This window comes from Pinus tabuliformis, chromosome 6 (genome assembly GCF_031772625.1).
Source record: "Pinus tabuliformis cultivar Carrire ecotype Pingquan chromosome 6, CPIR1, whole genome shotgun sequence".
Taxonomy (NCBI): Eukaryota; Viridiplantae; Streptophyta; class Pinopsida; order Pinales; family Pinaceae; genus Pinus; species Pinus tabuliformis.
Window position 1 is genome coordinate 1,427,192,513 of NC_142292.1, and position 144,179 is coordinate 1,427,336,691.

The 144,179-nt window shown below is 36.3% G+C and overlaps 1 protein-coding gene across 5 annotated transcripts; it reads right to left on the bottom strand.

The window, feature by feature from the left end:
- Positions 1–33,500: 33,500 nt before the first annotated feature.
- Positions 33,501–118,421, bottom strand: LOC149263999 (uncharacterized). Of its 5 annotated transcripts, XR_016259470.1 has the most exons (5): positions 118,075–118,415; positions 117,693–117,802; positions 114,903–117,143; positions 112,774–112,978; positions 36,028–36,396 (listed from the first exon to the last, which is right to left on the bottom strand). XR_016259470.1 is itself a non-coding variant. In XM_089427252.1 (4 exons), the coding sequence occupies exon 3, from the start codon at positions 117,039–117,041 to the stop codon at positions 114,918–114,920; it is 2,124 nt and encodes a 707-aa protein (XP_089283378.1). In that variant the 5' UTR covers positions 117,042–117,143; positions 117,693–117,802; positions 118,075–118,415; the 3' UTR covers positions 33,501–33,598; positions 114,903–114,917. The 5 variants fall into 5 exon arrangements, 3 of the variants coding, with proteins under 3 accessions (XP_089283378.1, XP_089283369.1, XP_089283361.1); XM_089427252.1 differs by lacking the exons at positions 36,028–36,396; positions 112,774–112,978 and adding an exon at positions 33,501–33,598; XM_089427243.1 differs by lacking the exon at positions 112,774–112,978 and having other exon boundaries at positions 36,032–36,396; positions 118,075–118,414.
- Positions 118,422–144,179: the final 25,758 nt, after the last annotated feature.

Genomic DNA, 144,179 nt, shown 5'->3' on the forward strand with positions numbered 1-144,179 from the left:
TGTGGGAAGGAATGCCAAAGAACATGTGGTAGGGACAACAGTTGGGGTTGTGAAGCTGACAGCCAAGGAAAGGGATAGGAAATAAGAGTGAACAAGTAGTTGCAACAAGGTGGCGAAAGAGAACATGAACAACTGAGCAAGGGAAAATAGAAGGCAGTCGAGGGCAGAGTCAGCCGAGCAGAACTGTTAGTGGGAATGTAGAATAAAGGATAAAATGTGGAAGATAGCATTAGGAATGGGTTAGTGATGAAGCAGACAGGCAAGAAAAGGATCAAGAGAGTTGGATCAGTTGTAGAATGGCGAGGAGTGTCCTTTGCTCTGGCTATGACCATTCTTGATAGTTGTGTTCTTTGGGGTTGTGCTCTTTGTGTATTTGATGAACAGGGTTCAAGCCTTTTGTAATCTGTTATGTACTCTCTTATATTTCAATTAATGAAAGAAGTAGTTTGGGATCCATATTGTATTGTTGTGTTTCTTGTGGGTTATTTAAAATTTTAAATGAATGATCATTAGCCAGATAGTTTCTTATGATGATATGAATAGAATAACATGCTTGGATAGCATAGAGGGTTGAGTGTTATGAGTTATTTATGGCTGTTATCTACAACTTCCTTGATACTGCCTTTGGCTCCATCTAACTTCAGTAGAGGCACACCTCGGATGAGACTCCTTGCCCCTCTAGGTATGGTGAAAATGCCGGCGTTGTCCTAAACTACAATGGAGCCTTGTTGGCCCCTTGAGCGTGAACCCAGGGTTTCTTCCTTGTTGTCATTTTCATTCCAGCAAATGGTTTCGTTGTCGGGACATGAACTTGGGTCTATCGAGTGAGAACCAAGTAGCCTAACCAACTAGACTACAATCGAGCCTTGCTGGCCCCTTGAGCCTAAACCCAAGGTCCCTTCCCTATTTTAATTTTCATGCCAATAGGTGAACACACTCATGAGACATTTAATAAAATTAAACGTTTGCATATTTTTCCCTGCGGGGTTTCTAGGATATATCGATGTTCAATTATATGTTTTCCTTATATGTCATTCTAATGATGTTGTTTCCTTGCATAATTTGGAATTTACATTATCAAGTATGTGATTAGCTAACCTATTTAAAGAAATCATGAAAATGATGTAATGTTAGGGTCCCACCCTAACCCCCTTATTTATGTAATGGGATCACGTCATAGTCAAGAGTCAATAAAGCCCATATTAATAATTGTAAGTGGTTAATCTGCAATTAATGACGGAACCACAGTTAGTTGCAAATGGGTCGTAGTATTAGATAGATGGTATTAATAAAACCCACGGTATTGGCCCATGGTATTGCATGTATGAGTCATATATAAAGGATAGAGACTCCCTGCGAGGAGCATCATGTCTTATTTTGTAGTCGAGCTCTGCCCTATTGGAGGTTGCCCCCTCAAAGAGGCAAGTGAACATTGCTCTCTGAATAATAAAATCATTGCTATTCTGTGTTCTGGGTATCTTTTCTTCACATATTTTGTATTTGGGTATCATTTTGCAGGTTAAGAGCATAACATGTGGTATCAGAGCACTTTCCAGGGCCAGTGGGATCTCCATTTCTTAGCAAAAAAATTTTTTTGGCTAGAGACGTGTTCTGGCGTCTTTAAACCACGGGATCTATCGTTGAGCACATAAACCTGTGGATTTGGGGAGGCATACACGCAGGAAATACAAGAGGTGGTCACGTCTGTTGGACTCCCTTGTAACCCCTGTGGGTACCCCTTCGAGTAGTAGCGCATTAGACAGAACCGCACACGAATTGTCTCCCACGTACCCTCTGGGTATATCGAAAGGCCCCTAGGCTCCTTTGAAACCTCGCCAAAGATAAACCGTCGGCCGTCTTGCGGCTACAGTACACCGAGAACAATACTCGGGGAGATTACTCGCCCGTACGATAGGGTAGTCGGGTTGTACGACTAAGGGTACAGTCGATCCTCCTTAGTTAGAGCCCTGAAACATTGGACCGAGTACTACTGCCAGACCCTTATGTATATTGCGATCTGTAGCACCTGACACTCCTCAAGACCATAGTTCCATTTTCTATCGGGGGATCACATAGCATCTCTTCCAGATCCGCTTGTGCAAAGGGGTGCAGCAGCAGCAGACATCAGTCCCGCAGTCTCGAGTTCGCAGATCAGCCATTCCAATCTATTAGATCCATCAGATCCCAGAAGCAGTCTGTTCCGCCATCAGATCCGCCATTCAGATCTCTCAGATCCACCAGATCGGAGTCGTTGTGAAGGGTTCCTATACCGGGGTATAATTTTCACAGGACTTTTGGCCGCATTGACATTTTGAGGATTTGGCCACTGTAGTATTGATAAGGAAGGAGTAAAACTCTGTTAGGAGTTTTCAAACAAAAAAAAAAAAAAATCGGGGTGCTTATCGGTGATCTAGCCCATCAGAATCAGGACAACGAGCTGAGCACGGTGGTACCATTCACTTCTTAGTGAAAATTTTTAGGTGGTCCCAATTTTCAAAAAATCTGGTTGGTGTATGGTAGAAACTAGAGCTCAAGCGATGGCCAATGAAAGGATGGACAAACTTGAAGAATCAATGCACAACCTCCACATTCAGCTTACCGGACTATGTAGCATGGTCGAGAAAATAGTCTCGAAGGGCAAGGAGCAAGCCCATGAGGAGGAGTATAATGGCACTGAACACAATGAGGGTGAGTCTAGCCACTCTCCTCACGTCTGGCACACCCACCCACCACCCAGTCAGTGACCTCCCAAGTTGGATATGCATAAATTTGACTGTTCTCAACCGTCGGCATGGATAGCACAAATGGAGCAGTATTTCAAACTGAATCACATCTTCGATGATGCGACTCAGCTTATGTTGGGGAGAATGTACTTGGACAATGAAAGGTGGCAATGGTGGGAATGGCATCAGCGTTGCACTGGACCTTTTAGGACTTGGACCAAATTCACCAAAGCTCTTCAAGACCGCTTTGACCAGGAATCATCTTTTTTGGGTCGTCTTACTAAGCTCCAACAGACTGGTACAGTGGATGAATATATTACAGCTTTTGAAGCCTTAGCCTTCCACACTTGGGGTCTCTCAGATGTGTTCTACAAGGAATGTTTTATCAGTGGTCTTAAAGAAGCTATCAAAGCCCCCAAGTCCTACTGCACCACCCTCACACATGGACGGAGGCTTGCAAGGTAGCTCGTAACGTGGAACATGCATTAGCAGCCCAATACAGTCGTCCAAATTTCTCCGCTAAAGGTCGCCCCCCACAGGCTCACAACACGACTCAAACACTTAAGGTCCAAAAGGTGTCACCTGTGGAAATGGCCGAAAGAAGAAAGCAAGGCCTATGTTACTACTGTGATGAAAAATACTCCCCAGGTCATAAATGCAAGGAGCCCAATTTTTTTCAAATTGATGCCACTGACTACAGCTCAACAGAGGAAGATCGACCACTGGAGGAACAGGAGCCGCTAGAAGAAGACAACCAAAAGGACAATGTTTGCTAACGAACTAGTTATTTCGTTGCATGCTTTGGCAAGGATTTCTTCCCCTCAAACTCTCAAAATCAGAGGTTTTATTAAACATTGCCCAGTAGTAGTCTTGATTGATAGTGGAAGTACACATAATTTCATCCATCAAAAAGTTGCAGAAGCAGTGCATTGTTTTGTACGAGCAGTTTCTAACTTCCAAGTTCAAATTGCAGATGGAGGCACAATGAAATGTGAAGGCCGCTGTGAAAATGTCAAACTTCAAATGGGGGATTATCAGTTGAAAACCCACATGTTTTCCATACACATGGGGGGTTGCGACATTGTCCTCGGCGCTGAATGGCTCCGCACTCTTGGGCCAATCACAATGGATTTCCAGGAGTTATATATGAGTTTTAAGCAGAACAACTACACACATACCCTCCGTGGACTCCAGGCGGGAGCCCCCTCTGTCATCAGCTCACATAGGATGGAAAAATTGTTAAAAAAGGGCAATCATGGAGTTGTAGCTCAATTTAATGCCATCCAGGCAGTCGAAACAAAGCCTCTGCCAATTCATCCTGAGATGCAACAGATTTTAAATAACCATCTGCCGGTCTTTGACAAGCCTCATGAGCTTCCACCCTCGCGAGGGGAACATGATCATAGCATCACCTTGGTTCCAGGGGCACAACCCCCAAATGTGCGCCCATACAGATATCCGTTCACCCAAAAGAATGAAATAGAAAAAATCATCAAGGAACTTTTGGAAGCAGGTGTCATTCGTCCCAGCATTAGTCCTTATTCATCCCCAGTGGTCATGGTGCTCAAGAAAGATGGGGAGTGGCGGATGTGTCCCGACTTCAGGGCCCTCAATAAGTTGACAGCCAAAGATAAATTTCCCATCCCGGTGGTTGATGATTTGTTGGATGAACTCAATGGGGCTCAATTCTTCACTAAGCTGGATCTTCGCTCAGGCTACCACCAAATTTGCATGAAGGAAGTCGACATCCCCAAGACTGCTTTCAGAACTCATGAAGGCCATTATGAATTCCTGGTCATGCCATTTGGTCTTTGTAATGCCCCCTGTACTTTTCAGAGCCTTATGAACCACATTCTAAAACCATATCTCAGGAAATTTGTCCTTGTCTTCTTCGATGACATCCTCATCTATAGTTGCACTTGGGCCGCACATCTTCAGCATGTAGATCTACTCTTGCAACTGCTCTGCAAGCATAAATTATTTGTCAAGATGTCCAAGTGTTCATTTGGCATGGCAGAAGTAGAGTATTTGGGCCACATTGTGGGGCGTGAAGGTGTCAAGGTGGACCCCAAAAAGATCCAGGCAATGCAGGAATGGCCTCAACCTAAGACCTTGAAGAGCTTGAGAGGACTTTTGGGTCTCACAGGCTGTTACCGTAAATTTGTCCGCAACTATGGTTGCATTGTGAAGCCCCTCACCCAACTCCTAAAGAAAAATTCATTCTTCTGGAATGAGGAAGCACAACAGGACTTTACAGCTCTAAAAAATTCCATGTGTTCCACTCCAGTCTTAGCACTACCTGACTTCACCAAATCTTTTGTCATTGAATGTGATGCTTTGGGTACAGGTATTGGGGCGGTCTTAATGCAGGAAGGGTGACCGTTGGCCTTCACAAGCCAACAACTCAGTGGGAGGAATCTAGGCCAATCTACCTATGAGAAGGAAATGATGGCCATCTTACATGCAGTCGAGACCTGGCAACTTTACTTATTGGGGCGACGTTTCCAAATCCGCACAGATCATCACAGTCTTAAATATTTTTTGGAGCGACGCCTATCCTCCCCGCAACAAAATAAATGGCTAGCCAAAATGCTAGGATATGATTATGAGATCATTTACAAGAAAGGTTAAGACAATAGTGTAGCAGATGCATTATCTCACCAATTTGAGGAGGAAAGTACTTTGCTAGCAATTTCCCTCCCCATTCCAGAATGGATTGAAGAGGCTCGCAGGGAATGGTTTTCACACCCCGAGCTCTCCCAACTCATTTCTCAATTGCAGGTAGATCCAAATTCCACCAAGGGCTACTCGTAGTAGGATGATATTCTTCGCTACAAGGACAGAGTCGTAATATCACCAACATCCACCCTCAAAAGTCGCATTTTGGCAAAATTGCACTCATCTCCCATTGCAGGACATTCAGGCTTTCAGAAGACGTATGCTCGCACCAGAAGATCATTTTTTTGGATAGGCATGAAAAAGGACATCCTTACTTTCGTAGCAGAATGTGATGTCTGTCAACGCCACAAAGGGGAAACCGTCAACACACCAGGCACATTACAACCATTGCCCATTCCAGCATCAATTTGGACAGAGGTTTCTATGGATTTCATTACAGGTCTTCCAAAGTCAGGGAACAAGTCAGTCATCATGGTGGTTGTGGACCAACTGTCGAAGTATGCTCATTTCTGCGCCCTACCCCACCCGTTTACACCAACTTTGGTTGCTCAATCTTTCATGGATCAGATCTTCAAATTACATGGCATGCCCACTTCTATTGTGTCCGACTGCGACCCGATCTTCACCAATAATTTTTGGCAGGAACTCTTTAGAATACAAGGCACTCAACTCAAACTCAGTACTTCCTATCATCTGCAAACAGATGGTCAAACCGAAGCCGTCAACAAATGTCTAGAAACCTACCTTAGGTGTTTCACTTCAGAAAAGCAACACCTTTGGGTACAGTGGTTACCTCTGGCTAAATGGTGGTATAACACCAACTATCATGCCACCACCAAAATGACTCCCTATGAAGCAGTATATGGTCAACTCCTGCCTTCACCTACTTCGTATCTCAGGGGATGCTCAAAAGTACAAGCAGTGGATCAACTCCTACAACACCACGCAACCATGCTCGCCCATCTTCGAGAGAATCTTCATCAAGCTCAGAACCGCATGAAGCAACAGGTAGACCAACATCACTCAGAGCGCCAATTTCAAGAAGGGGATCAGGTCTTTTTACAGCTACAACCATATAGGCAAACATCACTCAAGGACAAGGGGTGTCAGAAACTCTCTCCCAAATTACGGACCATATCAAGTACTTCAGCGCATTGGAGAAGTGGCCTAGAAGTTGGCCTTGCCACCTACTACAAAAATCCATCCAGTTTTCCATGTCTCATGCCTCAAGAAAGTGATTGGGAACAATTGTAGAATTCAGACCAGTCTACCTGAATTGGACGAAGAAGGGTCCATCTGGCTTCAACCCGAACAAGTCCTAGACACACGAGACAAGCAACTGCGCAGCCGCATGATTAAGGAAGTCCTCGTCAAATGGAAAGACACCTCTCCCAAAGATGCAACTTGGGAACCAGCCATTATTCTTCAGCAGTTTCCGCAGCTTCAGCCTTGAGGACAAGGCTCGTCTTAAGGGGAAGGGCATGTTAGGGTCCCACCCTAACCCCCTTATTTATGTAATGGGATCACGTCATAGTCAAGAGTTAATAAAGCCCATATTAATAATTGTAAGTGGTTAATCCGCAATTAATGACGGAACCACAGTTAGTTGCAAATGGGTCATAGTATTAGATAGATGGTATTAATAAAACCCACGGTATTGGCCCGTGCTATTGCATGTATGAGTCATATATAAAAGATAGAGACTCCTTGCGAGGAGCATCGTGTCTTATTTTGTAGTTGAGCTCTGCTCTATTGGAGGTTGCCCCCTCGAAGAGGCAAGTGAACATTACTCTCTGAATAATAAAATCATTGCTATTCTGTGTTCTGGGTATCTTTTCTTCGCATATTCTGTATTTGGGTATCATTTTGCAGGTTAAGAGCATAACATGTAAGGCTACATCAAGAAGTTTATGTTAATAAGCTACAACAATGGTTGTTAATGATTATGTAACTTACTATTCCTTTACTAAAGTTACTCTAGGTAATGATGAAGATTTTATCTAATGGTGAATGAAAGAATATGGAATAGTAATTCGGAAAGTTACAAATTTGTAAATTTTGTAAAATTTTCTAATCCTATGTGTTTTTGCATGAGTTTTAACGGGGATAGTATTTGAAGAACTTTAAACTACATACTATAATATCTTTAGAAAGGAAATTTAACATAAAAGAGAATCTTTAAAATTAAGAAAATATAATATAATAAACATTACCTTTTAAAAATAAAATTGGAAAGAACTTCTATTAAATATTGTCAAAGTGTGTGTTTATATATTTTTGTATGTTTTTTTGGTCACTGAAAAATGATTCATGAAAAAAAATTAAGTGAATATAATGAAAAATAAAAATGATAATGATTTATATAAGTTAGATAATTCAACATTAGCTTGTGATTTCTAGAGTAAATTTATGTAAAACAACTTGAAATCTTTAAATTTTGGATGAACAATTATCCCAACTTGGTGGGTTAGGAGAATGTTGATGAGCCCCACAAATGGGTAATTATATGGGCTCATTTTGACTCTTAATTCGACTTAATCCACCATTCTCATTAGTTTATTGCATTTTTTTGAATATATTTATTCTAATAGAGTGAATTGGGTTAGTCATTTTGTCATGTAGTCTAATGTGTGCTTTATGCAGATTTTTTGGTCAATTTTGGAAAAAGTCAAGGGATTTATGAGCAGATGGCAACAAATACTCGAGGAAAAAAGGGAAGAGGATTTGTAGGGGGTGTCTCCTTCATTTATGACCCCTTCCCTTGAATCTTCCATCAGCAACTTGGAGCACAAAGGTCCACATTGATGCATCCAAAGGGCAGCCAAGCAAGTAAAGAAAGACTGCTATTTATCTCCAGTTCTGGGAAGCTGAGCTCCTCGCTTTTAGGAGGACTTTTGGAGGACTCCATTTGTATAAATAAGGGGGCTTAGAGACTTAGTAGGTTAGCCAGTCATTAGTAGAATTTTCGTACTTTTGTGCAACACTTGTTTAGCTCATTTTCGAGTTTCTTTTTTAGAACAGTTCATGTAATGTGACTATTATTTTTAATAATGAAGATGAAATATTTCCTGAGTCAGTATTGATCTCTTTTCGAGGGCTGAAGCTCTTGGGTTAGGGCCCAACCCAAGCTACCCACCACCTCTTGCTTTGTACTTATATGTTTTTGCTTCAATTCATGAGTTGATTTATGTTACATAGATTCATTTTACTTTGTTTAGATTAGGTTGCTTTTGATGGTTTGCATAGATGTTTTTGTTTCAGTTGCTCAGGTAGGTTAATGCAGTGACAGACTAAGATTCAAAAAGGCCAACAGCAGGTCCTGATCTCCTTTCTCCCTTTCTGGGACTATGAGTTTAGGTCAAGGCACTACTGCTGCCACCAAAAACACAGTTTTGCTCTCCCATGCAATTTCTAGTGTGATGACTTTATTTGGAAAGATTAATGTATTGCTTCGAATTCATTCGCCTAGATCATTTCCTATTATTTTACAATAGATCTCTCTACATGCTTTTCTGTTCAAAGGTTGTTGTTCAGAATTTTCTGTTTGTAGGTCAGAAATTAGGTCAAGCTAGAGAAAGTTTTGTTTTCATGGTATAGTTAGTCCTTTCTTTGATCAGTTTTCATAAGTAGATGTGCAAATATCTTATAGGGCATCTCAGCTCACCATACATCCATAAAGCAGCTAACATCATCTCACTTCCCACCAATTTTCCAAGTCATTCGCAAAATTTCACCAATCTACCCTAATTTCTGCATTTTTCTCCATAACTTTCCCTCTTGCCATTTGAACAAATCCAACCATCATGTTCCCTCTTGATCTTCCTTGACAAGCTCCAGACACCTCAACACCTTCATCTAGCCTTCAGTTACCCTTTCCCATCATTTTTCCACCTCCAAAAATAGCTCTCGGCCTCCTCCTGTAGATCCCCTGCAACCTCCTATAGCATTTCCTGTGAGTGATTTTTCGAAGTCTGATTGCAAGGGAAGTCTTCAGAAGGGTACTAGGGGCTTCTTAGGACCTCTCCACACCTTCCTCCACCTCTACAAAAACCAAGTCCATCTTCCTTTGCCACCAAACCTCTGCACAATCACAACCAGATAAATTACAAGCATAATAATTTCACATAAAAACATTCAAAAACACAAAAAGATGTTTTCTTCTCATTTATTTTCAGAAGTAGCTTGAATATATGTAATTTACCTTTTTCAGTAGTCAATGGAACTCATTGCATCAATTTCTATCTCTTTTTTTGCAAAAGTAGGGTTAGTTAGATAAATTAGGGTTTGCTAGGGTTTGCCTTACATTCCAGTCTTCTTTCTCTTTCTGCAAATAGAATATCCTCTATAGAGTTAGCTTTCTTTCATCATGGTTAAAAGCTTCTTCTAGAAATTCTTAGAAGCTAGCTTGAGCTCCTAGTGAACTTGTGCTAGCTGACCAAGTGACAGCCTACATTAAGAGCTAGTACTTGTGCAAACAACACCGTCGCTTCCAAATTTGTTAAGAACTACCGGGTCGATAAAAGTAAAGTAGGAAGGGAGTTGCAGCATTATTGCTGCAATACTGGTGCTCGCCACTTTTTGGCGATGTTGCCGGGGAAGCATCATAGTATTTTGTGATCACTACTTTTCTTCTATTTTCTACTGCAACATTCTGCTAAGTAGTTTATTTCAGCAAAAGTAGAGTAGTTGTTCTTTCGATTTCTGCATTTCCTTGCTTTCATTTCAATTCTGCAATTTCCATTTCAGAAAAAGTAGATTAGTTCTTTCAATTCTGCAATTTCCATTTCAGCAAAAGTAGATTAGTTCTTTCAATTCTGCAATTTCCATTTCAGCAAAAGTAGATTAGCCCTTTCAATTCTGCAATTTCCATTTCAGCAAAAGTAGATTAGTCATTTCCTTGCTTTCATTTCAATTTTGCAATTTCTATTTCAGCAAAGTAGATTAGTCATTTCCTCACTTTCATTTCAATTCTGCAAGTTCCATTTCAGCACAAGTAGATTAGTCATTTCCTTGCTTTCATTTCAATTCTTTGATTTCATTTCAGCAAGTTCGTTTCAGTAGTTGCAATTTGTTTGTTCAATCAATTTCAGTTTTGCAGGTACAAGCAGGAAAAAAAAAGGAAGAGATTTCCTTTCATGCCTCATAGGAACAGAGATAATTCAGGGAAATTCATACCCAACACCCCCACCACATCACAAAGTCACTCTTCTCTCTTCTTCAGTGGCAGTGATCCAGAAGAACTTATAGGTGAACAACTAGAGATATACGAAGATCTTATAGTAGAAGAAGAGGAAGAAACCATCCCTCCTGAGACCATGTCTGAAAACATAAACGTTAAAGGGTATGGAGAAAGAATAGAGGGTACCTTTCCCATCTGAGAGACCAATGGGGACACTCAAATGAAGAACATAAGTCGTTCAGCCTTACCTCACTTCCATGTGTTGACTACCGAATATCCTGATACCTTTTTGTTTGAATTTGCTGTTATCTGTCGAACCTATGACTAAGCAGAGGATGAGCAGAAGTTGAAACTGTTTCCTTCTACCCTCAAGGTTGCAGCATTGTGCTGGTTCATGGGGTTACCTGGCAATAGCATCACAACTTGGGCTCAGATCCAGCAAGCTTTTAATAACAAATACCGGGACTACTGTAGGTCAAAGGATACCAAGGAAGAAATCTTCCAAATGACCATGGGAAGCGACGAATCCTTGGAAGATTATGAAGAGAGGTTTCAGCTTAGTTATAAAAGGGCCAGGTGCACACTTGACCCTGAATCTCTAAAGTTGGTCCTCCTGAGAGGAGTCCCGGAAGACCTTCTAGATACCCTCCATTTTCTAGTTGGGGGGACATCTACCAACTACCTTATGAAGACATAAAGACTGTGTTTAGAAACCATTCTAGCGCAGCCAGAAAGAGAGGTAGGGGAAGTCAACCCCTAGCCAGTACATCCTCATCCAGTTCATCCCAAGAGGTGAATTTGGAAATCTGCTAGAAGATTTCAAGAGCGAGATGATGCAGACTCTTGCCAAGCAAATGGATACCTTTCATATCAAAAGGAAATAAGAAGAAGCAGAAAGGGCCTTGGCCATTTTTTGTCCTAGGTGCACCAGAAGGCATCCTAGGAACGAATGTCCATTGAACTCTATAGAAGTGTGTTCATTCTGTGAAGAATACCATTCTACGAATCAGTGCCTTTCCTTCCCCAGACATAAAGCTACATACCAGGGGGGCGAAGGAGCCACTGAACCACTCTATTTCATGAACCAGAGGAGGCCACATGGACCCAAACCTTATCGGCAGGGAATGCAAGGGACATCCCAGACATATTACAACCCCAATCAAGCCACTTCCATGCCTTCTTGCGGTCCCCCTGCTCATCCTTCTTGGTCCACACCCCCTCCTTGGTCATATCCATCTCAATACCATGCTCAACTAGCTGCTCATTCATTTCACTCTTATGCTCAGCCATAGCCTCAGTGGAATGCAGCTCATCAAGGGTGGAGGCCCCATTACAACTCTCCTCCCACTCTTTTGCCTCCACCACCTGCTCAACCACAACCATTACCTCCTGCTCCACCAACGAAACCCCAAATACCTGCTCAACCGAACCCAAACCCGAATAATAGACAGGCCCAGCAGGTATATAGTGGGGAACCATCATGCCCAACCTATGCTGTGGAGATTCAGGAAATTAACCTACGATCTGGGAAGTTTCTCCCAGATAACCAGCTTCCCCTAAGGAGGATGAGGAAGAAAAAGAGGAAAGTGAACCAAAAGCCTTTCCACCCTTTCCTGAGAGATTATCTAGAATAACACAACCTACCCCAGAAGAAAATGAACTTCTGGGAGAATTGAAACAATTATGTGTAAAGATACCATTTCTCCAAGCCATAAAGGATGTGCCTATATACAACAAGATGACCAAGGAGAAGTGCTTCAGGCACCCAGGCAGGCGTAGGAGAGATGATCCAACTATCAATGTCATAGGACAACTGTTCGACCTGATGTTGGGGCAAGTAATCTATCTGAAATATCTAGACCCTGGAAGCCCTGTAGTTGATGTCCACATCAATGGCACCATAATCCCCCATACCCTGATTGATCTGGGGGCTGCCATTAATGTGATGACCAAGGACACTATGCTCAAGCTCAACCTTCAGGGCTCCCTGAGAAAGACCACAATAGTACTATAGTTAGCAGACCACTCCACCATGACCCCTGAAGGGATTGTGGAAGATGTAATGGTCTCCATCGATTCTTGGGAGTACCCTACTGATTTCCTGGTTCTCCAACCAAAGGCAAAGCTCACTAGGTATCCTCTCATCTTGGGAAGACCCTGGTTGGCTACTGCAAATGCCTACATCAGTTGTCGAGCTGGGAACATGACAATCAAGAATGGGCATATGTCCAAGCAACCAATCCTATATCCTCCTACCCAACCTTTATTAGAACATGATTCACCTCTCTGTTTGGAGGAGGAAGATGAGGATGAAGTCTCTTCCGCACCACTGTGTGCAGTGGAAGCTACCATGGGGGGGAACCCACAAACCGAGGATGATCTTATTGAAAACTTGATTCAGAATCCACCCCCCATTGTGTTGCCATTAGAAGAGTTGGTGGAAGAAACCCAAGCCAATCCTTTACTTGATCTCTTTGTGGCTAACCCAACCTCTCTCCGAGTTAAGAATATGGAATACGGCCGAGAAAGAACCTTGAAAATCAACTCATCCCTATCCACCTCTTAGGAGAAAGCACTGTGTAGCTTATTAAGAAACCACTTGGATGCTTTTTCTTGGAGCTATAAGGAGATGAAGGGAGTGCACCCTTTAGTCTATACTCATCACATTTACATTAAGGAAGATTGCAAACCAGTTAGGTAGACTCAAATGAGGATGAATCCAACCCTTAAGGACATTGTCAAAGAAGAACTGCAAAAGTTACTGGATGCAGGATTCATCTACCTTATCTCTGACAGCAAATGGGTATCTCCTTTGGTGCTAGTGCCAAAGAAAAATGGGAAGTGGAGAATCTATGTCGGTTATTGGGAACTAAATAAGGCCACCAAGAAGGACCATTTTCAGTTTCCTTTCATAGGTCAATTGTTAGATGGCCTGGCAGGGAAGAAGTTTTTCTCCTTCCTAGATGGGTTTAGCGGGTACAACCAGATCCAAATCAGCCCGGAAGACCAAGATAAGACCACTTTCACTTATCCTTAGGGTACCTTTGCATATTGGGTCCTTCCTTTTGGATTGTGCAATGCTCCCGCCACTTTCCAGAGAGTAGTATTAAGTATATTTGCTGAACTGGTTCATGATGCAGTGGAAATCTATATGGATGACTTTACCCCTTATGGTTCTAACTTCTAGGAAGCTTTGTCTAACCTGGGAAAAGTTTTGGAAAAGTGTATTGAAATGAACCTGTCCCTCAGTCCTGAAAAATGTGAATTCCTGATGACTGAAGGGACCGTGCTAGGTCATGCAATCTCTCAGCAAGGATTACAGGTGGACCCCAACAAAATTTCCATCATCCAAAGGGTCCCACCTCCTCAAAAGGTAAGAGATGTTCGAAGTTTCCTAGGTTTAGCAGGGTATTATAGAAGATTCATTAAGGATTTCAGTAAGCTAGCCTCTCCATTGTTTGTTCTTTTGGGAAAAGATGTTGATTTCATATGGACTGATAACTGTCGAGAAGCTCTGGATACCTTCAAAAGTAAATTGGTGGCTGCCCCAATTTTGAGAGGTCCAAACTGGGCCCTACCTTTCCACATTCATACAAATGCCTCGAACAAAGCGATAGGAGCAGCCTTAGGGAAAGTTGATGAGAAGTTGCCTTATGCCATATATTTTGTAAGTAAAAACTTGTCAAAGGTAGAATTAAACTACAATGTAACCGAAAAGGAGCTCCTAGCTATAGTCCTTTCCCTAAATAAATTCAGACACTACATCACTGGCTATCAAACATTTGTACACACTGATCATGCTGCAATTAGGTATTTAATGAACAAATCAGATGTAAATGCTCACATTATTAGATGGTTTCTTTTATTGCAACAATTTTATTTAATCATTGTTGATAAGCCGGGTAAGGAAAACGTTGTTGCTGATTTTTTGTCTAGAATAGATCTTCCTGCAGGTGAAGAAGGAATGGTGGATGATCAAATGCCAGATGAACACCTATTTTCTATCTCAGTACTCTCTCCATGGTTTTCTGATATAGCAAATTACTTGGTTTCCGCATAGTTCCCGCCACACCTATCCTCAAAAGAGAAGAGCAAGATCGTGAGGAAAAGTGCTCTTTTCACTTGGATTGGGGGAAATCTCTTTAAACATGGCCCAGATCAGGTTTTGAGTAGATGTGTCAAGGAGGAGGAAGTTCTTGACATTCTCTTAACCTGTCATGATGGACCCTATGGGGGCCATTTTGCAGCAAAGAGGACTGCCTTCAAAATTCTGCAAGTAGGTTACTATTGGCCCACTCTTCATCAAGATGTAAGGCGATATATCAGCCAATGTGACCGGTGTCAAAGGTTGGGGAAACCTACTCCAAGGGATGAGATGCCCCTACAACCTCAAGTGACTATCGAGCCATTTGAGAAGTGGGGCATGGACTTTGTGGGTCTTGTCCACCCTCCTTCAAAGTAGAAATCTTACATCATCATGTGCACTAATTATCTGACGAAATGGACAGAAACAAAGGCGATCAAGGTAGCAATAGAAGAAAAAGTAGCTGAGTTTTTAAGAGAGAATATATTCTATAAGTTTGGATATCCAAGAGAATTAGTCACATATCAAGGGAGTCAATTTACCTCCAATCTAATTGAAGACCTACTCGCACATCACAAAATTAAGCACAGAACTTCCATCCCTTACCATCCGCAAGCAAATGGATAGGTGGAAGTCACTAACAGAGCTTTGGAAGGGATTTTGACCAAGGTAGTGAGCAGCAGTAGAAAAGATTGGGCAGATCGATTGGTTGAGGCCACCTGGGCCTATAACACCACCTGGAAGACCACCACAAGGTTCACACCCTATGAGCTGGTCTATGGGAAGAAGTCTTTGTTGTCAATAGAATTTGAATATAACACACTAAGGATGGTAGCTCAGCTGGACCTAGATCTCAGCCATGCACAAAAGGAAAGGTTACTCCAGCTAAATGGATTGGATGAACAAAGATTGCAGGCCCTTCTCCACTCAGAGGTAGTCCAGCTTCAAAGGAAAATATGGCATGACAGACACCTCAAAGAGAAACAATTCCAGGAAGGAGATTGGGCACTGCTGTATGATTCAAGGTATAAAGATTTCAAGGGCAAACTAAGGACAAGATGGCTGGGACCGTACACAGTAGAAAGGTGCAATGACAATGGTTCAGTTCTGATCAGGACCATCAATGAAGAAGCCATCCCCATGCTTTTCAATGGGCATAGGTTGAAAATCTATAGGAAGCCCCTATCCAAGCAAGAATTCATTGAGAATCTGAGTAAAACAGTGTTGGTAGTGGAGCAAGTCTCTGCCTCCACTCCACCCACACCCTAAAAAACAAAAAACAAAATAGTGAGGATAATAAAAGATTGGAGGAGCCCAGGGTAGGTAGTGAGGGTGAAAACCTCCTGGAGGCACCCTAACTATCTCTTACAAAAAAAAAAAAGAGAGAGAGAAAAAAAAAACAGGAACAGAAAAATTAACTTCTTTTGAATGCATTGCAGATTACAGGAGCGCCACAGAAGAAAAAGGGACAAGGCCAAGACGAATACACCTCTGATAGACCATTTCTCCATCGCTATTGTCTTTTCCCAATCCCTGGTCTCGCTTGTTCTGGAAAACTATGCATCCTATAGGAGGCTCTGCGCATTCTACAGGAGGCTCCTGTAGAAATCACAGAGAGCTCGAAATCAAGTCAAGAAAAGGATCAAAGGGCTAGAAACTTGTCCAGAAGACTTGTGGACCCCCCTACCACCATTCATCCTCCTAACTCTCCATTCCATACCTACACCACTGCATTTCCACTCACTTCTTTCTTTCCTTCATAGAAAACACAGAAATCCTGTTTCTTTTGTTTTTTTTGAAAAATGAAGAATAAACAAGTAGCAGCCTTAATTTAACTCTTACCTAGTGCATACCAGCTGCTTTTCCTTGACTAACAGAACCTTCCTCAGCTACCTCTCCAGTTCCTGCTCAAGCCTCAGCCAAAGTTTTAGAGGGAGAAGCAGCTACAAGAAATCTTGCAGGATTCCTATAGCAGCTAATCCCCTTAAAAATCGAGCTCCAGAGGCAGGGTCAGTGTAGCCACAAATGTATAAGACATGCAAGGAGCCTAGTCCTAATTGAAGATCACCAGTACAAGGTATCTGAGCCACCAATTCAGAAGCCACAAGTGCCAACAGCAGAAATCTATGGATAGAACGCCAAAGTCTAAGCATGCAACAACACGGTAGCACGTAATTCTCGACTAACAGGTAAGTGACTAAACCCATTCCTTTGTTGCATGAGTATAATTTAAAAACTGCATGGACAAGTGAGATGGTTGTGATTAAACGAGATCGGTGGCCAATTAACTGGCCACCCTCATCCAGTTCAAACAGTACTCAGTGGGTGCAATCAACACGTGTGTTCAGTCAACTCGAAAAAATCTCAAAACAGGTAGTGGTGGCATCTAACGGGAATGATTGAAATAATTGCGACAGGCGGCATAAAAGTTTCATCATGACATTGAAGTAGGGACAAATGGTCCATATGAGGGGTAACGTACCCTTCCTGCCACCTCACCTCATCACCACAGAATGCTCCCGTAAGCTTAAGTACGTTGCAATCAACTGCCTTCACCACCTTTGTTCTCATTTGTGTTAATGAGCTCTCGACTGTAGCAACCTACCTACCACCTCCAGAGCCTCGAAACAGTTGCTCTCTGCCAGTTTCAGAACCCTTCTACTTATCGGGCTCTACAGGAACGAAAACACAATCCTACAAGAGCCTTTCTACAGGAAGGCCAGTGAGCAGCACCGCAGAGGAAAACTTTGGATTTCATGACAAATTCGGCCTGAAAAGGGTAGGCTCAGTAAAACCCACTCTGCATTTCCATATATATACAAAAGGTGGTGTGATTCCAAGTGAGGTATTGAGTTGAAAAGGGAAGGAAAGTGAGAATAGAGTATGCCTGTGTTATTTTTAAAATATATACAGTTTCTCCATTTGCTCTTTGCACTGAAAGACTATCTCCTTCTCCTCCGTGGTATTCTCCTATGTAAAGAAATGATGCAACTCTAGAAAATCAAGCCTGTAAAGAGTGAACTTGCATTGGGTATCTGCTTATTTTGAAAAAGAAAAAACACAGTTCTGTATGTTCTCTATTTTTTTAAGATATTGTTTCCCTCAAACAGACAGAGAAGTAATGTGAGTCTAGAGAACGGATTTTGGAAGGAAGGAAAGTTGAAATTTGTTTTTTAAAAATCTACAAAAACTCTCTCCCTGTTTCTTGAAAGAAAACCTCAGTTGTTCCACTATTTTCGGGATTGAAACTTGTTGCCTCCCTCTTCAACTGAGATATTCCAGTAGAATCTGAAACATCATGACAGGGGGTTTTATGAGGAAGGAGCCTCTGAATTCAACTAAGCTGCATGAACATCCAGAAGTGGTAGCCCTCTTCACTAGAGAAAATTAGATGCCTTTCCTTGGAAAGCTGCATGGGTATGACGATGAAGTCATAAAGGAATTTATATTGTCTTTAAAACCTCACTCAAAAACCCATGCCACTGTTAGTTTCAGGGGTCTAACTATAGAAATCACCCAAGAGTTCATCAGCAGGATTACAAGTCTCCCACTTGGACTACCCTAGAGCAAGGAAGAAAAACCACTGGGTCAAGTTGCTAAGAAGACCCTTTTCCAGCCTAATGAACATCCTGTGGAGGACAAGAATGGCATCAAGAGAACAAGTATACCTTATCCATGGGATGAGGTCAGTTATCAGATTATGAAATACATCTCCTGTGAAGGAAGATAATGCATAGTTTATGGGTACCATTTCAGACTGTTACATGAACTCAGATATGGCATGGACCTTCTTGCATCCAGAAAAATCAGTATTCCATATTTTCTCCTCCAATACTTAATAGAATCTAGCACCAAATTGAAGGTAGGGGTTCCAAACCAATTGGCTCACCATGGGCTAATTAGTTGCTGGTGGAGGATGCCCTCCACACTTTCACAATCCCCATAGCCTAGGAAAATTTTAGAAACATGACTAAAGAGGATGATATAAAAACTCTCACCTATGACCTTAGTCCGTTTGAAAGTTAAGAGGAAGAACAAAAAGGAGAAGTTGAGAAGGGAATCCATGAAGAAGAAAAGAACACTCAAATGGAAGAAGAGGAACCCCACAGAGAGAAAGAAGGAAACCAGATAGAAAAAGGGAAACATGACACCACCAAGGATGAGCCTAAAGCAGAGAAGAAGAAAGAATCAAAAGCAGAAAAGGGTAAAACCACAGTAGAGAAAAAGAAGAGGCCAAGAACTGAGAGGAAGAAGCCTAAGATAGTTCAAAAAAAGGTTGCCACAGGAAAAGAAAAATCTAAGCAAGCAGAGGAGCAAACAAAATCAGAAACAGCAGAAGAAAAACCAACAGAAATAGGAAAAACAACAGATGAAGAAGAAGAAGCAAAGCAGGAAGAAGTGTCTCTTGAGACACTAGAAAGAGAGGCAGTAGCTGTTCTTGCTGCACTTAGTACTCCAGCCAAGCCCAAAGGAAAAAGGAAGAGACAACCATCTATGTACTTCAAGGCTCGAAAGAACACCAGAATAAAGATGGGGAAGCCTCAGCCACCTTCAAAGAAGCCCATCGTCATTGAAGATGTCCCTACTGCAAAAGAGGAGGAATCTCCATCCAAAACCCCCATTACCTATGAAAGGGGAAACCCTAGAGTTTCTACTTGGAAAGAAAGGATAAAACTTATGGACTCTAAAAAAGTCCTAAAGGAGGTGCAAACTGCTCTACAGGAGACATTGACAAAGCTTCAAGAAATTGAAAATCTTGAAAAGAAGGCAGAAGAACAGACCAAGGAGGAAGATAAGGCAAAAGAGATACCAGAGCCTGACCCTCATCCTAACTTAGGCTCTTACTACAACCTTCTGGAAGGGGGGAAAGTCATCCACAAAAGTTTGCAGTCCCTTTTTTCTTTGAGTTGGAAAAGGAAAGAGTAAGGACACATACATGGACGTAGATTGCAAAATCAAGAGGGGTGGAAGACATTGGGCGAATGGAAAACAAATTGAGGGAAATGGGCAAAGAATTGAGCATGGTCAGGCATACAGAAAGCATCAGAAGAGCTCAATTGGAAGTAGAAAATGAAATGTTAAAGAAGTAGCTACAAGAAAGGGAACCCTAGGAGGAAAATGAGTTGTCAATCTTAAAAAGATAGTAGTCGGAAAAGGAACCCCAGGCAGATAGTGAGACATTAATAAGACAGCAACAGGAAAAGGAACCCCAGGAAGAAAATGAGGCATTGATCTTAATAAGGCAGCTACAGGAAATGGAAGCCCAATTAGCCTGCATGGCCAGCTGGGCTATGGAGGCATTACAGTGCAGACAGCTAGCCAAATCATATGCAGTGTACCTCAAGGATCAGTGGCTCCAATTTTAGATCAAGACATTACCCTAGAGGGGCACAATACCTTTTCAAGATTATGGCCAATTCATGAATCTATGTGATCATAGTTCAGCTGAGGACAAAGCAAAGCTAACAGAGTTTTACTTGCACAACATGGCCCTCACTGAAATGAACCTATGGGATCCGATTGCTATGTTAGGAGACTTGCATCTGATGGTCATGGCATCTTGGATGAGCCATGAAGAGAAAAGGGCAACAAAAATCCAAAAAATGATGGCAAAAGAGCTGAATGAACCCCTGATGGTTAGAGCAGAACCAGTAGGCCCCATGGCTCTCATTTATGCCCACCAACACCTTGCAGCTAATCCTCAAAGTGTCCCCAAATATGTTGATAAGAAGGCCCAGGCTATTGCACATTTCAAGGACATGGAGAGATTGTTTGGAGATGACTGCATTCATGCCTGCATGAGAAGGTGGAACACATTGCCACACAACCTACAGATCAGGGAGTATCACTCCCCAAATAGGATGAGGGAAGCCATGAGGAGAGTGCCACTGTATAAGCACTCTATGCAAAGTTTGAAGGCCAATTGGATTGGCCTCAAATTTAGTCCTCCATTGTTGCTAGGACTGCTAGAAGGAGGAAAAGAGGAGGAAGAACAGAAACAGTGGGAAGAGGTGGATAGAAAGGCAAGATTCCATGATAAAGAGGAATATATCACATTAGAAGCATGGGATGTTAGGGAATCTATTAGAGCCATCGAGGATGAAGAGTTAGACTAGTTGCTCAGAGGATGAGCAACCCATTCAGTAGGGGGTGATGATGAGCCCCATAAATGGGTAATTATATGGGCTAATTTTACCTCTTAATTCAACTTAACCCACCATTATCATTATTTTATTGCATGTTTTTGAATATATTTATGCTAATAAAGTGAATTGGGTTAGTCATTTTGCCATGCAGTCTAATGTGTGCTTTATGCAGATTTTTTGGTCAATTTTGAACAAAGTCAAGGGATTTATGAGCAAATGGCAGCAAATACTCGAGGAAAATAGGGAAGAGGATTTGTAGTGGGGTGTCTCCTTCATTTATGACCCCTTTCCTCAAATCCTCCATCAGCAACTCAGAGCACAAAGGTCCACATTGATGCATCCAAGGGGCAGCCAAGCAAGTAAATAAGGACTGTTGTTTATCTATAGTTCTGGGAAGCCAAGATCCTTGATTTTAGGAGGACTGTTGGAGGACTCCATTTGTATAAATAGGAGGGCTTAGAGCCTCTGTAGGTTAGCCAGTCATTAGTATAATTTTCGCACTTTTGTGTAGCACTTGTTCAGCTCATTTTCAAGTTTCTTTTTTAGAACAGTTCATGTAATGTGACTATTATTTTTTATAATGAAGATGAAATATTTCCTGAGCCAGTACTGATCTCTTTCAAAAGGCTGAAGCTCTTGGGATAGGGCCCAACCCAAGCTGCCCAACACCTCTTACTTTATACTTATATGTTTTTGCTTCATTTCATGAGTTAATTTCTGTTACATAGATTCATTTTACTTTGTTTAGATTAGGTTTCTTTTGATGGTTTACATAGCTGTTTTTGTTTCAATTGTTGAATTAGGTTAATGCAGTGACAGGCTAAGATTCAAAAAGGCTAACAGCAGGCCCTGATCTCCTTTCTCCCTTTCCGGGACTATGAGTTGAGGTCAAGGCACTACTGCTGCCACCAAAAACACAGTTTTTCTCTCCCATGCAATTTCTAGTGTGCTGACTTGATTTGGAAAGATTAATGTATTGCTTCGGATTCAGTTGCCTAGATCATTTCCTGTTCTTTTACAATAGATATATCTGCATGCTTTTCTATTCAAAGGTTATTGTTCAGCATTTTCTATTTGTAGGTCAGAAATTAGGTTAAGCTAGAGAAAGTTCTGTTTTAATGGTATAGTTAGTCCTTTCTTTGATTAGTTTTCGTAAGTAGATGTGCAGATCTCTTGCAGGGAACCTTAGCTCACCATACATCCATAAAGCAGCCAGCATCAGCTCACTTCACACATATTTCCTAAGTCATTCGCAACATTTCACCAGTCTGCCCTAATTTCTGCATTTTTCTCCATAAGCTTCCCTCTTACCATTTGAACAAATCCAACCATCATGTTCCCTCTTGATCTTCCTTGGCAAGCTCCAGACACCTCAACAACTTCATCTAGCCTTCAATTACCCATTGCCATCATTTTTCCACCTTCAAAACCTCCAAAAATAGCTCTCAGCCTCCTGCTGTAGATCTCCTGCAACGTCCTATAGAATTTCCTGTGAGTGATTTTTCAAAGTCTTATTGCAAGAGAAGTCTTTAGAAGCGTACTAAGGGCTTCTTAGGACCTCTCCACACCTTTCTCCACCTCTACAAAAACCAAGTCGATCTTCCTTCATCACCAAACCTATACACAATCACAACCAGATAAATTACAAGCATGATAATTTCACATAAAAACACTCAAAAACACAAAAATATGTTTTCTTCTCATTTCTTTTCAGAAGTAGCTTGAATAAATGTAATTTACCTTTTTTAGTAGTCAATGGCACTCATCGCATCAGTTTCTATCTCTTTTTCTGCAAAAGTAGGGTTAGTTGGATAAATTAGGGTTTGCCAGGGTTTGCCTTACATTCTAGTCTTCTTTCTCTTTCTGCAAATATAATAGCCTTTGTAGAGTTAACTTTCTTTCATCATGGTTAAAAGCTTCTTCTGGAAATTCATAAAAGCTGGCTTGAGCTCCTAGTGATCTTGCGCCAGCTAACCAAGAGACAACATGCAGTAAGAGCCAGTACTTGTGCATACAACACCATCGCTTCCAAGTTTGTTACGAACTACCGGGTTTATAAAAGTAAAGTAGGAAGCCCCAGGAGTTGCAGCATTATTGCTGCAATACTAGTGCTCACCAAATGTTAAAAAACTAAACTTATAAGGAAAATCTATAATAATTTTTGAGAAGAAATAGGTTGGAATTCCCAAAAAAATAATAGAAAAAGTTAACCAAATGGAAATTTAAATTTGAAAAGTGAAGAATCTCCATGGAATAAGGAGAATGTTAAGATATAATTATAAAAATAATAATGACAAATTTAATAAAAGTACATATAAAAGAGGGTTTGGTATGATGATTGAAAAATGATTAAAAAGAGTAAGAAAAAATTTATTGAAGAAAAATTATATTTAAATTATAATGAAAATAAAAATAGACAAGTGAATGTGAGGTAAGAAGGAATGCATAAAATAAAAGATAGAATTGTTAAGTTAATGTGGGGAAAGTAAGAAGCAAGAGAAGAGAAAAGAGAGAGAAAGATAATAGGAAAAAAGAGAAACATAGACATGGCGCTAGAAAATGATAGAAGAAGAATAATGGAAAAAAAGAGAGACTCTACATACAATGGGGGAGGAATAATAATTAGTAGGATTAAGTTTTTCAGTGGATTGGAAAGTTATATGAATTTGGGACGAAATGGTAATTGAAAGGGAGGGGAAGAAAGAAGCAAGAGAAAAGAGAGATGGCCTTTCACTTTTTCAAGGAGTTGGGAAGGTGAGATATGAGAGGCTCGAGTTATGAAGGTTTTTCGAATTGCAAATTTCTATACAGGGTGAAGGTTGTTGAGAAATCACTAGGGAAACCAATTAACATTCATTTCTCTTATTTCATAATTGCTTGTGAATGTGTGTTAGCTTATTAATACTTTTACTATGTTCTCTTCAACAAATAATTACCAAAGCATAAACATGAAGATCACAAGAAGATAATGAACATAAGAAGCTAGGGTAAAACTCCATAAGTGGAAAACCCAATCAACTCTTCTCTTCTTATAAAATGAGATCAAATTGAGAAATCCAAGACCTAAAATCCGATACCACGACTTCCCACAAGACCCAAGTCAACCATCCTTGCAAACTCTTCCAAAAAGAAAAAGTCAACTCAAGTCAACAATGGTTAATCCTTCCTAAAATCTAGTCAAACGTGAAATTATCAAACATACAATTACTTTAAAAAATCTTGACCCCTACAACAGCTTGAAGTCCCTCATGTGTGATAGAAAATAGGGTAGAATCTTCATACATGTGCTAGAATCTTTCCCACTTTTACTTTTTCTCTCTCTCCTTTGACTTAGGCTCTTCTTCTCTTGTCTTTCATTGGTTTTCTCTCTCTTGTTAGAAGAGAAACCAAACTTGAATGATGGTCTTCAAATGAGGTTGAACTGCACTATATATATACACATCTAGGAGGTCAAATTTTCCCTTCCAAGGCTGACTTGTTTAGGCAGGGCTGACTTGGTATTGTGGGTGTCAAAATGACTATTTTGACTAAAATGCATATTTTTTCTACTTTCTTTCACAAGTCCAAATGGGAATTGACTCTAGTACAATAAATTGACTCATGAAAACTATTATTTTGACTCAATAAACCCTAGAAGCACGAATAACATGCTTGACCTAAATAGAAATTTGACTTGAGCCTGAAACCCATGCTTGAAAAATAAAATTTGTTTTTCCTCTTTGCCCTTTTACATGAAATATATAACGACATAAGTACAATGATAATTATGAAGATCTAACTGTGTCACATTTTCCAACACCCCCTCTAAACTATGGAGGTATTCAAAATTACACAATCGGTACAAGAATACTCTCAAATTGAAATATTCCCATAAGAAGAGCCAATTGATAAGCAGCATCAACATAATAACCAACATTTTCAAAATTCAATATATAAAGGCCTCGACTAACAAGCTCTAACTAGCCACTAGATTAGAGCACAATGTTGGGAGGCATACATTTGGACACCAACACCACAACCTCCTCAAGGCACACACCCCATTGAGATGTTCTCGAGGTATTTCCTAATAGGACTATTCTTATCCTGGATTCCCAATCTTCAAAGACTATTAGTCCTCTTCGACTACTCTTATCTTAGATATGTTATCCTATCCTCAAAGAATATCGGTTCACAAGAGTACTACCTATCTTGGATTCAAAATCCTCAAGGAGTATCGGTCCCAGAAGCTTATCCAATCCCCCATTCTCCCTACCAATGCCCTCACTAAAATTAAAATTGTTAGTTATGGTCAAGTGCATTGACACATGGACAATACAATGTCCCACATCACTTTCTCTCAATGTGGGAGGATATCCTCATTCCCTCTCAACCAGGGAGACATCATTACAATCCTTAGCATGTCTCATATTTCATCAATACAGCAACTACTTATTCTTCCATGGAGATATTAGTGGTAGTTACAAGCGCTCCTATCTAGCATCATTGTATCATACCTAAGAATTGACCTTCCTGGATGTTATGGAGCTAAACTCTTTTATAATATATCTTTGTGACAGGATTCTTGCCATCATTCTTTCAGATCAATTTCCATCAATCATCATCTATAGTATCTATCATTACATTGTGAAATCAATCAATGTCAAGCCAATTCTATATCTTTCTATCCAATTGGGGAAGTGAACGTCTACTAGATAAATATCAACTCCATCATGATTAGCAAACCATCTTGTGACTTCATCAAATTGTTTCCTTTTCTTCTTTTATAGTGTTCACATTTCTTCCATATATTCTTTTAGGAAGTCATACCATATCCATTAATGAAATCTACAAAGCCATGTTTAGAGAATAAACCAGGCAAATGTAGTTTATGCAAGACTTAGCCATCTTGTGCTCATGAAGACCTTTTGCAAACAACCCAGGGAATTGGTTGTTTCATTACAATCAATAGTTTATTCACCCTTTCCCTTTTGTCATCATCTGTGGAATACAAATGATATATATATATATATATATATATATATATATATATATATATATATATATGATGATGATGATGATGATGATGATGATGAAACTCGTATGAGCATCATTAATGAAATCTCCCAAACTATGTATAGAGAATATAATCTTCAATGGAAGCATGTTATGGAGTAGGAGAAAAAAATTATGTCCCTCAATAGTAACTCCTTTAACATTGAAAATTCACATCTTATAGAATATGATCGAAATCAAGATGTATCAAACAATATAAATCAAATATTTGAAAGGATAAACCCTTTTCAAAAAGAAAAATCACTAACATATCAATAAGTTATCAATTGTGCAAATGCGGTATTCATGTCATCATTCGTACCATTAACATATCAATAAGTCATCAATTTTGTAATTGTGTTATTCTTGTCATCAATCTTACCATGGAATAAATGTTTTTAAATCATTTGAAGGTCTTATTTTTCATAGATAAAAGTATGAATGAAACTCCTATCATTTCTATCATTGGAAAATATGGGTCTTAGTGAACAACCTTCAGTTTTGTTAGTGTTGACATAGGATGAATAAATGTTAGTAATACAAGTGAATATGACACTATGATTCATACATGAAAATGGTGATCAATATAAATAAAGAAGTTATCAATTGTGCAAATGCGTTATTCCTATCTTCATTCATACCATTGAGATATCAATAAGTTATCAATTGTTTAATTGTGTTATTCTTGTCATCAATCTTACCCTAGAATAAATCTTTTTAAATCATTTGAAGGTCCTATTTTTCATAGATAAAAATATGAATGAAACTCCTTTCATTTCTATCATTGGAAAATATGGATCTTAGTGAACAACCTTCAGTTTTGTTAGTGTTGACATAGGATGAATAAATAGCATTAATACAAGTGAATATGACACTATGATTCATACATGAAAATGGTGATCAATATAAATATAGAAGTCACATAATCATCTTCTCGTAGGATCTTAATTCAAGTTAAAATCATTCCATAACACATTGAAGATTTAGATAACCCAATATGAATATTATAGCTGGATTGTTAGTATATCACATGTAATGGATGTTTTTCCTTGCCAAATTGACTTTGAATCAGTGGTATCTTTTCTAGATCAACCATGGGAGGTCTCTAACACATTTCACTATATCAAATCTAACATAGATGACCCAAAATAAAATGATGCATACACTGAAGAATTCCAAATTGATCAATTGGAATCCCATCCTTACCTTGTTATAGTTAGATTACCAAATGCACTTCAAGAATTGGAAAAAAATATGAACTTTTGTGCAAAATGTAACTTGTTTTCATGATTTATAAGTGGAGTGGATAGAAATGGGGTTTCGATGAATAAATTAATAAAACGCTAAAAAAAATTGAGACACCTTCCAGAAAATTATTCTCAACAAGTAATATCCATTGCTTCCAACCACCCATGGTGACTACTTGACTATGTGAATATGGGTTTCACCTGATTAAGTATTGTGATCAAAATTTTCTCTCATCTCCATTTAACATGATAATGAGGCATTCAATTGAGAGAACAATGGTTGTATTTATAAAAGGAATATAGAAGATGAAATCCTACTATAAAAAATGATATTAATAAATCTCAATGTCATACTAGATATGAAATTAATAATGAGCTTACTAACATGAAAATCCAACTTGGTAGTCTAACTTTGTTCTACACAATAACTTAGGTGATGCTCACTATTTGTCTAAGGTTAATTTTTATAGTGCAACTCTTTCTATACAAAATAAGCACTACTATAGGAGTAATGATGTTTTCAAATAATAAAAATATTGTTGCAATGTATATGCACCACCACTTCAACATTTTTTTAGTGAAGCCATTATAAAAAACTGCATGCTAAGGATTATTAGTGTAGACATGTAATCTTGAACTCTATTTTGTGATATATCACTTTCATATAACAATTTCATATTTCTTCTACCTTTGTATCTTCATTTTATATTAAGATTGATAGGTATGAAACGAAACATAGATAATTAGAATAAATCCATGGGTTTTGATGCTTAGAAGGTGCACCAAAGATTGAAAAGTATGACTGTAAAAATGAAGTGAGAATGAATGTTGCAAATAAATATTTTGATAAGTATGTGATGGTATGGAATTCTCATGATATCTATATTTGGATTATCTCTTCACAAACGTCTTCATGAAGACCCTCACCTTTTATATAGTTGTGAAACATCTGACACAAATCCTTTTGATGATTATGAATAATTGGCTAATCAATGCAATGGAATACAATAACTAGTATAGGGTCAAGATTATGTAAAAATGGGTTTTTTTACACATATCGCCACAATTCCCCATGGGAACATCAAGATGAATCAAAGCTATTTATCTATGATAAAGGATTGAAGAAATATTAACCTACACATAATCAAGAAAAGTTAAATTTTCATAATATAGCTACTATTTCAATGTGGTGGGCTAATTTTGATCCCAACCAGTTGTTTCATGTAATGGATTGTTGATATACATTGCAAAATATTATTCAAAACATAAAGAAGATTAAAAAGTTATCAATATATGCTGACAAGGATCTCAAACATTATAAACACCAAGGATCCTTCCATGTGTAAATTAAAACATAAAATCCTTATTCTAGCAATTGTATGTAGAAAGAAAAAAGCATTAGAGATTTTCCATACATTTTCTAAAGATTCCACCGTTTCTTTGTGATCATACATTTTTCCCTTAAATACTGGTAATAAATTTTTCAAAACAAATTTTTCCAACTTTAATTTTTGAAAGATTCCATCTGAGTTAATTGCTTCTGTATAAGCCACTGATAAACCTTACACTAGATATAGTTAGATTCCATCTGAGTTAATTGCTTCTGTATAAGCCACTGATAAACCTTACACTAGATATAGTTATCACCATACAAATTATTATTTAATATTGGAGGACTTTAACATATAGTCCTTTGCATGTTCGTCAAACACCATTCTCATTAGATACTACTGAAGAATATTATTATACAAACAAATAAGAGTGAATATCACTTATGTCATGGATGAATGGTAAATTTTATCTCACTTAATTATCCATAATTCTATTCACGTGTATAACATTAACATGGCGTGAAAGAGACTTTGACCTAAATCATATACGAGGTGATGCTGTGGGTTGAGATATAACAATGAAAGGTAATTTCATCCAAAATGGATTTTCACTTGAACAAACACAAGTTATTCTTTTCCTACAATCTACTTCTCCATCTCCATTTTCTATGAAGAAACTAGTTTCTTAAGAAATTATTATTCTACATTTTAGTCAAGAAAATAAGCAACAACCATAAAATATGTTTAAGGAATTGTAGACACTAGGAGGTCATATTTTATATGTCTTATTTCACACGAATTTAGCTCACACTCTAATAATATCGCCGAATAGAATAGATACTTTCAATATGAGAATAAACAATTTATTCAATCCTAATAATTCATATCAAAAATTAATTTATTTATAAGAAATACATTGATGAATCTACATAAGAGGTGCATTCTTAAATCACTTAATAGTATTATTGCATGATGTATTGTTGAACATACAAAGCGTAAGAAATTTAGGAATGTACGCATGATTAATAGATTGAACATGAAGTTCATTTTTGTCTTATAGGCATGTTATATTGAAAGGTAAATTGCGGATAGGAATAGGGTTAGTAAGGACAGAACTTGGAACTATTCATAACATTATTTATTGTCTTAGTTCAAAACCTTCTCAACTCTCAATGTAGTCCATTATTATTTTATAGTTACATTGGTGCACCATAAGATATGACAAATCCAAACATTATTGTAGAAATTACGATATAGATTTGCCACTGCTTATGAAGTTTTAATTAAAATCATAAGACACAAACCTACTCTACTGCTCTGCGTAAATCAATTTACAATCTAGAAAAATAATCTCATACATGTAATAATAAATAACACACACGCACACAATATTTTTCTCGGGGAAAACAATCTGCTAAAAACCCCAATGCATGCTTGCATTAATCTAATGAATAGAGATGTATTACAATTTCTTTGCTCGATTGAGCACAATCTGCAAGTGAATAACCTATGTCTGAACTCACTAAGAGGCTTTGACCCAAACCTAGTCAATTTTTGTCTTTGCTTGAGCCCCAATTTCCTTGTGCATTTCCTTGAGAAATTATCCCCTATTATTTAGGAATTTCTTCAAAATGGATTGTGCAATTCCTCAAGGTGATCATCGACTTGCATGAAACACTTGTACGCTCCACAATAGTCTACAACTTATGTTACATTTCCTTGGAATCTCCACCTCAATTGGGTAACTCAAATTCTCTGCATGCACTAGTTATTTTGGGTTGATTGATCAGTTAACTAGAAGATCGGTGAGTTAGACTAAAGCCACACTATACAACTGTCCTTCCACTAGTTCCTCCAATAGTTGGAACTAGTTTAACTGAACACAACTTAATATAACTTAATTAGATTGCTACAAATTATAAATCACTCATGCTTAACTGCTCAAGCCCTCCAACTCGAATTAACTGAGTTAACTGAGTGACAAGAGCCATGTCACCTCAGTTAACTACATCCAATATTTATGTTGATGTAGAAATTCAATTTTTCTCAATTTAATCAAGGAATAATCAAATTGAGAATTTCTTGCTACATTTTTCAACAATTATAATAATAAAACTTGTTTTTCAAGGAAAGTTTGAACAAATCTGATTGTGAATGGCTTGGTCTCTCACTACATACAAATCACTAGTCTTGACTTGAAAAAAATGAATAGTTAATATTGTTATTGTAGAGAGATAAGATTTAACATGATTCATGATCATTTCAATAGGAAAATTCATAGAAGGTTTAAGCATATCATCATGATTTACATTTGAAAGGTATGCAATGTTGAATCAAGGTTCATATTCTACAATTAACAAGAAGAAGAAAAAATTGATTAAAATCCATCTCATTATCACCATTGTGTTTATTATACATTCTATTCAGTTAATCTTTGTATATTAGTATCACTAATTTTTGTGATCACTTATTGCAACTTAACCTCATATAACCATCTTCAAAATGTGAAGAATCATTATGAATAGCATGGCACCAATAGAAATAAGTCACGAACATTTCCCAATTACTATATACTTACATCTATAGAATTGTCTATCTTAAAAAAATTATAATTCCACTTATACAAAATTATAATATTTATACTTTCTATTTTTTCTATATTGTTAAACTTTTACCTTTTTTTCATATACATTTTTGTTAATTATTTTTCTTGTATTATATCATGAAAACTAGCATACAAAGCTCATCAATTTGTCTTCTCATTTCAAGTTTGTCATACCTCAAAACTAGCATATAATAAATCATGATAATTGATGTGACCATACCTCTGATGCCAAATAATTTTTGTTGACATAGTTGTAGAAGTCAATGCTTGATGACTTTTGCTGGTAACATCAAGCTTGTACAAGCCTCCAACTCTGACTCCTGAAGCAACAAGTTTGCAATGATCCAACAAATCTTTCACTATGCAATGTGTTTTGAAGAATTCAACCTTCAAGTTTTGATCTGTAATTGTAGACACAGAGATCAAATTTTTCTTGATCCCAGGCACATACATAACATTATGGATGCACTTGATACTTCCATTTGGTAAATTCATAGGTATATCTCCATATCCCATGATCTTATACGCACGATCATCTCCAAGGTAGATGTTTCTGCCATTGCTTATTTCCTTGAAGTTTTCGTACCAACCCTTATTGCATGTCATATGAATTGAAGTTCCAGAGTCCAAAAACCATGTATTGGCATCATCCATTTCAGCAGACAACACAACATTAGATACATATATCTTAAGGTTTTTGAAACCATAATCCAGGTCTTCTCCGGCAAAATGTCCTAACTATCTTCTATGTTTACGCCTAGATTCATCATTTTTCTTCTTAAAGTAGCCTCTCGCAAGATGTCCACTTCTACCACAATATAAGCATTTTATTCCAGATGACATACGTTGATTCAATTTCAGAAATAGCCTTTTCTTCTACTAGCTTCCACCTTTGTTTGCTCCTCCTTGTTTCCCTTTGAAGAATTTCTTGTGAGACAAGTGCCAAATCTAGAGTCTAAGGCTTCAAGTTCTTGCGCCTCTCTTCTTCTTGCAACAGTATGCCTATCAATTCCTCCCTTGTTGCAAGACCTATAATAAAAATCTAGTAGTCCTCTGACATTCCATTTAGAGTGATTGTCACAAGATCAGTAGTAGCTAGTGATTCTATTATATCTCCTAGCTTATCTTTCGAATCTTTAATTCTGGAAATAAAGGCACTAACAGGTTCATTCTCTTCGATTTTAATATACAGAAACTTACTCTTCAAAAACAAGACTCGATTTTTGTTCTTAGTTTAATACAACTCCTGCATTGCATTTCAGGTTGCATTGGAGGTCTGACAATCACAAATATAAGATATTACATTATCTTTAACATATATTCTTAATAATACCTTTGCTTTGTTCTCCCGCTTTTCCCAGTCCCAAATTGATGTTGTTATCGAGCCTGTAGCAAGTTTTGCTTCTTCTCCCTTCATGATGGCCCAAGCACCATAGCCTTCCAACAACGTTTGGAGCTTAAATTTCCAACTGACGTAATTCATGCCATCCAATTTATTTACTTCATTCAAGTATATCTCTACGAGTGGATTCACCATATTTTCCCAATGCTTTTCAAGAGTACTTCCAAAGCCATCAAATGATTTAAATAATGGCTAAAGGAAAAAATTATTAAACCTCAATTATCAACCAAACAAAAAAATACAGCCCTTCTTTTCTTTTAAAACAAAATATATATAAGACCCCAAAAAAATATCACAACTCCTTTCAAAAAAACACTACAAATTGGTGCTCCCCTTCAAACAAATATGAGAGCACCCTCTTTTAAAAAAAAACTTGAAATATGAGCTTTTAAATGCTCACGCTACCGCACTTTTCAAAGGAGGAGAAAGTCAAATGTTCTGATTCTACCACTGCACTTTTCGAAGGAGGAAGGTGTTGCATAACAGGAATCTCAATTTTGTAAGTTTCGCCTCTTTCAACGAACTTTACACCGTGAGTCGACCAGCGTTGTTAATATGAATTAAGCCAACGACGAGCTCCATACAAAAAAATATAATTCGACTGGAGCAGATCAATAAGAGTCACCCAATCCTGTTGTCCCTGAGGCTGCCCACAATCTAGGCTGCGAACAACCTTGGCTGGCTTTTTTCATTGAATTAACAACAATTAATTACAGCATAGATTAGGATAATTAAAATTAATTTCCAAAAATCCAGAACTAATTAGGATAATTAAATTTAATTTCCAAAAATTGAGAACTAATTTTTAATTATATATATATAAAATAATGTTATAGAAAATAAAATATCCAATAAATTTAAAAATACATTAATAATAAAAACAAATTTAATGTATTGATAAAATGACTCAATACATATGTTATGTAATCTTTATAATATTCAAAACACTTTAAAATAAGGTTGTTCATAAAAAATTTGAGCTTTCTTAACTCATGATAAATCTGTGCTTAAGATGGATCTAGGCGGCTTCTAATAACACATTTGAGTGAAAAGATAATAAACCTCACCTTCTAAATGGGTTTTCTTCCACTTTGAGATTTTCAAATATGTTGTTTAATTGTATAACCAATGTATTTACAAACTTCTTTCCATTTATCATTCCATTTATTTCCTGAAATTAAACAAAAGACTGATACTTAATTAATCAATAATTTAAAAAAAAAAAAATTTACATAATTTAAAATTTCATAACATTATAACATTCATTGTGATAAATATTTCTAACTGAATATATATATATATGGCTGCTAGGGGATCATGATAGAGTATTATATTAAAAGACTCTTCGACATGTTGCTTCAAATATAGTGTAGCCTATTCATAGCTTTGTTAATTTAAATAATTTGAAAATTTTTATCATCAATTTTCTTAACATCATAAAAATGACAAAATCTATATCTATTTATTCGTACTTCCGCACTTATCCAAAAATTTATATTTTAATCACAAACTTAGTGAAAACGAATACCATATATTTATCCAGATAATAATTATTAACCTACTTAAAACAAAGTTTTGCCCAATATCAAAAATATAATAAATATTCAAATTATGACACTTTTTTTCCACAGGGTGTATCGGCTTGGCTTCCTTCCTGCTGCCTACTGGTCAACAATTTCATGTCCTTTTCTGATTACAGGGCGTTATGCATCAAGACTCTATGGCGCCCCCAACTCTATCCTCCATTCAGCAGGAAATTTAGCAGGGAGGCGGACAGTTTATCCAATTTAGGCATTCAGGCGCTTATGGACGGTCTTCATGTCGACATTCATATTATCCATTGGGCATTCAGGAGCTTATGGATGGTCTCTATGTCAACATTCATATGGAAGAATCTGGCAGGATGCTGGAACTATGAAATTACCTGGGCGATATTTGTTTCTTATGATTTTGTATTGCTTATATGTCGCTTCTATTTCACTCTTCCTGTATTTCACTCTTCCTGTTTTGATGCGGATGCTCCAGGTTTGGTGCGGATACGACACTGGGCAACCTGACTGATAGGTTTGGAACTACTTTGTAGTTGATCCTTGCACTACATCCTGCTTTGATGTATTTATGATATATCCATATGAATGAAAATTCTGCTTTTTTCTTCTGAAAAAAAAATGATAATGACAACGATTAACATCCTAAGGTTTAGCGGACCTTAACAACTCCTTTCAATCTTAGAACTAAAGCACTGGGTCGGCCGACTGGAACTGCTTCAAGGCAGTTTTCCCCAGTACGGAGTTGCTCTGGAACATAATGGTCAGTAGAGAGCTCAGATATATTCAAGCCACCGGTGACTACAGTTGGGCATTTTTAACAGTGGACTTGAAGCTGCATTTGCATATGATAGGGCTTACCTCAAGTTCAAAAGTGCTAAAGGTCCTCTAAACCTTCTCAATGGCAAACAGTGCCTGATGGGAACCAACTTTCAGGAATTATAAGGAACAGAGGGTGCAGATGATCAACGGTCATTATTATCCAGAGAAATTTAACTAGTTCATATGAATAAGGACTGGACTTCCAGCCGATGCAGGTGAAAGCCAAGAAAACACCAATATTGTTAAGAATGAAGGGCAATTTGACAAAGAGGTCGCACCGAGAGATGATGGAAAGCATAATAGATTGGTCATTCCAAAGCAGCATGTAGAATGCAATTTCCCTCTGGAATCCCATATCAATTGTAAAGGTGAAGCTTTCGTATTTCTGAACGAGAACAACAAAGAATGGGAGTTGAAGTACTCATTTTGGAGGAGCAGCCAGAGCTACATCCTGACCAGGAGTTGGAACAGCTTTGTTGAGGAGAACCATCTAAATGCTGGAGATATTGTTTCCTTCGAAAGGTGTAGGGCCATTGGCAAAGTTTATATCAGTGTCACCCATCATCCAATTTTTTTATAACAAAGTGCAGAATGTACAGGACGCCAATTTACGACACTAGCTTTTTAATTGTGAATTTGTAGGTTAGCGCATAGTTATTAAGTTCAAATTCGATTTGATACTGAAAAAATTGGACAAAATTGGAGAGTATTCATCTTATCACTATTAAAAAATTGAGTTTTTAATAAATTGTGAAAAATCAAAATTAACAATTTTAATATTCAAAAATTGTTTTTAATTATATTATAAAAATTGCAAATAAAATTAAATATTAAGATCAATAGAAAAAACCATCTTGATAAATGAAGGTGAATGAGATGAAAGAAACAGGAAAAAAATTTTCTACATGAACAAAAAAAATGAATGACAAATATCAAACCTTTAGAGTTTTTAGTTCTTAGTTAATCAATAAATAGTAGTTAATGAGATTGCTTCCCAATAATACAAATAAACATTTGAACATTATTCAGAGTAATGTTATATAAAAAATATATATTCATATTTTAATCAAAATATTGATTTAACTTAAACCCATAGGGATCCAATTTTTTCAAGTGCAAATTTTTTTATGACGCAATATTATTTGTACAAATTTTCTTATGAGACAACATTATTAAAAAAAAAATTTCCCTTTCGAAAAGTCGTAATTTTCATTAAGCAAAGAAAATTACATTTTGAGATGCAAAAGTATATGCTATAAGTGAGGCATAAAGCCCATCATGTTTGGGTAGTCAAAAAGAGGTGTACTCCATGCAGGGAGACACTCTACTGTCACTGAGGTTTCAAAATAAGATAAAAGTTTACTCTACGCAGAGAGTATTAAACTGTCATATATAAGTCTAGTATCATTGTGCATATATAAAATTATATAAACAAAAAGTATTTTCAGGCTCCTTCAGAGCTAGTTAATCTGATATGTCTATATAAGGTCTATGGTAGTGCTGATGGAAGGTTCCATCCTTCTGCTCCAGTATCCTCCATGTCCCTATAGGCTTGTGCGCTGCTTCCTTGGATAGTAGATCGACAACTGTGTTTCGCTCCCTGTATATATGATGACAAACAAAAGTGTCAAAAATATTGATGAGTCTATGGACTTCTTCCATGATATGACTCAGAGAATATGCATTGCAATTTGCAGTTTTGTTTATCCAATTGCATACAATTTTTGAGTCTCCAAATAGTTGTAAGTTTCTGCAATGTTTTTCCAGTGCAAATTGTATGGTATATTTGGCTGTGATAAGCTCAGCAAAATTGTTAGTGCCTCTGCCCAGTCCCATTTGAATTTTGAAAGAATGAGATTCCGAGAGGTGTAGTATGGCACCACCCCCACATCCAATGTCTTGTGCTGAGCCGTCAAAATATGCCCAGGGGTGTGTATGATTAATGTTTTCAAGGATAATGTGCCTGGGAGTAGAGCTAGATTCATCCTCGGGAATGAGTTGGTAATTAGATAGGATGTGAGCTGGGATAGTCGACCACAGGGGGGGAGAATTCTAAAAGATGTATCAATTTCGAGCAATCTAGATAGCCCAGCATGTGAGAATAGGGATATTTCTGGATTTCTTTGAGGAGGCGGCAGTCCACCATGCTTCCCAAGCCTCACGAATGGACATGCCCTGCCATTGAGGGAGTGAGGGTAGATGAGAGAGTATAGAACTCCATAGATCTTTTATAGTTGGGCACAAAAGGAAGAGGTGATCCACAGTATCATTTTCAGTTTTACATAGACCGCACCAGAAGGGTCCATGGAAGGATTTTTTGCTTAAATTATCTCCTGTGGGGATCTTGTTCCTCAGAATCGTCCACATGAGGAGCCTCGATCTGGGAGGTGCTTTTGACCTCCATATGCTACTCCACCAAGTTTCACATAGTGGAGGTTTTTTTGAGTCCATTAGAGCTATATAACCTTCTTTTGGTGAGTATTTTCCGTTCTTTGTTGGTGCCCAAATTAGCTCATCCTCTCCTTCTAGTATTCTGATATGTGATTCAGTAAGGGCCTCTGTGTATTCCTTCCATTGCTGTGGCCATAGATGAGGGATCTGCAATGCCCTCCCAGATTTCTAGGCTTGTTGTGCAAATGTTGAGCAATCTATGTCTGCTATGTGGCTAAGATGAGTGATCCCCCTGGTAGAGATATGGGTTCTTAGCTCCACAGGGAGCCTGTGAACCTTTCCACACCTGATCCAGGAGTCTATCCCTATTCTGACCGTTGCTCCTGACTGTATTCTCCATGTGAGACCGTCCCTAATAAGAGGCATTACTTGCAGAATTTCTTTCCATATCTTTGATTTGCCAACATAGTTCCATTGTGGTTGTCGTAGCCATTCCATGAGATTTTGAGGAGCAATGTATTTAGAGATGGCCATCGTTGCCCATAAGTTGTGTGATGTGATTAGCTGCCATCCTAATTTGGTCGCCAAGGTTGTAGAAAAAGTGCCTAGGCTTTTGATTCCCTAACCCCCCCATTTCTTTGGGAGAGCTACGGATTCCCAATTGGTCCACGCAAATATTTTCCACGGCTGCTTCCCTTTCCACAAGAATCTACAACATAGGTTTTTTATTCTAGAAAGGATTCCCCTTAGTATCCAGGCTAACGACATCCAGTGCACTGGAGTTGCTTCCAGAACTGCTTTAGTGAGGATCAGCCTGCCTGCTCTCGATAAATATTTGAGGTAACAAATGTTAAGCTGTTTTTCCATCTTGGTGATGAGCTATATCCAGTCTGCATTCTTATATCCGAGAGGCTTTAATATGTAGCCCAAGTATTTGAGACCCTCTTCTAGTTGCAGTAGGGTATAAGAGAATTTGCATAGGGCATAGTGTATCTCGTATGGGGAGCATCCAATAGTCATTATAGTGGACTTTGCATTGTTCACCATTATGCCTGTGGTTGATAGGAAAATAGAGAAAGTGTTTTCTAGTGAGGTCAAATCACCAATACTCCCATTTAGGAAGAGCAAAACATCGTCTACAAAGAGTAAATGCGTCAATGTGCATCCATCTGCAATCTTGATACCTCTTAGTCTTCCTCGATGATACTCCTCCTTTAAGATTCTACTAAGACCTTCCATGATGAGTAAGAAAAGTAACGAGGACAGTGGGCATCTTTGCCTGATACCTCTCTCGGAGTGAAAGAAGGGTGATGCCGCCCCATTCACAAGGACACTGAATGATACATTAGTAATGCAACACATAATCCATCTTATGAACTCGTATGGAAATCCTAAGTGTGTTAAAAGCATTCTAATATAGAGCCAATTTACTCTATCAAAAGGCTTTTGAGAGATCTACTTTTAGGAGCATATCTTTAAGTTTATGGAGTATAAGATTTCCTATATAATTCCGACAACCTCATGGATTTGTCACATTATTTAAATGTTTCGTATAAATTTTTTTTTTTTCAGACTTTTTATATTTTTTATGTTAACCCACATGAGTAAAATTTTAACTTTAATAAAAAACTAACAAAATTACACATCAAAAAAATACTTTAAAAATATTTACTTTAATTTATAAAATATTTTTTATAGATATATTAAAATTTAAAAATGAAAAAAAAAAAAACTTTAAAATAATAAAATAATTTCCACAAAATTTTCCACCATATGAAAATGACCTTTCAAATATTTCACTCTGAGCTTAAAATTTGAAGTATCAATCTACTCTATTTCATTTTTGCATTATGCTTTCTAAATTTTTTATTCGAACACACATTTCGCTCGGCTTCACTCTGAGGATGACTTCTTTTCTAAATTCTTATTTTTTATTTATTTTTTAGTGCAGAACACTGTATATTGGTATTATTAAATATTTTTAAAAGAATTGGTTTTAGTGTGATATTTTGAAGTTTTTAGTGTCAGAATTCGGGGTTTAAATTTGTGGTGAAATGTTTATTTTGAGTGTATGAAATTCAACACCCTGCAAACCCTGAAGGCACTTCTATTAAGCACGAGTTATCCATCACACTTAAACTTTTAATTTCAATAAATTCCTACAAAATTTAAAAACTTCCAAAAATTGAAAACAACTCTATCCTGAAATGCCTGCACAGGCTTACCTAAAAGAAGGCTTACCTAAAAAGAATAATCAAAGACCACAGCACTGATTTGTTCTATTATATTTTTCATTTCCTTTTAAACAGAGGATCATTCGGGCTTGCCGTTTTCAAATCGCCAGATGTCAGCTGAATCGATGACTAGTGGATAGGCTTCTTCATCTTGGAATTGGAGATAGGCTGGTTTTCTGCCGAAAGAACCGTTAAGGCCGTCGGAAGTCACGGTGAAAGGCATGAGCATCTCCAGAAACTACTTTTCAGGTAGTGCGTCATACAATCTTCGTGCAGGTGAAAGGTGGCAAGGAATGTTTCTGTACTATCTCGATGAACTTTGATATTGGGTACTAACCCTTCTAGCATCACAGTCCCGACCAAGAATGTCTTGGTCACTAACTGGAACAGGCTCCAATTGGTAGTGAAAGTGAAAATTATGAGTTGTAAAAAATTTTAACGTATCAAACTGAATTTTAATGTATTATTTACTGAATCGAACCGAACAGCTGAATTTCTGAATTTTTTAGTCTGATTTGGCCGAATTGGGTACCTATGGTTTAACATGCATGGAAAGGATTTCGAATGTTTTAGTCCGATTCGGCCAAATTCAGTAACTATGGTTTAACTTGCATAGAAAGCATTTGGTTAAACGAAGAACACTTGTATTTACTGAATAAGAACTAAAGAAAATGAAAATGAAAAAAATGAATTGTATTCTTATTAAAAAAAATTGAGAAAAATAAAATACACACAATATATTTTATATAGTGATATAGTCATTAGTTAATTATCTTATGCAAGTGGAAATAAGTAAAATCAGACAACCACCCTGAAGCACTCTCCTTGATAATAACAAGGTTGTCCTATATGATTTCACTCCACTCATCTAACTAAAATAGAACTAAGTGTATATAATATCTCCACTGTTCTGTTGTAGCACTGTAGGGAGAACATAATGAATGTTTTCAAAACTGCTCAAAATCTAATGAGTTGAGCTCATTTTCATCCATACGGCACCTCAGCTCATCTTACTTCCCTAAGAGAGTCTTCAAAGTGGGTCAAACTTCTTTTGGAATGATGCATATTTTGGCATGAAACTATAATTATGGAGAAATTGATAAGGATAAGAAATTAAAAGCCCCATTCATAAATTTGAGATATTTGGATTTTTCACTTGTTGAATTTTGTTCAATCTCTGTTGCTATGGTCTTCTGATACAAGCCTCTGTTTATGAGCTGAAGACATACAATATACTGTACATACTCAACTAATAAGCCATAGTAGTGGATACATGCTCAAGTAATAAGCCATAGTAGTGAATATGGAAAGATGTAGACTTACAAAGAGAAAAGTGGCACCTAATCTTAATTAACTACTCATGAAATCATAATTTAATGGTTTCATACAACCGGAAATAAATAAAATGTATTAATGCATTTATAGAGTTTCCTCTGATTAACATACAGAATTCCACTCTACGGCTCTAACTGAAATACTCATTTCACTTACTATTATTGTTAATGACCATGATTGACCTTAACATTTTCGCAGTAAAAATGTGATATTGAAAAACCATAACACAATCCTTCCCGTTAAGACGGGTTACTGGACGGGGTACTACTAGTGCATTCAAGAACGGAGTCACGTGGGGGACGAATGAATTGTGGAAGGAAGAATATGCAATATTGATATCGGAAGAGAGACAACGGATCGGAGTTTATTCCCCACACATGAAACCCGACGTGACAATGCAGGGAGAGACAATGCACGCCAAAGTAGGTCTGCTGAATATTATGTATTGAACTTGCAGCGGTAGAAAGGGATTTGCAGTGGTCACACGGTATTTGTCTTGTGATGGAAATGTTTTAGAGGTTGGAAGAAAACAACTGTAGCTTTCTCGCTTTTCATTTTTATGGCTATGTTAATTTTCAGTATATTTGTTTTGGTTGACGGTGTTTCAATATATTTTCAATCTGATTTGTTTATTTTTTTGGTTAATAAAAATATTTTTATTAGATAAATTATTTAAATTTTCTTATGAGCTATATATATAAAAGAATATTAAAAATAAATAAAATCAAAAATTTTAAAAATATAAATTATTTTATTAATTTATTTTTATTATTAATTATTAATATATTTTTATGATTTTAATATTTTTGTATATAGTTAATATATATAGGAATAAATAAATAAATAATAAGTATATAAAAACAAGTATTTAAATTTTTTATTTTTGAACTTTCATATTTTCCAAATTTATTTCAATTTTCAATAATATTACTAAATTAAATAAATTCCAAATAAAATTTATTTCAATTTTCAATTATATTACTAAGTTTATTTATTTTTATTTTTTTATCAATTAAAAATTTATATAATTATTCAGAACGCAACTATTAATAAAAAGGTAATTACATCCATTTCCAATTTATCAATGTTAATTTATAGATTGTCTCTATTATAACAATAATCTATAAATTATTCAATAAAAATATAAATTTAGAGACGTCAAATTTTGTTGGAATAATACTCACTATAAATAAATAGACAATGTTGTTACAAAATTCTAGATGAGTTGTGGTAAGAGTTTTGAAGTCGATTTTTAAGTTAGATCTAGTTTTTTTATTAAATTTTATTTCGATAAAACATTTATTTTATCAATGTTAATTTATAAATTATCTCCATTATAACAATAATTTATAAATTACTCAATAAAAATATAAATTTAGAGACGTCAAATTTTGTTGAAATAATACTCACTATAAATAAATAGACAATGTTGTTACAAAATTCTAGATGAGTTATGTTGAGAGTTTTGAAGTCGATTTTTAAGTTAGATCTAGCTTTTTTATTAAATTTTATTTAGATAAAACATTTATTTTCATAAAAAAATTATGTTATTTTTTGGTTAGATTTATTTTATTAGTTGGATTTAGCCTCTTTTTCTTAATATATATATATATATATATATATATATATATATCTACTAAAGAAGATTATACTAAGTATTCTATAGTGTATATTTAAATATGGTTTGTAAAACAATACAAATATGTAACTTTAAGTTTTAGCATAGAGTATTATCTTATGTGTATTTAAATATGATTGGTAAAACAATGCAAATATGTAATGTTAAGTTTTAGCAATAGTTCAAGCTCAATGTAGTAGTATTTATATTAGTAAATTTACTTGTTTCTTTGCATTAGTGGTATCAAATAAAAAGTACTAAAATAATTTCATTTCATTTATTATAGTTTTTTTCTCTAGATTTGAATATTATAAGATTCAAAATTTTATGCCCTCACCCTTGAAAATATTAGCTATTCTCTTATGTGGTGATTAGATCATTTATAGGAAATTTAGCTTAGCCGCCTTTGAGCATATTTATGTCAAGATCCACTTTTCTTTCATTCATTTTACAATTTTCTAGTTATTCATTTATTCAACATTTCTTTCCATTTTTCAAAGGTTCGGATTTGAATTCCTATTTTTGTTCTTTTGCTCAATTAAAAAAAAAAATCAAGCAATAACAACCTTACACAACCTTGGATCGATTAAGTGCTTGTGTGATTAGATTGAATTAGTGAGTGTATGCTAGCATTTGCCAACCATTGGAGTCTACATGTGCCACCTCTAACCAACTTCTCCCCATGGAAATTCATGCCAGAATAATTATGTAGTGGTTTTTCTTTGTGAAGGCCTTCTTGCTTTGGTAGCACCTAGTTCTTTGAATCATAGTCTCTATACTTGTAGCATTGATGTTTATAATTGACAACATTAATAAACCAATCATGTGGGTTATCCAACGATATTAGTTTTCTCTAGTAGTGATGGGTTTTTTAGTTGATCCCTCATTTGTCTCTTTGGCCTACTCACTCTTCCTTGCTTCAAATGACTCTCTTCCTCCAATTCCTTGTCTATATTATTTGGTTATCCTTCTCCCTCATGGCCCTTACCTAGGTTGAAGAGGTTGGCCTCCTACCCATTACACCCATGTAGAATCCATTATGATGGAGCTAACCCAAACATTTCATTAAGTTGTTTCTTTGGCATCTCTAAAGAAGTTCAAACTACTAGAAGATAAGATCAAATCTAAATGAGCATGCCTCTAGCACAATAATGTCCACTCACAAATGGTATAATTTATTCCAAACTTAGGCACTAGCATACCCATGACACACAACTATTTAGAAAATTGGAACTATATCAACACACTAAACTATCTGTTGCCCACACACTCTTCAGATAAGAAGTTGTTGGGTTGTGTTATATTATTTCCACGACTAACGTACATAGTGAACCAGGGGGTGAGAGGGGGGCCGGAGCCCCCCCTTCGTTGCACCGATAGAACAGCGGGGGGGTCATAAGGGGGGCGCCAGCCCCCCCTGTCCAGGGGGTTTGAGGGGAGTAGGTAGCCCCCCTCTATGGGGTCCAGGGCAGTGCCCCGGGAAAAATTTTATTTGGACACTATATTAGGTTGGGTGAACCTACCTATGGTTTTTCGGTCCATGGTTTTGGACGCGATGGTTTTTAGTCCATGGTATTGGATGCTTTGGCATGTATATATATGTATTGTAATATTGAAAGGAATATAATGAAAAATCAAGCTGGTAGTCCCGATTTTGGGATCCACGGGAAAATCTCTATGTATATGTGTTTTATGTGTTATGCTCTCGCATTGTTTATTTTCTGTGTTTTAGAATTCGTATGCAGGTAATTTCTGTATGGGGATAAAACCTACATTTGGTATCAGAGCTGTTTTGGCTTCAAGGAGATGCCTTTGTTGCTAAGGGGTTTCGCTCGGGCCTGTGGTAGACCCTGTTCAGTGGGAGATCTATGAGATCGATTCTGGTGGTGGAAGAAGATGGCAAGCAGTGGAAAGATAGAGGTCGAGAAATTTAATGGTCATAGTTTTGAGTTGTGGAAAATCAAGATGGAGGATCTGTTGGTGGATAAAGATCAGTGGATCATGATAGATCCGGGTACTAAACCAATGGGTGTGTCTGATGAAGAATGGAAGAAGTTGGATTGGAAGGCAAAGAGCACAATACGATTGTGTGTTTCAGATTCAATATTGCTGAATGTATTAGGGGAAGCTACGACGAAGGCTTTGTCGGACAAGTTAGGGACTTTGTACCAATCTAAGTCTCTGGTGAATAAACTGTTCCTACGGAAAAAGCTGTATAACCTGAGGATGAAAGATGGAGACTCAGTGATAGAGCATCTAAATGCATTTAGTACTGTGGTAAGTCAGTTAGCATTTGTTGATATTAAAATTTTAGATGAAGATCAGTGCATCAGTTTGTTGTGTTCTCTACCAGATTCGTATGATAGTCTGGTTATTGCAATAGGTAGCAATGCAACTGCCTTGCAATTTGATGAAATAGTCTCAGCCTTGCTGACGGAGGATATGAGGCAAAAAATATGGAGAGCCAGAATGGTGATGCCTTGTCTATACGAGGACGGTCCCAGAACAGACATTAAAATAAGTCATCGAGTGAGAGATCTAAATCTCTAGGAAAACCTGTAAAGTTGGTGTGCTAGAAATGCGAAAAGGAAGGGTGCTACAAAAGGGACTATAAATCTAAAGCTCCTGATAAAGGAAAGGGATCCGATGATGCTCCTTCTGCAGAGGCAAAAACCACTTCAGATGAAGGTGGGGATGTGTACTTGGCTTCTTCAAGTACACATGTAGATCATGAGGCATGGTTGATTGACTCAGGTGCATCCTTTCACTTCACTCCCCATAGAGAGTGGTTCTGCGAGTATAATAAATACGATGGTGGTGATGTCTTCTTAGGGGATGAGAGGAAGGTTAGAATCGTTGGTTGTGGAAAAGTAAAGTTGAAGTTGCAAGGTGGAAGGGTTAGAACACTTCCAGGTGTTCTGCATATTCCTGCATTAGCCAGAAATGTGATTTCTGTAAGCAAGCTGGATGATGCAGGTATAAAAACAATGTTCGAGAAGGATACCTACAAAATGGTTCGGGGAGCACTGGTATTGATGCGGGGAGTTCGGACTGGAACTCTGTACAAGCTGCAAGGTAGCACTGTTGTTGATGGGTGCAATAGTTCTGTGGTTCCTGAAAGTGGAGCAGAAAATCTAGTGGTCTCTGGAGAGAAGACCATGTTGTGGCATCAAAGGCTTGGACATATTGGAGAGAAGGGCTTTCGAATACTTCATGGTAAAGTTATGGTAGAACATATGAGTAATAGCTCTCTGGATTTTTATTTATGTGAAAATTGTGTATATGGGAAGCAGAATCGGGTGAGTTTCCCCTCTGGTGGTAAGAGGGCGAAACATATATTAGAGCTCATACATAGTGATGTGTTTGGACCTATGAAGGTTCCATCACTTGGTAAGTTTGTGTACTATGTATCATTTATAGATGACTTCTCAAGGAATACATGGATATATTTCCTTAAGAAGAAATCTGAAGTCTTTGACAGGTTTAAAGAATTCAAGGCTCTCGTGAAAAACTAGACAGAGAAGAAGATAAAGGTGCTGAGGACAGATAACGGTGGAGAGTTTTGCAGTAAGGAATTTGAAGAATTTTGTAAGAAGTGTGGTATAGCACGGCAGAAGACTACTCCATATACACCTCAGCAAAATGGATTTGCAGAAAGAATGAACAAGAAATTGATGGAAAGGGAAATAAGCATGCTCAGTGGTGTCGGATTAGGACAGGAATTCTGGGCAAAGGCGGTGGAGACAGCATGTTACCTGGTCAATATATCACCTTCATCAGCATTGGAGGATAAAACTCCACAAGAGGTATGGACTGGCAAGAAACCCTCTCTTTCACATTTGAGGGTACTTGGATGTGATGCATATGTACATGTTACCAAGTTGGATAATAAATCTAAAAAGTGCATCTTTATTGGGTATAAGGATGGCTTAGAGGGTTATAAGTTTGGAACCCAGTAACAAGGAAGGTTGTGTACAGCCGAGATGTGGTGTTTAGAGAGGTGAAAGATGTTATTAAACATGAAGTCTAACTAAAGGAACCTGAGAAGATAGAGTTTGAGCTAAAGGAGGAAGAATCAGATTCTACAACAGAGGAGGAATCAGAAGATGAAGAGCAACAAACTTCAGGTGTAAGAAGATCAGTTCAAGAAAGAAGGCAACCAGAAAGGTATATTCCATCTGCTTTCTTTTCAAATTTTTCTTTATCTATTACTGATGATGATCCCAAAACTATGAAGGAAGCAGTAGATTCAGAGGATGGAAAACTCTGGAAAGAGGCCATGGTTGATGAAATGGGTGTTCAAGAAGAAGACAAATGTAGAAGGAAAGGTGGAGAAATACAAATCTTGGTTGGTAGCAAAAGGTTATTCCCAGGTGTTGGAAATTTATTTTGGTGATATTTTTTCTCCTGTCGCCAAGGTAACTTCTATTAGGTTACTTTTATCCATTGTTGCTGCTTTTTATTTTGAGGTAGAACATATGGATGTGAAGACCGCATTTCTTCACGGGGATCTGGAAGAGGATATCTACATGAAGCAACCTGAAGGCTTTGTGGTGAAGGGTAAGAAAGAACTGGTATGCAAGTTAAAGAAGTCTCTGTATGGGATAAAACAGTCACCAAGGATGTGGTATCAGAAATTTGATACATTTATATGGGGACTTGGCTTCACCAGAAGCAAAGCAGATCACTGTGTGTATTTTAAATTAATTGGTAACTGTGTTATTTATCTGGTCTTGTATGTGGAGGATATGTTGCTGGTTGGAAATGACAAAGAAATTATCCAGGATTTGAAGACCCAATTGTCCTTCAAATTCGACATGAAAGATCTTGGTGTTGCAGACTATATTTTGGGCATGGAAATTAAAAGAGATCGGGAAAAGAGGAAGCTCTAGTTAAACCAGAGGAAGTATGTCGAGACAATACTACAGAGGTTTAATATGCAGGATAGTAAACTAGTGAAGGTTCCTATTCCTGTAGGTGTAAACTTATCTATTGAACAGTGTCTCAAGACACAAGAAGAGGAAGAGGGTATGTCCCATGTTCCATATGCAAGTGCAGTCGGTAGCATGATGTATGCAATGGTCTGTACTACACCAGACATTACACATGCAGTGGGAGTATTGAGCAGGTTTATGTCAAAACCAGGGAAGGAGCACTGGACAACAGTGAAGCGGGTTTTCAAGTATTTGCGTGGCACTAGTGATTATGGTTTGTGCTACCAAGGAAGACCAGGATTAGATAAAGTGTTGGATATTCATGGTTTTGTTGATGAAGACTGGGCTGGAGATCTGGATCAAAGAAGATCTACAAGTGGGTATGTGTTTAACCTATTTGGAGGTGCAGTCAGTTAGATGAGTAAGAAACAATCTGTAGTGGCACTATCAACTACAGAGGCAGAATACATGGCAGCCACTCATGCAAGCAAGGAAACAATTTGGTTTTAGAGATTGTGTTCAAGTATGGGGTTAATATAGGGAGCTATAAGGATAGACTATGACAGCCAAAGTGCAATTTTCTTTGCAAAGAACCCTGCTTACCATTCAAATACAAAGCACATTGATGTTCAGTATCACTTTGTGAGGAATATGATAAAAGACAAAAAGGTGTTGTTGGTAAAGGTGGACACTTTGAAGAATACTACAGATGCATTGAAAAAATATGTGAGCTCTGAGAAGTTCTCTTGGTGTAGAGAAACAACGGGCGTTTTAGGGCTGGAAAAATGACTAAGCTCTCCTATGGCCCCCTGTGGAAAGAAAACAACAAGTGGGAGAATGTTGGGTTGTGTTATATTCTTTCCACGACTAACCTACATAGTGAACCAAGGAGTTAGAGGGGGCGTGGAGCCCCCCCTATGTTGCACTGATTGCATAGCGAGGGGGTCACAGGTGGTTTGAGGGGGGTGGGTAGCCCCCCTTTATGGGGTCTGGGGCAGCGCCTCTAGAAATTTCTTTTTGGACCCTATATTAGGTTGGACAAACCTACCTATGGTTTTTCGGTCCATGGTTTTGGACGCAATGGTTTTTGGTCCATCGTATTGGATGCTTCGACATGTATATATATGTATTGTAACATTGAAAGGAATATAATGAAAAATCAAGCTGGTAGTCCCGGTTTGGGATCCAGGGGAAAATCTCTGTGTATATGGATTTTATATGTTATGCTCTTGCATTGTTTATTTTCCATGTTTTAGAATTCGTATGCAGGTAATTTCTGTATGGGGTTAAAACCTACAAAAGTTGGTCATGAGGAACTTGGGGCTAAACTAGATTAGCTAGAAAAATAGGGAGACCTTCTGTTCACCCTTTGATCTTGGGTCACAAAGTAACACGGAATAATCCTCACCACATAATTGGCTGTAGGCACCAAGACGAATGAAATTAATGTCCTTGCAAATGACTTGACTTATTAGCTCATCTTTGTTCTTACTTTTAGGTCTTTATGGTAGTTCTTTAAGGTATTATCTCTCTTACTTTGTCTCACTTACCTGGATCCATTAACATAGGAATTTTTAATATTTTGTTTCCACTTTGGTAAATCTTCCTTTGTAAACAATTTTCATATGTCAAACCTTAATATTGGTCAACAATGTTAAACCCTTTTTCCCACAGTGTAGGCTTCTAAGACATTATCAAGTTTTTCAATGTATATTTTACTAAGGATAGAGTTCAAAACCCTACCTATAAGGATTCCTCAAGACAGAGTATGGCTCAATTCTTTTATGTTCTTCATAAGAGCTTGAATTTTTTATGTTGAAATAGCTAACTTACCTAGAAAAAATAGCAGCCTTACATAGAGCTAGATCCCTATTATCACAAGAAGAAATTATGAGGCTTGAGAAATGAAAATGAGGAAATTATTATGTTCTGAAGATGTTTGGGATTTTGTACTTCATGGGCGTGCAAAACCAACTATTCAGGTAGTTGAGCTTCCTTGATGCACTTATATCTATTAGCGAGATTTTATATATGGGTTGGATGCACTTTAGGTCTAACAAATGTATATCGAAGTCTAAGCATCCAACCAATTTCCACATATTCATTTCTGGGAATGCACCATATTTGAAATGATCCAAACATTCGATGAAGAGAGTAAGTAAAAATGTAATATATGGGGTGGGGCACGTTTGGGTGTTCGAAGGCACAAAACTTGATTCAGTCGCAAGTCAAATTTCATATGAGTATTTAGAGTGGGCCCAGTCTGGTGGAATCATTTGTGTGAGACCAAATTGGAATGGAACCAGATGTTATATCCTTTGGAAAGTGAATCTGAAGTGGGATCCATGGGAAGGTTTATTGGTTTAAGGCAAGTGTACCTCACAAGTGGAGGATGTATTTGGGGTCTAGGACATCTGTAGGTGAGGGTACAATACAAATTTATGAAGCTTTGGATGTGGGACAAGGCCAAATTCCTTGAATGCATAGGTTAGAGGTCAGAGGGTCTAGGAAGGATGTAAGTGGTGCAATCTAAGTACACCAAGATATCCCCTAAAATCATATATAGCATTATATCGTTGTATAGCATGCAAGGTTTGGACCACGTGGGACCCAGGAATTAAGATGACATGGAAAGTGCCTTGAACACATAGTTATGGCTACTTGGATGACATGCAAATGTTTCAGGTGGCATGGCCAAGCCATGTGAGTCCCACATCGCTGCCATGTGGTGGCATCTAGCTGATGTGGCCAAAGTTTATTGGTTGAAATTTGATTCAACATAACGATTAATCCAGGAGTCAGGCTGAGTTAAAATTTATATTGTTGAAAATATCTTGATGAGATGAATGGAGTGGTGTTGTCCAAAGTTAATTCTGCAAGTTCTGGAGAAAGAGGCTTTTCATAACCCCATCTTCATAGTGAGACAATGGAGATCGGGTTAGTTAAAAATAACACCTCCCATAGCCTAGGAAGACAAAAGGGGTTGGGAGGAAGCCTTACAATATGGTAAAAGAGCACTCAAGTTTAGCACTTGGTTAGAATGGACCTAAGATTATAAGTTTAAGTGATTTGTTACAAACTGTAGCATTAAAAGGATGATTGTTTCTTGTGTACAAGTGTGTGTTGATTGTATAATTATAATTGGGGATTATGTGTTGTATGCATATATCTATTGATATTAAAATTGTGAAGTGATGAAATGATTTACACAACATATTTTGATATGTTATTATTTTTTCTATTTGGCATACTAACTTGAGATTTGATGTTTTAGATAGCTCCATATCAACATGCTTATTTCAAATGTGCCAAGGTAATGGTAAATATGCGTATTTGTATTTTTGGTTGGCTAATAGTTATGTGTGTGTAGCAACGCATAAGAAGACACTAAGGGACAACAAGAGAGTAAAAGGGATGAACAACAGAATGTGCAGTACAACACTGATAGATCCCAATATTGTCGGGAAGAAGAGCTAGTTGGAAATAGGAGAAGAAGACTCCCCTAAATGGAAGGGCACTTTTACAACTCTAAGAACTAAGATGAGAAGTTGTAAGGCTAACAACAAGAATATTTTTAGAGCTAAATAGAAGTAGGAAGAAGACTACAGTACTACTACAAAGCCTATTAGGCTTGCAAAGATAGAAGCATCATGAGCTAAGTGCTAGCTACCTATGAAAGTATAAGCACAAATAGAGTCCATTAGGACTTTGGAAGCATAAATTGAGGATTGATGGTGCAAAAGGTAGCATATATAAGAAAATAAATATAATGGAAATTAAGATATAGTGAGAGGAGGAACCCCATTGTGTACTCTAGAGAGAAGAACATACAATTATGAGAAATTATCTAGTGCAACAACCAAAATACATTATTAGCAATGGAGGAATGAGAAATAATTGATGCTTGAGGATTTTAAGAAGGAAAAACCTCCTACATTTAATGGATATGTCAAGAAAGATGAAGTAGAAGAAGCCTAGTTATTAGGGATGAAGACATATTTCAGGGAACACGATTACTCTAAGTATATGAAGGTAAAAGTAGTGATTTTCGGCTTGAAAGGAAAAGTTGATATCTAGTGGGAAGACCCAAGGAATGTCAAGAACATTAGAGAAAAGGAGTTGTCCTAAAGTAGATTTGAGAGATATTTTCGTGGAAAATTCATGTCTAAAAAAGTATTATGATAAAAATGTTAAGTAATTCTATGAGTGCAAATTAGGGAAACTGACAATTGTTGACTACAAAAACAAGTTCTTGGAGTTATTGAGGTATGTGACTTACATCAAGGATGAGAAGGTAAATATTCAAAGGTACCTCAATGGATTGTCAAAAGCTTATAAGGATAGAGTAGAGATTGATGATCCAAAAACATTGGAGGATGCCATCCAAAAAATAAGATACTTCTATGAATATTCCAGGCATAAGATTGAGTTCTGAACTCATTAGAAGCAAGAGGTAAGCCTAGATTTAGAGGAAATGGGTTGAAAACTTTAGGAAGCCAGCTAGGAGGAAGGAATGTGAAGTTTACCACTCTTGCAAGGGGTGAGCCTCAACAAAAAACTACTACTTCTAATAGGGAATGATTTTCTCAGCTTGCAAGAAAAGAAGCAAAGGGGTTAGGAAGGGGCCCATAAAATGTTTGGCATGTGGAGAAAATCACTTACGAAGATATTTCCCTCGACGACAGAAAAACGACCCAAGGCTGTACAATCTACAAGAATCAAAGAAAATGAACGATGTTGTTCATAATGTGCAACAAATATATGCCATATTGGATAATGATAAGGTTGATCATCAAGCATCAACAATCGAGATGGAAGGTATGGTTCTAAAACCAACCTATTTTGAGTTGGATTGACCCATGTTCTAATTCTGGTTATGTGAGCCCAAAATTTGTGGAGAAGTGTGCATTGCAAAGGTTAGCCCATGAAAAGTCATGGTTAGTTCATCTAGCAACAAGGACAAAGAGGCAAGTTGAAGACATGGTGAAGTCATACCCATTAGTGATAAATGACATGCCCATGAACATAGACTTGAAGCTATTCCCATGTAGCCCATATGATGTGTTGGTTGGCATGGATTGTCTAGCGGCCCACAAAACTAAAATCGATTGCTAGAAGAGGTTGTTAGAATGTCTCAGTTACGATGGGTAAAGGGTGATGTCGCAATGGATAAGAAAAATGTAACTATTCAAAAAGTATCAGCATTGCAGATGAGAGGTGCAGTTGAAAAGGATGTGAATTGTATGTTTTCCAAGCGACTAGTAACTTAGAGTTTAACAGAGAAAGAATGGAAGAGCATCCAATATTAAAACAATTCAATGGTGTATTTATTTAGGAAATCCTAGGATTACCACCAAGAAGAGAAATTTATTTCTCAATTGAATTATTACTAGGATCATCACTAGGGTCAAAATCTTTGTATCGCATGAGCACACCGAAGTTGGTGGAACTAAAATTACAATTAAAGGAAATGTTGGACAAGGTATATATTTGTCCCAACATATCGTCCTAGGAGCTCCATTACTATTTGTAAAGAAAGAGGGCGGAACATCAAGACTATGCATTAACTATAGACAATTAAATAAATCCATAATTAAGAACAAGTACTCTTTGCCTATGATTAATGACTTGTTTGATCAGTTCAAAGGATTTGCATTATCTTAAGAGATAGGCTTGTGGTCTGGGTACCATCAGGTGTGAATTAATGATGAAGATATCCAGAAGACAACTTTCATAACCTAATATGGACATTATGAATTTTTATTGGTGCCATTTGGACTCACAAATCCTTCATCAACATTTTTATGTTTAATGAACAACATTCTTTATCCATACTTGGATAAGTTTGTGTTGGTTTTGTAGACGAAATTTTGGTTTAGCCCAAAATAAGGGAAGAACATGAAGAACATTTGGCAGTAGTTTTGCAATTGCTAAGAAAGCACAAGATTTATCAAATTTAGCAAATGTGATTTCTTCCAATCACAAATTCAATATTTGGGACACATTGTTTCCAAGGAAGGAGTAGTAGATATTAATAAGATCAAATCCATCATGGAGTGGCCTACTCCTCAAAATGTGGTAGAATATAGATCCTTTATGGAATTGGTGGGGTATCCCCAAAGGTGCATTCAAAATATCTCAAACATCAAGCATTCAATCAAAGAGCTGCAAGGGAAAGGAATTAAATTTCAATGAACATGAGAATGTGTGGCCAATTTTGAGCAATTAAAACATCTGCTCACACATGCACCAATATTGAAAATAATAGACCAGGAAAAAGATGTGTAGTTTGCATCAATGCCTATAAAGAAGGGCTCGATGGAGTCCCAATGAAAGGAGAACAAGTGGTTTGTTATGAACGAAGGAAGCTGAATGAGCAAAAGAGGAATTATGTGACTCATGACTTGGAGCTTGTAGAAATAGTGCATGCATTAAAAATGTGGAGGCACTACTTGTTTGAGAGGAAATTTGTTGTAATGTTTAATCATGGAGGGTTAGGGTATCTATTTGACCAACCCAAGATGAATCCAACATAGGAAAGGTGGCTAGCCTTGATTACTAAATTTAATTTTGAAATAAAATATGTTAATGAAAAGGGAAACAAAGTAGGAGATTCACCTAATAGAAGGCTACAAATAGATCATGTGGTAGTCATTAGCACTTATGAAGCTTATATCAAGGAAAGCATCAAAGAGGCAATGCATGAGGATGAGCATTTCTAGCAAGTGAAGGAATTCTTGCAACAAGAGCTAAACGGAGCATTGATTAAGAATTACTCACTCACAAATTGATGATATGTTGAAATTCAAAGGTAGATGGAACGTACCTTGCATGGGTGACATGAAGAAGCTTATCTTTGACAAGTGTCGCAAAAGAACTTATTCATTTCATCTTGGTTACCAAAAATGATAACATCCATGAAAAAGATGTACTATCGGCCAAGCATGGAAATGGGTGATGTCGACTATATTGCAAGATGCTTGGAGTGTTAGAAAGTGAAAGTGGAGTGTAGACATCTAGAGAGATTATCACAACCACTCCCCATTCCTAGGTAGAAGTGGGAAATCATTTCAATGGACTTCCAACATGGGATTAGAAAGTTCATCTAGATAAGATGATGTCATAATAGTGGTGGTGGAGAAGATGAGTAAGGAAGCTCATCATATAATAGTCAAATTAACCCACATGGAAATCAATATTGCTCATATTTTCATGAAAGAAATATCTAAATTGCATGGTGCACCCAAGAATCTTATTTTAGACTGGGATGCCAACTTCACCTCAAAGTTTTGGAAAACATTTTTTGTTGGTTTTGGAACAGAATTGGCATTCAATAAAACATATTAACCTCAAACAAATGGACAAACTAAAAGAATAAATAGGGTGCTAGAAGAAATTCTAAAATGTATATCATGAATCTACCTTAGAGGTTGGAGGAGCTTCTACCTCCAGTAGAATTTTCCTACAATAATGTATATCACGAATCATTTAGGTAGAGCCCTTTCGAGGCTTTGTATGGAAAAAAACATAACACACCCATCAACTAGAATGGTCAAGTGAATAACATGGTTCTTAGGCCTGATATGTTGAAGGAAATGGAACATGGTAGAAATTGAAAGTAGTTCAGGATAGAAAAAATATCTATGCATAAAATCAAAGAATGCACAACGAATTATTCCTAATGGGGGAACATGTTTATCTCTATATCAATCTAGGGAAGAGTTCAATGAAAATAGCATCTCACGCTAAGTTATCCACAAGATTTTGTGGACCATTTTAGATTCTGGAAAGAGTGAGTGAAGTGGATTACAAACCAACCATTCCACCCATAGTGAAAGCATGTGATGCTTTCCAAGTTTCTTTGCTTAAAAATTATGTTCATGATGTTAATGACGTTGTTGATTGGTCTATGATATATGTGTAATTCGAGGTAGAATTCCAACCAAAAAATAGGCATTCTGGATCAAAGGTAGATCAAGCTCTTAAATTGAGTAATCGAGTAGGTCAGGGTGTAGTCGAAGCACTTTGGACCGAATGAGGCCACTTGGGAAATGGCTAATCAAATGAGGGCATCTTACCCATTTTTTCTTATTGTGTAAGTAAATGTAAAAAGATTTGTGTTTATATTAATCTCGCCATTAAATTTGGTGTTGTTCATGACAATCATTTTACTACCCCTCCTGTAAATGTCACTACAAATTGTAGTTCATGTAAATAATGTGGAAATGGAAATAACGACTAGGTTGGAGGAGTGGACATGGACTCAGAGGACTGTGAAGGAGGAGTTGCATACGCTGACTATAAATTTATCACTATACTTATTTTAACACCTATCTACTTAATGAAGTTATGGCCTACTAATGCAAGCATTGAAGTTGTGTATGGGTCACATGAGTAAAGGATGAGCCCATATAGCCCATGTTCTCATGCAGCATGTGGGTGTGGTCAACATGCAAGAGCAGGGGGTTGAAGCAAAGGGGACAAATAGGAGACAATATGTGGGGGTTATGCATATGAAGAATGCAAGGAAAAACATGTAAAAGAAAGGCACAATGAATGTTGAAAACAAAAATAATGCAAAACGTGGGAGTGGTGGCAAAACAAAGATTTGCTAGGGAGAAATAACATTCTCTAGCTCGTGATTTCTAATTCATACAACATTCTCAGTGATTTGTTGAGGACAGTTATGTGTTCCTATGATTGGTTGATTAGTGAAATTTTAGTGGAGAGTTGAAGAACCTAGTCCTTTCTCACTAAGCTAATAAACCACTTAGTAGGTTGAGACAACCAAGTGTTTACTGAAAATGAGCTAATAAACTACTAAGTGCTTCCCTTGGGGCTAATAAACCACTTATATTCTTGTTCATTAAGCCGATAAAGCACATGGATATTCGGCTCTTGACTCTTCTAGTGATTTCCTGGAAAACCCCATTAATAAATCACCTACATAGTGTATTCATTCTCCTAAAACTAGACAATACTTCATTGAGACTTGGGTGCATCCTAGTGATTGATTTCTAATTGGGATAAACGGTCACTATGGTGCTCACTATTGGAGGCAATTGACAAACTACCCATACAATGGACTCCTCTTCTTGATTATTTGTTTGACTAATTATTGGTGTGAATACCCTTGAACAATTAACTCCTCAGACTCTGAATCTACCTCATGGGTGGTCAGCTGCAAGAATTATTGCAATGTATCTAGCGTATGGTTGGGTGGAGAGATGAAGTCCCTCCCTCAGTTGGAAATCATTCAAGTTATACATAATGTTGGGAAATTTAATTGCTTAAATTTTTTCTCATTAAATTATCGATTTGGGGTCGTAGACTGATGAGGTGTTGACAAAGTATATGCAGAAATAAGCTTAACTAGTTTGAAGATAAAAAGACACTACAACAATATAATTTAATCACACTATTCAAGAATTTAATTGAACATGGATTCATCCTTTACATGACAGAAAAATAAGAGATTAAATAATAATATAAAACATCCTCACATTCGACAGAATCTTCAAGGTGTCTAGTAGGTTCAATAATTCCTACAACTCGATAAACAATTTAAAAAAACATTCAGTGCCAAAATATATCGTTCACCCAAAATAGAAGAAAACATTTGAAGTTATTGACTCATGTCCTAGAGTCTCTTGACTTCCTATGGATTCCCTGGGTTATTAAATCTCTAAACCAAGGGCCCTCACACCATTCCACAAAAGTTATGCAACATACAAATTACAGGAACATGGTTGGAAATAAATGAATATATTCTATACAAATAAATATAAATAAAATAAATTATAAACTAACAAATTCTTCTGACTGTTGGAAATACTGAGAGGGGGGGGGTGAATTAGTATTTCTTACTTTTTGATTGTTCTAGTGATTGCCAAAAGCATATATAGATATGTATATGTATAAACAAAACATAGAAATCAACAGTTGGAATTACTGTTTTTATTAAAACTCAGGACAGTGCAATGAAATAAATACAATATAAGTATATATCAGATTGTGAATAGTTTCCAAGCTCCAACTTGGACTTCAGTCAGGCTCCAACCTCCAGAGCACCAACTCTGTTTTGCAATGGTTCTGCACTTAGGAGCACCTACCCCTAATGACTTTAGTCTTGTTTAGTTCTGAGGCTCCAACCTCTTGGGCTCCAACCCAACCTTGGTATAAACTGGTATGCTGCTACACTCTATTCAGTTGAGGTTCTCTCACTCCTACTCTCCTACCTCTACTGCTTCTACAGCTTCCGCTGCTTCTGCTGCATCTTCTGCCTTTGCTGCTTCTGCTACCTCACGCTTTGGTTCTTCACCACAACAATAGCACCAACAGTTCTTTGTTTTTACTGTTTTATACATTCTCATCATTCATGCCTTTGTTCATTCATTTTTGCTTACTCACTGGCTCTTTGGCTTCCTCCTCGCCTGCTTTAGCTTCCTCACCACTGGCTTGTCTGTCATTGTAGCTTCCTCTGTCTCATCGTGCTCACAGGACATGTTAATTCATAAGAGAGTGCCAAATAATCCACGGAGAACACATCTCACTGGTTACGACTGTAACAACACTCCTTTAACAATGATTGTGGGCATGCATAGAGTTCAGCTTCTTTTACCGGACAACCACGTCCAATCGCAATCAATTTCGCCATGAATCACCCCATTTACCTGAAGTTCAGCCTTCTAAAACCATCGGACACAGCCTTCGTAAGCCTTTCGGCTTAAAACCACCCAGCAAGAAAAATATGGTTACACAGGAAAATATATGAAAAATAGGCGAGAAACACTAATGGCAGATTTCAAATTTAGTTTACCCACTTCTATTCCTGTATCGGGTCCATACCTCCATCGCAATCGGTGCTCGGGAGAGTGTAATTCCTTTGTCCATTGTTGCGATGGGTGGATGTGATATAGCATTCAACCATGACACAATTCCGTAGCGGGTCCACACTTGCAATCGCAATCAGCGTTCAAGACTTCTAGGGATCCTTTATACATCGACCCCATGACATCGCCGATGGCCGACAGGTCGATCCTCCAGCGGATGTGATCTAGCATTAAGTTGTGTTACAGTCGGACCATCAGGTCCGTGTTATAATCGCAATCACATGTTTGGGGGTGACCAGTCTTTATTCATTGTGATTACCATGGATGCGACATAACAATAGGGTGTGATATAATAGGACCGTCGGGTCCACATACCTTATTGCAATCGGAGGTTTCAGGTGTGACACTTAATGAACCCACTGATATAGTATACTGCTCTACCTCCAATAGTGTATTTGTAATATGTACGCTATGGCCTCCGTTTGCGTTAAACGCATATATATAAGGTTACACATATATATATGGTTTTCTCCTCTGATAATGCATTTGCCTATTCATATATATATTCTCCACTCCTTTAGCCTTGCATATATATATTGTTCTGCTATTTCCTTTAACCCTGTGTGTGTGTATATATATATATATATATATATATATATATATATATATATGCTCCTCTAATGGCTTTGTCTGCTTCCTCTGATGGCTGTTTGCGTCCTCTATTGCTCTGATGGCTCTGCTTGTTCCTCTGTTACTCTGATGGTTGTTTATAGCTATTACCTGCGTGCATATAAGCTCTTCGATGACTTATTTGCATGCCTCCATTGGCTCTGTCTACTCCTTGAATATTGCCATATTGACATCAATGACAATCTGTGTCCAACAATCTCCCCCTTTGTTATTGATGGTAATATTCTTCTGCTCTCTCCCCCTTTGACATCAATGGCAAGGGACTGCATACGGACTCCCCCTGTCAACCTGCTCCCCCTGTCCTGCTACAACTTTATGAATGAGGTTGAGTGATGATAAAGAAATAACCCCCATCTTTTGACGCAGATGTTCGAATGCTTCTCGAGGAAGAGGTTTTGTGAAAATATCAGCTATCTGCTTCTTAGTACTGATATATTCCAGGACGATGTTTTGTTCAGCTACCTGTTGGTGGAGGAAATGATACTTGATTGGTATATGTTTGGTTCTTGAGTGCATCACTGGATTTTTGCTGACACTGATAGCACTTGTGTTGTCACAATGGACGGTAATCGATTGATCTGTACGTATGTCGACATCTTTTAGAGCTTCCTTCATCCATACTATCTGAGTACAACAATCTGCTGCAGCAATATACTTGGCTTTGGCTGTGGATAATGATATGGATGACAGTTTTTTGCTGAGCTAGGATACCAAACAGTCTCCTAGGAAGAATGCATTTCCACTCGTACTTTTCTGATCATCTATACTTCCAGCCCAATTAGCATCGGTGTATGCAGTTACAGTTAGTGTTGAGTTCTTTGGGTACCAAAGACCGAAATCAGAAGTTCCCTTCAGATATCTGAGAATTCTTTTTACAGCTAATAAATGGGATTGTTTGGGAGCAGATTGAAATCTTCCCACCATTCCTACTGCTTGCATTATGTCTGGTCGTGTAGCTATTAAGTATAGAAGGGCTCTGATCATTGACCTATAATGAGTTTCATCCACTAGAGGGGAGTCATCATCTTTTCTAAGTTTGCAGTTTGTGGTCATAGGTGTGCTCATGGGTGCACAGTCCTCCATTCCATATTTTTTGAGCATGTCTTTTAGATATTTGGTTTGAGATATACACAATCCTGCTCTGGTTTGGGATACTTGAAGTCCAAGGAAGTGGGACAGATCTCCTATCATTGACATCTCAAACTCTTTTCACATGCTTTGAGAAAATTCATGGCTCATTTCATCATTATTACTAGCAAAAATCAGATCATCGACATAAACAAAAGCAACTAGTAACTTACCTTCATTTGTCTTTATGTATAGATTACTTCCAGCCACTCCCTTTTTGAAGCCTTGTTGTTGTAAATAGTGATCCAGTCTTGCATACCAAGCTCTAGGAGCTTGTTTCAACCCATATAAAGCCTTTTTCAACTTACAAAATAAGTCATTTCCTACTGTTAGATCAAAACCTTATGGCTGCTCCATGTAGACTTCCTCCTTGAGTTCCCCATTTAGAAATGCCGATTTCACGTCCATTTGATAGATTTTGAATCCTCTTGAGCAAGAAAATGCCAAGAACATCATGATAGCTTCCATACGGGCCATTGGTACAAATGTCTCTTCAAATTCAACTCCTTCAATTTGTGAATAGCCTTTGCAAACAAGTCTTGCCTTGTTTTTGATAACCTATCCTTCCTCATTCATTTTATTTTTGAACACCCATTTGGTTCCTATTATGTTTTTGTCCTTTGGACGAGGTACCAGCTCCCATGTCTTGTTCTTCTCAATTTGGGACATTTCTTCTTCCATGGATTTTATCCAATGAGGATCCTTACTTGCTCCTGCAAATGTTTCTATTTCTATCATAGATAGGAGGGCAATGACTTTTCTCTTGGGTGTGATTGTTATCCTTCTTCGGGTCTGCACACCTTCATCTCTATTGCCAATGATCTGCTCTTCTGGATGATGTCTTTGGACATACTTCATCTCTGAAGGAGTATTAGGTGGTTCTCTTTCCTCTTCTTCTTATTCTTCTTCCTCATCTATTTCTTCTTCTTTAGGTTCTTCTTCTTCAATGAGAGAGTCATCTTCATGTTCTTCAATTTCCTTTTCTGGAAGATCTTCATCAACCTTTACATCAATGCTTTCCACTATTTTCTCCAATCGATAATTGTAGCACCTGTAAGCCTTGCTCCATGTAGAATATCCAAGAAATATCCCTTCATCAACCCGAGAATCAAACTTTCTGGGTGAGCCATCATTTATTTTTATGAAGCACTTGCTTCCAAAAATCTTGAAGTACTTCACCGAAGCAGGTCTTCCTTTCGATAGCTCATACGGATTTTTTTCACATTTTGGTCTTAATTGAGTTCGATTTAATGTATAGACAACTGTCCCTACTACTTCTCTCCGGAATTTAGGTTGTAAGTCTGCTGCTAATAGCATAGTTCTTGCCATTTCTTGAACTGTTCGGTTTCTTCTTTCAACTACCCCATTTTGCTGAGGTGTTCTGGCAGCCGAGAATTCCCTTTTAATTCCATGAATATTACAGAACTCACTAAACTCATTTGATGTGAATTCTCCTCCTCTGTCTATTCTAAGGCACTTAATTTTTGAATCTTTTTCATTTTCTACAAGGGCTTTTAGATTCTTAAAACACTCAAAAGTTTCAGATTTATACTTTATGAAATATATCCACATCATTCTAGTATAATCATCAACAAATAACACAAAGTACCTTTCTCCTTGGAGTGCTTGATTTCTAGTTGGCCCACACACATCAGCATGGATGATCTCCAAGGGCTTTGATGTACAGATTTCCTTTGTCTTGTGGCTGGTTCTGGTCTGCTTTCCATGTTGACTTGGACCACATACTCCTTGATTTGATTTGAACAGCCTTGGGATGTCTCGTATAGCTTTGATCTTGTTGATATTGATCAGATTTTCGAAGCTTGTATGTCCAAGTCACTTGTGCCACAGCCAACTCTCATCTGTCTGACTCAAGTAGCATTTATTTTCTTGAATCTTGTTTAGAATGTAAATGTTGTCTGATGTTCTCACCCCTTTTGCCACAAGTTTCCCTGAGGTAGAGTTCCTTATTTCACAGTCTTTAGTGCTGAAAACAACCTTATGTCCTTGATCACAGATTTGGCTGACACTCAAGAGGTTGTGTTTGAGTCCGTCAACTAGCAGAGCATCTTGAGCTTTTCCTTTTCCATTGATTAGAGTAACTGTTCCTTTTCCTGCAATTCTGCTAGATCCACTTCCAAAGGACACATTCCCTTCCTTTTTTCTTAGTGAGACAAACTTCCTTCTATCTCTTGTCATGTGTCTGGAGCACCCACTATCCACAAACCAATGGTTTCCATTATTTTGAGCATATAGAGCCAGGCCGCATTTATCCATGTTGGAGTTCTTGCTACTTGTCTTTCTTCCTTTAAGTGGGCAGTCTTGTTCATAGTTTCCATTATTGTAGCAGAAAGAGAAAATGAGATCAAATTTGGTCAAGGGATCAAATGAATTGAAGGTTTTGATTTGTCCCTACCTTTTGGGGGCATATGAGTTGATTATTCGGTCCTTTAGCTTTGTCTTTTCACTTCTACGAGCCATACAATGTCTGGCTTGATGACTGAATAATCAACTCATATGCCCCCAAAAGGCAGGGACAAATCAAAACCTTCAATTCATTTGATCCATTGACCAAATTTGATCTCATTTTCTCTTTCTGCTACAATAATGGAAACTATGAACAAGACTGCCATGGAGTTCATCCATTTTGAGAGTATCTAGATCCTTTGCTTCTTCTATAGCGCTTATTTTGGAGTCAAATCTATCTGGAAGAGACCTTAATACCTTTTAAACAATGGTACTTTCTTCAATTTTTTCGTCCAATACTTTCAGGGAATTTACCACTTTAGCTATTCAGAGGAGGTATGCTGCAATATCTTATTCATCTTCCATCCTCAAACTTTCAAATTGTCTTCTGTGAGTTTGAAGCTTTGCCTTTTTGAATTTTGAGTCTCCATCGTACAAGCCAACTAGCTTCTCCCACATTTCTTTGGCAGAGGTACAGTGCATGACTTTTGTAAACTCAGAATCAGTGATTCCACTAGTGATGGAGTTCATGGCCTTTGCATTTACGATGTAGGCTTTCCTCTCGTCTGAGTCTATTGGAAGAGTGGAAGTCATTCGGTATTCATTTTGAACAAAATGCCAGACTTCAGGTCCAAGGGACATTAAGTAGTAGGTCATTATTTTCTTCCAGAAACCAAAGTTAGTGCCATCGAACAAAGGAGGTCTTCCTGATGCTTCGTTATTTCTCATCATGGCTGCGGATCCTTCTTCAAGTTGTTAGGCTAGTATGAAGAAGCATGCTCTGATACCAATTGTTGAAAATACTGAGAGGGGGTGTGAATTAGTATTTCTTACTTTTTTAATTGTTCTAGTGATTGCCAAAAGCATATATATAGATATGTATATGTATACATAGAACACAGAAATCAACAGCTGGAATTAATGTTTTTATTAAAACTCAAGATAGTGCAATGAAATAAATACAATATAAGTATATATCTGATTGTGAATAGTTTCCAAGCTCCAACTTGGACTTCAGTGAGGCTCCAACCTCCAAAGCACCAACTCTGTTTTGCAGTGGTTCTGCACTTAGGAGCACCTACCCCTAATGACTTTAGTCCTGTTCAGTTTTGAGGCTCAAACCTCTTGGGCTCCAACCCAACCTTGGTATAAACTACTATGCTGCTACACTCTATTCAGCTAAGGTTCTCTCACTCCTACTCTCCTTCCTCTACTGCTTCTACAGCCTCCGCTGCTTTTGCTGCCTCTTCTGCCTCTGCTGCTTCTGCTACCTCACGCTCTGGTTCTTCACCACAACGACAGCACCAACAGTTCTCTGTTTTTACTGTTTTATACATTCTCATGCCTTTGTCCATTCATTTCCGCTTACTCGTTGGCTCTTTGGCTTCCTCCTCGCCTGCTTCAGCTTCCTCACCACTGGCTTATCCGTCGCTGTAGCTTCCTCTGTCTCATCGTGCTCATAGGACACGTTAATTCATAAAAAAGTGCCAAATAATCCACAGAGAACACATCTCACTGGTTACGACTGTAACAACGTTCCTTTAACAATGATTGTGGGGATGCACAGAGTTCAACTTCATTTAACGGACAGCCATGTCCAATCGCAATCGATTTCGCCATGAATCACCCCATTTACCTGACGTTCAGCCTTCTAAAACCATCAGACACAGCCCTCGTAAGCCTTTCAGCTTAAAACCACCCTGCAAGCAAAATATGGTTACACAGGAAAATATATGAAAAACAGGCGAGAAACACTAATAACGGATTTCAAATTTAGTTTACCCACTTCTATTCATGTATCGGGTACATAGCTCCATCGCAATCGGGACTCGGGAGAGTGTAATTCCTTTTTGTATTGTTGCAATGGGCGGATGTGATATAGCATTCAACCATGACACAATTCCGCAGTGGGTCCGCACTTGCAATCGCAATCGGCGTTCAAGGCTTCTATGGATCCTTTATACATCGACCCCATGACATCGCCGATGGTCGACGGGCCGATCCTCCAACAGATGCGATCTAGCATTAAGTTGTGTTACAGACGGACCATTGGCTCCATGTTATAATCGCAATCGCACATTTGGGGGTGACCAGACTTTATTCATTGCGATTACCGCAGATGCGACATAACAATAGGATGCGATATAATAGGACCATCGGGTCCACATACCTTATCGCAATCGGAGGTTTCGGGTGTGACACTTAATGAACCTGTCGATATAATATATTGCTCTGCCTCCGATAGTGTATTTGTAATATGTATGCTATGGTCTCCATTTGCGTTAAATGCATATATATAAGGTTACACATATATATAGGGTTTTCTCCTCCGATAATGCATTTGCCTATTCATATATATATTCTCGAATCTCCACTCCTTTAACCCTGCATATATATATTGTTCTGTTGTTTCCTTTAACCTTGTGTATGTTGTATGTATATATATATATATATATATATATATATATATATATATATATATATATATTGCTCCTCTAATGGCTCTGCTTGCTTCCTCCGATGGCTTTTTGCATCCTCTGTTGCTCTGATAGCTCTGCTTGTTCCTCTATTGCTACGATGGTTGTTTATAGTTGTTACCTGCATGCATATAAGCTCTCCGATGACTTATTTGCATGCCTCCATTGGATTTGTCTACTCTTTGTGCTGTTTGCTCCTCTGGTGGCTCTGTCTCCTCCTCTTGGCTCCGATAACTCTGTGTGCTCCTCTTGGCTCTGTCTACTGCTTGAATATTGCCATATTGACATCAATGACAATCTGTGTCCAATAATGACACTATGAGTGCATCCAAGAACCTAGGGGGTTCTTGACTAAGAGAAATCTCTGAGAAGTAAGTGATGGACTTCCTCATCACCTCCCAAGCCATCAAAGTTGTGTTTTCAAACATCCAGGCATTCTGACTACGCCAAATGGCCCAGATGATGTAGAATGGGAGAGCTTGATATTCTTGTGTATCCTTTGTCTAATGAGTGAAGCATTGTATCAGTGTGTGTGGGGTTTCCAGATAGTCGAGCTTAAGAAAATCTCTCACCCTAGACCACACCCCCCTAGCAAAATTGCGACTGATAAGAAGGTGATCTATCTCCTCCTGTAATCGACACATGGGGCAAATGCCCGAGCCATGAAAACCTCTAGATCACCAGTTATTCCAGGTAAGAATCTTGTTATGAATATCTAGCCACCCAAAATAAGGAAGTTTCTTAGGAATCTCCCACCCCCACGCAGCCTTGAACTAAGAAATAAAGTGGGAATATTTTTTTATCAGTGGAAGATTATTGTAAATCTCTTTAACTTTGGGGATTCCATTCTTCATAGGGCCTTCCCACTGTAAGCAATACTCACCTTCACCAATGCAGACACTAACATTATATAGATTAGTGAGATACACCTCCCATTCGATAGTTAGTTTGCTAATTAGTTTGATATCAGTGGTCCGCATCCAAGAAGGGTGGGTAGTAAGTTGATGGTGCCCATTGGCTATGTGAGAAAAGTGAATGATATTCTTTTCTCGAATGTTGTTGATATGGGCATCTGAGAGGGTATGATTTTAGGTGAATCCCTTCAATGCGTCCAACCCAGCGTCCTCCATTCTACCATCCCCAATAGCCCATCTCATGAACCCCAATAGCCAATGACAATTTTTCAGCATGCTCCTCTAGATATAAGATGTATTGATTGTCACTTTGGCCCACTTCCTTGACTAGGTCGAGAGGGTTTGCCCCTGCATGTCTTTTTTTCTCATGATGATCCCCCATAGTCCACTAATGTTTGTATCCCTCCGAAGGATTTTTATGATTAGGGCTCAGTTGAAGTTGTGAGTACACAGGATGCCCCTTCCACCCTCTGTGGTTGGTCTAGCAATGGCCTTCCAATGGAATAGGTGAATCTTCCCTTTAGTTCTGCACCCGACCAAATAAATCTAGCCATGAGTGCATCAATCTTATGGCAGACCTCCATGGTATCAGAAACAAGTGCATCCAGTACACTAATAAGTTCTGAAGGATAGAGAGGACTAGAGTCAATCGACCCCCTAGAGAACCAGTCGAACATAGGCACTAGTCGAACGATGAGTATCAAGTAGCAGGGGGTAGGTTTGCGAGAGAGGGCTTCCCATTCTGCCAGGCCAATGATCTCCACCAGCTCTTAGGGTAGAAAGAGGAGAGGCCCGACATGTCAACCATTTGGTGTCACCAATCAATGGAGATCCCTGTGGACCCAAAACCAACATGGAGAGTTAGCTAGATACAACAACGCACAAAAAAATCCCCCACCTGCCACAAAGGATAACCCCAATGACAGTGAATATGCTAGGCTAAAGGAAGAGGCCTCGAGTCCCCCGCCAAAGAAAGGCTGAAAGAGATCTTATACCAACAAGCCTCCTACAATGTACACCGGTAGTAATGACACCACTACCTATCTTGTCAAGCCCACGAGCCGTGATGTAGGATGTGCGACGAGTTGGGTGAGCGCTCCTAATTATGTGCGACGAGCCGAGTGAGTGATGAGTTGATGGTGCGACAAGTTGGCAAACAGGCATGTTGGTAGCGATGTTTGTTGTGACGTTGGGTCGAGTTGGTGAAGTGCGATGAGCCAACAAAGGTGTCGAAAAACAGAGGTTCAGAAATTTGACTAAGTATGGTGAACTTCATGAGAGGGCACCTTATACCATGCTAACTGGCCATGTGGACCCAGCGGAGCGACGGTATGGGCGAGTCAATGGGTGAAGAGGGCGAGCCGACATGACATTGTGGGCGAGTTGGCTGAATGGACTCAGGCTGACCCATGAAACATCCATGGCGTGGCTTATATATTGGTGAGTGTTTGGATGGAGAAGTCATCATCGAAAAACAACAATTCTTCAATTCTAAGGGCGAGTTAAGGGAAGTTAGCATGTTGCAGTTGGACGCATAAGGCGAAGGCAAAGTGCAGGCGGTTTCTTAACCCGAAGCACGGAGTCGAGGTGAAGTGTTGCAGGTGTGTTGGGTGAGGTGGGCCACAGGTTGAGCGGGTGGATGAACCGTAGGCAAGCGGGCAGGTGGATGAACCGCAGGCAGGTGGACAAGCGGCAGGCAGGCAGGCAGGGGGATGAATCACAAGCGGGTAACCTGGCAGGTGGGCAGCAAGAGTTGGTGGACGGGTAAATAGTCGAGTGCCACGACAAGCTTGTAAGGGTGACCTCCAGTTGGGCAGTGTACCCGCGACACGTTGAACGATCTAGGGTAGGCGAGCGCCCGTGGTTGGTGGGAATGGCGGAGGGTCCAGGCAAGCGACACAAGATAGGCGACACAACAGAACTGTTGTGCGGGTAGGCCGCGGGTGTGCGTTGGGTGGGTGACACATTGGGCAAGGTTGCATGATGGAGTTCGAGCATAGTGTTAACAAGTGGGAGCGTGGGCATGCCGCGAGTTGGACTGATTGATGAATTGGACTGAATGGTGGAGGGAGACCTAGTGGGTGCCTCTGCCTAGTGTGTTGGGCGACCTGACTCGATGGGTGCCTCTACTCGATGTGTTGGGCGACCTGACCTGGTGAAGGGTGAGCACACCCGAACAACAATTCGGGCAGGCTGCACAAGGTGCGCGCTGATTGCGAAAATTAATTGTTTATGTGAGTAGGAAGTTGGGGTTCCTCTCCAAGTGTTGATTTTGTATAAACTGAATATTGTTGTTATTATTGTGGGCAGACTCATCTTCAGAGAGTTTCCCCCACAATTCAAAATGCAGAGAAAAAAAAAAAACCGGATTAGTGCCTCCCTAGTCCAGAACACTAGAATCGAATCGAAAGAAGGTCAAGAATCTCATTGGTTGAAGAAAATGAGACCAGACCCAACTTATCGAAAGGATTACGACTTCCCTTAGTTGTGTATTGATCGAAATCCTGCACTGAAAGATTAGGTGAAGGAGGTTAAAAGGGAGAGGCTATGTCGAAGAAGGGTGAATACAGTGTTCCTGGATGAGTGAAAGTCTGGGTTCGGTGTTGTAACCGATACAGTGCCTCTAAAATCTCTGAAGAGTGAATTTGTGACGATGTCCCCGTGTACTCCGATTCCCTTAGAAAGGAGTTGCTTCTTCCTTGAGTGACTCTTCGATGACGACGGGCGGTTGAGCGCTGTAAACAATGAGATAAAACACAAAACAATGGGAAAGGTTCCCAGAACTCTGCCAATGCGGATTGTTAAACTCCCACAAGTTCAGACAAGTGAAATGATGATAGAACGAAGTGCCCGTTCTCTGACCTATGCGTCGCCTTCTCCAGCTTCTCCCTGTCGCATACTGCTCCCATTTTCCCCGTTGGTCTCGAAGATACCTGTGCTACCTGTATCACAGTGATTGGTTATTTGTTACTATATTCCAGTACCATTCGTGCTTCAGAGGAGTAGATCCTGTTCATTGAAGTTTATGCCCAATGTTGTTGTAGACGCAAATTCCCTTCTTGTGTTGTGTTGTTGTCCCCCCAGTCTCTCAATAATGCATAAAAATGTTGGGTCCCTGCATCGTCCAAAAACATGTTACATCATTCGCTCCCAGAGTTATGTTCAGTTGCATGTCTCGCAGAGTCCTGCATAGTCTCCCGAGCATCTCTCTCCTTCATTTTCTCCCATGGCGTCGCCTTCTCCCAGTAGCCAGTTTACAATCATTGCACAGATCGGTAACCTTTTGTATTACCATTATTGTTAAGGTAGATTATACTAATTTTGATTTGAAAGCAGAGCAGTGGGAATGAATATTGAATTTAGTGGTTTTCTCATGAATAATATCAAAACAAATAATTAAGTTATTAAATTAGATTATTAATTATAAAAAAGTTAATTCTAAATCAAATTATTTTAAATCCAAAAACATAATTTTATAACTATTATTAATAAATAAGTTAAAATGAAATATTATATAAAAATTCAAATCTAATCAATATCAATCCTTAGACTCTTTAAGGATTTTTGCTCTACTATCGGTATGATTGTTAACATTGACAAAATAAAAGTTATGGTTATCAAATCCAAGAAAGATACTTACGCTAATTTTATGTATGACAATAGTAATTTGGAGGAAGTGTCTTCTTACAAGTACCTAGGAATTGATATTCATCACAAGCTCAACTAGAACTATAGCATTGGGAAAATGATTAATGGGGGGTGGAAAGCTTACTTTGGTCTTGAAAATTTTATGTATGACAATAGTAACTTCGAGGAAGTGTCTTCTTACAAGTACTTAGGAATTGATATTCATCACAAGCTCAACTGAAACTATAGCATTCAGAAAAGGATTAAGGGGGGGTGGAAAGCTTATTTTGGTATTGAAAATAATTGTAAAACGACAAACCTTGTAATGTGGGATAGAATGAAGCTCCTCTTTGAAACTTTAGTCACTCGTGTTATCTTATAGGATGTGAGGTTTGGGGTTGCAGCATCTCTAGAGAATCCTAGAGAAAGATTGAGCAAATCCAAAAGCGTTTTATAACGTATAACCTCAAAATTAAAAGCAATACACCTTATCCTATTCTCCTTATAAAAGTGGGTCTTTCCCCCATCGAGAGCCTAGCTGTGACTAGGCTTTTGTTGTACAAGCAAAAACTCAATAGCACAGGAGACCATAGACTTCCTAAGCTAGCTTTAAATTCCAGCCAAAACCACCTAAGGCTCAAACGAGGTTGGTATAAAGACATGAGGGCTTGGTTAAACCATTAGGAGATCGACGAGAATGTTGCATTGCAAAACATTAATAACATTAAAAATTTTGTTACTTCTAAGTTCAAAGAAAAAATGTGGTGTGAGAAAGATTTAGCAGCTAAAAGAAAATTAAGATATAATAAGGAGGTCATTAACCCCACCCTAGAATATCAAAAGTATCTCTCTGTTGTAACTAGCTCAAAGAAGAAAATTAATATAGCCAAGATTAGAACAAACTCTCATGAGCTCCATAGTGAAACGGGTCGTTGGGCAGTTCCTAAAACACCATGGATGGAAAAGATCTGCCATCTCTGTGAGAATATGAACATCGAAGATGAAAATCACTTCCTCTTCATCTTTGTTGCAACACTGACCTTCCTAGCCTTTTACGATGTCAAAATTATAGTGAGCTCGGGAGGCTTCTCTCCAAGCTTTTTGAGCATAGGAATAAAATCTTAAATCAAACTAAATAATAATTCGTTTCTTTAGGTCATATAGACTAAAGTTTGATCTCAGTTGGTGTTAACCATCATCATCATCATCTATCATCATCAACAATTAAATTAAATTATATAATTATAAAAAAGTTAATTCTAAATAAAATTACTTTAAATCCAAAAACATAATTTTATAGCTATTATTAATAAATAAATTAAAATGAAATATTATATAAAAATTCAAATCTAATGGATATCAAATCCTCTCATACAATTTTTTCACTGTAGTCTAATGATTATGATTATGCTTTTTTGCCCCTAAAGTTATGGAAATTTTGGTCATATTTTAAAAAAATCTGGCAGATATTTTTGTAAATCCAAGTAAAAGCTGTCAAACTTCATAATTTTAAGAGCTCTGATAGTTTTTGATGGTGCTGAACCCATTTCCACCATAAAAAATATGATTCAAACACTACACCTACAGGATTTTTTGAATTCCTCAGCCTCCTTAAACGAATCCAATTTTTTTGGAGAAAAAATATTATGAGTAAGTGCTATTCTTTAAAAAGTGTATATCAATGTCGCAGAATGTTAAGAGATTAATATTTATATTTTAGTTAAAAGTGTTATATAAAGTAAAACGTACATATAACATTGCTGTAACACATATTTAAGCTCAATGCATTTAGTTTAAATAAAGGCAACTTTAATATGATTATATAAATAATAATACAACAAATTTATTACACATAATTGATTGAAAAAATTTACGATAGATATATGTAAGCAACTCCTGATTCATCAAACGCCCGATTCCAAGTCCAGAGACTGAGCGGTGAATTAATCAATTTAGCGAAGCTTAGTGAACTAACTGATCTGAGCCAATAAAGTAAGCGGTTATAGCAGGAACTGACCTATGGCTAGAAAAGTTGGACTCTCTCTAAGCATCAGGTACAATTCTTTGGTTTCTCTAAAATTAATATTTTCTACAATCCCTAATCCTCTTTGCCTGTCTCAACAATTCAAAGTTGATTGCCGCCTGTTGTTGGATACAATACAAAGCTTTCACATTGAGCTCTTAGAACAACGTCCGAATTTAATTTTGCAAGTCCCACTGTGAGAAATAAATGCATATTAGGTGGATCGTTAAGTAGCCTATGAATTCATGCAACTGTTTTGTGATATCCTGACAGGAGAATAGGAAGCTGAAGAAGGAGCTCTATTAATTGAGAGATACCTTCAATGAACTCTCATTATTTCAATATGCAGATAACTGAAGCCACAGAGTAGTTGAAGGTTAGTGTTGAAGAGTGGCTGAGGATGAAATTACTTTCGAAGATTATAGGTTCTATCGATCCTGGCACCATCTTGATGATAAACATCTCACTATTATCCTTAACCTGTTGGTATTCTCCTATAAGCTAGCCTTGGCTCAGCCTAATTACCAAAAAGGATAAAAATAAATAACGTAAAGAACAAGGCATCCGAAACTAGCCTCATTAAGACGAAGAGGTTGGAAACCCTGGCGAAAATCTTCAGGTAGCATACGTAGTCCAATATATCGTACTTTACGTTAAGCGCTCACAGTTTGACTGAAATTTTTCAACATGATATTCAATCCGTTATTGATTTTCAGGAGCTTGGGAAGAAAACAAAGGGCCGAGTCATGCACGGGAGAGAAATGCTATACAGGTACTAGAAGTGCGAAAGAGAATAATGGAATAGATGTCTGGCATTGAGCTTTCAGAGAGAACAAAACATCTTCGATAAGCATTCTTCAAACCAAGGTACAAGAAAATAAGGCAGATAGCCATGGGCTCTGCCAAGAGCCACACGAGAGTAGTAATCCATTTAATTGATCATAGCAAAATAACTAAGCATTCTTCAAACCAAGGGACAAGAAAATAAGGCAGATAGCCATGGGCTCTGCCAAGAGCCACATGAGAGTAGTAACCCATTTAATTGAGCATAGCAAAATAACTAATTTGAGTTATTAATGTGAGCAAGCACTGAACTATAGCTAGCAGATCGGAGAACTCTATCAAAACATCAGTGATAATTCGTTTTCTCTGTAATCACTAAAATTCATGATCCGCTTTCTTTGCAAATATATGTATCTTGATTATCCCCTATTATGGGATACAATACAGAGCTGTGACGTGGAGCTCTTAAAATATCATCCAACATTAATTCTTCAATTCTCATTGTGAAAAGGAAGTGCCTATCAATAGGATAATCTGATAAAAAACAGAGATAGAGAAGAAAACACAATAATTTGATAAAAAAATAGAGACAAAGAAGCAAACACAATAGGAGAAAGCTCTCAGTTCAGAGCAGAAGAGAAGAAGAAAAGTAAATGTAGTTGAAGTCAATTTTTTAAATTGTAAGCCTAGCTGAGACATAGACTAGTAGATATCTTAATTAAATTTTATGTGGTTGAAATTAAAGGTGAGTGTTGGAGAATCTAATTCCAACCATATGTTAGGTGTCAAAATCGTCCATCCAAATGTCTTAGTTTAGTTTCAGTTGAGTTTCACTTCAGTCATTTATTACTGATGTTTACAATGTAATCTTATTTAAATGATTTGTAATATTGAGATGAGCAATCTTCTACTCCATCGTTGTGTTCTATGTATCTTTCTCTCTCTGTGTTTCTGTCTTTATCTCTTTGATCCAAACCTTTCATGGATGCTTTTGATTTTGGGAACATTAACGCAACGTGGTAGCAACATCAAATGCGTTATAGTAAAAAATCAGCAGGAGCCATGAAAAGTTTGAACCAAAGAGATAAAGACGGAGACTAAGACAAAGAATAAAACGATGGAGTAGAGGATTGCTCATCTCAATATTACGAATCAGTTAAATAGGATTACATTGTAAACATCAGTAATAAATGAATGGAGTGAACCTCAACTAAATTGGACTAACTAAAACTAAGATTACATTGGAAACATCGGTAATAAATGAATGGAGTAAAACTCGACTAAATTGGACTAACTGAAACTGAACTAGGACACTTGGATGGAGAATTTTGACATGTAACAGGTGGTTGGAATTAGATTCTCCAACACTCCCCCTTAATTTCAACCACATTATGTCTCAGATAGGTTTATAATTTAAAAAGTTGACTTCAACTATATTTAATTTTCTTCTTCTCGTCTTCTGAATCCTATAGCCTTTAAATTGTTTCATTTTTTTCTTCTTGTTGTAGGTTTCAAATTTTAGATTCTTCATTTGTTGGTGTAGGTCCTCTATTGTTCCAAGTTGTCTAAGCATGTCTTGGACCTCTTAAAAAATCAGCTTGTATGTGGATTGATGCCATATATTATCTTCTGTAGTGCTATTTTCATCATCAATTTGTTGCAACATAAGACCATAATACAATTTCATCTCTCCAAGACTCCAATACCTGAAATTTTCATTAATTTCTTCATCATGCATGTTGTCTTCAACATTCATTTCTGCAACTTCTATGGAAACCTCATCTAGACATGGTGTTTCAAGCCACGCTTCAAGAAATTCTCTTCTTCATAATTGTTCTGTGTATCTGCACACTAGAAATCAATGTTAGAATTAAAAATATTTGCAGAACCACATTGGTTATATTCATTCTATTCTGCAATAATAGCTTTTTCCTATTGTGCTTCCTTCTCTGCCTCTGCCTTTTCTTTGTGGGCTTTCTTCTTTGCCTCGGCCTCTACCTCCATCTCTGTCTCTATCTTTGTCTCTTCCACTTCTGTACTAACCTATGCTGTTGCAGATAGGTTGTCCTCCACTAGGTTTTCAGATTCAATTGAGATTATCTTACCAAATAGCATCATCTCAATATGATGTTTTTGTTGCATCATATGCAACCACTCATCTTTAGTCAACAAATCTTCATCAAACTTTACATCAGCAATATTAATTGCTAGATTCACCATAGCATTGACTCTCCAATAGTAGTTTCACTATCATCAACAAGATCTATTGCTAGATTCACCCAAATTTCATCAGCAAGCTTTGTTGTTGGATTCACCAAATTTTCATCAGCAAGCTTTGTTGCTGGATTTACCAAAACTTCATTCACTTGCAGTTGTGCATAGTGGGATTCAAAAAAAAAATCATCTCAATGTAGATCTGCTGCTATAGATCCACCTTCATCTTCAACTTCAGTGCTCCCTCTTACACTAAAACTCCTATGAAGGGTATCCCAGGCTTCCTTGGTTATCTTGGCATCTGAAATCAGGGGAAGAATGATGTCATCCACAGATTCTTTTATGCATTTTAATGCGAAGACATTCTTTTCCCATTTGTTGAGCGTTGCCTATATCTTAACAAGAAAATGTACTAGCAGTCAAATATTGAATGAAAATGAACAAAAAAATCTTTGTGATGGTTTTTCTGCTGCTCAAATTCGGAATAATGGGTCTACAAATTCTCTACAAAGGCAATGTTTTCCCAAAAAAATTCACAAATCCCTTTTGAAAAAAAATATAGTAACCCTCACAACTAATCAGAAGAAGGCCCCCTTTGTTTTTCAATAGACCCTATTGTCCTTTTTTTTAAATATTACAATGTCCACAGCTAATTTTCTCCTCCCTTATGTTTTAATAGAAACCTCTTTTTTTATAAATATAAGTGCTCCTTTTTCATAAACATAATTCGTTGAATTAGAATTTATCCATAATGAACCTTATGCAATATCCACAAAATTCCAACACTTTCAAATATTAAGCACTTTATATAAATAAGACAATGGAGCTTTAAAATTTTTGTTCAAACCTTTAGCCCTTTGTGTTGGAATATCAAACCAAAATTTCTTGGAATTTTCACTGAAGCCCTCTTTTGTTTTCAACCATTGACATTTTCATGCTTCCAAACTTTTTATGGGTCATGGCTTGTGGGCATTTGGCTTGAATTTGTGTGCTTCTTCATGCTTCCAAAATTTTTATGGGTCATGGCTTGTGGGCATTTGGCTTGAATTTTTTTGCTTCTTCATGCTTCCAATCAGCTTGCTACAATGGAATTTGGCTAATGCTCTTTTTTGAGGCTTTGTGGCCGCGTGTGAGATAAATCACCGTAAGTTTTTGAAACTAACACGACTCTTAAAAGTTTTCAACTGCTGTAGTAACACCTAACGCTTCTTCTGAACATCTGGGTTGCGTTAATAATGCAGATGGATATACCTCTCTGATGAGTTAATGTGGATGTAGTTCAATTTTATTTTTTTAAATCTCAACCTCTTTCTTTAGAATTGGCTTTCTCTCTACTGCTTCTTCACAAGAGGCTTCTTCAAACTTTTACTTCTCTCTCAAAGAGCCTTATGCAAAATTGCCTCTTCTCTCCTCTCTGCTGCTCTCACGTGACTCACATTGTTGCTCGCTCAGGGAGTCTTATGCAAACTAGCTTTGATACCGTGACAAAAATTGAAGAGAGAAAAACGATAGAGTAGAGGAATGCTCATCTCAATATTACGAATTAGTTAAATAATATTACATTGTAAACATCAATAATAAATGATCGGAGTGAAACTCAACTAAATTGGACTAACTAAAACTAAACTAGGACACTTGGTTGGACGATTTTGACACTTAACAGATGGTTGGAATTAGATTCCCCAACATAATCGATAGCTGAAACACATTGAAGTAGGCTATGAATTCTAATAACAGTATTAAGAGACCCGAACAAAGGAGAACAAGAAAATAGAGGAGTAGTTTTAAGAGTAGAGAGATATGTTGAATGAACTTTGTCATTATTTCAAGATGTGGGCAACTCAAGCCAAAGTGCTTTTGAAAACAAGATTAATATCTACAAGTTGGGTCATGCTTTGTGGCTATAAGGGTTTTTTACACGTTGGTGTTTCTAGTGGCTTGGTGACCAATATGGGCAGGAATGTCATCAATCCCCCTGCCTACTACCATGACCAATGTGGGCAGGGATGTCATCAATCCCTCTACCTAATCCCATGAGCAATATGGCCAGGGATGTCATCAATCCATCTACCTACTCCCGATATAGATAATTTTAACTCATTGGTTTTGAATGGTTCGAGGTTCAATAGGCAAAGCCTTCTCTTTTCATTAGGAAATTGCATAATATTTCAAATGTGGAGGTATTTGTGCCGCAATTAAGAACTAAAGCTCTGCAACTGGCCGAATGTGGCTTCATTTGCTAGTTCATGGGGATCTAGTCCTCCCCACGTTCTATGAGGTTGTGCGTGGAAAAATATTAGAATCCTATGATTAAGGGTTCTCTCTCTTCGTCTTTCTGTGGAAAGGTTGTTTTTTACATTCTTATTCGAAAAAAATGTTAGATCGAGACCTGATATTTAGATGTGGACCTTATTTCATGGAGGCTCAAGGGTTATATATGGATAGATGGAGTACAAATTTTAACCTGCAAAGTGATATTCCATCTGTAGTCCTAGTATGGGAGAAAATCCCCCTTTTGACATTGCATTGTTGGAACGATACAAATTTTAAAAGTATTAGCAATGCCCTTAGCATGTATATCGGTCGTGCTAAGCCACAAATATGGTTTTTTTCTTGCATTAAGATCTACATGGAAGTGGATCTGGATTTGGAGGTATGCCATGAATATGGCCACTTTGCAAGAAGATTCAAAAGGAAACTAGAGGAGAAACCAAAAAAATAGGAGAAAGGAGAACAATGGAAATAGAAAAAAAAAAGGAGAAGCCAAGGCAACTAGATCATATTTGCAATAAAGCGAAAGGACTAGCCTGCCCCAAGAAAACCAATCGTAGAAGCAGAGAAAGAACCAACAATGGGAAGAAAGAGAATGGCAGCAACAATGAGGCATTAAATATGGTGAATCAAGAAGGGAAAATTCCACAAGGCAACCTCCCCTTCTAAGAGAAAGATCAAATTTTTGTATCAGATCTAGATCTAGAAATAGTTTATGAAAAATATCACTCTGAGAAGAAGATCTAGCACTAATAGCACAAATCATGGAGTCTTCTATGGAGGATGAAATTCCTCTCCCTTAAAAACACCAAGATGGGATCTTCTTTTCTGAGTTTGACAGACAATAAATTGGAGAATGGAAAGGAAAAAGAACTAGAGAGGTTGCAATGAAACACATGTCAAAATACTAATAAAGAGGTGAGATTGGAGAAAATGAAAAAACATAAAGAAATGGGCACTCAATCAATTTTAGATCCAAAACTGAAGGGATATATGAACACCAAAAAATTAGGAAAGTTAGCTCCTTAGCAAAGGGCAACTCATACAAGGAATAAGTAATGATGGTTATCTCATAGAATTGCAGGGCATTAGGGTCAAGAAAAAGGATGATGTATGTGAAGTAATTAATCAAGAAAGAATGGCCCTTAGTTCTCCTACTCCAAGAGACAAAAGTGGGGGATCAACATATCCTTCAAAAACATCATAAGATTTGGAATGACAGTGGGGTTCTTTCTGTTAGTTCAAGAGGATCCTCAAGTAGTGTGCCCGCCCTATGGGATATTTCATCACTCAGGTTGCTTGATCATCAGTCATCCACCCATTGATTGGCTACCATATTTCTTCATATCCCATCAAATCAGGTATGCTCTTTTGTTAATATCTATATGGTAGTATAATTTTTAGAAAACCAAGAATGTTATGATCCTTTGTTTGCTCTCGGGGATTCCATATTTTTCTCTGATTACGTATTTGGATTATCTTTTAATACAACTCTTCATTAGTGGGAAAGGAAAGGCCGATCTTATGTTAGAGAATAGTTTCATGTAAATTTGGAAGATCTCATATAGATATTAAATTTGTTGGACATAAAACCCTCCTCCAACAAATTTACTTGGAGCAACAAATGATCTAGACCATAAAAAACGATCTAGACCATGCTATATTGCTACTTGTTTAGATAGATTATTAATAGTATGCTCATTCTTGCCTCAAAATATATTGGTATGTTCTCAAATCCTTCCATCGAATACTCCATATCACAGACCAATTCTTCCTTAAATCACTAAAAGTAATGATTTAGGCCCCCTCCCTTCAATTATTTTCCAATCTAGGTAAGAACAACGAGTTTTAATGATTTGGTAAAGGATGTCAGGAGAAAATGGGGCATGGGTAGCCTAGTAACGATCTAGGAAAAAAAGGTTAAGTAATTAAAATGTGTATTGAAAAAGTGGGCTTGAGAACAACGTACAAAGAGACAATCAATGATATAGGAACATGAAAAGAGAATGGAAATTATACAATCCAAAATAGAGGATGACCATGTGACAAAAGACTTGCTTAAAGAAGAAAGTGAAGAATTTGCAACTTATCATAAAGCATTAAAATAGGAAGAGGAAATTTTGTGTTTAAAGTCCCAAAGTATTTGGTTAGAGGTAGGAGATGTGAATACAAAAAAATTCATAAACAGGCAAAGAAGTAAGCCTGAAGAAATAGCATCAAAGAGATAATAACAAGAAGTACTAAATCTCAGATTTTGGTCAACTCAAGGAGGAGTTGATCCATCACTTTAGTGGTTTGTACAACACCACAGCCCCAGACAACTCTGATGTTGAATTATCAATGTTGGAAAATATTCAAGAATCTGTCTCTCAAGAAGATAACCTTGCTTTGATAAAAGAGCCCACAAAAGAGGAATTCGTTAAGCAGTATTCTCCTTCAACATGGACAAAACTCCAGTATTAGATGAATTTTATTTCAAATTCTATCATCATTTTTGGGATGTAATAAATTAGATTTTTGTAGAATGGTAGGCTACATTTTTTTAAATAATTGCATGGGTGTTGGAATTATTTCTTCCTTTCTAGTGTTGATTCCAAAAGAAATAAGCTATGCTTCTTTTCCAAGAATAGAGTCTTTTTTCTTTGTGTTGACACCTCATCATAGGGATTGGGTGACCAATTGTAATTAAGTCTATATAAATAATAGAGGAAATGGAGAGCCATCGGGAGATGAACTGAATAGTCACTCCCTCTTGTATATAATAATAAACAACCTAAATGAATAACACAAATACCTTTGAGGAGTTACCTCCTAGCCTGACATGGTATCAGAGCCAACTCCCAAAATTAGCTTTTGTGTTGTAACTCCTTGCATAAGTTTTCTACCATATTCTGTCCCTCTATTCTCTGCACTCTCTGCCATATTGTCCCTATGGTATTTTTAATCACTCCCGCATAATTGTCCTACTACACCCATTGCATCAAACTACTGGTTTCATATACCTTTGTCATATTAATGAGCATTGTGGTATTGGTATCTTCGTTGTTTGAAGCCCTGCACCATACCACCACTAACCATAATTTGAATGCTCTCTCTGCATACACGCTTCCTGCAGATATAGTTGTTGTATTACATTTTCCATTGTCCGCTGTGGTATAGGTCCCATAGAGTTTCTCCCATACGAGCCCTCCTCTCCTCGCAGATCTCCATACATGCTCTCTTCTGTGTACTCAACACTGCTCCATACACATTATCGCTCCATAGGCAGCTTGGTAGCCACTACTCCTCGCAGATTACGCTTCATTCCTGTTGTAGATCTAACCCAGAAATATTATAGATCAGATATGAAAATATAAGATAATGCAAATAAACCCATAAATAATATGAAATGATTCTTTATTATCAAGACCCTTAAGGTAGGGCAACACCATACATTCACTCCTTAAGGAAGGAGAACACTCCACAAGCCATATGCCTGTTCATACAATAATTCTTCACTTCCTCTTCATATGGAGTCTCTAGCCTTTATATAGGACTCATACATATAATACCATGTATCATTACCATGGTTTCCTCATACCATCAACTAATACCATGGGCCCCTTACATTATTATTCACTACTTGTGGTCCCTTACATGACATGGGTTAACCGCCTTATTTATTACTATGGCCCATCCCATTATTACATTATTACCTTGGGTACCTCCCTTGGTACCCCATATTATCCCCCCTAGGTACATAACATTCCACCCCCCTAAACATGTTTCGTCCCCGAAACATGGGAAGAACATAAATAATAAGATCTACTCAAGAGAGTAGTCCACTGATACCATGCACGTGCATCTAGCCATCCAAGAGAAAGGTGAACCCTCGATCTCGCTGGTGCCTTGCTCGCTTGAGATGGAAGTTGATTGCGATAGCTCTTCCGTGTGGAAGTGTAGTAGGTGGATCTTTGTTCCTCTCGATCTGTCCTGCGGGGTTTGTTGTCCATGTGGCTAATTGGTTGCCTTCTTGATTGTTGTCTTGCTGGGTGATGTGGGTGATGATATGTTGAAGTTTTAACCCACGATGGCTTTTTCTTTACTTCACCTTGCTGTGGTGCCTCTTGTGGTGTCTTCTTTTTCAATATGACTTCAACCACTGAATCGTCCTCAGATGTATCAGCACCTGTAACCTTTTCTGCTTCAGCCTCTGTTTGTGTTTGATTGTCGACCATCAACTGCTCATCATCTGATATGTCAGTCCCTGTAACATCTTGTGCGTCAACCTCCGTGGACTCTACCTGTTTATGGATGGAAATATCCTGTAACGTAATTTTCTTCTTTTTATACCATAGCTTCAAGAATTTCTTCTGCACATTAATATTGATAGTACCCACAGATTCCATCCACGGATATTCCAAAACAACATCGATATTATCCATCTCTGAATCATAAAAATCACCATGAAACACATACTTATCCATAGAAAGCTGCAAATCCTTATAGATTTGAACATCCTTATCATCATCCTGTGTATGTGCAATTTGTTTTGCTGGGACTTGCAATTTTTTTGCCAAATTGACATTTATGAGATTTTGCTTGCAACTCATATTTATAGACACAATGATTTTCTCCTTCTGAATCAATCCATGAACCTGCAATAAGGAGATACCAGCAGAAAATAACCCTTTAGGTTCCTTGGTTTCCTTCTTTCCTGTAAAAATAAAATCTTTGCTAGGCTGTGTGTCTGTCTGTGTGAGCTTATCCACAAGATTAGCTTTTTGGTCAAAGCGGTCCATAAGAGCTTTAGTGAATTTGTCCCAAGTCAAGGGCCAACGATAGCGACGTTGATGCCCTTGCCACCATTGCAATCTTTCATTGTCCAAGTACATTGTTCCCAAATTCAGCTGAGTCTCATCATCCATGATGTAATTCAATCTAAAACATTTCTCCATTTGTGCTAGCCATTTGGCTGGATGAGAGCCGTCAAATGGATATAAGTCATTCAAATTCAGATCTCGGCCCGTCATCACAAAAATTGGCGAAAATTTGAAATGGTCATAGTTTCGTCAATATTGCTCAGAATCCTTATTATGACCTGTTTTCAAAAATGGAACAATCATTCTGCATCTGCCCATGTGATAGAAATCCTGATCCAGGCACTAGAATTCCAGATCTGCGCTGCTACTCTCCCGTCGTCACCCAAAATTTTTGCAAAAGGAGCTGATTTTAATTCAACGATATCTCCCTCATCCGGACTCCGATTCGACTGATTTTTTTTTGAAATCATGTGTTTTTTCACAAAGATTCCAGATCTACAATTAGATCTTGTAGATCTGGCACCAAGACTTCTCGATCTGCGCCGCAAACTCGCTGTCCTGAAAATTGTCTGCAACCCCACTGATTTTTAAATCAGCGATATCTCCTTCATCCGGACTCCGATTCAATTGATTTTTTTTTTGAATTTGGGTATTTTTTCACAAGGAATACAAATCTGCAATTAGATTCTGTAGATCTAGCACCAAAACGTACAGATCTGATCTGCAAATTCGCCGCCCCAGAAACCCTACAAAAATGAAAAAAAAAATCTCCACGGTTTGCCCAAGAAAGAGCTCTGATACCACTTGTTGTAGATCTAACCCAGAAATATTATAGATCAGATATGAAAATATAAGATAATGCAAATAAACCTAGAAATAATATGAAATGATTCTTTATTATCAAGACCCTTAAGGTAGGGCAACACCATACATTCACTCCTTAAGGAAGGAGAACACTCCACAAGCCATATGCCTGTTCATACAATAATTCTTCACTTCCTCTTCATATGGAGTCTCTAGCCTTTATATAGGCCTCATACATATAATACCATGTATCATTACCATGGTTTCCTCATACCATCAACTAATACCATGGGCCCCTTACATTATTATTAACTACTTGTGGTCCCTTACATGACATGGGTTAACCACCTTATTTATTACTATGGCCCATCCCATTATTACATTATTACCTTGGGTACCTCCCTTGGTACCCCATATTATCCCCCCTAGGTACATAACAATTCCATAGCTTTTCTCCTTCAGATCTTAAATGAATGGAATACAAGACAAGACAAGCGCATTTCAATCTGAAGCAAGTATAGTGGAAGCTTATGTTGGAGAAGCTACAGCCTCATATAAATCTAGGGTCGAGGCATTGAAAATTAAGTTTAAGTCTTTTCAAATCTGAACTTTTTTTTGTAAGGAAAATGTTGGTAAACAGCCCCTCCTCCATGCTAATGTTATTTTCATATATATGCTGGTATATATAATGTTGTCTCCACGCTAATGTTGTTTTCATATATACGTTATCCCAATATACCACGTTAGGCTCCCATAATGTTGTTTTCATAACGTTGTTTTCAAAACGCTATTTTCAAAGTGGACATTGTTTTCAAAGTGGCTGACATAGTTAACGCTCCTGCGTTTGACTAGTTTGGCTCCCCATATACCACCTTCCCTAAATATTCCCTCCCCCATATATTACCTCCCCAAAATAATACCTTTGTTTTTAATATATAAGAGTGCAATTTTTAACCACCAGAAGTGCATTTTTTGGCATCAGGGTATATATTTTTTTTAAATGCATTCACTGATATCTATTGTGGGAGTGGTTCTCACCGAGAAGGAGAACTATCCAGAATGGTCGTGGAAAATCAAACACACTCTCATTTTTAATGAGCTGTGGAAAGGAGTGTGTGCTAGAAACGGAGACAAAGAGCCTGAGCAGCCTACCTTAGACAAGGAATTTTCCATTTGGGAAAATAAGAATAGCAAGGCTTATGCATTAATTGTAGCATCAGTAAATGAAGAGGAGAGTTGCCATATTTCACCATTTTCAAATGCTTTCGAAGCCTTACAAAAACTGAAGGAACTCTGTGACTCACACTCTGCACTTGAAGTTGTTCAACTCATGATTAAATTGTTCACCCTTGAATTACAAAATGATGATCCTCTTGCTCTTGCATCAGAAGTAAAGCCTATTATGCATGATATCAAAGTCACTAATGTTGAACTGGACATTCCTCTGATAGCTTTTCTCAAGGCACTTTATCCCACTTACTCAAATTATCTTGATTCATTGCAATCAAATGGAAACCTCAAAGATATTACCTTTGACTCCCTTGTGAAAAAATTTGTTGAAAGAGAGAAAGCTTTTGGGAAGAAGACAGCTCCTCAGTCTTCTGAAGAGGCTGTGTGCCTTGCACATAGGGAGAAGAATCTTGCTCAAGATTATTCTAGAGGAAGAGGTGGTCGAAGAGGAAGAGGAAGAAATTTCAAAAGCAGGGGGGGAAAACACTCTCAAGGAGAAAAGTCGGATTTGCACTGCATACATTGCAAAAGAGATGGATCACATGATGCATCCACATGTAAGTTGCCTTGGGACAGAATTGAACATGAAAGAAACCAACCCAAAGGTAAAACTAATGACAAAGAGAAAGGTAAAGCACCTGAATCCATTCACTATGTTGTGGCATGCTATACTATTGGAGTAAATGATGACTTATTTAATGCTTCACTTGCTTCTTGGAAAAATGATTGGTTGCTTGATTTAGGAGCAACTTGCCACATGACTTTTAGAAGAGATTTTTTTGAAGAATTTACTAACAATGTTGATGGAACAATATACTTTGTAGACAAATCAAAACTCAAGCCATCAGGGCTTGGCACAATCAGGCTTAAATTGCCTGGTCTTCCAGACTTTCTTCTACATCACATTCTATATCTCCCATAGCTAAGGAGAAACTTTCTGTCCTTGGTCCACATCCACCAGCAAGGACACTCCATTCATATGTTTAATGGCAAGCTTGAGGTGAGAGAAGCATCAGACCACTCACTTGTCATGACGGGGATAGAAGAAGAAAGGCTTCTCAAGCTGCAAGGTACCTTTGCTCGTGCACAAAATTTCTCATACAATTCTCATTATGAAGAAGGTACATTTCCATCAAGTTTATTATGACATGCTAGATTTGGACACTTAAACTATGACAACCTCTGCTTGTTGAAGAAAAATGGTGTTACTGGTTTGCCTACAATTCCTAGGAAACTTAAGCAATGTGATGCTTGCATTCTAGGAAAGCATAGCAAACATTCTTTTCATGATTCACATTCCAGAGCACATAGAAAACTTGAACTCATTCATTCAGATTTATGTGGTCCAATGCCTGTTCCTTCTGCAAATGGAAATAAATATATGATGACATTTATTGATGACTACACTAGAATGTGTTGGGTTTAGTTATTGAAGAACAAATATCATGCTTTTTAAACATTCAAGAACTTTCATACATGGATTGAAAATGATGCACAATGTCATATTGGCTCTATTCACACAGATAATGGAAACGAATACACTTCAAATGAATTTGAAAACTATCTTCGCCAACATGGGATCAAACATCAAACAACTATGCCATATAATCCCCAACAAAACGGAGTAGCTGAAAGAATGAATAGGACAATCTTAAATATGGTGTGCTCCATGATGTTTTTCAAAAATGTAAAATTGATTTTTTTTGCTGATGTAGTTCTATGTGTTGTATATGTAAAAATAGATGTCCATCTAATGCTATTAGAAACAAGACTCGTTATGAAATGTGGCATGGGCACATTCCTTCCGTAAAGCATCTAATGGTCTTTGGTTCCACATGTTATGCCTTGATACCAAAGGTACATAGAAACAAACTTGGTGCAAGAAGTCGTAAGTGTATCTTCCTAGGGTATTCAAACACCTCCAAAGCATACCGTCTCTATGATGAAGTCAATAAAAAGTTTGTTGTATCTAGAGAAGCAATCTTTCTTGAATCATCCAAAACTGACAATGTTGTTGAGCAGAAACTTGATCGCTTGGATAGATTCACAAATGAAAAGTCATTTCAAGAATTTGATAATCAGATTCCACATCTTGAAGGGGGGATTCCCATACTAGATCAACTTGTGGAATCTTCTTCGAAGCACTCTCTCCCCTGCATGAAATTCCAACAATGGATGATACTTTGGGTGATGTGATTGGCAGAATTTGGAGACTCAATCTTGATTCAGTCCCAACTCAGTCAACAGAGTAGCCTGGACCATCTCAGAAAGGTCCCCCAAAGTGGCTGACAAATACACTTGAAAGTGTTCATCCTAATGAGGTTGGAAAGACAGGAACTAGAAATTCAAACCGACAAAATTGAGGTGATGTAGATGACTATGATTCACCTGTTGATATCGATGTTTCTTATGATTGTGAATTGAATTTGTCTACAGATTTTGAACCAACTTCCTTCAAAGAAGCTTCTTTCATGATGAATGGAAAGAAGCAATGCAAAAGGAGTATGATGCCTTGATCAAGAATGGCAATTGGAAGCTGGTTGATCCTCCATTGGGAACCAAACCAATTGGCTGCAAGTCAGTCTACAAGAACAAGTATAAAGTTGATGGCTCACTGGACAAGCACAAAGCCAGGCTTGTGGAAAAAGGTTTTGCACAGAAGGAAGGGGTTGATTATGAGGAGACTTTTGACCCCACAACAAAATAGGCTACCATCCAGACACTCTTTGCCCTAGCAGCTCAGAACGGTTGCAAATTCCATCAAATGGATGTAAAGACTGCTTTCTTGAATGGAGATCTAAAAGAGAATTTTTTTATGTCCTAGCTTGAAGGATTTGCTGTAAAAGGACATGAACATAAAGTATACAAACTTGTGAAATCCTTGTATGGCCTCAAACAAGCACTGCGAGCCTGGTATGAAAAGCTAACTGAGCATCTTCTGAAACTCAATTTCAAACATTATGATGTTGATGATGCAACTTTGTTTGTCAAGAAGGTTGGCAAAATAGTTGTATATCTTGTGGTATATGTAGATGATCTTTTGATGACAGGTAACAACGAGAGCTACATTGCATCCATAAAGAAGGAATTGAGGAAAGGTTTTGAAATCACTGATTTGGGCTATGTTCATTACTATCTTGGTATTGAAGTAACTCAACATCCAAAGTCCATATTCCTTTATCAAAAGCAGTACATTGGAGATCTGTTGAACAGATTTGGCATGACTGAATGCAATCCTCTGACTACTCCAATGGAACAAAACTTAAAGCTCACATCCATTGAAGGAAAAGAATTTGAGGATGGAACAAAGTATAGACAACTTGTAGGAAGTCTCAACTACCTAACTACTACCAGACCATACATTTCATTTGCTATTGGAATCCTCTCCAGGTTTATGCAAAGGCCTTGTGAGGGACATTGGTTTGCTGCAAAAAGAGTTTTAAAGTACTTGAAGGGAACTCAAGACTTTGGAATCAAGTATACACAAGTAGGCGACTTCAGCTTGATTGGATACTCTGATTCAGACTTCGATGGAGACAAAGAAACTGGGGCATCTACTTCGAGTTATGAAATGAGTCTTGGATCAGGAGCTGTCTCCTAGAGATCACGCAAACAATCAGTTCCAGCAGATTCCACAACAGAGGCAGAATATGTGGCAGAAGCTGAGGCAACAAAAGAAATTGTGTGGCTCAGGAAAATTCTTGAAGATTTGCAGGTAAAACAAGTACAATCGACTCCACTCATGATTGACAATACCTCGGTAATAAATTTGGCCAAGAACCCAAAGTTCCATGATCGAACGAAGCACATCAATACAAAATATCATCTGATTCGACATCATGTTGAGGCCAAAACAATCCATCTTCGCCATTGTTCCACTAATTAGAAAATTGCAGACATCTTCACCAAAGCGCTTGGAAGAGAAAAGCTTGAAAGATTCAAAATGATGTTTGGACTCACCAACATCCCTTCAAATTAAGGGGGGAAATGTTGACACCTAATCATAGGAATTGGGTGAACAACTATAATTAAGTCTAAATAAATAATAGAGGAAATGGAGTCATCAGGAGATGAACTGAACAGTCACTCCATCTTGTATATAATAATAAACAACCTGAATAAGTAACACAATTACATTTGAGGAGTTACCTCCTAGCCTAACACCTTGTAACGTTCATATAAAGTGATTCCTAATATTCTGCCTAGAATACATAAGCTCGTTCTTCCAAAAATAATATCGGAAAATCAGAGGTAAATATTTGATAACATCATTCTTGTTCAAGAGGCTATCAATTCTAGTGAAAATCAGGGAGACAAAGGCATGATTTCCTAACTTTACCTTGGAAAATGCCTTTGATAGAGTGATTCATGATTTCCTACTTAAGGTGATGACAAAATTTGGCTCTAATACTAAATTCATTCATTGTGTTTCTCTTTACAATATATCAGCTTAGATTTCTTGCTTGGTTAATGGGAGAAGATATTGTTTTTTCATACCTCATGAAGCGTTCACCAAGGTTGCCCATTATCTCCCTTCTTATATATCATTATGGTGGATTCCCTCAGTCACAAATTTGAATTTGAAAGAATATGTGAGAACCTCTTAGGAATCATGTAAGTCAGAGGTGTTAAGAGCATCAATCACTATTAATTTGCTAATGATGTGCGTTTGATGGATGGAGCTTCCTCAATAATAACAAAAAGATTCAAAAGGGTTCTAGATAATTTTCTTAAAACTTCAGGAGGTTGAACAAATTATCAGAAATATCATATTTATACATTGAATATTTCATTTAAAAATAAAAACAAATTGGAATAATAATGGTCTTTCAATTGATGGAAACATGGAAAAAAAATTAAGTATTTAGGCATTCCTATTTGCTTGAAATCACACTCAATCCAAGCTTTGGAATGTGTTCTTTAAAAATTAAAGAACACATTAGAATATCCACCATGCCTTGCATTGTTTTGATCAGCATCACTAGATCACAATAGCTCCACGTTGTATAACACAAATTACACACAATTGTTTTTCCATACATAGATCCATGAGAATAAACTAACCTAGTATGGATGTTGCTCAAACCTCAGAAAACCCACCACAAAAGCACAAAAAAACTCATACATCTAAGCTAATCTAATCTTCACTAGATTCATTTCAATATCTCACATATTTATGTGCCTTCTTAGAAGGGAGGTAAATCAACATTTTTTATGTTCTTCAATCTAGGGCAATCATTTGCAGATTTAATGGTTTTTGGCCTAGGTATAATGCTCTGCATTGGTGGGTTTCTTCAACTTGGACCAACATATGTGACATATATTATTCTCAAGAGGTTTGTTCATTGTTTAGTTTGATACCAATGAATATTTGGAGAGATTACTGAAACAAAGGCCCTGATTTTGGGGAAATGCATAGCTCTTCATTACCCCTTCGTTTCAAAATTTTGAGCCACAACAATGGTGGTATCAATAATGTCAGTATGGGTGAGGCTACGAAATCCTCCCTTTCCTTTTAAGCATCACAAGGTCCTTGAGGAAATTGGAAACACCCTGGGGTCATTCAAAAAGATGGACTAAGAGAATGAAGAAAGGGTTATTTACCTTCGCTAGAATCTATGTAGAATTAGATCTAAGTAAAGGCCTACCTAACTGCATTCATCTGAAACCCAAAAAAAAGAAAAATCTAGTCGACCCAACTATTAGATTATGAAAATATAGCATTCATATGTCGATTTTGCTTCCAAACGGGTTACTTGCAAGGCACATGTCCTCATGCAAAAATCACCCAAAACCAAAAAAGGGACAGGATCACAAAAGAAAATGATGGCAACCTTTCGATCCCTGCCTCACAGGGGAAGAAGAAGGGGAAATCGCAGAGAACGACCCAAACCAAGAAGGGGGTTCTCAAGTCTAGAATGGAAGCACAATCAACAAGTAGAATGGAATAGAATCAAAAGTGATCGAAGAACCAAAACAATAGAAAAATGTGGCAGGAAAAGAGGAAAAAATGGTGGGCACAAAGACAACATGTGCTTTGGAAAGTTCTGACTCGGACAAAGGACCCCCTACAGAGACAACTGTGAATGATTTAGAAATGGTTCTTGTGGATCGTTCTCTAGGGGGGTGGCAGAAGATCCAGAAAAATAAAGGAAAGAAAGGGAAGATAAGTAATTTTTATATCACCTAATCTTCTCCTTTGTATTTTCTATCTCTAGTTTTTCTCCCTGTTGCTGAGTGTAAGGCTACCCATACTAAATTCTTATGACATTTGCAAAATGTAATTTTGTTCTATTTCTTTAAAAGTTAAAATGAAATTATAGGTTTATCCCTTTAAAAATATTAAAGAGAATAGAAAGTAAATATAAACACTTTATCTTATATGGTTAAAAAAGCATATATATTAACCTTAAAAGAATGTTAGTTTTAATTTAGTTTTATCATGTGAATAAATTTTAACACATTCTTATACTTAAAACAAAATCAGATGCAATGTGGCAATTATAACTTTTAAATCATTTTATGTTATTAACAAAAATCACATATTTTTAATGATTCTCTATGTGAGATACATTAATTGATAACTATTGAGTTATGAATTGAATGGAGATATCATGAGGGCTTCACTTGGGGAGCAATACCATACCACATGTATTCATAGTGGGGGATATATATTGAGGAAAAAATGACATAATATATTATGCATATAATAGGGGGTAAAGGGTTTTTATATTGGCATATATAAAAAATGGAGCTCAAAGTAATGAAAATATGTCAAGGGGTATAAACAATGTTAATGAAAAATGGATACCTTCAATATCTAGTGAAAGTAAAGGTTTTTTTAAATTGGAAAGGTGTATTGGGTTCATATTGGTAGGGGGTTAAATAATGTGATTTTTAGAGATATTTCTAATATGTAGTCAAATTAAGGGTATTGTTTAGTATGCCACGAATGCACATGATATGTCAAAGGTTCATTTAGTGAAACCCCCATGGGAGAAATGATCTTTGCATCTCCTAGTTCTCGGTGGCTAGGGTTTCCTTAACTACTACATGTCTAGTAGATCAGATTTGATTCACATATCGAAGAAGAGGTTGTTGCACTTTGAGCTCATACTCCATTTTGTGATTTGGCCATCATCAACTAGTTTTTATTGAGTGGGTTTCCTTGGCAGCTAACATTGCCACTCCAATGGGATGTTGTGTTTAAACTCACTTTCTGAGAGGCATATTATAGGAGGTGTCATAGATATGGAGCAAGGCCCCCTTTGTTGAATGATTTGCCTCTGTTCATCATGCCATGGAGGATGTGGCTGCATTCAGAGCTTCTTGCCCCCAAAAATTTTGTGAAGAAATTAGTTGAGATTGTTGTTGTGGATCTCTCTCCTTTAAATCCATGCAAGAGAGCTTTAGCTCTCTCAGAAAAAACATTGGTTGGCAAGTTTATGGGCTTGTGGCCGAATAGAAAAGTTGTTGAATCCTGGATTGTGGAACAATGGGCCCCCAAGCTTCAAGGTCTAATAAATTTATTTTTAGTAGGTAGGGGCTTCTATGTCTTTTTATTTCTCAACAAAATGGAAAGAGACTTGATTTTTAGATCAGGATAGTATTTCATGGGGTCTAGAGGGCTCTTTCTCACTCCTTGGACTCCATATTTCAGTTTATATTCTAAGACTATTGTCATGTTGGTGTGGGCCCCTTTTCCACACCCCCTGTTCATTTTGGGGGGCTTGGTGCGCTAAAAGACATAGGAAACAAGCTTGGTCGTTATCTGGATAAAGAAGAACCAAAACGATTTTAAATTTCTTATGCTCGCATTTTTGTTGAGGTAAACCTCAATGAAGGTTTACCGGAGTCCCTAAAGATAAACCTAGGAGAATGGAGCTATGTACAGGAATTGGACTACGAGCATATTCCTTTCAAGTGCAATGATTATCATTTTCATGGGCACTTTGCCAAAAACTGCCACAACAAAATCTAGATGAGTAGGCCCAAGCCCCTATTTCTAAAGAGGTTAATTTCCAAACAACACAAAAGAGAAGAAGGAAGCAACTAAAAAGGCTACAACCCCAAAGAAATTTGTTATAGCTGATCCAGTACCAGAACCTTCCTTCAACAAAATCTCTTCTGTGGCTCCTAAGGATCCAATTCAAGATGAAAATCCCCTAATGGATGAAACCCCAAATGAAAATGAGGGAAACATAGAAGTGTCGATGGAGAATGCAGAGCAAGCTCATTCAAAAGTTGCCTCTCCAAATGTAGAGTTATATTTTAGGGAAAGACCATTGACATTCACACCCTCCAACCTTGTAGAGTTGAAGATATCTACCCCAAAGCTTTACCAACAAGTTATGGCTATTAGGAAAGCTCATTAAAAATCATGCATGGGAGGTAATATTGAAAATTCCCACTCCTTGAATGCGATGGAACCACCTCTCACAAGAGGCAAGAAATCCAACAATGAAGAACAAGGACATGAAACATATGCTAACATTGCTTAAGGATCCCAATTTCGCACTAATTATTTGTTCCAAAAACCTAATAAATAACTCAATATATTATCTTTACATTTTATTATGCTCACAATATGTAAGAATTTACTCTTGCCCCTAAACCTAAATTTAATACAATCCTTATTTTTTTTTTATAAAAAAAAAATAAAAAATAAAAATAAAAATTTAAAGCAAATTATTCAAAACTACATGAAAAGACATAAACTTATCAACATACCAACATTTTAGCTTTATATAATAAAGATAATGTAATAGTGATTAACATTCCGTCAGACTTATTTGATCTACCCCATCTTAAAAATTCATAAGACTTTGCCATGATGTAACGTTTCGTTATATAATTATTCTTTACCACATTAAATCTAAAAGAAAAAACGATATTTATACATCATTGTTTGTTAATTTACGTATCGTTTAGTTATTTAATAATTTATTTTAATTTTTTGTTTATTAATTTAATTATTATATCTATATATAATTATAATTATAATTTTATATTAATTTCATCAACAATATTCCTAATTTTATATATATAATATTTGTATTAAGAATTATTTCTTTCCATTTTTCATTTTTTCAAATAATTTTTTATTGCTTCATCTTGCACTTCGACATATAGTTTTGTTGATGAATCTTATTTATAGTCTGAAACATCGACTATAACAAATAACACTATAGATCACTCGCTTGTTCTAAATTCTACAAAATTTATAAATACCATATTACTTTTTACACCGCTCTACCTGGTATATCAGCAAATTTAGTTTATTTATCACTTCATAGGTAAAGTTGCATAGTGACATGGTACGTATATGATAAAAAACGTGTCATGGTCTAAAAGAAAAACTCCATGCTTTGAATTGTGACTCCCGTAGTATAACATTCTACAACACCCTTAAATAACTTCAATTATTGGTTACATATTCCTTATCTTTATCCATATTAATAACTTTGAGAGAAGTATTGATTTAGGAAATTTTCATGAGAGAAATATTGATCCAGAAACTTTGATTCGGTGAAAGAGTTAATGTTGTTAGATTTACATGGATGGTTTCAGATATATAGGTTTTGTGTTTTATGGTATTAGAGTTTATAGATTGCATGCGATGAAGTTTTTAAAAAGTTTGAGGGATTCTTTTGTATTGTTTTTTAGTTGTAAATTGCAGGAAGGCCTCGTTGAGCGAAGAAGATGTAGGATAGTTTGGTTACATTTAATCCAAGGCATCATTGCTTTTAAGCAATAAGACAATACAAATCTATTATTAGGTTGGTTTTTCCCAATTGAATTTTTCGAGAATAAATGTAGTGTTAATTGAATTTTTCGAGAATAAATGTAGTATTTTTAGGTTGGTTTTTCCCAATTGAATTTTTCGAGAATAAATGTAGTGTTCATGTGTTGTTAATTATTTGTGTTATTATTGGTCTATTTATGTCTTAGTAACAAGTGGTATTAGATTTAAGAGTTTGTGGCCTGTAGAAAGAGGTGATGGTATAAACAATGTCACATTGTATGTTGAAGGTAATGTTAACATAGGGATTCTAAGAGTTTGTGGCCTGTAGAAAGAGGTGATGATATAAACAATGTCACATTGTATGTTGAAGGTAATGTTAACATAGAAAATCTCTATTTGACTGGTATATGTGAAGACTCCCTGAGAAGAAATAGTCATCTACAGGATGAGAAGAGCACTTAAGATGGACCTGTTTAAGCATGCATGCCCCTACTAGTAAAGTCATCTAATTGATAAGAAGGGAGAGCATGCATATTTTCCTATTCAAATATAAAGGAGCCAATGTTAGAGTAAACTTAACTAGATGAGAAGCCAAAGTTGTAATCTCCACTGTAGTAGTTTTAGACACATAATTTTGGTCGCTTGAAGTATTAGAGCACATGCATAACAGGTGACGAAGCCTTTAAAATACTTTGAGATTCTCCATTATAATGGACTAAGAGTTGAGTAGAGGAGTCACTTGGTGAAGCAAGGATGTTGCCTCGCCTGACAGTTTTTATTTCGAGGCAAAGCTACTTCTAAACCATAAGATAATACTAAATCTAGTGGTTTTTCCCAATTGAATTTTTTTGGTAAATCCTAAAATGCACAGTTTATGTTTATTATTATTATGTATAAAAAACTAACCCCAATAAATGAAAAAGAAAACAAAAAAAACATGATTAGCAATTAAAAAAAACGCGCAACCTGTTCTCATAAGCCTCTGACCAAGATCCATGTCTCAATTATCAGCAACACGTACTAGATCTCATGGCCTGAGTCTTATTTTACAACAAGATGCAACACGGTCACTAGCAGATCTATTTTCAATGGATTTTTAAACAGGAATCGCCATTCTCTCACGGACTTCCATTTTTGGTTGTTTATGGACATTACTTTGAATTCTTCTTTTTAGTGTCCCACCCTCTAGCCACTGCCATCGATGAGATAGCAGAAATCCTTTACCTCTTCGCCATAAATCTGGGAACTAGTGACACGCATGCCGCCTTTACCTCTTCACCATAAATCTGGGAACTAGTGACGCAGATGCCGCATGTGTTTTTAGAACCAAACAGCATGAACGATACATTCTTTACTGGTTAAAGACTAAGAGTCTTTGAATTTCGATATGTCTTAAATCTTTATTCTTAATTTAATAGAAAGATGAAGAATCATGAAACCCTTCTTAGAAGATCAAACCAAAGTTCATATTTTATAACTCCTTCAAACTTCACAGATCTGTTTTTTTATAACTCCTTGATAGAGCGTATGTGGCACCGTTTCTATGAATGATTTTGTTCCATATCCATATGGAGCTTCTCCTCTCTGCATAGGTTCTGGCCCGAAGTATAAATTAATGTTTTCCAAATTGATTACTCTGACAGAGAACTCGACAGCCCATTGAAATCAATTCAATATCGTATTTTACCAGATTGAATGAGCATTCCTGAGCTACTTCTACTATGCGGTCTTGTTCAATGGGAAGTTGATTGTCAAGAAGAATCCCCCTTTAGCACAAACTTGACATCCTCTCCATTGCGACCACGACAATTGTGTCTGAAGGGAAGTAAGGTTTTCCCTCTGCACGGATTTTTACCATCGACACTCTGTGAATCTGAGGCCAGAAATCATTGGCATTCCTATGAAGCTAGGTATGATCGTTGGCATTTCTTTGAATGCCTGGTATTTCATCTTGATTGTGGGATTTCTACTGGAAAGTCCTAGCATATCTCGAGAGCTTGGTACTTCGTCATGACCAGTGGCACTCCTCTAAAGACCGTGGGCATATTTCTACAGTTTCTACTGTTTTTTTCCTAAAGCCGAGATGTGAAAAGTGACGTTTATATCTAAATCCTAGTCGTGGCTCACAGGAATTTATGGAGAGTAGTCGTGGCTCACAGGAATGTATGGAGAGTATGTTGAAATGTGCAAGCACCAATTTTCATCTAAATTTGGCCATTGAAATACATTTATCAACAACAAAACCTTCATACTCAACGGTTGTATGGACATTGAGAATATTCCTTATAGTTTCACGATAGTCAATACATTTATCAACAGCAAAGCCTTGATACTCACTGGTTGTATGGACGTTGAGGATATACCTTATGGTTTCAAGATAGTCATTGGACAGAGCTAGTTGTACAACCTTCAATGCCTTCACAGTCATTCAAATTAGGATGCTTGAATATATGCTCTCTTTACATTGCTATAGAATTTGCGCTGGCAATTATGGTTGTCTAAGGGTAATCAAGACCTCTCCTTGGCTGGAATAAGAAATAAACTTTTCTATTTCAATCTATATACATAGTTTTTTATATCATATATGGATGAAAATAAAGATATCATACAATTACATCAGATGAAAATGATCTTTTCGGTGTCTTGTATCAAGTTTTAAATTCTTTGCACTTGTAAAGGTCTATAATGAGTCAATATAATAAGACCATGGAAAAGTAGCTTTCAAGCTAAGCATAGAAAGGATCTACATAGAAAGAAGGCATTGACTATGAGGATATTTTTTGAATTTTTTCTCCACAACAAAATGTTTTGTATTTCATGCATTGTTGGCTTTAATAAAGCAAAATAGGTAAGATATTCATCACATTGACATGAACAAAACTTTATTGAATGGATATTTGAAAGAGAATGACTATTTCTCTGAACTAGATGGATTTGTTATAAAGGGTCAAGAACAGGAGGAATGTAAGTTCATGAATTATTTGTATTTCCTATGTCAAGAACATTAGACATGAAATGAGAAGTTGACTATGGATATTTTGAACATTAACAATAAGCATTTTAATCTCGATGATGCAATTTTTTTATCAAGAAAGTTGGAAAAGTATTGTATACCTTGGGGTGTATGTAGTGTAAGAATAAGAATTCAAGAGAAATCATTAATAACATTATCATAGCAACATGCAAACATAAATGACACATGATTTATCCTAGACAATACAAACCAGGAAAAACTAGCCAATAGATCTATTATTTCCATAATTAGACCTTGCCAAGCCATGAAAGTGAGCCATCACCACACACTATGGCGTATTACAATGGACTATCTTCAATCTTTATAAATGTTTCATTCCATGTAATCCATAGGCTCAATTCCATGGATCACTAATATCGTGTACCTAAAACCACCCTTCTTGACACAATAACTTTTTCTCTTATATGGAATCAAAACTAACTTATTATTTCCCCTTTTAAACTTGACTTGGGGTTTCCCTTAACCAAATCTATCCATAATGCTCAAGTTAACCTTCACCACTCACTTCTACACTTTATCCCCCTAAAACTCTATAACTAGGGCATCTAGGAATCAAACATGCCCCAGCTATAATGTAGGTCTACCTCCAGACTTTACTGGTAATTTACCAAGGATATGGATGTGTTACTAGATATTACAGTCATATACGTATTAACATGAAAAAAAAATTAACTCCATTAAAAGCTCTCTGTTTTTTTCTTTATTGTTGTTATTCCAACACTTATGCCACAATCCTCTTGCCATGTCATTTCTTTGACATCAATTTTTGGCATCCATATCTTATGGTTTCTCTCCATCTAGACCTACACACCATTACTAATGCCCTCAATCATTTCCATAGCCACAAATCCTCACCAATCTAGCTATCTCATAGCCATGTTTCACAAACTACTTTTACACATTGCTCCTTAGTGTCTTGATGACTTATTATTCACCTTCCTTGAATATATCATCAAGCATCCCACTTTCCATGTGAAAGAAGTTATTTCGTCCTCATGATCATTCTACATCCTATAGCCATGTGCATGGTGTCACACATCAAGTCAATCTATCACCATATCTAGGATTCCTAGGATCTTTAAACAACATATCTCACAAATCTTGTCATCTCTATATTTGAGCTAATACATCCAAGAATTCCATGCTAAATACAACAAACATACATAGGCCACACCAACCTATCATTACCTTTGTGGACCTTAGTGTCAAACCATTCTTGTGGAAGATATCAAATTAACCTCACTTTTATACCAAATGTAAGAAAAAAAAAGTGAGATAAATAATTAATAACAATAATGTAGCAACATGCACACATAAATCACACATGATTTATCCTATAAAACTTGAACTGGGAAAAACTAGTCAATAGATCCCTTATTCCCTTGACAAAACCTAGCCAAGTTGATCAAGTGATCCTCCATCGCTCACATCCTAGCACATTGCAATGGAGTATCCCCAAGCCTTTAAATGGGTTCATTGCATGTAATCCATAGGCTCAATATCAATATTATGTTTTAGAAACCACCATTATTAGCCTAACAACATATTCCACAGCCATTTGGTATAGCTTCCATTTGTCTCGAGTTGTTATTTCTAAGATGATCCTTCCAATATCTAATGATTCTAATCTTCCCACTGGAGAAAAAGTTTCTCCAAAATTAGTTCCATGTTATTGTGAAAGTGCCTTTCCTATTAGTGTTTCCTTGTATCTTTTAGTTTATTTTTTTTTCAATATATTGTTTCTATAAACCCATTTCATAGCAATACTTTCCTCATTTTTTGATAAATCCATTAGATCCCATGTAGTATTATTTTCTATGAATTTTATCTCCTCATTCATGGATTGGACCCATTTCTCCTCTTTGATGACTTCTTGAAATTTTGTTTGATATGTAAACAATGGAAAATATTAATGATTATCTAATTAATCATAAATTTCTTACAAATTTCTAGTCGTTATAGGGCCAAAATAGTCACTTGATTAAGGACTAGGAATAGACTCTTGATGATTCTCCTTGAACTTGAATTATTGGAGTCCTTGTTAGAGACCCTCAAATAGGTGATCAAGCATGTGCATCTTAAGGTTTAACTTATTCACTCTGCTCTTCTCCATTAAAATTTTCCACAAGGGATTTCCACTCCAACAGTCATAGTTTTGTCTACGCTTCCATCCCAAGCTTTAGCTCTTTTCAACTCTACGTATTTATTGATATAAAATTATTTTTGATTGGATTGTACAACCTATATGCTTTGGAATAGTCATTATATTCTACAAAAATGCATTTCTCACTTTTCTCATCTAGTTTTATTCATAGTTGTTTATGTATGTGGGCATATCCCACAAGACCAAACACCCTAAAATGTGAAACATTGCACTTCATTCCACTCACGAGCTATTACGGCACTCTAATTTTTAAATTATTTGTGGGAGACCTATTCAAAATGTATACAAAAAATTCAAATACTTCACCCCAAAACCCATTAGGCAAGTGTTTTTCTTTCTATAAACTTCTAGTCATATTCATAATTGTTCAATTTGTCCTTTCTACTATGCCATCATGTTGTGGTGTGTATCTAGCCATGAATTGTCTCTTGATTCCAAGGTGTTTGCAATATGTTGTAAACTCTTTGGACTCACATTCTCCTCCTTAATCAAATCTCAAGATTTTAAGATATCGACCACTTTTCTTTTCAACCATGCCCTTAAACTCGTTAAATTTGATAAAAAAATCATATTGGAATTTCAATAAATATATTTGTCTTTTAACTAAAATCATCAATGGATGTCAAAATATAAGGTTTCCTCCAAGAGATTGGGTTTGCATAGGTCCACACAAATCCATGTGCACTAACTCCAATGGTGGCTTTGTTGAAGAAAGTGTATCTAGGTTCAGTATTTACAAATGTAATTTTGATCTTTGTACTTCTCAAGAAAAATAAATATTATTTTTTAAATTATGAGAATGAGTTTCTTGCTCATTTCATAGGTCTAGGAAAGTCAGAGTCAAAGAGCTCTTCTTGAGCATATATGTAATGTCAACCTAGTGACTAGATTAGCCCTCAAAGACTAGCAAAATCCTCATGAAGAAGACAACAAGCAAAATGATAAAGAGAGATGTCATGTCGGCCTCAAATCGAATTAAATAAACTAGAGAAAGTCATGTCGGCTCAATAAAAGGTCACAACGCTTCACACTATCATGTCGGCTGAAATATAGAGACCTAACTATTATATATACTCAGTTAGGGTCACCACAGAAAAGTAAGATTTCACATTTTCTTCTCTGAAATTTGAATTGGTGCAGTAGGTACAGGAATCTCGAATCAATGCAGTAGAGAAGAACTCAAACAGAGATCTGCATTATAGTAGATCCGCAATACAAGAGTTAGGATTTTGATAGGTATAGGAAGGCTCAGTCTAGGATGCCTCTGCAATTCCATGGACAATTATAGTGAGGAAAGATTGCAGTGCAATCTTAGCATACCTACAATCATGATCTCAATACAATGAAAGCAATCATTGTCTCGGTGTAGCAATAATAATGAAGGTATCAATATTGGTCACTGTCTCAACTCACTGACACAGTGAAGCAGCCTCACTATCTCGACATATGTGTGAGAAGAAGGATCTTGAAGTGACACTCTCTGTCTCAACAAGTATTCTAGAAACAGTCATGATCTTGTTCTAAATACCACAGTATATGGATCTCAGCTTCATGGTAAAGGTCTCAATGAAGGTAAAACAATGATCTTAGTAAAGGTGCAGCAATATTCTTGGTGAAGGTGCAGCAAGGTGTAAAGATCTCAGTGATACAATGATGATGACTTCGATGTAGCAGTAGTGATGATTTTAGTAGCAGTGATGATGATCTCAGTCATGATGAAGAAGAGGATTGGTGTCTTGGTCTTGGAGTGGAATAATAGGTCAAGGGTCATGGTCTTGGTATTCATCAAATGGAATCTCTATAAGAAGAATTGTGTTCGGGTTTTCCTCTCCAAGAGGGAGAGGCTTTGGCCCTGGTAGAAAGCTAAACATCTTGTGTTCTTGTATCTTAGGTTTTGGTAGCTATTTGATGAAATAAGAAACACACACTCTAATAATGTCAAAGAGAAGATTGTGCTAAGAAAAAAATTAAAATGCCTCACAAATAGTTATCAAGTTAAAGAAGAATCACATCAATCCTACTTGCCCTAGATTCTTCAACATGGTATCAGAGGTAAGGTTTAGAAGTCAAAGGAAGGGCATCAAAGAGACATACAAGGACCAACCTTCAAGAAAGCCATCAAAGAAAGAGCTTTGTCAAGATTAAAGAATTAGCTGACAATAGCAATCTACAACAACAAAGGCTTTTGTCAAAGAATGAAGTTTCAATCACAAGCACTCAAATCTCGAGTTCATGGCAGCAGTTTCGATGCCTCTCACAGTCTTAGTCTATGTCATAACACATGGATCTCAATACCATAAAATAATCATGATGGCAAGCAACATCAAGATTCTATGGTTCTACACAATGTTGCATACTACAAGGTTCCATGGTCCAGTTATGTGATGCAAGACAATGCCTCTTCAAGTTCATCAATAGGTTGTGAATCATAACAATCAGATATATAAGTCGAAGAAACTTGAAGACAAGAATGCAAGCTTCATACCATTACATCAAGGATCTCATCTGAAGGAAGCAGCAATGCATCTGCTTCAACCATCATCAAAGCAATCAAGGTGAAGATTTCATCTTCACATGAAAAGTATCTTTTCAATTTATATATTTGGTTAAATGACTTCATGGTTGCAAGGACATCTAAAGGTTGGATGGGCCATCAAGATTACTTAAATGAAGAAGGAGGATAGACATAGTCCTCTAAGTAGATGAAGTCATTAAACATATCAATAGGTCTCCTATGAATTTATGGAAACGGATGCTTATGAAAGATCCCCTCACATAGCAATATTGGAGATATCAAAGTGATCTAGGTGATAAAATAATTCTCTAAAGATGCAATGAATAAGGTCACATATTTTTCACGAAAGTAAAAGGGTATCAAGGATGTAGGATATCTTCATAAGATCCCATCTACAAGATCTAGGAAGGAAGATAATCATTAGCATTCTAACTGATAGGCAAGGTAACAAATGTCCATGAACAAGAAGGTTACCTAATTCAACAACTTGTGGTCTCTATGCTAGATAGAGAAAGACAAGTTGATGGCAAAAATATGAAGGTTAAAAGAACTCAACCATGTGCAGAAAGTAAAGGCAAGGTTGGTCCTCAAACAAGACAAAATAAGTATAGTTAAGATTCAATGCCATAGAAAAATTTTGGAAGCTCATATCACTGAAAGATGGAGGAAGCTGAAGAAAAGGGCCAAGGAAAGAGGGAGTAACAAATCTCTCCTATGAGTAAGATAATATCCCTCACAAAAGGGTCCTATCATAAGCTCCTAAATCTTGTGTTAAAATATATGACAATGATAATAAGATGCATCATGGCATCATGAAAGCATTAGAAACAAGACCTTGTAACATCTTCATAAGGATCATGAACAACAAAAATCCATGGCAGACAACATGTAGAAGATATAGCTCTTGGGAACCTCAGTGGATATTGAAAGAAATATAGGAGTCATCTAAGGCTCATCATATAAGGAAACATCTACCAGTTGGGGATATACAAGATCCTCAAAATTCTCTACTGGAATCCTCATTGTAGGGTTCACTAATCTAGAGAGGAAGCAAGTGTTTCAACAAGAACTCCAACATATGGAATCCATGAGATGATGTTATGACATGAAGCAGATCAAGGGATTGAAGATTGTTTCAATCAAAGAAGTTGTTGGAAGAAGCCTCAATGACTTGAAGGTAAAATAAGGTATGTATGATTGTTTTTAATATTATAATGTCATGTCATACGGTTGCATGTAACATGAATCATTGCTCCTATCTTAAGAAGCATGATCAAGAGAAAAAGGATCTCCTCCTCTGAAGGATGTAGCAAGGCATAAAGTCACACTAAGATGAAATCAACATAATATGTCCTCATATCAAGTATGAGGTCGTTGAATACAGTTAATAAACTCTGATTGAAAGCTTGTGGAATAGAATGAGTGAGGAAGGAAGAGATCGTGAGATATGCAACGATGATGAAGGCAAGCAACATCCAATAGACCAAGAAGTTTTGACCAGGACATCTCCTAGAAGGATATGAAGACTCTGATGAAAGTCTGAAAAAGATGGAGACCCTTGACAATGGATATCTTTGAGAGATGTGTCAACATGAATGCAAGATGTTGATACCTACAAGAGGATGTCATGATGAAGATCCATCTAGTAAGGTACGATTTGATTGAATGTTATGCTTTGATTTCTTGAATAATACATGGGTGAGTGCATGCAGGGCTACTGGAACAAGAGTTGTAAGTACAAGTACAACTAGAATTCATGTGGTGGATGGAAATTCTTGAAAGAAGTATGGTGGGAAAGAAGTAGCTATATGACGAAGGTTCCAAATATGTATCAAGAAGGCCACTTTCCATAAAGAAAGGAACGACATAACGAACCAAGAAGGAAAGTGATCGATGGTTGATGCTCTAGAAGAAAGAAGGTCAACTGAGTTCTATGACATCAAGGAGAGAAGTTGATCAAGCAGCTAAAGGACCCACAACGAAAAAGTTCTTGATATATAGAAGAGTCCCTAGCTAAGAGGGAGCTTTGACAGGTCCTTGATCAAGAGGGATTTTTGAATTAAGATCACCCTTGATTACAGAGTGACAAGTGAGTTTTTCCATGTCATGTGTCATGCATTAGACTAGGACTAACAGTTGTAAGCCCAGATGAAGGTCATGAATGGAAATGTAGACACATGGTAGACATAACATTCTTTTCTTCACTTGGAAGAAAGAATGGGAGGATTGGGTAATCATTTGGCATCCAATACTCTTTGAGGATGTGCAGGGCATCCAAAGCAAGAGTAGGCAAGAGGACTGATATTCTTTGAGGGTTGGGAACACAATATAAGAATAGTCCTAGAAGGTCATACTCAGTGAACACTCGGGTGGGTATGTACCTTGAGAGACAATGATGAAGGTGTCTATAAATCATTGGTCTCACTAGCATTGTAAATCATGCTCTCATGGAGAGATGGAGTTGTAGTCAAGGCCTTGCACTATGACAATGCTGATTGATATGATGTTATACAGATGGGATTACCAATCCGATTCTTCTTATGAAAAATTATTCAGATTGAGAATGACCAAGTACCATTATAAATACCTCCCAAGTTAAGAGGGAGTGTTGAAGAAAGTGTAATTAGGTTTAGTATTTACAAATGTAATTTTGATGTTTGTACTTCTCAAGAAAAAGAAATATTATTTTTTAAATTATGAGAAAGAATTTCTTACTCATTTCATAGGTCTAGGAAAGTCAGAGTCAAAGAGCTCTTCTTGAGCATATATGTAATGTTTACCTAGTGACTAGATTAGCCCTCCAAGACCAGCACAATCCTCATGAAGAAGACAACAAGCAAAATGATAAAGAGAGATGTCATGTCAGCCTCAAATTGAATTAAATAAACTAAAGAAAGTCATGTTGGCTCAGTAAAAGGTCACAACACTTCACACTATCATGTCGGCTCAAATATAGAGACCTAACTACTATATATACTTAGTTAGGGTCACCACAGAAAAGTAAGATTTCGCATTTTCTTATCTAAAATTTGGATGGGTGCAGTAGGTACATGAATCTCAGATCAATGCAACAAAGGAGAACTTAGACAAGATCTGCATTACAGGAGTTAGGATTTTGATATTTTGAGTAAGTACAAACACCACTGTAACTTTGGATAGGTACAAGAAGGCTCAGTCTCGGATGCCTCTACAATTCCATGGACAATTACAGTGAGGAAAGATTGTAGTCTCATCCTCCTCGGTGGTGGCAATCTCAGCATACCTGCAATCATGATCTCAATACAAGGAAAGCAGTCATTATCTCGGTGTAGCAGTAATAATGGTCTCAATATTGGTCACTGTCTCAACCTACTAACATAGTGAAGCAACCTCACTATCTCGGCATATGTGTGAAGAGAAGGATCTTGAAGTGACACCCTTTGTCTCAACAAGTATTTTGGAAGCAGTCATGATCTCGCTCTAAATACCTTAGTATATAGATCTCAACTTCATGGTAAAGGTCTCAATGAAGGAATAACATTGATCTTAGTAAAAGTGCAGCAGTATTCTCGGTGAAGGTGCAGCAAGGTGTAAAGATCTTAGTGATACAATGATGATGACTTCGGTGTAGCAACAGTGTTGACTTTAATATTAGTGATGATGACCTCAGTCATGACGAAGAACAGGATTGATGTCTTGGTCTTGGAGTGGCATAATAGGTCAAGGGTCATGGTCTTGGTATTCGTCAAATGGAATCTCTATAGGAAGAACTGTGTGTGGGTTTTCCTCTCCAAGAGGGGGAGGTTTTGGCCCTGGTAGAAAGCCAAACATCTTGTGTTCTTGTCTCTTTGGTTTTGGTAGCTATTTGATGAAATAATAAAGACACACTCTAATAATGTCAAAGAGAAGATTGTGCTAAGAAGAAAATTAAAATGCCTACTTGCCCTAGATTCTTCAACAGGGTTTTCCCTGTAAGATGCACTAGTTGGAAATTTATCAATGTGATTTTTTCATAATATACAACTCTCGTAAGTGTTAGTCGGTCCACGTATGCTTTGTACACCTTTAACCAACTTCTTCCATTGCAACAAATATAACCCTCCAAAATACAAGTAACCACATCTCAAATTCCAACACAAGACTCATCTAGACTAGTTACTTTATGCCTAGATAAGGTTGACTAATTAGGATTTTTTTATAGCCAAAGGATACACCCTATTCTTTTTCCTTTCAATTCTAACAATTAGTCACCTTCTAGGAAACATACACAAGGTTATGCAAGTATTGTGATTGAAAATAACTCTGTAACCATTTTTAGTAAGTTAACCAACACTTGTGAGGTTATGTTTAATAAGGACATTGACTATACCTTGCCAACAAAATTAAGAATACTGTTGTCTCCCAATTTAAATTCACCCTTAAAAGAGTTATCTAGGCTTAAAACATAATTCTATTTCTAGTCATATGATTAATACAAGCACTATCTAGCAATAGAAGGTGTTTGTTACTTTCTTGGGAAATATCACAAGTAATAAACATAGTCACAAACTCTTTTAGAGGTAAAATTAGTTTTTATTTTTATTTTTATGTATAGGTTTTTTCTATATCCATTACCACAACACACCCTAAGTTCTACAATAATGGCATTGAACATTGTATTTGGCATATCGTCTTCTTTGTTGGTGGACTCTGTCACCCTACCTTAATCTCTAAGTGTTCTACTATGGTGAATCTCCTTGATCCGGGATTCAATTGCCATTTATTTGTAATTTGAATCCATTATGTCTATCCCTACCTATGTTGTTCATTCCTCTACTCTTTTTAACGCTTGCCTATGACTTGAAGGAATTCCCGAAGGAATCATCATCCATATTCATCCTTATCTAATGGGATAACAAGGATTTTGTAAAATCATATACGCAAAGTTGTGCTAGATTCTTTGATTATTCAATGGCAATTACTATAACATCAAATTTGGCTAGAAGACTCCTCAAAACCTTATCAACAACCTTCTATTATGATTATATCTTCATGATGTGTTATTAACAATTTTACTAGATTCATCATATAATTCATAAAATGGTCAACATAATTAGCATCCTTCATCTTTAGATTCTCAAAATCCCTCCTTAGAGTGTGCAAATTTTTTATTTTTACTTTGTTTAAGCTTGGATAGGAGTTCTCTAAATTGTCCCATGCTTTCTTAGCATAATTGGCTACTACAAATTTTGGAAAAATTGAGTCTTTTAATCCTTGTCGAATAATCCATAGTGTGTTCTAATCTTTTCTTCTATTTTTATTTATTTTAGTTTTTTGAGCATTTTTCATAGCCTGTATGTCTACATCATCTTGTTTTGATAACCCACTTTAACCTACATCTGAACAATCTTGAGAACCAAGGAATTTTTTCATCTTAATGGCCAAATTCCATAATTTTTATCTATCAGAATTTGTCCTTGAGGTTGTCCTAGATTGCGACTAGGTTAATTTTTTTCTTTTTAATTTCCAATGATGGAAGAATTAAGAACTTTCTTGGTAGGGCTTCAAGAGTCATATGGATAGAGGTTTTCGCTGTGCTATAGCTCTTTGATAAACTAATAAGTTCCGAGGGTGATACTTGGCCCTATACCTTAAGGCACTAACTAAGGAGGATTGATCTTACCCTTAGTCGTACTACCTGATTACCTTCATAAATAAGAGTATCTTCCTAATTGTTTTTTTGAGTACCACTATGGCAGTCAAGTAATCAATCTACGACTACTTTCATGATGGCTATTAGACATCTTATACACCTAATGGTACATGGAAGTGAGATTTTATGTATAGGTTTCTTTAGTGACATATTTGAAGAGGTACTAACAGGGGTTATAGGGGTTGCCAACCATGTGAAAAAATGTGTGTTCAACCATGTACAACCATGTGTAGCTCCTATAGTTGTATATCCTATGAAAGGCATAATAAATTTACTATGCCTATAGTTGTATATCCTCAAGGAAACACACAGACAAAATCACACAAATGTGCTACGTATCATAAACTTGGAGACCAAACTTCATTCACTTGCATTGTTTTACAAATTAGATATGTACATATAAATTCTTCTATAGAAATTCTCCAAGAGTGATCTAGAGATTCAAATCTTTCTTGAGACACTAAACATCTAAGCTCCTTTAGAGCTTTCTACGATAGAAGAATCTAGATTTAATCTAAGTTTAGCTATAATAGTTCTAGAACTTTCTACAACTAATCAGAATAGATAATTCTAAAACTTTTTACAACTAATCAAAATAATTATAATATTCTGAAACTAAATTCCATGAACTTTCACGAGACTTCATCTGATTTCACATCATGTAAAAGTCAATACCATCCATTTCATATATAATTTCACAAATCCCATAAATTACAAGGTTGAGTTTGTAAAATGTTAATGCTTTTATAATAGCTCAACATGCAGATTGGTGGCATTAGTACATTTAAGGTGACACTACACCACCTTATCCATGCCTTCACAATGATTCGAAAAGACCTCATTTAAAGTGACACTACACCTTAACCATGAGTCCACAATGATTCGAAAATACCTCAAGGTGACACTACACCACCTCCTATCATCCAGGTTGTGTCACACGAAGACACTTTTCAACCCATAGCAAAGATTACAAAGATAGTTCAACTAATTCATTATTACTTACAATAATTCATGTTTACGAGGAAGAAAACTTCAACCTCGTAAAATCCGTACTCATCACCATAGGCTATTCACCAGTTTGCAATGATTTAAAATAAATGATATAAGGGGATATTACATCTAGTCTTACCATCTAGGTGGTATCCGAAGAATAAGTAGGAGATACTTTTCAACAAAAATGCATAGGTTATAGAGTTAATTCATTAAGTTTCATATTATAGTCGCAATGTTAATTAGGTAGGTGCAAATAAAAGTATAAAAGAAAGTAAGATGGTAAAAAATAAGTTTCAAATAATAATAGATACTTTTCAACAAAAATGCATAGGTTATAGAGTTAATTCATTAAGTTTCATATTATAGTCGCAATGTTAATTAGGTAGGTGCAAATAAAAGTATAAAAGAAAGTAAGATGGTAAAAAATAAGTTTCAAATAATAATAATTAAAAAATTTAAGAAAGAAAATATTAATGAGTTAGAATAAAATGAAATCGTATATTAAAAAAATAATAATTTATTTAATTGTTTAATTGTTTATTTATTTTATGTTTAGAGGAATTGGTAATTAGGTTGATATCATGCTATTATCTTATAGAATAGATTCTAACTATTAATATTATAATTACTTTATATTTTTATAAACTCTTAAATAATTTAAAAAAAATATATAAATTTTAATTTTAAATGATACTAGAAATTCAAAAAAAAAATCAATTACTGTTACACATTATTTAAAAAATCAATATGATAATATTATAGCTTTTTAAAATTTAATTAAAATTTTTGAAATTATACTTATGAATAATGCTTTAATCAATTTTTTTAATAGATTTTTAAAATATAAATAAATTTAATTAAAATTTTTGAAATTGTACTCTGAATAATGCTTTAATCAATTTTTTTTAGAAATTATAATAGTTGTTTTAAAATATTATAAATAGTTTAATTTTAAAATTATAAAATTTATAAAATTAAGTGTATGGAACTCATATATATTTTAAAATAATAAGTTATACTTATTTTATCAAATTATTTAAAAAATCAATATGATAATATTATAGGAATTATACTTATGAATAATGCTTTAATCAATTTTTTTAATAGATTTTTAAAATATAAATAAATTTAATTAAAATTTTTGAAATTGTACTCTGAATAATGCTTTAATCAATTTTTTTAGAAATTATAATAGTTGTTTTAAAATATTATAAATAGTTTAATTTTAAAATTATAAAATTTATAAAATTAAGTGTATGGAACTCATATATATTTTAAAATAATAAGTTATACTTATTTTATCAAATTAATTAAGAATTTGAAATCATCATCTATTTTTTTATTTTAATAATATTAAATTTTAAAATTATAATTATAATAATGCACACCTTTTGCTATACCATCTTCCAATTATTAAATAATTCAGAATTATTTTAATTTTAAATTTCTTAAATATTCACAAAAATAATATTTATTAAAAATGCAAGCCCAGAAAAGTGTAAAATTTAAGGTTTATAAGTCAATGTGAAATTTAATGTTTGTATTTTGAAATAATTAATTCTCAAATATATTTCTTAATAGAAAAGCTTTAAATATATTTTCAATAATATTAAAAAAAATACAGTTTCTTAATATAAAATTTTTAATTATATTTTCAATAATATTAAAAAGATACAATGTAATTTTTATATTATTTATATTATGACAATATTTCAATAACAATTAAATAAATTTTATTTAATAAATTTTTTTAACATTGATCATTAACTAGTCTCTATAATTTAATACTACAATAATATATTACATTTCCCTTAAAATAATTTACTTTCTAAATAATCCAAACAAAAGAATATTTTTATTCTCAATCATCCAAACAAAAAATATTCTTGATCCAAAATCATAAAATGAAAATGGTTTTGAGATACTAACAATTCTAAAAATAAAATAAAATATGAGGAAATCTATTTCATTATAATGACAACTAGGATGACTCATATTTCCAAAGAGATCAACCCGGCAAACAACATAACCCCAAGCATCCCTTCTCAAAATCACTAGAATTGTAGTTAAAATGAAGAAAAAGAATATTAAGTGTGAAATTATATTAAAGCTCAAATTAATCGTCACCAATGATGAGAATTGTAGTTAAAGTGAAGATTGATGAAAAAATATTGAAAATTAAATTAGATTAAAACTCAAATTAAATATCCATTATATGTATAACATTTTTTTTTGAGAGATATGAATAATGATTAAAAGATAGATCATTTTGAATTCGATAACAAACAATAAAACAACGTTCACTTTAAATCACTTCATTTAAGGAGAGAATAGATTTACAACAATTAAGATTAGTAAACAAGGGGTAAAGAATTAAATGATAACATTTCACTACACACTAAGGTGGTAGAGGAAGAGAAAGAGAAAGGTAGGTCACACAAATTTTAGTGTTTGAAAACTAGTTAAATGAAAATAAGTTGAAATAAAATCTCAATCTAAAAACTATTATCACTAAATTTAAATTATGGTTCTCATTTACTCCATTTGAACCTAAAATATAATCAACCAATCTTTGAATTGGTTTTGTACAAAAAAAAAAAAAAAAAAAAAAAAAACTTTGAATTGGTTTTGAAAAAAAAAAACCTATTCTTTGAATTGATTCCACTTCAAGTGACAACAAAAAAAATTGAAAATAATAAAAAATAGAATAAATAAAATAAAGCTTTTATATTGATCCCTATCCCATTTCTCTTATGTTAAGGTTAGGTTATGATAGTAGTGTTGATATTTTAAATGGGAGTAATTGATATAATCTATTATTCAATTATATTTTCATTTAAATGTATGATTTTATTATAAGAAAGTAATGACTTTCACATTTTAAAAAAATAAATTTCTAAATTATGTAGTTGTTAATATAATTATAAATATATTGTAATTATTAATATAATTATAAATATAATGTATGAATGATTTATTATGATTTAAGGCTGATGACATTTCCTAAAAATTTTGAACATCTCCATATATTGTTTAAATGCATCACCATATTACATGTCTTTATGCCTAAGAAATGGGGTATAACATTAGTAAATACTAGTTTTTTTCAAAAAAATTAGTATGAGGAATAAGATAAAATGAAGGACACTAAGGAGCATTTAAATTATTAGCAAGTGTTGGATCATAATTATTTAAATAAAAAAAACTTGTACAATAATGTTCTTTTCCTTCATTTCCTTTCCATGGTTTAGGATATTCAAGCTTTTATAGAATAAGTCCTGACAATATGCTATTTGGATTTTTCACTTTTGAGTTTTATTTTATATATATATATATGTGTGTGTGTATATATATATTTATTTTTTACAATTGACAAACAAGATCGGAAATGTATTTTAACACTCAAGTTAATTATGAGTTTTAAAATTCTTAAAAATACCATTGGTTCACTCAATAAGCATCATGATATTTGTTCATAGAGTTCATTCATGATATATTTAAGAGCTTTCCAAAATTCCTTTTCTATTTTAAAAATTTATTATTCAAATACTTTTCAAATAAATCCTTTCTATTAAAATATGACTCTATTTCACTAAATATCTTAAATATACATTTTCTGGACATATATGTATATATATATAAAACCATTCTAAATGGCATATTTTCTATTTTTCACATACTCATCCCACTTAATTCACTAAATATTTAAAATTTATATTTTCTCCCCATATTTTTTTATATATATATTTATCCTACTAAATTGTTCCTAACATATTTTCTATTTTTTCACATACTAATCCCACCTTATTTCACTAAATACCTTAGTTTTACATTTTCTTCCCCTATTTTTCATATATATATTTATGCTCTCTTTATGCTTATGTAGTATTATCTAGTTCTTTTCTTCACCATTAGAATAACGGGGATATAATATCATGATGCCGTGTACTGCTACCTGCACTAATCCCAAGTTTTCATGCTTTACATGGGGATGTAAAATGACGATGGCGATGTAATATGAGGATGGCCATGACTATTTTATGCTAACTTTAAGTTAGCATGATGGCCAATAGGCGCGGACCTAAATGCAAAGTGGAACTAGTAATATTATTATCGGGAGCGGTCAAGAACTAGATCCACGAAGGATTGGTGAGAAATTACGGTAAAATGGAAGGCAAATTCATCATCTTCATGACATTGATAATAAGTACACATGGGCTATACACAACTTAATGTTAGATATCATATATAAAGATACGGCGACTTTGTCCATTGTCAGTTAACAACCTTCATGAATAAAATGTATGTACCTAGCACTTTCTACTTATGGTTATAAGAAGTACTTAAGAGGTACCTAGCACTTTCTACTTATGGTTATAAGAAGTACTTATGAGGTACCTAGCACTAGCACTTTCTACTTAGGGTTATAAGTACTTATGAGGTACCTAGCACTTTCTACTTATGGTTATGACATTTTTTTAATGGCAGAGGATGAGAATTGTGGAATACTGTATGGGTAGTTTTGTCCAAATTACTTTAATACTTGGTTATAATTAAATATATTTAAAATTGTGGAAGAAAAATAACACTAACAAAAAATTTAAAATATATAGTTAGGAATTTGAATGATAAACGTATTTTCAAGTTGCAAAACTCTATTTGGACTCCATTCCTACTATTTTAACTATGTAGACCTTAAGTGATTAGTGACATTCTAATCAGGGATTTTAATGAACAAGGAAAAGTCGGTATCTATAAGTTGCAAAGCCATATGTTTTAATCTTAGACTACTCATTACTTGTTTCTCTCAACGATTCACCACTTATGTGCACGAGCGGACATATGTTGGCGAGGGGTGATCCTTCCCCATGGATCCTTCAAAAATAGGAAATGTAGTGGACAAAAAAGGAGTTTCAACCAGATATCTCGAAATAATGACATTTCAGGCCAGAGGTGTCCATGAAAAACTGATTAATTACAAATTTGATTTACGATTGACACATGTCTAAGGTAAGAGATTGCTGTGAGAAGCTTATGCATTTCAATTCGATGAGTGTCAAGGACAGTGAGAAGTAACCTTACTTGTATAGACATCTATGGTGTGGAGTGCTTGAAATTAAGGTTCGCTCCTTGCACGAAAATAATTGATGGCCGCCATCTGCACTCCAAAGCATTGTTCACGAATCCTTGAAACTGGGATGCCAATCACTTCGTACCGCCACCATCTCCTGTTCTGTTCATGATTGACTGGACGAGCTATAATGTTATCTGATGGAGTTTGTCATATCTGTCAAAAATTAAAATTGCTTTCTTCGGAGTTAGTAAGTACGGGACGCTGTCCATAAAGTTCTGCTTGCAGTTCTCGCTTTGATTCAGTGTACGCTAATATCTCAATTGAAATGATATAGTTTTTTCAGTGTTTCCGTTTTTTGTTTTCCATGAAGGGGCAAGAGAATATCATTCGTGCTGGCAAAAACATCTTATCAAGTGACCAATTGAACAACCTTACAGCATGGTGGTATTTTATCAATTCTCTTTCGACAGAACGTTTCATAGACGAGATCATCTGGACACAGAATCTTCCTCCATGGAAGCAAAAATGGAAAAGACACTTGTGATGTAGATAAAATAAAAGGGATTTGACTACACACAACTTTTACGATCGAGTCAATGATAAAATATACTAGGAAAAATAAATTTTTGAGGAATAAATTATTGCGTGTAAATTCATACAACGAAGAGGTTCCAACCATACCGAAATCAGACAACCTTCTATTGTCAATTGCAGGTTGAATTCACACAACCTTCTAACTGGGTATTTCTTTTGACACAACGCAATTCTGCATCCAATGTCGATACTTGTTCCCAATATTTAATGCCATTTCCTAGTTTTGAGGCTTGGCATCTGTAATCACATTCATTTTTTAGCGAAGGCCTGGAGTAAACATTCGGCAGCCGCCGGTGTGTCCTGAGGTATGACTGACAGCAGCCTTGACATAATACTAATACGTAATTCTTAATATTGGAGTACTCGTATCGAGATTCAGCCAAATTTTGAAGTTTCCAAGAATCCTAAATGCTATATGTTTGGAATTTTCGATGACCAACATCGGAACTCATTTATATAAATTTTAGTTAAATTACAATTTTTATTATTAATGCATGTATTCAGTAATCTTAAAAATCTTTATGCAACCTCAACAGTAATACTGATCTAGTGTTTCTATAATTCTTCTAAATTTACATTTATATTGCTTAGAATAAACAATAGTAATAATAATTGGAAAAATATCCCGAAAATATTGAAGTTTAAACTACCCTGATTATCATGGAGCAGGTCATAGCTTCCAATATGTTTCAGGACTAAACCTTTTGTTTGAGTCGGATTTCCTGTTACTCGGGAATTCTAATCTTATCATAGAAGATGAAGAAAGAAAGGGGCTGAAATTGGACATTCTACAACGGTGATCCGCTGGCGAATATCTTGGGGGCGTCATAAAGAATTCTAGAACAAGGATTGTACAGAGACGAATTAGCCATGTTAGTGAAAAAGCAGATATGAGAACTAATAAAATGATTTCCAGATAGACCAGCTAATACACCACAAATCCTGAGTAGATAAAGAAGAGTCTGTAGCTTTGATTTCTTTTTTGGGGGAGGAATGGTTAGATGTAACAACGCTTCGCCTCGCAATGAGATCTGATCTGAGATCTCCTGTATAAACAAAAAATAAGTTTTAAGTCTGAGAAACATGGGAATCTTACTATACAATAGAATGTTTTTAGAAGTACCTAAAGGTTGATGGTGATTGTGGTATGGCCTCTAGGTATCTCTATACAAAACCAGTGTTAAAGGGCTACGGGTTTACTTTCGAGTCACACGTACTTATATTCGACAAAGTTATCTATGTAGAATCGCTTTGATCATTGTGAAAATCACGGGATGTATCTTTACATATCATTTAAGAATGTCAAATATTACACCATCAAATGAGGTAGAGAAAATTAATCAATCCTTTACAAAATCAATACAGATCGATGGAACGACACGCAATCACCGTGTTCATTCGTATATGTATTCGGTCTTCTTTGCCGAGGGCAAGAATGCACGAACCATTAATCGAGTAGTATTAAGCAACATCAAGAAAAACACATCCATATTAAATATAATTATCGACAATGCAATTGAGAAGATTTGGTTTGAAAGCATACCATGGGTGATTGTATTCATCCTTTACGTTGTCCTGCACTGTGAATGGCTGGAAAGAGTGTATGAGAATCGCAACCCTGAAAAGGAACGAAATCCGTTGCTTTTAAAGAGCCTTCACCGTCGGCATTCTTTCGACTATGGGAGATACAAAGCATGTTTGTAATAGAAGAAGAATTGGACTGAAGGGGTCCCCTACTGGAGAGGCCTGACGTCGAGAAATTTATATCGTCTGAGAACCTAGAAATAACCGTGGTCTCTGCTTCTTGTTGCTCAACGCTTTTCATAAGCATAGGAATATTGGAATAAAGTAGATTAACCTGAGTTTGCCCTGGGTTGCCTTCCAAGTGTAGAATTTGATTTGGCTCAAAGATTTGATTTGCGGAGCCTGACATTTCATAGGTTTGAAAACAAGAACTTCCCAAAACCGCGGGAACGCTAGAGGTGCTGGGCACAGGCGGGAAATGATTTTGGAGTGCTGTTGTCGAAGAAGAAGCCATGATTTGAAGAGGATGAGAATCCTGGGAGCATAAGAACTCTGTGTAAGACGGCGCATTGTAATCCCAGAATTGCTGAGCACTGCTTCTGCCTGTCAAGACCTGAGGTTGAATCCCACAGGCGTTATCATTTTTGCTGAACGTCTGGTACTCCAACGGAAGGGAAGCGTAAGGCAAAGCGATCTTAGATATACTACTTAAGGAAGGATGTATCGAGTTCAATTGCTGGATGTCTGGTAGCGAGGCACTGGAGTTTTTAGCCGAGGCGGTTTTCTTCCTTGCTCGTTCCCTTGCTTTGAATCTTCTTTGTATTTTGGGATCCTGCTTTGACATTGAACAATTTGATGTATATTCCGCCGATCCCTTAACACTCCCTTCTGAAGTGCTACTGTTGCTTCGTCCCAAGTCCGATTCCTTGAGAGTCGGCAATGATATATCTTTTCCATCTGTAGCCTTGTGCGAATTGGTCCCTTGGGCTCTCGGTGAGTTAAGGCCAAATCCAAACGCCCTAAGGGCTGATGCAGCAGCGGCAGTTGCACTCTCTCTTGGCGAAACAACGGAAGGCATGAGCTGAGAAGAATTTGAAGAATACAGCTCAGTCATATTACCTGCAGAGGCAGAAGGTATTTCTGCGTCAAGTTCTGGGAGCTCATTTATATATGATTTGGCCGCATTAATCAACCAGTCAACAGCCTTACTCGGTTGCTCAAGGCCTAATCTGTCTTGTAGATCATAGAATTGAATTGCAGTCGAAACAGACAGTCTAACCCTTCTGTCACGAAGTCCCTTCGCTGTGCGAACTTTACTGTGACGATCTTTACCTCCAGTCAAACGAGAAACGCGGACTATCCTAGCCTCCAGGTCGACGTTTCTTGCCGATTCTATCTCAACAGCCACTACTTTTCTTTCCATCTCCCGCGCCTTGCGCTTCGAATCCTTGTTAATTTCTTGAATTTTGTTATCATCTTGATTTTGACGACCGCTGGTATAGTCTTCTTGCAGGACACTTTCATTAATGGACTCCGAAAAGGCGCCGAGATCTTTGCTGTATGTCTCCACTTCCACGGCCAGCACAGCCTCCGAATCCAGGGAGCTTTTCTTCAGCATAGTATGAGAATAAACATCGTTAATGCTGCTGTCTGTGAAGTCGAGACTTATCTCCTGTGTAGGCTCTCTGGTTTTGAGCTCATACCAATATTTGGGGCAAATTTTTTGCCCTTTCGCTCTATGAAGGGCTGCGTTTGGCAGGTTTGGCCTGCAAGTAGCAGTAACGTTAGTATCCAAGCCTGCCTTCTGTTCTTGGCAGCAAATGCAAGGGCCGGTGCTGTTGCTAGCCTTGAGCGCTGCTAGCAGAGTGTCAGTAGTACAGTTAATGGAACTTTTGGCGAGCTGGTCCCCTGCAACAGACGAAAATAATGACTCGCAGTATCTTCGTACTTCAGAGCCGCTAGAATCGTTCTCAGAGTACCTCAGCGCTGCACATTTTGATCTCTCCGTGAAGGACTCCAATCCCGCCTTACAATTGCATTTCAGGCTACAGTTAGACGTAGAAGCTAAAGCCTCCGGGCCTAGACCTACATTTGTTAAAGATTTAGCGGCGTTTGTTGTGTACCATGGAACAGAAGAAAAAGCAAACCCGCCGGCCATAATCAAGTACCAGGAAGAACTTACCGCGCCCAGCCGCCCACACCTCTATTATTACTCTTCGTACATGCTCTCATCAGAAACAACAGTATGCGTCCGCTTTATCTGCGAGTACGAAAGTCATCAAAGTAATTGTCAGGTCGCATTCTCTCGCCGAGACCGTATAAAAGCGAAAGTTAACTACAAAATTGTCCTTCATTAAATTTTAAAATATCCTGTGGCACCGTCTTATAATGCAAATTTTACTTTAATCAGCTTCTAATACATTTTTAGGGTTCCTGATTCAGAGCTTTAGATTCGGAGCTTAAAGCTCTGAGATTTTATGACACCTTCTTGTTTATTTTATACAATCCATAAAGCATCGCACATTTTATATTATTGTAAGGCTTGATATCGTATCGTTTTCACAAATTCTGCACATCGCCTCTTTGCTTGGATAGATTCATGGCTTCGGCTTTAAAGAGTAACGTTCTTTACAGCTTATGCTTCTGTACAACACGTTTTATATTTGAAAGTTTCCTTTTACTGATACATCTGATAATAGTCAGAAAGATCGGCTACCTGCAGATGAGATCCAATCTTTCTGCAGCGTATTAACATAGACAAAATGAAATCTTTCCTTTATAACCACAAGGAAGTGCAAAATCCATTTACCTAATGGATGAACAAATGAGGGAATGGAGAAGTATAGTGGAAGCTCCGGCTCCGCAGCTACAAAAGTAAGGAGGCAGCGAATTGTCTCCCTTTAGCAGTACTGTTCCCGCCTGCATTTCACAAAATTATACATAGAAATCAGACAACCGTTAACCACCAGAGAAAATTGAGTCCGGCTAGGGTTTGTTCCTCGTGATTCGAACGCATTAGCGGCAGCGTCAAATTCAAGACCCAAAGCACAAATCCAAACAACACCCGGTCTGCCGCGCACAATAATCCTAAAAATAAGAACAAGTGGCACTACTGGAGAACAGAATGCAGATTACTTTACAGAAAATTATAATCTCGTAAACGAAACCCTATGACAAATCAAACTAATCACCTCCTCTTCTCAAAATAGGGCTTCCTCCTCCTCTCTAAAACGTCGACACCTGCACCTTCTCCTGCTCGCAATATCTTCCTCGTGCTTCACCAATTGATGCCTTCTGTTAACTCCCACGCCACATTAGTCTGGTTCTTTAATTCAGGCCCACAGCGAGGGATGTAAGAAAGCAAAACCAAAAATGAACGGAGCCGGGTATTTTTGGCCTTTGGCTTCTCAGTCCTCCATCTGCCCGCCTTCCATTTATATTACCTTTTAATATTCTGCTCGGCTCAGCCGCTTGAGTGGCCTGGTCCTGTCCCGTCTGATTAAATTTTGTTTTATGCTGTTTATGCGCGCCACTCCTATAGGCCAGTCGCTGTCGCGCCATACCTAGACGACCCTACCCTTTCTCCATTCCCACTGACAACGAACCGAAAAAATAAAAGGTAAGGATTAAAAAAATCCCGTTGATTACGATTATTCCTAATAATACAAAGGCATTATTTCGATCACACCCCGTGCCACCGATCGCCAAAAATGTCAATGTATGGGATGCCATGCATCACATTTATCAAGGTCACGTCCCTTTCGTTCTCTATTCAAAGAATCTACATCTGCACATCGATTTAAATTCTTATGAAAGCTTAACGCAAACGTAATTCACACAACTTTGTAAACCAGAATAAAAATAATCCCCCAAAAAAAACCAGAATAAAAATAAGCAGAAGCTTTAGATTTTCAGTGATAACGAATCGTGATATTCGTACTTATTCTCCCCTGCTGATCTTTCTGTTTGCCTTATGCTTCTAACATGAGAGATCATAAGAACTTGATAAATGAATATAAATACTAGTTCAAGAAACCTAAAATTAATAAAAGAATACAAAATTTAGAGAAATATAAGGAATTATTAAAATACATAGTTTATATTATAAAAATTTAAAAAAAAAATTTAAAATTATATATTTTACAATAATTTTTATTATAAATTTGTTTGAAGGATTTTTGTTAGGCTCCTCTCATTTTATTAATTCACTATATTTATTTTTAAAAATATTTTTCCATTTAACATATTGAATGAATATTGAAATTTATGATTTTTTTTTATTTAACATGAATTTTTTAATAATTATTATAATATATTTCTGATAATAGTATTTTAAATATAAAATATAAGTATTATAAATAATATATTTTTTATTAAAGTTAGGATATAACTTTTGTAAATTTTATTTGAAATTAAAAGGTAACTATTTGAAAATGACATGAAAGGCTATTGCTTTCGAACAGAAATTTATCATATGTTTATGATAAAATAAGTTTATTTCTCATTATGGTTCTTGCACTTCCTTACCATTTTTGCATTTTTTTTCAATTTTATAAAGGAATGAAAACTTTATTGTGTTGTCACTTTCTCACCAGTTTTTAAGATAGGTGGATTGGTTAGCATGTCTACCTATTTCATTAAAGATTTTTCATTCATTGCATGACATAGTATGTCACTTAACCACCCTATAATGGTGTATGTTAATAACCACATCATAATTTTAATTATGGGTATTAAATGTCGATTTAAGAGGTCTTGGGAGGTAATGATGAATTATTGTCAAACATCAAATGATGCACATGGGAGCGAGTTCCCATTTATACTGGTTATTTTTGTGTGTGCATGGCTTCCACTGTATTCAACATCACTGCCCCACACATGCCAAGACTTGATAGGATTTTGCAAGTGGATTCAAATTTGCAATTAAGGTCATTGATGGAAGAAGCATGCTCTATTTCATTGGCTTCACTCGAGGCCTTGCATTGATTACATTTCTTGTGATGGATGAGCTTAGATTTTGCACTCAATCAAAGCTTTTAGTGGGTTGAAGGATTAGGCTAATTGTTTCTTTCTAATGGTCACATAGATTGGGTTGGCTAGATCAGGATTTTTTCTCTGCCTCTACCTTCTTTTCGATAGTTGCTTCACCTTCCTTATACCCCCATGTTTCTTAGACCCCTATTGCGTCTAAGACTCCTTAAGAGGCCCAATCCTCCAATCACTCTCCTATCCATCTTGTCATGTCCCTTCATTGTTGGACACACCCTCTTTGTTTACCACCTATTGTTGTCTTTGGTTCGATGTTGAATCTTCCTTATGCCCACTCAAATTTCTTTCAAACTGTTATCACCTGGATTGACCTTAGACTAAAGGGAAGCAATTCCAAGGTAACCACAAACCAAGCTTAGCCTAGTAGCTAGCCCTACCAAGCTGGGAGAGGGCTCTCTCCGTAAGGATCTCAGTCAAGATGACTAGATCAGGAACAAGATTTTATGCTAGGTATAGTAGCTCAATGGTTTTGATAGGTTTTGTTGGTGTTTTGCCAAACCAGGAGGAGCTGGGTAGTTTGGGTCTGGGAAATTAAAGCAAAATTATAGGGGATTCTATGGGGAAAGGTAGGTATGGGATTCAGCACCTTAGGCTTGATGAGGTGAAATGTTAGACTGGTGAGGAGCTAAGAAGGGCATGAGCAAGTCATGAATCCTTCCTAAACAGTAGAAAATACATGAAATATTGGTGTTTTCCCAAGGCAGAGCATTAAAACCTAATGTATTCCACCTATCTGACTTGAAAACAACCAATCAGAAGCAATTATATGAAAGAGGCATACATAGATAACAGAGAACATAATAATAGAAGAGGAAACACATGCTAAGGGCCATACCATAGGGATCCCATAAAAATAGATGCAACTTTATTAGTTTCCTACCAAAACTGCCATAAAGTGATATGTGTTCAGTACAGGAGCATCCAGCTGAATCCAACCCTTTCCAATGACAAAGAAAATACATGATATAGACATTCAAATCAATCATCCTAACCATCAGGGGTCGAAACCATGAGAAGAGGAGCTGTTTCAACCATTTCTAAACAAGGAACAGGAATCTAGATAGTCAAACAACTTGCCTCTAAAAGAGGGGAAACTAATTCATTACCATCAAAACCACCTTTAATCTAATGAATCTACCATATACTACTGTTTGACCATCATATTTACAAGCCATGTCATTAATTAAGTTAGTAAATCCTCCACCATGAGAGAGAAATCATGAAAATAGTCGAAAATTGGCAACTAGGCATTCCTCAGCAAAATTGCCCTATGTGCAACGCTAATTTCAGACCATTTTTGGAGGCCTTCCATCATCCAAATTGAGCCCAGGATAGCTCATTGGAAATGATTTCAAGTCTACTTTCCAAAACACCTAGATTTTTTGCATTTGGAGCTCATTTGACCCCTCAAAAGTTGATTCTCCCATGGTTGCTTATGTGTGTCCAAAAACTGGTAGAAAGGTCAATTTTGGAGTGTTTTTGGACATTCTAGTGGACTAGTTTTGCTCCAAAAATTCCAAAAATTGCTAGGGTACATGTCCTTGATGCCCTAAATCCAATAATTCAAGCCATTTGTCCATTGGGTGCCTCTAGAAAAAGTGCAGTGCTAGGTATTTTTTCTGTGTATTGAATTTCAAAAATTCAAAAATGACAAAATTTTCTTAAAAAGTGCCCAAAATTGGTATGAAGCACCACCATCAAGTGCTTTGATTAGCCAAGGAGGCTTCAGCCAACATCTTAAGTCTATCCTCCTCCTTTTTTCCTTCTAAAGCCCTCCTTAACCTAGCCTTCATCTTTTTTATTCTCATATTGCAAATCTTATTGTGGGTCATGTAGTGATATGCCATGTGTCTAAGCATTTTGTTATCCCTGTTGGCCTTCTTAATCAGCTCCTCAAGATGTAGATTGACTCTTTCAAGCCAAGTCTCCCTATCCTTTTCAATTTCTTGCTCGATAGGAGTCAAAGTGACATGAGCCTCTTTGTCACTTTGCCTCTTTGCTTTTAGTACTTCTAGCTCCATGAGGACTTGTTTGTCACTCAATTGTTTGTTCTCCTGCTCTAAGTATGTGATGACAAACTTGGCTCTCTCTAGGTTGTCTATGAAGGCTTGTATCTAAGCTTCCTTCTCCTGAATGATGATGTCCTTGATAGTTTCCCTCTCCTAAGCGTCTAAATCAATAATCTCAATGTCAAGCGACTCAGGCTCATCATGTTCTTCCAACTCAAACTCTCTTTCTTGCTCATCATCCAAGTCTTCTTCCTGCACCTTTTCCTTCCCTTTGTTCAGCTGTTGTACCTGTACCTGCTGTGTCGATGAAGAAGGAAAAGCCCCTTCCACATCCTATGGAGATAGCATTTTCCTATGGGCTGATGAAGAAGGCAAGGTCCTTTCCACATCTTGTGAAGCAAACACTTGCCTAGCAGCTGCAGACAATTTCCTTGTACCTCTTTGATATGTCAACTATACTAGCACCTTAGCAATTTTTGTCTCCTTGGTTTCTTCTCCTATTTCCACATGACTAGAAGGCCCACCTGTTTCTTGAACCATGGATGGAGGAATTTGGGGTCCCCCAAACATGTCATGAGTAATGAAATTCTCCCAACGGATGTTGAGGAGACTGAGATGGTGAAGAACAATAATCTTGATCAAGGAGTAGTGATAGATGTTGTTCATCTGCTGAGGGTATGGCTTCTTCTACACAAGGTAAGCCATCTTATCAATGTTTCTAAACAAAAAGTATGGGAGGTTCAACATTTTTACCCTTGTAAAGTGCATGAGGAGCATGATATGGTAAGTGTACAACCTGGAAAATTTGCCCTCATAAGTGAAATATTTGATGATGACCCTCATCAAGGGGACATACCTGTTCTCCAGAAATTGGAAAGAGAAAAGACTCTTCGCTTGACTTCTGTGCTGAGGTTTAATGTAAGGCTCATAATAATGCTCATCAAGGTCGTGAGCCTTACACCATTCCTCACCAACATTAGGAATCCTGGTGGGCTCTGAAATGATTAATGGTGACACTATGAAAGTCACCCCAGCAAGAGTCACTTCATTGTTGTGCAGGTGGGCTACAAAAAGTCTAGCCAGTTCATGGTGAAATTGGACTCTCTCTACTAGTTCACAAAATTCATAACATTCAAGGTGTCTAAAACATGAAACTGCCAATGGAGAGGCATGTAGTTCTCTTAGGTTAGTTCGCTCTTCTCTTGTGATCTTTTCTCCCTTATGAGGTTTTCTATGCTGCCTATTTCTCTCTGCTGAAATGTCACTTGCTGTATTCTCCTCATCATAATCATAATCTCCTCTATCCATGTTAACCAGCTTTTTAGTTGCACAATCTTAGACAATGAAGATGGGAATGAGTGGGATGCTTTAGGGTTTGTAGGGATGAGTTTTGGATGGATTTATACACTTATGGGTAAAGCATGAATCATGAGAGTGAGGGAGAGGATTTCTCAAATGAGGGATATATGAGGGAATATAAATGAGGGGAGAGGGAGTGATATAAAAAGGATTTTAGTTCTAGTGATAGGTGATGGGGAAAACAAACAAATTAGGGTTTTATAAGGGAAAACTAGCGTTTGATACTAAGTGTGAATGAAATGTCTAAAACAATCATTGTGCAAGCTAAACGTCAAGTGGAGTAGGGAAACTTACTTGTAGAAGAGGAAATTGCAAAAATTTCTGTGAAATTTTGGTGTCTGAGGCGAGTTTGAAGCTCACTGCCCCACGCACAACGCCTTTTTGAAGGCTGCCTTTGGAGGCCTTCCTGGTGTCCAAATTGAGCGTGGGATAAATTTTTGGAAAGCTTGTTGAACCTACTTTTTATAAAATCTTGAATATTTCAATTTGGAGCTCATTTTCCCTGTCAAAAGCTCAATCTCCCAAGACTGGTCAAAATGTGCAAAATGAGGCTGCCAAAATGCAGAGTGTTGTTTCATTCAACTTTTGGAGGTCTTCCTCAACTCCAAATTGAGCTTAGGATGGCTCATTGGAAAGATATCTATGTCTAGTTATCATTTGACTCATCAAGAAAGTCATTTGGTCACTCCAGCTAGGATAAATATTGATTTTCCCAAGGTCACTCCAGAAGTGCATCAACTCTCCTGAGGCAACTGTATTTTTGAAATTTCTCTAAAACCATGACACCTGTGTAAAAAGTGAAGGAGGTGTTTCTTCCTTGGCCTATTGTGGACAAAAACCTCTCTCACGTTTTCCAAATTCTGCCCTGTTTGGTCTAGAACATAGTTTGAATAAAAATTGGCCCTATGTGTGTCAAATGATTTGTCCCTTGGAATGAATTATTGAAAAATGATGGAGACATGATGTGTATGAGTTGGAATGGCTTCATACTCGCTGAAATGACCTCCCTTATGCCTCATATACTCAGATGTCTTTGATTCCATAGCCAACCTTAGCTCAATGGGTGAGGAAATTAGGGTTTAGTGCTTGTGGAAAATGATGATTTGGGCACCCTTAGGAAAAAACAACTCCCTTTGGCATGCACTTAACCCTTTGAAACTTTACCCTTTCACTTGACTATTTCCTTTGTAAAATTGAACTTTTCATGGTCTGGCATCTTTGGAACACTGAGTTAACAACTTGGGATGGTGAAATTATTACATTTGAAAGACATAAAATTACATAATGAAACTTTACAAATCATCTTCACATGGTGAAGGGATGTTATTTGATCACCCTTTACTTGCTGGTCTTATGCAATGGAATGAAACCTTGGCAACCCTAATGACCTAATAAAACCTTTGAAAAGCCCTAAAGACCTAATGAGACCTTGAAGGATTGAATTTCAAGATGACATAATGATCTCATGACTGATACAAATGGCATGATAAAAGTAACTTTATGGATGATGTACAGTCAAGAAGATATGAAACTATGCCAGCAAGTAATCACATTTAGGGAAGAGTGATGTTTTTGGACTAGGACTACCATTAGTGACTAATTTTTTGCATGACCTAGTGGAATGATAAAAAAATGTTGAATCAGATCCCTAAAATGATATGAAAAGAGGATTTTTTATCACTAATGGCAGGATGAAAATACTAACACTAACATCGGCCTTATTGGGGATGGCAGTTCCTTAGAGGTGTCAAGAACACCATAGACCAAGTGCTTAACCATGTGGTCCAATGCGGTCAAAAACTTAAATTGAAATGCATGACTGAAAACTGACGACTTGACGACACAAACTAACTCTGAAACTGATTGAACCATGCTCACTTCTGTGAGTTTATTGATCACACCCTGCTCTAAGTGATCCATTCCTCACCTGATCAAGTGAAATGAAACAACCAATTCAACCAAGTAAGCATTTTGGCTGCTATTTTAATTCTCTGCAAGTGCTTGCTTATGAGCAACAAGAGAGAACTATTGAAATGCAACTCCCATGAAAACTTGTAAACAGATCTAAATTTTCCTAGATTGAAAAATATGGATTCTCTATTTGACTCCAAAAATACTACATAAGGATCTTGAAATTCATGTGCACTAGGACTTAGCTCATCCAATGGATTAATTTTCTTCTCCTCATACCATGAATGCAAACTTTCATTTGAGCTTTGTGATGAGACTCTTGCTGAAAATGACAAAGAAACGGGTTGCCAGATCAAGTTTGTATCAATACTTTTTCCAAGCTCACAGTTAGCTAATGGAGAAGGACTTTTACTGCAAATATCATCCAACACATCAACTATTGGATCATGAAAAACTTGAAAAGACTATTGCAACCCATTTTCTATTGTTTCCAATGAGATTGCATGATTTCCTACAGGCTGCTCATTTGAAGATATACTATGCAAAATTCCCTTCAAAAACTGAAATGATTCAAAACATAATGGTACGGAATCATCTTGCATCATTTGATCATATGTTCCAGTTTCCGAGTCTTCATTTGCAACCTAACATTCAATGGCATTCAGGGGCTACAAATCTAGATATGAGAAGTCTTGAACAAGGATTTCATTGCCCTCTAGATGGTCAAGATTGAAACTTATTGACGGTTGATTTTTGATTGCACAAAAGTTGTCTCTGATGATCTGAAACGAAGTAAAACAAAAAGGCAAAGATCCTTCACTTCAAAATTGTATGCACTTTCCTCCTCACTTCCATAGCTTATATGTAACGGTTGATCATTATATTCGAGCTGAAAGTGAACTTCCTCCTTCCACAAATCAACTACTGATTTGTCTGTAAGACTAGATTCTGTTTTGAGAACATAATCACCAGCATACTGATCGAACTTAGGCAAATCATCAATATAAAACACATCATCAAGCATACATGTCAGATCAATAGATCTCTCTTCTCCAAGATGATCTATAAAACAATCATTATCAGATCTATGACAACTAGGATAAGAAAGAAAATGTTTTGGATCGGCCACTTGTTTTTCTTCAATCAGCGAGCAATAGTCTTGAACATCATACTCATTCCTTGTGGTGATCTTTTGCATCATATTTTCCACTGCACTTACCAAAATGTCGAGCTTTACCTCTAAAGATGTTGATTCCTCTGGATCTATGCTCTTCATCTCTTCTTCCTTCAACCTTGCCCTTCTGATCAGCAAATTAGCCTCTACATCTACTGCACTATTTTGCATCTCTTCAAGTGTTGCAAGGTTCCGTTCCCTGAGCTGGAACTCCATTTCTGGATCAAAGACTTCCGGTTAGTGTAAGAGAGTGAATCCAGGAGGAGGCCTTATATTAGCAGGCATTGAAAAATATACTTGGTTAAACCTGGTAGAAAATTGTTGTACTGTCTCCCCTGGCTGTCTTTTCAGCTAGTTATACTCTTTTAGAATCAAGAAAGGGTTCTGTCTGACCACCCACTTGTCAAGGAAAACTTTGACGAACTGCTGAAAATCCGAGATGCTTGCATCAAGCAGGGTTTTGAACCAACTCTTGACTTTTTCATGCAAAGAAAGAGCAAAAAGTCTAAGACTGACATCCTCTTCATCAACTTCAAAAAGGTCAAGAAAAAACTCAAAATTCAATACATGTCTCTCAGCAGTGATGTTGTCACATTCACCATCAAATCTTGGTAGATATAGGTAATGATTTTTAGGGAAAGCATGGGATATAGGAGGTAAAATCATAGGCTTGTATCTATCTAGAATTTTACAAGGTATAGGAATATGTACAGAAGGTGTAGAATCAGTCTTGGTCTCTTGAGGCTCATCAGTTTGAAGACGGTCATCATAAGATTCGGAAAAAGGGTCTTGATCAAGACCAAAGGCATGCGAATATTTGGTATTCAAAATCTTCAAAGGGAAAGAATCAAATGTAGGTCTAGGATCTTTTCTCGAATACAATATAATTTGTAAATCCTTCTTGACATTCTCAGGAAAAGAGAAGAAATAATTTATAATAAAGAACATAATGTCTTGGATGAAATTTCAACTTGAATACCCGATCTTTCCATATTGTCCTTTCATGTTTTTTCTGGTCGGGTTCATCATCCAGTGGAGTCCTTGGATCTAATCTCAAAACTAATTTGGAGTCACCAGGTGAATTATTTTAGCCTTCTTGTGTCTGATCGTTGTCCACCATCAACAATCAGATCTGAACTTGATACATTTTGCTAAGGAACATAAAACTACATTCCCCAGTATGGTCGCCACTATGTTATCACCTGGATTGACCTCAGGCTGAAGGGAAGCAATTCCAGGGTAACCACAAACCAAGCTTAGCCTGGTAGCTAGCCCTACCAGGCCAGGAGAGGGCTCTCTCCATAAGGATCTCAGTCAAGATGACTGGATCAGGAACAAGATTTTATGCTAGGTATAGTAGCTCAAAGGTTTTGATAGGTTTTGTTGGTGTTTTGCCAAATCAGGAGGAGTTGGGCAATTTAGGTCTGGGAAACTAAATCAAAATTGCAGGGGATTCTATGGGGCAAGGTAGGTATGAGCTTCAACACCTTAGGCTTGATGGGGTGAAATGCTAGATTGGTGAGGAGCTAAGAAGGGCATGAGCAAGTCATGAATCCTTCCTAAACAGTAGAAAAGACATGAAATATTGGTGTTTTCCCAAGGTAGAGCATTAAAACCTAATGTATTCCACCTATCTGACTTGAAAACAACCAATCAGAAGCAATTATATGAAAGAGGCATACATAAATAACATGAGAACATAATAATAGAAGAAGAAACACATGCTAAAGGCCATACCACAGGGATCCCATAAAAATAGATGCAACTTTATTAGTTTCCTGCCAAAACTACTACAAAGTGATATGTCTTTAGTACATGAGCATCCAGCTAAATCCAACCTTTTCCAATGACAAAGAAAATACATGATATAGACATTCAAATCAATCATCCTAATCATCAGGGTTTGAAACCATGAGAAGAGGAGCTTTCAACCATTTCTAAGCAAGGAATAGGAATCTAAGCAATCAAACAACTTGTCTCTAAAAGATGGGAAACTGATTCATTACCCTCAAAACCACCTTAAATATAATGAATCTACCATATACTAGTGTTTGACCATCATATTTACAAGCCATGTCATTAATTAAATCAGTAAATCCTCCAACATGAGAGAGAAATCATGAAAATAGTCGAAAATTGGCAAACTAGGCATTCCTGAGTAAAATTTCCCTACGCGTAGTGCCACTTGTCCTACATGCAGTGCCACTTTCAGACCACTTTTGGAGGCCTTCCCATCATCCAATTTGAGCCCAGGATAGCTCATCAAAAATGTATTCAAGTATACTATATAGAACACCAGGATTTTTTTCATTTGGAGCTCATTTGATCCCTCAAAAGTTGATTCTCCCAAGGCTGCTTCTATGTGTCCAAAAATTGGCAGAAAAGGTCAATTTTGGAGTGTTTTTGGACCTTCTGGTGGACTAGTTTTGCTCCAAAAATTATGAAAATTGCTAGGGTGCATGTTATTGATGCCCTGAATCCAAAAATTCAATCCATTTGTCCATTGGGTGCCCCTAGAAAAAGCACAGTGCCAGTCGTGCTGCGCTTCTGGGCAGTTTTTCTGTGTATTGAATTTCAAAAATTCAAAAATGACAAAATTTTCTTAAAAGGTGCCCAAAATTGGTATGAAGCACCATCATCAAGTGCTTTGATTAGCCAAGGAGGCTTCTGCCAACATCTTAAGTCTATCCTCCTTTTTGCCTTCTAAAGCCCTCCTTAACCTAGCCTTCATCTTTTCGATTCTCATATTGCAAATCTTATTGCGGGTCATGTAGTGATATGCCATGTGTCTAAGCATTTTTTTTATCCCTGTTAGCCTTCTTAATCAGCTCCTCAAGATGTAGATTGACTCTTTCAAGCCAAGTCTCTCTATCCTTTTCAATTTCTTGCTCGATAGGAGTCAAAGTGACATGGGCCTCTTTGTCACTTTGCCTCTTTGCCTTTAGTACTTCTAGCTCCATGAGGACTTGTTTGTCACTTAATTGTTTGTTCTCCTGCTCTAAGTATGTTATGACAAACTTGGCTCTCTATAGGTTGTATATCAAGGCTTGTATCTAAGCTTCCTTCTCTAGAATGATGATGTCCTTGATAGTTTCCCTCTCCTGAGCTTCTAAATTAATAATCTCAGTGTCAAGCTGTTCAGGCTCATCATGTTCTTCCAACTCAAACTCTCTTTATTTCTCATCATCCAAGTCTTCTTCCTACACCTTTTCCTTCCCTTTGTTCAGCTGTTGTACCTGTACCTACTGTGTCGATGAAGAAGGAAAAGCCGCTTCCACATCTTGTGGAGATCGCATTTGCCTATGGGTTGATGAAGAAGGCAAGGGCCCTTCCACACCTTGTGAGTCAAACACTTGCCTAGCAACTGCAAACAATTTCCTTGTACCTCTTTGATATGTCAAGTATACTGGCACCTCAGCAATTTTTGTCTCCTTGGTTTCTTCTCCTGTTTCCACATGACTAGAAGGCCCACCTGTTTCTTGAACCATGGATGGAGGAATTTGGGGTCCCCTAAACATGTCATGAGCAATGAAAGTCTCCCAAGGGATGTTGAGGAGACTGAGATGGTGAAGAACAATAATCTTGATCAAGGAGTAGTGATAGATGTTGTTCATCTGTTGAGGGTATGGCTTCTTCTGCACAAGGTAAGCCATCTTATCAATGTTTCTAAACAAAAAGTATGGGAGGTTCAACATTTTTACCCTTGTAAAGTGCATGAGGAGCTTGATATGGTAAGTGTACAACCTGGAAAATTTGCCCTCGCAAGTGAAATATTTGATGACGACCCTCATCAAGGGGACATACCTGTTCTCCAGAAATTTGAAAGGGAAAAGCCTCTTCACCTGACTATTGTGCTAAGGTTTAATGTAAGGCTCATAATAATGCTCATCAAGGTCCCGAGCCTTACACCATTTCTCACCAACATTAGGAATCCTGGTGGGCTCTACCATGATTGATGGTGACACTGTGAAAGTCACGCCAGCAAGAGTCACTTCATTGTTGTGTAGGTTGGCTACAAAAAGTCTAGCCATTTCATGGTGAAATTGAACTCTCTCCACTGGTTCACAAAATTCATAACATACAAGGTGTCTAAAACATGAAACTGCCAATGGAGAGGCATGTAGTTCTCTTAGGTTAGTTGGCTCTTATATTGTGATCTTGCCTCCCTTATGAGGTTTTCTATGCTGCCTGTTTCTCTCTGCTGAACTTCCACTTGCTGTATTGTCCTCATCATAATCACAATCTCCTCTATCCATGTTAACCAACTTTTTAGTTGCACAATCTTAGACAATGAAGATGGGAATGAGTGGGATGCTTTAGGGTTTGTAGGGATGAGTTTTGGATGGATTTATACACTTATGGGTAAAGCATGAATCATGAGAGTGAGGGAGAGGATTTCTCAAATGAGGGATATATGAGGGAATATAGATGAGGGGAGAGGGAGTGATATAAAATGATTTTAGTTCTAGTGATAGGTGATGGGGAAAACAAACCAGTTAGGGTTTTATAAGGGAAAACTAGGGTTTGATACTAAGTGTGAAGGAAATGTCTAAAACAATCATTGTGCAAGCTAAACATCAAGTGGAGTAGGGAAACTTACTTGTAGAAGAGGAAATTGCAAAAAATTTTGTGAAATTTTGGTGTCTGAGGCGATTTTGAAGCTCACTGCCCTACGCGCAGTGCCTTCACCTAGAAGCACAATGCCTTTTTGTAGGACACTTTTGGAGGCCTTACTGGTGTCAAAATTGGGTGTGGAATAGCTCATTGGAAAGCATGTCAAGTCTAAGTTATAGAACATCTTGAATTTTTCAATTTGAAGCTCATTTTCCCTATCAAAAGCTCAATCTCCCAAGACTGGTCAAAATGTGCAAAATGATGCTGCCAAATTGCAGAGTGTTGTTTCATTAAACATTTGGAGGTCTTCCTCAACTCCAAGTTGAGCGAAGGATGGCTCATTGGAAATCTCTTTGTGTCTAGTTATCATTTGACTCATCAAGAAAGTCATTTGGTCACTCCAGCTAGGAGACATATTGATTTTCCCAAGGTCACTCCAGAAGTGCATCAACTCTCCTGAGGAAAATGTATCTTTGACATTTATGTAAAACCATGACACCTGTGTAAAAAGTGAAGGAGGTTTTTCTTCCTTGGCCTATTGTGGACCAAAAACTCTCTCACTTTTTCCAAATTCTGCCCTGTTTGGTCTAGAACATAGTTTGAATAAAAACTGGCCCTATGTGTGGCAAATGATTTGTCCCTTGGAATGACTTATTGAAAATGATGGAGGCATGATGTGTATGAGTTGGAATGGCCTCATACTTGCTTAAGTGACCTACCTTATGCCTCATATACTCAGATGTCTCTAATTCCATAGCCAACCCTAGCTCAATGGGCGAGGAAATTAGGGTTTAGTGCTTGTGGAAAATGATGATTTGGACACCCTTAGGAAAAGACAACTCCCTTTGGCATGCTCTTAACCCTTTGAAACTTTACCCTTTCACTTGACTATTTACTTTGTAAAATTTATCTTTTGATGGTTTGGCATCTTTGGAACATTGAGTTAACAGCTTGGGATGGTGAAATTATTACATTTGAAAGACATAAAATTACATAATGAAACTTTACAAATCATCTTCACATGGTGAAGGGATGTTATTTGATCACCCTTTACTTGCTGGTCTTATGCAATGGAATGGAACCTTGGCAACCCTAATGACCTAATGAAACCTTTTAAAAACCCTAAAGACCTAATGAGACCTTGAAGGACTGAATTTGAAGATGACATAATGACCTCATGACTGATACAAATGGCATGATAAAAATAACTTTATGGATGATATACAGTCAACAAGATATGAAACTATGCTAGCAAGTAATCACATTTAGGGAAGAGTGATGTTTTTGGACTAGGACTACCATCAGTGACTAATTTTTTACATGACCTAGTGGAATGATAAAAAATTGCTGAATCGGATCCTTAAAATGATATGAAAAGAGGATTTTTGATCATTGATGGCAGGATGCAAATACTGACACTAACACGAACTACATCACAATCCCCTATTATCAAGCTAAATTCTAATGTGGACCGACATATTATCAAGAACGTGGTAGGTCATCTACCCTGTAGCGAGCAGAAAACTCAACTTCCATTAATCATGAGCACACTCCCTAGTTGGTTTAAGAGGAGATAACTTAGGTGGGATGTGAATTCATTATTTTGAGGTGTGGTCAAACAGACTTGGAAGTTTTGGTTGAGTTGGAAAAATGAGTCCTAGACATGTGTCATACCATGGGTTGTTATTGCCAATATATGAATAAGACAAATATTTATTGGCATCTAAAATTATTGCTAGGAATATTCTTGGTTGACCAAAATGATGCCAAAGACGAGATTGTTCTTATGTTGGATAAGATGCAAATGCACATGACCTCCATGGATCATAGGTTCAAGTACATAGAGAATCATATGGCCATACCCCCTGACCTAGGTTGCTATCCTAGAAGTAATAAGGATCTCATTCTAGTGGAAGCCTAGGAATCTAATAAGTCTGCATGATAGTATCTATGTTGTTTTCTTATTTTATTCCTATCTATATGTTTCTTTGTTTTCCATTTAAGAATGGCCTGAGAGGCCTTGCATAACAATTGAACCTTTTTTTTTAACAATTAATAGTAAACTTTTCCCATAGATCTGGGTGACCAAGTGACATTTGAAGGCATTGAAAACCTTCATGTAAGACGTTGCACCAACAATTAAGGTAGGAGGATGGTGGCACTCCAAGCCAACCATCTCCACAGGCCCAAGGAAATGCATGTGCTAGGGTGGAAATATAGTAACAACTTGGCATTTAATGCCAACATGGGATAAGTGATCCCAGCTAATAAGACAACGACCCATTCAACTGCCCACCTACACACATAAAATTAAATTGAAGGTTAGTAGAGCTACCCAGAGAAATTCTAGTCATGAAGGTAAACAATAATGGTGAAGGAATGAGATCATCCCATGAGAGGGGGAAGAGGCAGAAGCTGAGAACCTCCTCCTCCTTGGACTGGCCTTATCATTGAGCATGGTTGTGAACTTGGAGGCATTTGGTGCATGGTTGCGAACTTGGAAGCTCATGAGCTCGGTAACACAGGCGAAAACCTCTAGGAATTGAGAAATATGTTGGAACACCAACTTTGAGATGAGGGAAGAAGTTACGATGGTGGTGGAAGGTTATGTCTTTGACCTAGACTCTGACCTAATCCAAGCTCGAGCCATTCTATGGGTTATAGCTTCATCCATGGGAGTCTAATTCTCACTCCTCCCTCACCTCCAACTACCACCCATACTTTAGGCAAATTTGCTTCTTAGAGTCCCCTCGACTCTATCTCGCAAGGAGCTAAACCCCCCAATATTAAGAAGTTGAAACCAATGAGTTGGGGGAATGGCCCTACAGAAATACTCTAAATTTGTACATCGATTTAAATTCTTATAAAAGCTCAATGCAAGCATAATTCACACAACCTTGCTCTATTTCTAAATACTTTGAGAATAAAACCCAGAATAAAAATAAATTGAAGCTAAATAGATTTTTAATGATAACGAATTGTGATGGTCATTTCCTTACCTTTTTTACATGATACATCTAACATTAGAGAAATAGTTAAAAATTTTAGAATTAACTTAACCTATTTTATATTATAAATCTTATTTCAAAAAATAAAATTTAAAATTATATATTTTATAATGATTTTTATTATAAATTTGTTTGAAAAGATTTTTTTTTAAGTCTCCTCTTATTCATTTACTATATTTGTTTTTAAAAATATCATTTTTTAAATGGATATTGAAATTTTTGATTAAACAAAAATTCAATTTAATATGTTCCAATATGTTAAATAGAGTTATTCTGATTTTTCTTATAAATTTATTTGAAAGGATTTTATTAAGTCTCCTCTTATTCATTTACTATATTTATTTTTAAAAATATTATTTTTTAAATGGATATTGAAATTTTTCATTAAAAAAATCAATTTAATATGTTTCAATAGGTTAAATAGAGAGTGAAGATTTTATTAATAATCATAATATATATTTTAATGATATTCTAAATGTAGAAATTATTTTTTCAAATAATATTTTTTTATTATTAAATATAAGATTAAAATGTAATCATTTCATAATGACATGAAAGACTATTGCTTTCAAACATGAATTTATCATATGTTTATGATAAAAGAAGTCCATTTTTCATTATGATTCTTGCACTTCATCGCAATTTGTACATTTTATACAATTTTATAAAGGAATGAAAAACTTATTATGTGTTGTCAACCTCCCACCAATTTTTAAGGTAGGTGGATTGGTTAGCACATTCCACCTAAGTTATTAAAGATTTTTCTTTCCACTACAAGACATAGTATGAGACCTAACCACCCTTTAACGTTGTATGCTAATCACCACATCATATTTTTAATTATGGGTATCAAATGTGGATTTATGAGATCTTGGGAGGTGATGATGAATCATCCTCAAACATTGAATGATGCACTTGGGACCGAATTTCCCATGTACATTGGTTATTTTTGGATGTGGGTGGATTACACTATATTCAACATGACCACCCTGCACATGCTAAAAATTGATAGGATTTTGCAAGTGGATTCAAATTTGCAATTAAGGTGTGGATGGAAGAAACATGTTCTATTTCATTAGCTTCACTCTAGGCCTTGTATTGGTTAGTTGTTATATCTCTTGTGATGGATGAGCTTTTATTTTGCAATCACTTAAAGCTTTTAGTGGTTTAAAGGGTTAGACTAATTGTTTCTTTTTATTGGTCACATGGATTGGGTTGGATATGTTGGGCTTTCTCCTCTACCTTTACCTTCTTTTCAATAATTCCTTCACCTTCTTTGTACCCCCATGTTTCTTAGACCCCTCTTTTGTCCAAAACTCCTTAAGAGCCCTAATCCACTAATCACTCTCCTATCCATCTTTGTTTGTCTCTTCATTCTTGCATGCACCCTCTTTGTTTACCACATGTTGTTGTCTTTGGTTTGATGTTGCATCCTCCTTATGCCCACTCAAGTTTTCTTTCCAACTAGGTCACAATCCCTTGTTACCGACCTAAAGTCCAATGTGGATTGACATATTATCAAGAATGTGGGAGCTCATGTGCCTAATAGTGAGTAGTAGGCTCAACTTCAAAATATCATGAGCACACTCCCCATTCAGTTTTAGAAGAGATATCTTAGGTGGGATGCAAGCTCATTATTTTGAGGTGTGGTCTATAGACTCAGAAGTTTTGGATGAGGTGGAAAATTGGGTCCTAGATATGGGTCACACCATTTGCTGCTATAGCCAATATATGTATAAGATAGATATTTATTGGCATCTAAAATTATTACTAGGAATATGCTTGGTTGACCAAAATTATGCCAAACATGAGATTCGTTTGATGTGATGAGATGCAGCTGCACATAACCTCTAGGGATCATAGGATAAAGTACATAGAGAATCATATGGGCATACCCCCTAACCTAGAATTCTCTCCTAGAAGCAACAAGGACCCCGTCTTAGTGGAAGCTTAGGAATCCAATAAGTCTGGATGATAGTCTCTATGCTGTTTTATTTTTGTATTCCTATCTATATGTTTCTTTGTTTTTGATTTAAGAATGGCCCGAGAGGCCTAGCATAGTTATTCAATCTTTTATTCTCTTAATAATTAACAATAAAATGAAGTGAAGGTTAGTGAAGTTTCTTAGAGCAATTTTAGTCACGAAGGTCAACCACAATGGTGAAGGAATGAGACTGTCCCAAGAGAGGGGGAAGAGGCAAATGTTGACAACCTCCTCCTCCTTAGCATGGCCTTGACACTGAGCATTTCAAAGAGGACCTCCCAAGAAACATTTGGCACATGGTTGCACACATGGAAGCTCAAGAGCTCGTTAACATAGGAAAAAACCGATGGGCATTGAGAAATCTATTCAGACACCAACTTTGATATTAGGGAATAATTTATGATGGTGGTGGAAGGTTGCACCTTCAACTTGGATTTTCACATGGTTCGGGCCCAGGCCACTCTACAGGTTATAGCTAGAGCCACTGGAGTCTAATTCCCACCTCTTCCCTCACCATTAGCTACCACAAACACTTCAGACAACTTTTCTTCTCAGAGTCCCCTAGACTCTATCTCACAAGGAGCTAAACCCCCCAATCTTAGGATGTTGAAACCAATGAGCTTGGGTGAATAGTCCTACAAAAAGAATCTAAATTTGTCCATTGATTTAAATTCTTACGAAAGCTTAATGAAAACATAATTCACACAAATTTGTTCTATTTCTAAATATTTTCACAATAAAAATAAGCGAAAACTTTAGATTTTCAATGATAACGAATTGTGAGTCATATTTTTGCTCCTTCCTAATCCTTTTTTCCTGGTACTTCTAGCATTATAGATATATAAAATATTATTTTAAAAAAATAATAAATATTACAAATAATTTTATATGTTTTTATAAAATTAGTTTAACATAATTCATATTCTAATTTTTAATCTAAAAATAAAATTTAAAATTATATATTTATAATGAATTTTATTATAATTTGTTTGATTAGGTTTTTATTCCATCACTATAATTTTTTTCAAATATTTTTCCATTTCAAATATTCCATTTAACATATTGAATGAATTTTTTTTTTTACTGAAGCAAGTGCTGATCCTTCTATTTCCTTAAATTAAAAGAAAAATTACATATTTGTACAACAACCCGATACTTAACAAGAAGACGGGAAAATGAATCCTTGCCAATGTCAAAGACCCATCTGAAGAGAAGCTAACGTGGAAAGGCTACCAGAGCCCCCACCCACTAGGGAACATCCGTACAGATACATTCCCCGAAGCCGACTAACAAACACAAACAACTCCAATCATGTGAAACCCACCCTCCACAAAAGAGGGAGAGGATGCTCCCAAAAGGCTTGATGAATAGCACCCATTTGGCCCACAAAACCCAAACCGCCCATAGCGCCCACCGGGCCCACCAAACCCATAGCGCCCATCGGGCCCACAAAACCAAACAATTATTCTCATCCGTAGATCCTGGCTGCCAGATCCAAACATATTGAATGAATATTGATATTGAATTGGTATTGAAAATTTTGATAAATATTTTTTCTATTTCAAATATTTCATATATTAAATAGATATTGACTTTTTTTTTCAATAAGAGTTATAATACACTATTTATTAAGATATTCTAAACATGGGAAATAAGTTATATAAATTTCATTTGAAATTAAAATGTAAGCATTTGATAATGACATTATAAAACTATTATATGTTTATGATAAAAATAAACCTCAAAACTTGCTTATTCCTCATTATGATTCTTGCTTTTCCTCACAATTTTTAAATTTTTTACAATTTTAAAATATATGGAAAATTCACATTTTTTACAATTTTATAACTGTATGGAAAATTTATTGTGTGTTTCCACCCTCCCACCACTTAGGAAGGTGGATTTGTTAGCAAATTCAACCTAAGTAATTAAAGGTTCTTCATTCCACTTCACGACATAGTATGTGACTTAACGACTTTTTAATGGTGTATGTTAATCACCACATCATAGATTTAATTATGGGTATAAAATGTGTATTTATCAAATCTGGGGAGGCATGATGAATTGGATCTGAATGTTGAATGATGTACTTGGGCCAAATTTCCCATGTATATTGGTTATTTTTGGAAGTGAGTGGTATGCACTCTATTCAATATCACTACCTTGCAAACCCAAAACTTGATGGGATTTTGCAAGTGGATTCAAATTTACAATTAAGGTATTGGATCGAACAAACATGCTATATTGTATTAGCTTTATTCTAGGCCTTGCATTAGTTAATCATTATATCCATAAGTTTTGATACTTTAATCTCTCAAAGTTTTTAGTGGGTTGAAAGGTTAGGCTAATTGTTTTTCTTTAATAGACACAGACTCGGTTGGCTAGGCCAAGCATTTTCCTTCACCTCTACATTATTTTTGGTATTTTCTTTACCTTCTTTGTAATCTCATGTTTCTTAGCCCCTCTTGTGTCGAGGATTCCTTAAGAGCCACATTCCTCCAATCACTTTCTTATCCATCTTTGTCTATCCCTTCACACTTACATGCACCCTCTTTAATTATAATCTCTTGTTATTAGTGGTTTGATGTTGCATCCTCCTTGTGACCACTCAAAGTTTATTTGCAACTAGGTCATGATGCCCTGTTATCGAGCTAAATTCCGATGTGGAACAAAATATTATTAAGAATGTGGGAGCTCATGTGCCGAATAGTGAGCAAAAATCTCAACTTCTAGATATCGCGAGCACACTCCCAAACAAGTTGAAGAAGAGATAGCTTAGGTGGGATGCCACCTCATTATTTTCAAGTGTGCTCTAACAAATTTAGAAGTTTTAATTAAGGTGAAAAATTGGGTCCTAGACACGGGTCACACCATGGGCCGCTGTAGCTAATATAAGTATAAGATAGATATTTATTGGCATCTGAAATTATTGCTAGCAATATTCTTGGTTGACCAAAATGAAGCCAAAGAGGAGATACTTCTAATATTGGATGAGATGCAGCTACACATGACCTCTATGGATCATAGGCTCAAGTATATAGAGAATCATATGGACATACCCTCTGACCTAGGTTTCTCTCCTAGCAGCAACAAGGAGCCCATTCGAGTGAAGCCTCAATATCTGATAAGTTTGGATGACAGTCTCTATGTTTCTTTCTTTTTCTATTCCTATCTATATGTTTCATTCTTTTCCATTTAAGAATGGCCCTAGATGCTTTGCATAAAAATTCTATTTTTTTTTTCTTTTTGAAAATTAATAGTAACATTTCACTTGGCTCCTCAAAAATTAAATTCTTGTGAGTGATCTAGTTTCTGAATAGAAAGTAAAAAGTCTAATTTCCCATTAAAAGTTAGAAAAGACTTCAAATACTTTTGAATTTAAAAGATAAATTTTTTTACCTAAAAAAAATAATAAATATATTTAAAATATATTTTTATTATTTATTATTATTATTATATTATAAACTAAAAAAATATTTATTATTTATTATTATTATAATATAAATTTGATAGAGATTTTTACTAAAGGTCATTTCTCTCACCTTCAATAATAACCCCAAATTAAGACTTATCAAATGATAATCAATAGATTTAAATAAATATAAATAGTATTAAAAATGTTAGCGGAAAATATTTGAAATTTTCATCAATTAATTTATAATTAATAATAATAATAATAATATATATTTTCTAATTTTATTAAATAAAAAATATTTTTAAAATCATAAATTTTAATATATATAATTATATAATTATATATTTTTATTTTTTATTTATAATTATAATTATAGTTTAAAATTTATTATTTCAATTAATTATTTTCTAAATTTATACTAACTATATTAATATAATATAATTATTATTTTAACCTAATATAATTATTATTATATCTATGTAAATGATCAATTTTACTATTTTATCATTTATAACCTAGAGATTAAAATAAATATTCCTTATATTATTTTCTTGATTGAAGCAAGTTTTTCATCGATTAAAATCATGTTTATGTTTAGGTAGTTGATGTATAAGAAAAAGCTTTCCAACATGGAAGCCAAGAGGTTTCAAAAATTGCTTCTAACTTTAGCCAAAACCTCGACCTCCAATTGAAGCGAAAGGATAATATTAAAAATACTATTACCTCTAAGTTTAGGGCTAAGTGGTGGGATGATAAGGAGCTAGAGGGAAAAAGGAAGCTAAAGTATTATAAGTAGGTGATCAACCCCACTCTTGCTAATCAGAATTATCTCTCTCTTGACCAGTGCTAAGAAGTAAATGAACATTTCAAGGATTAGAAATAATTCTCATGAACATTGGTCTAGCATTTGTCTATTGCCAAAACACAGTGGGACGAAAAAAAATTGTCACCTTTGCGATACAAGGAGGGTTGAATATGAAAGACACTTTATCTTGGATTGCTTAGCTCTTACTCACATCCATTCTTATTTCCAAAACATTTACTAAACTACTAACCTTCTTGATTTGTTAAGTCAAAACACTACATTGATTTAGGAGCACTATTTCTCCTTCTTTTTGATCATAGAAATAAAATATTAAAAAAACAATTAATCTCTTAAATTCTTAAAGTGTGGGAAACCACATTAGTCTTACTAAATATTAATCATCAGCATTATCATTAATCATCATTATCCTCATCATTATGTATTAACAAATTTATCATCATAAAAAATATTCTATATTATTTTTATAAATCTTTAAAAGTTGAAAATTAAAGATATAATCTATTTTGAGTTTATGAATTTTAATTTTTCTTACAATTAATAATAAAAACAAGAGTTGACATTATATAAATTAAAATTATTTATCAAATTAATTTTTTTTTAAATTGTATAATTTTTTATTAACAATATTCTACATAATCAATAATTTTAATTATAATAATATTTTAAAAATCATAAAATATTATAAAATCATTAATTTATAAAATTTAAAATTCCTTTATTAAATTAATGAATTAAGATATTTGGTTATGTTAAAATTAAATTAAAATATAATTTCACGTACCATCTTTATAAAAATTACATTAATATTCTTCGTTTCACGATCAATAACTATCATGAACAATTACTTTATTTTATTTTAAATTGTATTTGATAAAATAAAAAGACAGAAGGTTCCGATCCCATCTTCAATATTGATTGCAATTTTATGCTTTCATAATATATGCTCTATATTATTAGATAGACATATTTTTTAATACTTTGAAATTAATATAGTATATTTTTTTATTATTATTAAATTTAATATTTTTAATTAAATAAATAAATTTTATATTTAAGATGATTAATATATAAATGAATTTATGTTTGTAATATAAAATTTAAGTTTGTGTTTAATTCATCATCGAAGTAATATAAAATCTATATTTACATTTAAAAAAAATGATAAGTCTCAACTTTCTAGAGATTTACTAGTAGTTACTTTGTACACCAGTTTTCTTTAAGATTAATAATAATAATAATAAAAATTTTAGATTTATTATAATATATATATATATTTTTAAATATAACAAATTATAAAAAATAATTATTTTTATTTAATGTAATTAATAGAGTTGTCTTTAGTACGATTTTTTGGTGCCAAAATCTGACGGAAAAAATTGAGATGAAATCTTAATTTTTGTTATTTAAACTTGTTTTTTCACTTTATATATGGGTTCAACACCCTGAAAAACCCCACACTTCAATTGTGCAGAGGTTACTTTTGCTGGATTTTAGAAAAATTAAACAGAAAAACCCATGGGAAAAACTTCCAAAAAATCACACTAAAAACAACCCAATAATTAATTATATTTATAATAAATTATTTATATCATGTTTTTAATATATATATGCGCTATTTCTTTCTAATTAGTTGGTCCGAGGGTTAGCATAGTTGTATCTCTTACATAGTGACATCCATTATGAGTACTTCCACTCATTCTTTAGTGGAGGATAATTGATATCCACAAGTTGATGATGAAGCAATAGTAGGGTTATGGCCCTTCGTATATTTAAAGGTGCTTAGTTATGGCTTTAATTAGAAAGATTTTATAAAAAGGGTATTCAAGTTTAGTTTAAGTGGGCTACGTTAGTTAGTTTCTTTGGTTGATTCTTGACATCCTTTTGTGTTTTTTAAGTAATTTTTTTTAGATTTTAGTGGTTGGTCCTTTTCTCTTGTTGGTACATGATCTTTTTATATTAATTTAATGAGTTAATTTGGCTTCAATTTTTTATTTCGAGTTCATTCTCTCATTTTCATTTAACTCAATTGTTTTACAGAATACTGGCTCTCTATTATATAAAATTTGTTTGAATTGGTGAATTATTTTATTTTAGTATATGGGTTTTTTTTTATTTGCAAGGAATTGAGTGGTTTTTGAAGTATATTTTTGTGAGATTTTTATGTCACAGTGTTTTTATGTCATTGTTATGTTTATGATCACGATTTATCGTTTTTGGGTCGGTATTAGGATTACGGTTTGGGTTTTACATTTTTCCTATCTTATTTTCATTATGGAAAATGATGAAATACATAAATATAGTAAAATGGAGGCCTAGAAGAGCCAAATGTGCTCTCACGAATGTGCCTCTCCACATACTTAAAGAATTGGAGTTGAAATGGATACTATGCTCACAAGGAAATATTTCCAACATACTACCTCCATAAAACTCAAGTGGAAGGCAAATATTTGGTCGCTTTAGTTACACAGAGAATAAAATGGATGCATTTTAGCAAATTATGACAAATTTTTTAGGGATGGGTTGATGATACAAGGATTCCAAAGTCAATGGACACATAAGTTTTTAATGTCATGGAATTATATTCACATGCTTAGACCCTTGTTACCCTTGTACTAGAGAAGTAGAGGTAGTTTAAAATAGAATTGATTAACTAACTCTTGAGGTTTGAGGTAAAGTTCACTATGCTCTATCATGTGGTCATTCGCCTTTGTTTTGAGGACTATGGTGATGGGTCTAGGAAAGAGGAGGAAGCTATTCAATTCATGAGCATTTTAACCTTTAAGGTACCAACACCAACCCCATTTCATTGAGGATGAGTAGGAGGTTCAACAACTCAATAAGGATGAAGAATATGAGGCTTAATACTAGCCTATCTAACTTAACATGCCATCTTTATTTTTTATTCCTACTTATGTCTATTTTTATTTGGTTACACAATTATGCTCCTACATAACTCAATGTCTAATAGTTTCAATAATAGTTCAATTAACTAAATAACTCAATTGATCTTTCAAAAGATATTTTTAGAACAAACTTCTTATAAATGTTTCCGCTATTTCACTAAGGTTGAGGTCTAGTTTCATTTTTGATACATTTCAATATTTTGTGACTGGATCAATTTTTATATTGTGGTCTAATGTTTTTAATCGATCTCAATATTTTGTCATTAAATTATTATTTATATAATATAAATTTTGTTAGCTTACGCACACCAAAAAAAATTAGTTAAATTAATATTCTCTTTAGTCTTTAATTTTTAATTTTATTTTAAATAAATTCATCATTATTTTTGGAATTTTTAAAAATAATATATATCTATGTAATTCACATTTTTAGGAAAATCTTAATAATATACAAAATAAATAATATAAAAAATCAAAATAATTTATTCTCGCAAATACAATTTATAAATACATTGAATTTATTTTTAACAAAATAACAAATAAAGTACCCTAACTCTCTCTCTCTCACACACACACACACACACACATATATATATATATATATATATATATATATATATATATATATATATATAACTTTACACGTCAAAATACTTAATTCAAGGTGATAAATCTTAGGGATTATAATGAATCTTGTATTCCTTTATTCTTCAACCTGCACATATACAATATCACAATTTCATATATGTTTAATATTCTTAATTTATTTAATATTAAATTAATTATAGATAATTTTTTTTATATAATTAAATAAATATATATCTTCTAATTTTAACCATACATGAATTATATATAAATAATTAAATAAAATAAAAAAATATTTTTATAAATCAAAATAATTAATTTAAATTTATGAATAATAAATATTATTATTTTTTATTCTTCATCATATATTTATATATTTTTTGTTAAGTTGTTTATGATTCTCTAAGTTTGACCTATGTTTTGAGAAATTGCAACCCAAGGGCATCTAATTCATCAAAG

Excerpts from the sequence above, each read along its gene's own strand:
- LOC149263999 (XM_089427252.1), bottom strand. The coding sequence starts at position 117,041 with ATGGCCGGCGGGTTTGCTTTTTCTTCTGTTCCATGGTACACAACAAAC.